The sequence below is a fragment of the Callorhinus ursinus genome, unplaced genomic scaffold, assembly GCF_003265705.2.
Source record: "Callorhinus ursinus isolate GAN/ISIS: 27379988/994484 unplaced genomic scaffold, GSC_fseal_2.0 scaffold31, whole genome shotgun sequence".
Taxonomy (NCBI): domain Eukaryota; kingdom Metazoa; phylum Chordata; class Mammalia; order Carnivora; family Otariidae; genus Callorhinus; species Callorhinus ursinus.
In genome coordinates this window covers 766022-910200 of record NW_027397093.1, presented here as the reverse complement: position 1 = coordinate 910200, position 144179 = coordinate 766022, and the positions used below count along the sequence as shown (strand labels likewise).

The 144179-nt window shown below is 40.5% G+C and overlaps 1 protein-coding gene and 1 pseudogene across 2 annotated transcripts; one reads left to right on the top strand and one right to left on the bottom strand.

Moving 5' to 3' along the window:
* Nucleotides 1-34019: 34019 nt before the first annotated feature.
* Nucleotides 34020-123938, bottom strand: WAPL (WAPL cohesin release factor). 2 transcript variants are annotated; one of them, XM_025880538.2, is made up of 19 exons: nucleotides 123457-123938; nucleotides 120224-120744; nucleotides 95737-96780; nucleotides 93442-93560; nucleotides 62996-63091; nucleotides 61757-61909; nucleotides 61372-61508; nucleotides 60541-60652; nucleotides 56273-56500; nucleotides 53019-53130; nucleotides 52573-52670; nucleotides 51503-51579; nucleotides 47630-47805; nucleotides 47186-47301; nucleotides 46649-46813; nucleotides 43600-43807; nucleotides 40411-40499; nucleotides 36632-36727; nucleotides 34020-36367 (listed from the first exon to the last, which is right to left on the bottom strand). In XM_025880538.2, exons 2-19 carry the CDS (start codon nucleotides 120720-120722, stop codon nucleotides 36302-36304), a joined length of 3591 nt encoding a protein of 1196 aa, XP_025736323.1. In that variant the 5' UTR covers nucleotides 120723-120744; nucleotides 123457-123938; the 3' UTR covers nucleotides 34020-36301. The 2 variants fall into 2 exon arrangements, with proteins under 2 accessions (XP_025736323.1, XP_025736324.1); XM_025880539.2 differs by having other exon boundaries at nucleotides 93442-93542.
* Nucleotides 123939-139139: 15201 nt separating this feature from the next.
* LOC112830783 (U1 small nuclear ribonucleoprotein C-like) lies at nucleotides 139140-139870 on the top strand (annotated as a pseudogene).
* The last annotated feature ends 4309 nt before the right edge of the window (nucleotides 139871-144179 follow it).

Sequence of the window (144179 nt, the reverse complement as noted above, 5' to 3'; positions counted from 1 at the left end):
TAGTATGTTTTTTATATAGTTTTTTTTTTTAAGGCTTTCTGTACATGAAAACAATAATTATGGCTCTCTACCGTTCTCTCTTAAAGTATCCTTTTAAAAATATAAGAATTTGGGGCAGCTGGGTGGCTCAGTTGTTAAACGTCTGCCTTCAGCTCAGGTCATGATCCCAGGGTCCTGGGATCGAGCCCCACGTCAGACTCCCTGCTCAGCGGGAGGCCTGCTTCTCCCTCTCCCACTCCCCCTGCTGTGTTCCCTCTCTTGCTGTGTCTTTCTCTGTCAAAAATAAATAAATAAAAATCTTAAGAAAAAAAAGAATTTGGGGGCACCTGGGTGGCTCAGTCGTTAAGCGTCTGCCTTCAGCTCAGGTCATGATCCCAGGGTCCTGGGATTGAGCCCAGCAGGGAGCCTGCTTCTCCCTATGCCTCTCCCCCTGCTTGTGCTCGCTTGTGCCCTCTCTCTCTCTCTCAAATAATAAAAATCTTAAAAAAAAGAAAAAAGAATTCTCAGGGTACCTGGGTGGCTCAGTCCGTTGAGCGTCCAACTCTTGATTTCAGCCATGTCATGATTTTGTGGTTGTGAGATCAAGTCTGCTTGTCCCTCTCCCTCTGCTCCTCCCCCAGCGCATTCTCTCTCTCTCTCTCTCTCTCTCTCTCTCTCAAATAAATGATAAAATCTTGTTTAAAAATGCATAAGAATTCTGGGAAGATGGCAATGGTAGTAGAAACATAGTTTTTGTGCCTTCCAGAATTCGCACATAAACACAGAGCGGCAAGATATTAAAACCAAGACCCATCTTTACAAGATTACATGGTAAGTTATCCCCCATCATCACAAAATAGAAGTGGGTGGGCAAGAGCCATGACACCTGTCCCACATCACCACGAGCGCTGGGGAAAGCAGAAGGAAGCAGTCGGGTAACTGGACAGCAGAGGGCCCTGCCCACGCTCAGTATGCCAGCAGAATGAGCCCCCACCCACTCCTGGCAGGAGAGCCCCTCCTGGGCACAGCATAGGAGCAGAGTGAGGACTGCAGCTGGCCCCAGGAGGGCTTGGCTCACCCCACCAGTGAGTGAGGTAGGGGTGTACAATAAGGTCTGAAGGTCTGTGAATTCTCATGCGGGGCTTCCTGAGCTCCCTTGGCAGCAGACCCCACAATGGACAGCCACTGGCCGGAGTGGAATCAAAATTGAGTAGGATGGGAATAGTAAAGATAAAAAAAAAGCTCCAATTTTGGGCTGGAACCAGAGTGAGGCGAGAAAAGCACTGGCCACAGGCACAAAATTTTAGGGAGCATCAAGCAACTCGGTAATCAAGGTAAATGAGATTTTACTGCAATAGTTTTTTTAAAAGCAAATTGAATGCCAAAGATTCTTGATGAGCAAAATATCAAACTTTTAAATGAGGAGAGAACCATTCACAGTCCTGTGCTGAGCCAGATTGGAGCCTGAGGCCAAGGGGTAAATCAGTAATACTGATCCTGCCTTTATTATAGAGTTCTAGAAGAGTATACCACAGCCCCTGAGGAATGCACTAAAGAGCCCACTTCAGAACCAAAATAACTGAAGATTGCAGTAAGGGTTGGTGGTGAGCCAGAAATATATGTAGTTACTTGTAGAATTAAGATCAAATGAGAGTTAAAAAGGAGAGATTAATATGTAACGGCTCTATGTTCTGAGAATGGAGATAACGGTACAAACAAAAAAATGGGGGGTGGAATTTAAATATTGTGCAAAAAAAGGTTTTAACTGTTTTCAGAAGTCAACTAGTTCTGGTATTTTTTTTCTAGGATATTGTAGTTTATTTTTTTTAATTGAGGTACAATTGACATATAACATATATTAGTTTCAGGTGTACAACATAATGACTTGATATTTACATATACTGCAAAATGATCACTACAGTAAGTCTAGTTAACATCCATTACCACACATAGTTATAAAAATTTTTTTATCTTGTGATGAGAACTTTTTTTTTTAAAGATTTTATTTATTTATTTATCTGACAGAGAGAGACATAGCGAGAGAGGGGACACAAGCAGGGGGAGTAAGAGAGGGAGAAGCAGGCTTCCTGTGGAGCAGGGAATCCGACGCGGGGCTCGATCCCAGGACCCTGGGATCATGACCTGAGCCGAAGGCAGATGCTTAATGACTGAACCACCCAGACGCCCTGATGAGAGCTTTTTTATTAATATATATTATTAGTTTCAGAAGTGAGAACTTTTAATATCTACTCTCAACATCTCTCAAATATGCAAGACAGTATTAGTAACTGTAGTCAGTGCTGTACATTATATGCCTATGACGTATCTGTTTTATAAATGGGAGTTTGTACCTTCTGACCACCTTCATTCATTTTACCCACCCCCCTCCCATCTCTGGCACCACCAATCTGTTCTCTGTATCTATGAGTTTGGTGTTCTGTTTTGTTTTATTTAGATTTCCACATATAAGTGAGATAGTATGGTATTTGTCTTTCTCTTTCTTATTTTATTTAGCATAATGCCCTCAAGTTTCATCTCTGTCATAGCAAATGGCAAGATTTCATTCTTTTTCACAGCTGAATAATATTCCATTGTGTGTGTGTGTGTGTGTCACCATTTTTGTAATCCATTCTCCCATCTGTGGACACTCAGGTGGTTTCCATATCTTGGCTATTGTAAATAATGCTGCAGTGAACATGGGAGTGCAGATACCATTTTGAGTGTTTTTGTTTTCTTCAGAATAAATACCCAGAAGTAGAATTGTTGGCTCATATGATACTTCTATTTTTGATTTTTTGAGGAACCGCCCTACTGTTTTCCACAGTGGCTGTACCAATTTACATTCTCACCAACTGCACACAAGGATTCTCTTTTCTCCACATCCCAACACTTGTTATTTCTTGTCTTTGATAATAGCTCTTCTAACAGGTGTGAGGTGACATCTCATTATGGTTTTCATTTGCATTTCCCTGATGATGAGTGATGTTGAGCATCTTTTCATGTGTCTGTTGGCCATCTGTGTGTCTTTTTTGGGAAAATATCTACTCAGATCTTCTTCCTATTTATTGACTTTTTTTTTGCTATCAAGTTTTATGGATTCTTTTTTTTTAAGATTTTATTTATTTATTTGAGAGAGAATTGAGAGAGAGAGCACATGAGAGGGGGGAGGGTCAGAGGGAGAAGCAGACTCCCCGCCGAGCAGGGAGCCCGATGCGGGACTCGATCCAGGGACTCCAGGATCATGACCTGAGCCGAAGGCAGTTGCTTAACCAACTGAGCCACCCAGGTGCCCTGGATTCTTTATATATTATGGAGATTAATCACTTATCAGCTATATCATTTGCAAGTATTTTCTCTTGTTCAGCAGGTTGCCTCTTCAACTTGTCAGTGGTTTCCTTTGCTGTGCAGAAGCTTTTTAGTTTGATGCAGTCCCACTTGTTTATTTTTGCTTTTGGAGTCAGATCCAAAAAATCTTCACCGAGGCTGATGTCATGGAGCTTATGGCCTATGTTTTCCTCTCAGAGTTTTATGGCTTTGGGTCTTACATTCAAGTCTTTAATCTATTTTGAGTTAATTTTTGTGTGTGGTGGAAGCTAGTGGTCCACTTTCATTTTTTTATGTGTGGCTATTCAGTTTTCTCAACACCATTTATTAAAGAGACTCTTCTTTCCCATTGTATGTTCTTGACACCTTTGTTGTAAATTAATTGACGATATATGCATGGGTTTATTTCTGTGCTTTCTGTTCTGTTCCACTGAGGTAAGTGTCTGTTTTAATGCCAATACCATACTGTTTTGACTACTGAAGCTTTATAATACAGTTTGAAATTAGGGAGAATAATGCCTCCAGCTTTGTTCCTCTTTCTCAAGATTGCTTTGGCCATTCAGGGTGTTTTGTGGTCCTATACAAATGTTATGGTTATTCGTTCTGTGAAAAAAAAATGCCATTGTTGTTTTGATAGGGATGGCATTGAATCTGTAGATTTCTCTGGGTAGAATGAACATTTTAACAATATTCTTCCAATCTAAGTGAATGGAATATCTTTTCACTTATTTGGGTCTTCTTTAATTTCTTTCATCAGTGTCTTATGTGGTATTATTGATATTGTTATTCTGAATCTGTGTGTGCATAAGTTGAGATAAAAACAAGCCACTAAATGGATATTCTAATTCAGTTATTCACTGTGTCCTTGAAAACCAGGTTTCTTCCCTGTGGAAGAAAGGAAATACAGATGTAACAGAAAAGATTAAGTAAAAACCCTACAGTCCTCAGTTGGAATTGGATGGAACAGCATAAACTCCTAGAGTATCTTATCATATATGTCATTTCTAGCTTTTCCCACTGAAACGACCTAGAAATGATCAACCCGGAAGTGAGGAGGATTCCTAACATCCCAATTATGGTCTTTACTACTATTTTCCACTAAAAGAAACCAAGTCTTCTTGGAGAAATGGCTGGTTCTAGCCTTGGGCAGGAAATATACAAGATGAGCTGGAAACATCTTGTCAAAACAGATAGCAAGGAAATACTCAGCCTACGAGGGTCGTGTCAGAAGGATTTAGGAGTTAACCTAAAGAAGCTCCAACTGGCCAAAGGTGGGACATTTTGAACATCAGTAATGATAATAACTGCAATGTATTGAAATCCATCAACTATGTTTAAATCCTTAACTTTCTCATGGTTTTTAAGACTTATTTATTTGAGAGAGAGAGCATGAGCAAGGGGAGGGTCAGAGGGAGAGAATCTTCAAGCAGACTCCCTGCCCATGTGAGGCTCGATCTCACCACCCATGAGATCATGACCTGAGTCAAACCAAGAGTTGGAGGCTTAACCGACTGAGCCACCCAGGTGCTCCTCTCATGGTATTTTTAAAAACCAACTTATCTTTGGAAGATGACAGTGTAGCAATTGATTATCTTGAAAATGAGTAGGGGCGCTTGGGTGGCTCAGTCGGTTAAGCGTCTGCCTTCAGCTCAGGTCATGATCCCAGGGTCCTGGGATAGAGTCCTGCGTCAGGCTCTCAGCTCAGCTGGGGGGGTCTGCTTCTCCCTCTCTCTCTGTGATCTCGCTTTTGCTGTCTCTCAAATAAATAAAATCTTTTTAAAAAAAGAAAGAAAATGGGTAAATAAATGAAAAGAAACAAGCATCTATCCTGCCTCTCCTCTATGAAGTGTTTCACTGGGTAACCAAATAGTAGATGAAGGGAGGTGTCCTTATACAATCAATCCAGCTCCTAAGTGAAAAAGAAATGATGTAATTAGAATTTCCCTATTTTTCATAATGAATTATTACAAGCAGTGAATATTTGAATATCATCTCTACTAACATCTTGGAAAAAGAGAGACAAGCAGACAATATGTGCCCTGATGAAAGAGCACGTCCACACCTAGAATATCATCAAAAATCTCTGATCCTGAGTCTGATGTAGCCTCTGGATCCAGTGGCCAGTTGGCAGGAGCTGTAGGGAACAGAGGGATGTGCTGAACTGCACCGAGAATGCCCTCCGCCAACTCCGGCCTGGAACACTGTACAGGGGGAATAGCTCACGTTCTTCCACCTTACGTTGTAAGGGAAAGAGAGATGGAGAAGGAACCTACAGATTCAAAGGCCTAAAAGACCTATGAGCAAGACTAACCTCTAGCATCTAGAGAGGCACACAAGAATGATTAAAAAAAAAAAAAAACTATAAAGAAACTCCAGGAGAGTGACCACTATAAAAGTCAGGACAGTGGGTGCTTTTGGAAGGAGGGAGATGGTTGAGACGGGGATGTTATTGGGCGGGTATTCAGGAGAGGATAGGAAACAGCACTGGGAAAGTGCTGTTTCTTGGCCTGGATGGTGATGGCAAGGTTGTTCATTGTATCGTAATTTACTAAGCTTCACGTTTGTTTTGTGTCATTTCCTGTATATTGGGGATTGGATTCAAACTGAGAACTAGTAACTCCAACGTCCGATGCCAGAGCCCACGGAGGCGGAGAGGAGAGGGAGGCTCCCGGGCCTCTGCTCCCGGCTGGGTTTGGGAAGATGTCTCGGGAATCGCTGCAGGGGGCGCTGCAGGCACGCTGGGACCCGGCCCAGGGACGCGCAGAGGCCTCTCTCCCGGGTCCGACTGGCTCAGAACCCGAGCGGGGGAGGAAGCGAAGGGGAGGCTCGCGGGACGCCGAGCCCAGAGGCCTGCGGGGATCCGGGTTGGGCGGGCAGGCCCGGGCGCGGCGCGGACTGGGAGAACCAGCCCGGCAGGCGGCCCTCGGAGCCTGACCTGCAGGCGGCGTCGGTGGCAAGGAGGCTCTCCCCGTGCGGCCGGTCCGGCGGCTCGTTTGGTGGCCCGACTTTGTTGCTCCCCAGAAACCGCTGACTTCCAGGGTGCGGCGCTTGGGCCCCTCACACCCTCACCCTCCAGGCCAGGAGGGAGGAGGGAGGCTGGGGCTGCTGGTGCGGGGACGGAGGAGGCCGGGATTGGGGCTGCCGGCCCCCGGCGACCGCAGGAAGTGGGAGAGGTGGTGGCTGGGCCCAGCTTCCCCCGCCGCACACCCACTTGGCGGATTGGGAGTCGGAGGCCGCGGGCGTGACGGGGCCGGGGTGCCAGTGCCTCCAAAGTCGGCTTGTGCCAGCCCACACGCTGACCGCCTACTCCCCCAGGCAGGGGACACCCGCGCCCCCTGGCCCACTGCCGCCCCAGGGTGCCAGCAAGACATCAGGAGAGGGCAGAAAAGGACGGAGGACAGGCGCGGGGCCTAAGGCCTTGGTCCGCCCCCACCAGCGCCAGCCTCCTCTCCGGCCCACACACCACCACCACCACCCCGGAGGGCCTCCGATGGTACCGCGGGGACGCGAGCTAAGCGGGGCTTCCAGGCCGGCCGTGCAGTCCTCCGCCAGCCCGCCAGCAGAGCCGTGCCCGGGGACGGGTGCTGGACTCGGAGCCTACCGACGGCAGCCTCCCACCCTCGCCGCTGCTCCTTGACAGGTTTGAGCTGGGTTTGGGGACAGAAGACGGCCCAGCTCGGCTGGTCTCCGAAGAGGTTGCAACTCGGGTTAGCTCGGGATGGGCCGATGGGAGGGGAGGAAACACCAGTGGCCCTGGGCAGCGAAGTGCCCTAGAAAAAGAACCAGCCCGACCCGGTACCAGGGTTCTTCCCACCCTACCCTGGTTGTCCTTCAACCTTCTTCTTCTTCCACTTGAACCTCTGTCCTCAGCTCTCTTCTGTGCCCTTCCTCAAAGGACAGCTCTCCAGTCCCAGGACTGTGCCTCCCCCGCCACCGCCCCAGACCCCCAGATCCGCTTCTGGCTCCTGAATCCGCCTTCGGCTGGGCGTGGGGCGCTCTTCTAAGAGCTGGGAAGAGGCCCTGGCGAGACAGACCCGGTCCCTTCTCTGCTGTGGCCTCCAGTCAGTGCCGGAGACCAGAAACTGGCACATCTACTTCTGTGTCAGTGGGCCACAAGCACTTTGAAAACAAGTTCACTGGGGCGAGAGGGAAGGGGAGAGGCGACTCAGGTGGAGAAGGCCTCTGGCGAGGGACAGGGCTCTCTCTACTGCTCATCCTTTTCTACCTTGTGAATGTCGGCCTAGTTCATCTCTTTCTCTTCCAAACATGTGAGGAGGAAATAGTTCAAAACAAGCAACAATAAATAAGATTGAGGGGAGGAGGGGCATCATCAATACATAAAATAGGATAAAATTTATGTTTAAAAAAAAGAAATTATAAACAATTTCTTTATAAAACCTTTATTCAAGGCCAGGAGACAGCCCAAATGGGTATCAAGATTACTCTGAGGAGAAGAACCAGGTTAGGAGAGGGAGTCAGTGGCACTACAGCATTATCACTGTGTTTTGGTTTTTTAATTAAAAAGTTAAAATTTAAAAAATTTCAAAAACTGCAAGTATAGGGGCACCTGGGTGGCTCAGTGGTTAAGCACTGGACTCTTGATTTTGACTCAGGTAAGATCTCAGAGTTGTGAGATCAGACCCTGTGTTGGGCTCGCATTGAGTGGGGAGTCTGCTTGAGATTCTCCCTCTTTCTCTGCCCTCCCCCCACTCACCTGTGCTTTCAATAAATAAATAAATAAATCTTTAAAAAAAAATACAGTAATTATATATATCCAGTAGGGAAACCTGAAGGGGAAAAAAGAAAGGCGTTTATCCTGAAGAAGAATCCCTGAGGACCATGGTCATGTCAGGCCCATAGGTGCTTTGGAAGAAAGTGTGCGGACAGAACCTTCCTGGTGAGTGGCAGCTTCACTGACTGGTGGAGAGGCAGGTGTTCCCAGTAGCTTCTGAAGTAGGAGCAGAGGGGCCCACAGATGGAGCACGGGAGCCATAGCAGAGCACAGGAGTAGTGGGAATAGCAGGACTGCTGGCAGGGAACCGATGTAGGATGTACGTGTGCTGCTGAGGGCTGGTCACCACTGCTGAGATGTGTCCTGACTTCCCAGTGTCTCCATCCCTAAGGGACCTGAGCGGGTGGTGGTTCTTTGCAGACTAAGAGAGCCTAAGGAGCATGGACCCACAGGTGAAGTGAAGGGCAGGAGCAAGGGCTCCTGGGGAGCAGAATGTGAGCACACTGAGACCCAAAGCAAATCAGGTTTTGTCACAATGGGGGTCAGTCATAGCTGAGAGGTGGAATACGTTTGAGAGGCAATGAGAGCAAATTGTGTGGCTCCTTGAAGACCAAGCTATGGTGTTCAGACTTCCAGACAGGCTGGGCAGCCATGGCCAGTTGTTAGGGGAGGGGCAGTTTCAGAACAAGGCTGCAGATGGAAGCATCTGGAAGCCAGGGAAGTTGGTGGCCTAAGGACGAGCCTAGAGACTGGTTTGCCACCAGCAGGAGAGCCCGAGGGGGACATGAGAAGGACCTGAGTGAGGTGCAGGGGATGGGAAAGCAGGGGTCAGTGTGACAGATGCTGTGGAATGATCTGGGAGGAGATCTGGGTCAGGCTTGTTTAACCATGCAGAGAAGCCCACTCAGACTACCAGTAGGGGGGAAGGGGAATTTTCTGTAGGGCAGAAATGAAGCAGAGCCAGGCCTCATGGTCACGATCCAGGGATCTGGGAATCCTTAAGATCTGAGGAGGAAGCTCCTTGCATGTGTGTGGGGCCTATGTATCTCCTTTCTGTGACTCTACCCTGTGTGCCATGGTTCCAGGTTTCTGCTCCCTGTGACTTCATCCTGCAGCGATCCAGGGTTGCCATGACTAATTCGGACTTCTCATCTCTGTGGTTTGGAAGCTTCCATGCTCCAAACTTTTGAATACAGGTTGGGGTCTTGACATTGGAAGAGTTGGCCAGCATTGAGCCACATGTGCATTAGGTCATATGTCTACTCTTGGCTGAGGTTACCCAGGGCTGCCCCTTCCTGAGCTTTGCCAAAGCAGATTAGGTCAGAAGCTGAATGACACATCTCATAGAGATGACAGAGACAAGCAATCAAAGACAACAGCAGGGCAATCCATTGTTACTGGGAAATGTTGCTGTATTTCCCTGAAAGGAAAGCATAAGGAGGACCATTTGATGAAGTTCAACACCAGACCATAGTTGTTGGGTATTTTTTCAAGATTTTATTTATTTATTTGACAGAGAAAGACACAGCAAGAGAGGGAACACAAGCAGGGGGAGGGGCAGAGGGAGAAGCAGGCTCCCCACTGAGCAGGGAACCACCTGCTTACTTAAGGACTGAGCCACCCAGATGCCCCAACACCAGACCATAGTTTAAAAAGAATCCACATCAGATATTATAGTCATGAGAAAATGTTAAAATTATTTTAAAACTGGAAATATAGGTGCGCCTGGGTGGCTCAGTTAAGCATCTGCCTTCGGCTCAAATCATGATCCCAGGATCCTGGGAATGAGCCTTGCATCGGGCTCCCTGCTCAGTGGGGAGGCTGTTTCTCCTTCTCTCTCTGCCTCCCCTCCTCCTCACTCTCTTTGTCTCAAATCTTTAAAAAAGGTAAAATAAGAAATAAAACTAGAAATAAAGAAAGGATAACCTTAATCAATCACCACTTCTCTTCAATGTTATATTGGTGATCCTAGCCAGTGCAGTAAGAGAAGAAAAATAAAAATGTATTTAAAAAGGGTGAAATCAAACTTTCATTACACAGGTGATATTACTGTCTAGTAGAAAACCAAAAAAAAAAAAAAAATTCCATAGATAAATTATTGCTGTAAGAGCTTATATAAAAGATCACATTTCTATATACTCACAGCAGTTAGAAAACATAATCTTAAAAATAACACTATTTCCATTAGGACAAAAAAATGCAAGATAATTATGGGAAAATCTTACAAAAGACATGTAACATCAGTATGGAAAAAAATTTAAGTCCTCTATTATAATACATAAAAGACCTAAATATAAGAATATACCATGTTCTTAGGAAAACTCAATATTTAAAGAGGTCCATTTCCCCCAAATTGACTATAGAGTCAATGTATTTCTAAACAGAACCCCAATAGGGTCTTTTTGAGGTTGACAAGCAGATTCTGAAATTTATCTGGAAATGCAAAGGCCTAAGAAGAGCCAAGTAGCCAAGACATAGGGAGGAGGCAGATGAAGGATCTGCTCTACCAGGTATCAATGTTTATTATAAAGCTACCATAACTAAAACAGTGTGGTGAGGGCAGAGGATCAATAACAGCTAATGGGACAGATAAGGAGCCCAGAAACAGCCTCAGAAGAGTATGAAACTTTAGCATATGACACAGAGGAGCGTGAAGTGCATTAGTTTCCCAATGCTCCTGCAACAAATTGTCACACATTTTGAGGCTTAAAGCAACACTAATTTATTGTCAGGCGGCTCTGGAGGTCACAATTTTCAATGTGTCCACAAGGCTGTGTTCCTTTTGGAGGCTCTAGGGCAGAATGTGTTGTTACATCTTTTCTAGCTTCTAGAGGCTGCCACGTCCCTTGGCTCATGACCCCTTCTTTCTTCAAAGTGCAGCACTCCAGTGTAAAACTCCTCCCTCTTATGAGGACCCTCCTGACTACATCAGGCTCACCCACATAATCGAAGATAATCTCCCCTTCTCACGATCCTTCATTGTACCTGCCAAGTTCCTTCTGCCATAGAAGATAACATATCCGAAGGTTTCAAGGATTAAGAAATGGACAGCTTTGGTGAATCATTATTCAGCCTATCACAGACGGACAGAGCAGGGACAGAAATAGCACTGAGATAATTGGTTGTTCATATGGGAAAAATGAAATTGGTATTTGTAACACAAAATCAACCCCAAATAGATCACACACATAAATGTGAAAAGGGGGGCTCCTGAGTGGCTCAGTCGGTTGAATGCTGCAGACTCTTGGTTTCGGCTCAGGTCATGATCTCCTGGGTTGGGAGATCAAGCCCCACACGACTCTCCACACGTAGTGGGGCATCTCTTTGAAGACTCTCTGCCTCTGCCCTCCCCTATATGTGTGTGCATGCGCTCTCTCTAAAATCTTTTCTTTTTTAATGTGAAAAGGAAAGTTTAATACTTTTAAAAGATAATATAGAAGAATGTCTTTATCAACTTGGGTAGAGAAGGATTTACAGACATGCCTCATCCTATCATGTGCCTTGCTTTATTGTGCTTTTCAGAAATTGCGTTTTTTACAAATTGAAACTTTGTGTCAACCCTGCATCCAGCAAGTCTATGGGTGTGATTTTCCCAAGAGCATTTGCTCATTTTGTGTCTCTGCGTCACATTTTGGTAATTATTACAATATTTCAAATTTTTTCACTATTATATTGTGATGGTCTGTGATCTGTGATCTTTGCTGTTCCTGTAACTGGCTGGGGTGCCACAACTGTGTCCATCCAAGGCAGTAAACCTAATTGATAAATGTTGTGTGTGTTCTGGCGGCTCCACTTACTCACCTTCCCCCCCCACCCCCGCCCGGGCTTCCCTATTCCCTGAGACACAGCAATATTGAAATTAGGTCAGTTAATAACCCTACAATGGCCTCTAAGTGTCAAGGGAAAGGAAGAGTCGCATGTCTCTCACTTTAAATCAAAAGCTGGAAGTGACTTAGCTTAGTGGGGAAGGCCTGTCGAAAGCTGAGATCGGCCAAAGGTTAAGCCTCTTGCACCAAACCACCAGGGTGTCACTGCAAAGGCAAAGTTTGTGAAGGAAATTAAAAGTGCTACTCCAATGAGCACACAAATGATAAGAAAGTGAAACGGCCTTATTGCTGATGGGGAGAAAGTTTGAGTGGTCTCCTTGTAGACCACTCAAGCCGGCCACAACAATCCCTTAAGCCAAAGCCTAATCCAGAGCGGGGCCCTAGCTGTCTTCAATTCTAGGAGGGCTGGGAGAGGTGAGGAGGCTGCAGAAGAAAGCTGGAAGCCAGCAGACATCGGCTCATGAGGCTTAAGGAAAGAGGCCATCTGCAAGTGCAAGGTGAAGTAGCAAGTTCTCCAGAAGATCTAGCTAAGATAATTAATAAAGGTGGCTACACTCAACGATTGATTTCCAATGTAGAGGAAACAGCCTTACAGTGGAAGAAGAGGCCTTCTAGGACTTTCAGAGTTAGAGAGAAGTCAACGCCTGGCTTCAGAGGACAGGCTGACTCTCTTCATAGGGACTAATACAGCTGCTGACTTTGAGTTGAAGCCAATGCTCATTTGCCATCCTGACAATCCTAGGGCTCTTAAGGCTTATGTTAAATCCACTCTGCCTATGCTCTATAAATGGAAGAACAAAGCCTGGTAACAGCACATCTGTTTACAACAGGCTTTACTGAATGTTTTAAGCCCATTGTTGAGACCTACTGCTCAGAAAAAAGATTCCTTTCAAAGTGTTACTGCTAACAATTCACCTGGTCACCCAAGAGCTCTGATGATGGACAGTGAGATGAATGTTGTTTTCATGTCATTAACACAACATCCGTTCTGCAGCCCGAGGACAAAGGAGTCATTTCAACTTTCAGGTCTTATTATTTAAGAAATACATTTCATAAGGCAGTAGCTGCCATAGATAGTGATTCTTCCGATGGCTTTGGGGAAAGTACATTGAAAACCTTCTACAAAAGATTCACCGTTCTAGAAGCCATTAAAAATATTCGTGATTAGGGGCACCTGGGTGGCTCAGTGGGTTAAACATCTGCCTTTGGCTCAGGTCATGATCCTGGGGTCCTAGGATCAAGCCCCATGTCAGGCTCCCTGCTCAGCAGGGAGTCTGTCTCCCTCTGCCCCCTACTCATGCTCTCTCTCACTATTTCTCTCTCTCAAATACATAAAATTTTTAGAAAAATTCATGATTCATGGGAAGAGGTCAAAATATCAACATTCATAGGACTTTGGAAGAAGTAGATTCCAACCCTCATCGATGACTTTGAGGGAGTCAAGACTTCAGTGGAGGAAGTATCCACAGATGTGGTGGAAATAGCAAGAGAAACTAGAATCAGAAGTGGAGCCTGAAGATGAGCCTGAATCACTGCAACCTCATGATCAAACTTGAACAGATGAGGAGCTGCTTCCCATGGATGAGCCAAGCACGTGGTTCCTGGAGATGGAATCCACTCCTGGGGAAGATGCTGTGAAGATTGTTGAAATGACAACAAAAGACAGAATATTCCATAAACTTAGTTGATAAAGCAGCAGCAGGGTTTGGGAGAATTGGCTCGAAATTTGAGAGAAGTTCCACTGTGGGTCAGAGGCTATCAGACAGCACCACATGCCACAGAACAATTGTGAAAGGAGTCGATCAGTGCAGCAAATTTCATTGTTGTCTTATTTTAAGAAATTGCCACAGCCTCCCCAGGCTTCAGCAGCCACCACTCGGGTCAGTCAGCAGCCATCAATGTTGAGGTAAGACCCTCTACAAGCAAAAAGGTTATGATCTCCTGAAAGCAAGTATAAAGTATTTCTTAATTCAGGTATGTACATTTTTTAGACCTAACGCTATTACACACCTAATAGACTACTGTATAGTATGAACATATCTTTTATATGCGCTGGGAACCCAAAAGATTCATTTGACTCACTTTATTGTGGTGGTCTAGAACGGAACCCACAGTATCTCTGAAGTATGCCTGTATTAAACAAAATAAAAAAGTTATAATCATAAAAGAAAAGATTCATAAATGTAACTACATTAAAATGAAGAACTTCTGTTTGTTGGAAGATACTGTAAAGAAAGCGAAAAGAACCCCCTCAAACTGGGAGAAGATATTCACCACATACATAACCAACAAAGGAACAGTACTGAGGACAAATAAATTACTCTAACGCCAGTAAGGAAAAGATAACCCAACAGAAATATTGACATGAGACCAATGGTTCATAAATGTACTCCAGCTCTTGAGTCATGAGGAAAATGGAGGTTTAGATGACAAGAAGTCAGGGCGCCTGGTTGCCTCAGTTGGTAGAGTATGTGACTCTTGCTCTTGGGGTCATGAGTTCAAGCCCCACGTTGGGTGTAGAGCTTACTAAAGACAGGTTTTTTTAAATAAATCAGGGGCACCTGGGTGGCTCGTCAGCTAAGCGGCTTACTCTTGATCTCAGCTCAGGTCTTGATCTCAGGGTTGTGGGTTCAAGCCCTGCAATTAGGCTCCATGCTCAGCCTAATGGGGTTTTATTATTTTTTATTTATTTTATTATTACTATTTATTATATTACTAAAAATAAAATAAATAAAACCAGAGAATATTTCTTTAAAAGCTGATGAGATGGCATTGTATACCCACAAAATTAGAAAAAAATGTAAAATCTGATAGTTCAAAGTGTTGGGGGAAACATGGGGCAGTGGGAGCAACTTTAACTGCACGGGGAAGTACAACTTGGTACAACCATTTTGGAAAACTTTCAGAGATATTTGGAAAACCAATCTGGAAAATTCAGTATTTTTTAAAACCCAGTATGTACACATCCCATCAGCAGGATTTTCCATTCCTAGGGATACACTTTAGAGAAATTCTTGCATGGGTGAATAAGGAGCTATTTGCAAGATGGATCACAACAGCATTCTTTGAAATTAAGAAAGAATACTGAGGACAACCAGTATTTCCATGGATGCGCTAATGCACACATGTGAAAAAATCCACGTAATAGAATATTATCCAGCTGTGGGAATGGACCTATCCCTATCTGCGGCAATAAAGATGAATCTTAGAAGCAAAAATTAAGTAAAAAAAGAAAGCCTCAGAAGGCAAAAAACAATAACAACAACACTGTAAGACACTATTTTTATAAATCTCAAAAACAAGCAAAACTGAGCAACATGTTGTTTAGAGATGGATTCCTACTGGGTACCACTGTTTTTTAAAGCATGAAAATGGTAACAGTAGTTCTCTTTGAGGGAGCAGTTCCCATAAGGAAGGTCATGCTGCCCCAAAGCAGGGCTCATGTTCTACTTTGGGGACGGTTTTAAGTATTCGTTTTATTATCATTATAACGTACATAGACATGTCATTTTTAAAGTCCTGGGTCATTAAAATTAGGTGCTTGTGTTAAGCAAAAGACCTCCCTAAGGTGCCTGGGTGGCTCAGTTGGTTGGGCGACTGCCTTTGGCTCAGGTCATGATCCTGGAGTCCCGGGATCGAGTCCCGCAAAGCAGGGAGTCTGCTTCTCCCTTTGAACCTCCCCCCTCTTGTGCTCTCTCTCTTTCTCTCTCTCAAATAAATAAAAATCATTAAAAAAAAAAAAAACCCTCCCTAATCGGCAAGCCAGCAACTGGGAGAATAGATTCACATGCATGACAGAAGAGCGCCTACAGATCCACAAGAGGACAAACAACTCAGTTGGAAAATGGGCAAAGGACCTGAGGCGCTTCATAAAGAAGATATCCAGGTGGCCAATAAGCACATGAAAATGTGCTCAACCTCATCCCTCATGGGGGAAGTGCAAATTAAAACCTCAGTGAGCTACCGCTCCAGACCAGACCAGGCAGCTAACATTTAAAGATTGACAATATTAAGTTCTGACAAGGATATGCAGCACCTGGGAATCGCCTTTAATTGAGAGAGGAAGAGTAAATTGGTTTACCCACGTAGGAAAACCGTCGGACATTATCTACTAAAGCGAAACCAGTGCCCAACCTTATGACCCAGCAGTTTCACTCCTAGATATTTACCCAAGGGAACTGAATGCACAGGTCCACAGAAAACCTGCATGAGAGTGTTCATGACAGCTTTATTCATAATAGTTCCACACTGGAAATAGCCTGCATGTGCACTAACAAGGGAATAAGTTGTGGCCTATTCATACAGTACAAAAGAAATGACTGATACAAGGGCATGGATGAATCTCTGACATTATGTTGAGCAAAAGAAGTCCAACACATACGTACTGTATAATTCCATATATATATATATATATATATATATATATGAAGTTCAGGACTGGGTTAGTTAATCTCTGAGGATAGAAGTCAGAAGGGTGGTTACCTGGTGGTGCCTCGGAAAGTGTCCGAGGGCACTTTTGGGGATGAGGGAAATGTCCTAGATTTGATCTGAGTGGTAGTCACCAAACACAGGAAAGACACTGAGCATGATTAGGGGCACCAAAAGGCTCGCCAGATAAATAAGAAACCCGCTGACACCCCTGAGAGGACCGTATTTTGCTGATGGAATGGAGATAAGCAGAGCGGGAGAGCTGCCTGCCTCCCGAATTCATTTGTTAAGTCAACAAAGACTTTTTGAGCTTCTGCCGTGGGCACACACGGTACAGAGCTGTCCTCTCCGGATCAGGCCTCAGCCCCAGAGCCGACTTGACCTGCCCCCTCACGGCGCACTGCTCTCGCTCTGTGCCGCCTGCACGCCCTCAGGGTCACTCTGCGAGCCTCGTACACGTCAGGAGCTTAGCTTGCTGGCATTCAGCCTCCGCCGACTTTCCAGCTTAGGCTCTTCCCCGTGAGTGTCCGGCTGAGTTCCGGCCGTGTGACAAAGCACACCAGAGCTCAGTCAGTCCCACCGACAGTCCCGGTGTCCGCCTGGATCCTGTGCGTCCGGACCCCGAGGCGGGCTCAGCGCGCACAGCTTCTCCTTCACAGGGTGTCCTCTGGGCAGCTCCTGTAGGGCTTCCCTCCTCTCGACAATGCGGACTCATTAGGAATTACTGTAACACCTCCGCTCCTTGCCCACTGAGCTCTGGTAGAACTTGCAGATAAGGGCTGCCATGATGCCTAACGCAAACACAGACAAACGCTACCCAGGGCCTCCGGCTCTGCACGGGCAGCAGATGTCCCCTGTGTTTCTAAGCAACCAGGCCTGAGGAAGCACAGAGATGTCCATTCTACAATTAGGAGATGAAGAGTGGTCTGAAAATATTTTCTTTTCTCTCTTTTAAGAAAGAGAAGAAACTTTCTCTCGGGTAAACCCCAGATTGAATAATTCAAGTCAGTCCCTTCCCTTGACACTCTCCCCACCACCACCAAACACCCCCACCCCCACCCCCACCCCCACCCCTGCCCCAGCTTCTTCCTCAATTTCTCTTCAGGTTAGATCTTCATAAAAATCAAAGCATCAGTACAAATGTAGGTGGAGCAAAACAGAACTAAATGTGAAAGCTGCACAGATAAAACACATCCATCAGCCTTCTGATCCAGCAGATTATTTCAGGAAACCCCCACAGAGCTCAGACAGGAAGTCCCTGTGCCCTGCAGATCGCGCAGACCCAGGCAGCACCCGCTGTTACAGGACAGGTTTGGAGAACTGGGTCACAGCCCTGAGTGAGCCCTTCTCGAAGCCAGAGTTTCCACATTGTCCGTGTGACCATTAAAGCCCCCAGCACCCTACATAGCATCTCCTAGGTGTCCAGCAAACTTTGGCTGCTACCGGGACAACTGGTAGCTGGCTCTTTCTACCCACTTTATCAGCCATCCTGGAACCAGGCCCTGGGCTGTCTCCACTCGGCACCGCCTTTTGCAAAGGAGTGGTTCACTGTCCCACTACACAAGGCTGTACCATCCCCTGCACACCCCAGCTGATATGTACATCACTGTCAAGTCATTTTACCAGGTAAAAGATTTGATTAAAACAATACTGCATTAATTTGATGTGTAGAAGAGATGGGCATGCTACATCATAAATAACTCTTTAGCTTCCAGGCAAGGCCCAAAGTAGACCTCCTCTTCTTCTTTCTTCCTTTTTTTTTTTTTTTTTTAATGTAAGCTCTATGCCTCATGTGGGGTTTGAACTCACAACCCAGAGATCAAGAGTTGCATGCTCTACTGACTAAGCCAGCCGGGTGCCCCCCGACCCTGCCTCCTCCTTTTTTCTTTTAACTTCACATTGCCTTGAAAATTAGTTAAAAGATAGCTTATTTACACTTTATGACCTCTTCAAACAAAGGCCCAGAACCCCAGAATTGACACATCAGCTCTTCTGGAAGTATCTAAAAATTGAAAGCTGTGCCAGGCACATCCTAGATGCTCAGTAAACATTAGCAGTTTGTATTAAAAATTATCCTCCAGGGGTGTCTGGCTGGCTCAGTTGGTTAAGTTGTCCAACTCACAGTTTCGGCTCAGGTCATGATCTCAGGGTCATGAGATCGAGTCCTACATCAGGCTCTGCGCTCAGTGCGGAGTCTACCTGAGACTTTCTTTCCCTCGCCCTCTGCCCCTCCCCACTCTAAAATAAATAAATAAATCTCTTTTTTTAAAAATTATCCTCCAGGGCGCCTGGGCGGCTCAGTTGGTTGAGCGACTGCCTTCGGCTCAGGTCATGATCCTGGAGTCCTGGGATCGAGTCCCACATCGGGCTCCCTGCTCAGCAGGGAGTCTGCTTCTCCCTCTGACCCTCCCCCGTCTCATGTGCGCTCTCTCTCTCAAATAAATAAATAAAATCTTAAAAAAAAATTATCCTCCAAAATAGCATCCTAGGTTGGAAGGGAAGATAAGGTACTACTTGGAAAAATAGGTGCTTTAAATAGATGGTTCACTTTACTCTATTTTAGTTTCTCTTACATGTGATTTTGCTATGTCATTTACTTCTAAAACCCTAAAAATAAATGCTGTATTTAATATTAGTCCACTGAAACTATTTCTGGCTGGACATGGTAGATTCTGCAGTAAGTCACACTCACGAATTCAGAAACTGTTGAGTGATCCAAAGGTTAAAGGCAGTATGTGGTTTATATGGGGTCTGATATAGATAGAGAGAGAGAGAGAGAGAGAGAGTTCAGTGCAGGTGGGCTGTTTTTATGAAGATATGCTTACATTTTCCCCTTGGATGACAGCAACAGGAAACAAAAACTTGGAGTAGCAACACGTGCTTAAGTATTGCTCACTTTGTAGGATTTTATCGTCTGTGATAGGCTGGATAGCTAGGGTACTGACAACTATAGTACTGAAACCCTGACCCTTCTTTTTTTTTTTTTTTTTTTCAGTTTAGTCACCAAAAATTATTTGATGCTTCCTGTGGCCAATCATGCAAGAATTCACGCTCGAGTACTTTAGAAACTGTTCCATGGTCTAAAGGTTCGACTCAGGATGTGGTTTCCACCCTGAAGCCAGGCTCAGCTGCCACTCACTTTACTTTCATAATTTAGGTTTCCTCCCTCCCAAAGTAAGAAATGTATGTACCTTAAAAAGTCAAGAGTTTTACAATGAGGGGCACCCAGCTGGCTCAGTTGGTGGAGTGAGTGACTCTTCGTCTTGGGGTCGTGAGTTCGAGCCCCACCATGAGTGTAGAGATTGCTTAAAAATAAAATCTTTAAGAAAAAAGTTTTATAGTAAAAAAGCTTACAATGAAAAATGATAGTTCCCTTGGTTCTCCTCCATTGCACTCTGAGCCCGGTCCCCAGAAGCACCCACTTCCAGCTCTTCTAGCTGTTTCCTGTGCCCGTTCCTCCGTATTTCTGGGTGATGTGCTTATACTACTGTTTCTTGATTTTTCCCATTGACTGGCTGCCCTAGAAGGCCAGGATTTCTCTCCCCTGTGCCTCCCCCTCCACAAACTTATCCTCCCAACATAACTGGATCACAAGTTTGAGGGAAATCAGTATTCAGTATCCAATATTCATTACTACAACCGTGTAAATATTACTCCCAGACAAGCCATATATACTATACCACGATTGCACTTCTTTTCCTGTGCAGCTTTTTCTTACCTCTAAATTAATAATTTACTTTGTTTGCTGAGTATCTCGGATTTATCCCACATTGCCAACGGACATGTACATTGTTTCTCAAACCATTCAAACCAATGAGGTGTCCTATCAGCCAAATTTTTCTTTCTTAACTGTGTCGTTCCTGGAGTCCTCCTACTTCTAATTACTCTCATCCTTTGAACTTTAAAGGGTTGCTTCCCTGCTGTAAGAAATCAGAATTTATTTTAGAAATTGGTCAAGATAAAAATAAAAAAGTTATTTTAAGCTAGTTTCATCAGGACCCTGAACATTCAAACATGAATAAGTCTTGCTTCCTGCTCTCAACACATTCAGTCTGGACCAAGAAAGGCATGAAACAGAAAGATACAGGGACACTTACAGACAGTGGGAAGAGAGTGAGAGACCACCCCATGGAGGACAGCATGGGGTTCTGAGGCCCCTGCCTTTGGAGTCAGGCAGATCTGGGTTTAAATCCTGATTCTGCCTCCTCTGGGACCTCAGTTAACCATCTAACCTCCCAGAGCCTCGATTTATTTCTCTGTGAAATAGATGCCACCTCCCCCCCGCCCCCGCACCAGGATGTTGCAGAGATGATGTCAGAGAAGAGACACATAAAAGCACCCAGCACCACACTGGACCCTTGAAATGGCCCTTCAACCTCAGCAGTCACAGAAAAACCCACCAAATAGAATCCAGGGGTTACCTACATACCTTAGGATTTATGTTAATATTAATTGCATGCTGCAACCGTCTTCCCAGAAATCACTATAACATGTATTTCACTTTCACAGTTTTTTAACTAGGGCGAGGGGAAAGCTGAATTTTACAGGAAGATAACGACTTCATTTCAATTTATGCCCATTTCAGAGCCCGACTCAAGTTTTGTAGGTCAGAAATTCCTTGCAGTGGTTGTGAGAAAAATCCCCCCAGTAAAAAAAAATCTGATGTTTCATATTCTAAGAGAAGTTTACACTTCTTTTTAAAGATTTTTTATTTTTAAGTAATCTCTATGCCCGACATGGGGCTTGAACCCACAACCCTGAGATCGAGAGGTGCATGCCCTACTGACCCAGCCAGCCAGGTGCCCTGAACAGTGAACACTTTCAATCAATCATCAGTTAGTATTACTTGAAACTAAAGGGGAGTTTTAAACATGTGACTATCCTATAGCTCCTCCCTCAGCGTGGCTCCATCCAAGGGTCAGGCTGTGGCTGCTAAGCTCCTGCTTTTCCTCCCAAAGTCTTGGTCGTTTCTCAGCAAATAGTGGTCATGTTCTTATCATATCCTCGCATAGAGTTACTTTGAGTTATATCCCTGCTCCTCATGCTTTTGAGCACTTTTTTTTTTGAAGATTTTATTTATTTATTTTGACAGAGAGAGAGACAACGAGACAGCAAGAGAGGGAGCACAAGCAGGGGGAGCAGGAGAGGGAGGAGCAGGCTTCCCGCTGAGCAGGGAGCCCGATGCGGGGCTCGATCCCAGGACCCCGGGATCATGACCCGAGTCGAAGGCAGACGCTTCCTGCCTGCAAAGGTCAAGTTTCCACTGTGAGCTATTAGGACAGTTTTAACTAAGTTAAATGTGGTTTGCTGGGATACTAGTGAATGTAACCAGATCATTTAGGCACTGCTCAATATTTAGCACCCTCTACGGAGAGCTACTAAATAGCAATGCCAATAATACCAACTTTTTGTCTGTTCGTTTGGTTTTTGGTCCTTCTAAATTTAATTTTCAATACATATGAAATGAATCTATTCTCATTAAAAAGAAATCAAATCAATACAGATGACACAAAGTTCACCTTGACATCTCCCTCATCTCATCTTCCCCCAGAAATAATCATTGTTATCAGTTGGTTCTGTAGGCATCCAGAACTTTTCTATCTATGCGCTCACAAGCATATATAGATATTATGTAAACATATATTTTAACTGATTATCATGCACAGTCCATATCACTATGCAACTTAGGTTTCCTCCCTAACAGTATGACATTGAATCCTTGTCAGCGCAAGAACAATGTATGATGTTTCAGCAATTCCCCTACTAGGGGACATTCAGGCAGTTTTGACCTTTCACTATTCTGGTGTTGTAGAGAACCTACTCATATTCACTCTTTGTGTACAGTGCAAGTGTTTTCTCCAGTGGATTACTAGAAATAAAATTTCTGGGTCCAAGATATACATCTTTTAAAATTTCAGTGGACACAATTAAATTGACCTGTAAAAGTTTTATCCTCGGGGCACCTGGGTGGCTCAGTCAGTTAAGCGGCTGCCTTCAGCTCAGGTCATGATCCTGGGGTCCTGGGATTGAGCCCCACGTCTGGCTCCCTGCTCAGTGGAGAGCCTGCTTCTCCTTCTCCCTCTGCCTGCCACTCTGCCTCCTTGTGCTCTCTATTTCTCTGTCAAATAAATAAATAAAATCTTTAAAAAAAAATAAATAAAAGTTTTATCCTCACACCCACAGTATATGAATGTTGAACCTGTGGCTCTACAGCCTTACAAAATTGGTGATACCAATCTGTTAAGTGTTTGTGATATATGAGAAATAACTGTAGGTCATTAATTGAAAAAATACTGATTAAGTGCCTACTAAGTGTCAGTCGCTGTTCTGGGCACTGGAATTTTATAGTAATGAAAGAGACAAGGCCCCACCTTCATGAAGCTTGCATGCTAGTAGGGGAGAGAGATGATAAACAGATACATAATAAAAATATATCTGGCAGTAAGAAAAGGTGGTGAGAAATAGTTGGATTCCAGGGGCCTTTGAAGATGGAGATGAGAGGATAATAGATAAATTCAGTGTGAAGCCGGTGGGAGGTCAAAAGTATTCCAAGTTTGGAACATAAGAGCTCAATGAAAGGAAATGAGGTATGAAAGTTGGATGGGGTAAGTACAGCTTGGGGTTGAGGAAGGACCCAGAGTTCACTGTAGATATTAGGTGTGAGATGCCTATTAGATATGAAATGGGAGGGGTGAATAGGTACCTGGATATAAAAGTTCAGGGAAAGGTTAGGATCAAAGGTATCTGTTTGGGAATCATCAACACACAGATGATACTCAAAGCCATGAATTTGGATAAGAACCCCCAAGAGTGAGGGAGAATAGAGGGCCAAGGACTCAGGAAGCTCCTGTACAGGCACCCCAATTGGTGTTTGTCCTAATATAAATTCAACTTGTTGTGAAGTATTACCATTTTTATATTTTGCTAGAATCAACTCACTAATATTTTATTTACCATTTCACATCCAATAAACATGAGATAATTTTTCTTAAAATGTCCTTGTCAGGTTTTGATATCATGGACAAACTAATCCTATAAAATGGGTTGGTTGGGAAGTGTTTCCTTTTTTTTCTTTTTTCTATTCCCTTAAAGCATTTGTGTAAGACTGTTTTTTTTTCTTAAAATGGTGAAAAGTCACCAGCAAAGGTAAATGGGCCTAATATTTTATTTTGGGAAGATTTATTATTTTTGATAGATTCATTGAGGTATAATTGATATACTATAATCTATAAATCTATAAATAAACTACATTTATTTAAGGTGTACAATTTGTTAAGTTTTAACATAGGTATAACCCATGAAAACACCACCACAATCAAGATAATGAGTATACATATCACCCCCAGAAGTTTTCTCATGCTCCCTGGGAATCCCTCCCTCATGCTGTTCTCCCTTACACATCCAGACAACCATTGATATGGGTATTCTAGGTCCTTAAAGTTCTATTGAAATCTCCCTTGCCCATTTGTTCTTGAGTTGTTTGTTTTCTTATTGAGTTTTGAGAGTTCTTTATAGGTTCTGGATACAAATCTTTTATCTGATAGGAGATTTGCAAATATTTTCTCCCAGTCTGTGGTTTGTGTGTTGGTTCTCTGAGCAGTGTCCTTCTAAGAACAGAAGTTCTTGGGGCACCTGGCTGACTTAGTTGGAGTTGTGAGTGTGAGACTCTTGATCACGGGGTTGTGAGTTTGAAACCCACATTGGGTGTAGAGATTACTAAAAAAGAATAAATAAACTTTAAAAACAGAAGTTCTTAGTTTTGATAAAGTCTAGCTTATCAATTTATCATTAGAATTATGGAAATTAATGCTCATATATTTTGAGGTCATATTATTAGGTAAAACCAATTTTATAATTTTTGTATCTTCCTTGTAAATTGACCATTTTATCATTAGGAAATGGCAATCTAATACTTATGACGTAGTATTTTTTTTAAAGATTTTATTTATTTATTTGACAGAGAGAGACACAGCAAGAGAGGGAACACAAGCAGGGGGAGTGGGAGAGGGAGAAGCAGGCTTCCCGCGGAGCAGGGAGCCCGATGCAGAGATGGATCCCAGGACGCTGGGATGATGAGCTGAGCTGAAGGCAGACGCTTAACCGCTGATCCACCCAGGCGCCCCTGAGGTAGTAGTTTTTGCTTTGAAGTTTCACTGTTATTTCTTCTGGACAAGCAAATCCCTCAGGGCAAAAGTGATTGTGAGTGCTGGCTTCTTCCTCCTCACCTTCGCTCAGGTCAAATAATGTCTTATCCTGTCACCTCTTCAATTCTTTTGTAAAAAGATTTTTTTTGAGAAAGAGAGAGGGCGAGCCTGTTCACTGAGCGGTGAGAGGCAGGAGCAATGGAAGAGGGAGAGAGAGACTCTTAAGCAGGCTTCACACCCAGCGAGGAGCCTGATATGGGGCTCGACCTCACGACCCTGAGATCATGATCTGAACCGAAATCAAGTCTGACACTCAACCAGCTGAGCCACCCAGGCGCCCCTCTTTTTATTTCTAAAAAATCATCCATGGGTATTTGAATTTTCTTTTTTTTTTTTTTAAGATTTTATTTATTTATTCGAGAAAGAGAGCACTAGCCGGGAGGGGAGGGGCAGAGGGAGAGAGAGAAGCAGGCTCCCCACTGTTGACCTCAATGCAGAAAAGGCATTAGCAGCACACCCAAGACTAATGTGGCAAGAAAGGCAGCCCTGAAAGGAGAATAACATCACAGCTAATAAACAAGCTTCTCTTTACTTTAAGATCTTTAGGGGCTCCTGGGTGGCTCAGTCAGTTAAGCATCTTCCTTTGGCTCAGGTCCTGATCCCAGGGTCCTGGGATTGAGTCCTGCAGCAGGGAGCTTGCTTCTCCCTCTCCCTCTGCCTCTCCACCCTGCTCCTTCTCTCTCTCTCTCTCTCTCTCTCTCTCTCTCTCTCTCTCTCTCAAATAAATAAATAAATAATTTAAAAAAAATATCTTTGCTCTTGGGGGTTGGGGGCATAAGTTAAATAATGGGGATTAAGGAGTGTGCTTGATGTGATGAGCACAGGGTGATGTATGAAGTGTTAAGTTACCATAGTAACTTAACTGATGGAACACTATGTTAACTAGAATTAAAATAAAAACTTGAAGTGTGTATATATATGCATATATATATCTGCATTTGATTTATCGATTTTTTTTTACCAAATTCTACCAAATTTTTACCAAATTTTACCAAATTCCTTTTCCACAGTTTCTGGCCAATATCTGCAGTATCTGGCCCTTATCTGGCGCAATGAATAGCTCCAGAAAGTGCTTCAAAAGAATTTGTATAACTCAGCTGTTGCAAGGGAAATATTGGTTTTAACAATTAAAGAGATGATTGTAGTTTAAACAGTCTTACCAGGAAACCAGTATTGCCAGTGAAAGTTGGAAAAGACTTAGGAGTATTAGCTGGAACCCCTATGATTTCTTCATTACCCCTTTATTTCCAGAGTCTACCCAAATATGACTCAGTGATTTTATATTATTGGTTTATTTTACTGACGTATAATTAACATAGAGTGTTCTATTAGTTTCAGATGTGCAACATGATTCAACAGTTCTGTATATTACTCATTACTCACCATAAGTGCTATCTCCATGTGTCACTGAGCAACATTAGTACAATATTATTGACTATATTCCCTGTGCTGTACTTTTTATCTCCATGGCTTATTTATTTTATAACTGGAAGTTTATACCGCTCAATCCCCTTTATCTATTTTATTCATCCCTGACCCACCCACCTCCCCTCTGGCAACCATCAGTTTGTTCTTTGTATTTAAGAGTCTGGTTTTGTTTTGTTTTTAGAATTCTACATATAAGTGAGATCATATGGCATTTGACTTTCTCTGATTTATTTAACTTAGCATAATACCCTTAAAGGTCCGTCCATGTTGTCACAAATGGCAAGATCCCATTCTTTTTATGGCCACGTAATATTCCATCGTATGTATTTACCACTATCTATTTAGACCTTCATCTGTCAGTGGACACTTGGATTGCTTCCATGTGATGGCTATTGTAAATAATGCTGCAATCAATATAGAAGTACGTGTATCTTTTTGATTTTGTGTTTTCATTTTCTTTGGGTAAATACCCAGTAGTAGAACTATTGGATCCCCTGGTAGTTCTATTTTTAATTTTTTTAAAGGTTTCATTTATTTATTTGAGAGAGAGAGAAAAAGCACAAACAGGAGGAGGGGCAGAGGGAGAGAAAGAAGCAGGCTTCCTGCGGAGCAGGGAGCCCGATGTGAGACTCGATCCCAGGACCCTGGGATCAGGGCCTGAGCTGAAGGCAGATGCTCAACCGACTGAGCCGCCCAGACACCCCTATTCTTAATTTTTTTGAGGAAACTCTGCACTGTTTTCTGCAATGGCTACACAAGTTGACATTCCCACCAGCAGTGCACATCTTCACCAACACTTGTTATTTCTTGTCCTTCTGATTCTGGCTACTCTGACAGGTGATATCTCCTTGTGACTTTGATTTGCATTTCTCTGATGATCAGTGATGTTGAGAATATTGTCATGTGTCTCTTGGCCACTTGTATGTCTTCTCTGGAAAAATGACTATTCAGGTCCTTTGCCCATTTTTAAATCAGATTCTTTGTTTCTTTAGTGTTGATTTGTGTAAGTTCTTTATATATTTTGGATATTAACCGCTTATCGGATATATCATTTGCAAATATCTTTTCCCATTCAGTAGGTTGCGTTTTCATTATGTTAATGGTTTCCTTCTCAGCGCAAAGGGTTTTTGACTAACTGTAGCCTCAATAGTTTATTTTTGCTTTTGTTTCCTTTGCCCAAGGAGACATGTCTAGAAAAATGTTGCTAAAGCCAAAGTCAGAGAAATTACTGCCTGTGTTTTCTTCTAGGAGTTTTATGGTTTCAGGTCTCAAGTTCATGTGTTTAATCCATTTTGAGTTTATTTTTGTGTGTGTGGTGTAAGAAAGTGGTCCAGTTTCATTTTTTTGCTTGTAGCTGTACAGTTTTTCCAGCACCATTTATTGAAGAGACTGTCTTTTTCTCATTGTATATTCTTTGTATATTTATTTCTGTATATTTACAGAATATACAGAATTTCTGTATATTTCTTGTATATTTATTTCTGGGCTCTCCATTCTGTTCCATTGATCCCTGTGTCTGTTTGTGTGCCTGTACCCTACTGTTTTAATCATTGCAGCTTTGTAGTGTAACTCAAATATACTTGGACACTTGATCTTCGCAAGTGTATGGCCAAGAAGTGATCAAAATCTGGGATTGCGATACCTCCAGCTTTGTTGTTTTTTCTCAAGATTGCTTTGGCTATTCGGGGTCACATGAAAAAGGCTGTTGGTATTTTGATAGCAGTTGCACTGAATCTGTAGATTGCTTTGAGTAGTATGGACTTTTTAACAATATTAATTCTTCCAATTCATGATCATGGAACGTCTCTCCGTTTGCTTGTGTCATCTTCAATTTCTTTCATCAGTATCTTTTAGCTTTCAGAGTACAGGTCTTTCACCACCTTGGTTAACTTCATTCCTAGGTATTTTATTAATTTTGGCACAATTGTAAATGGGATTGCTTTCTTAATTTCTCTTTCTGCTACTTTGTTATCAGTGTATAGAAATGCAACAGATTTCTTTGTATTAATTTTGCATCCCACAAATTTACTGAATTCATCAGTTCTGGTAGTTTTTTTGGTGGTCTTTGGGGTTTTCTATTATAAAGTATCATGTCATCTGCAAATAGTGACACTTTCACCTCTTTCTGAAAAAAATGAGTGCCTTTTATTTCTTTTCCTTGTCTGTTTGCTGCAGCTAGGACTTCCAGGATTATGTTAAATAAAAGTGGTGAGAGTGTACGTCCCTATCTTGTTCCTGATCACCATTAAGTATGATGTTAGCTGTGGGTTTTTCATATATGTCCTTGATTATGTTGAGATATGTTCCCTCTCAACCTATTCTGCTGGGAGTTTTTATCATGAATGGATGTTGTATTTTGTCAAATGCTGTCTTATGCTTCTATTGGGATGATCATACGGTTTTTATCCTTTCTCTTGTTAATGTGGTGTATCATGTTGATTGTAAATATTGAACTACCCTTGCATCCCTGGAATAAATCCTACTTGATCATGATGAATGATTTTTTAAATGTAATATTGGATTCCCTTTGCTCTTGTTAGGTCCTGTTTTGCTGCATCCTGTAACTTTTGATACTTTTTATTTTTGTTGTTATTGAGTTCTAAGACATTATCCTATGAATTATTAAGAGATGTGTTTTAAAATTCCTAAACACATAGCATTTTCCATCTAAATTTTATCTGCTAAACTGTTGTGAATGTTTTCATGTTAGACTAGTTTTGCCTCTTCTACAAATTTGTGTCAATTAATTCAGGTTCTACATTTGTACACTTTCTTACTCATCTTCCCTTCAGCATTATGAATACAATATTTATCCATGCTGTTGACTGAAAGAATTCATTCTTTTTTATTGCTAAGTAGTGTTCTAGTGCATGAATATAATACAATTTGTTTATACATTGACTGTTGATGGGTATTTGTGGGTTTTTTTCCCATTGTTATCCATTTTTTTAAGCAATCTCTATGCCCAACATGGGGCTCGAACTCATGACCCTGAGATCAAGAGTCACACGCTCTGCTGACTGAGCCAGCAGGGTGCCCCTCTAGTGTAAGCTATTGTTAATATAATAGCTATCAACATTTTTTTAACAAGTTTTTCCACCAAATGTTTTAATTTCTCCTGGACAACATGGAAATGCTGGATTGAGGGATAGTTCTATCTTTAATCTACAAGGAATTGCCAAAATTTTTCCAAAATGGTGTTATTTTACATTCCTACCAACGTTAACGAAGTTTCAATTGCTTGTTTTTTTAAAAGATTTTAATTATTCATTTGAGAGAGAGAGAGACAAAGAGAGTGACAGCACATGTTGTGGGGGAGAGAGAGAAGCCGGCTCCCCTCTGAGCAAGGAGCCCTATGCGGGGCTCGATCCCAGGACCCTGGGAACATGACCTGAGCCGAAGGCAGACACTTAATGGACTGAGCCACCCAGGCGCCCCTAAAAATACTTTCTACATTAAATTGCTTTGGTATCTCTGCGAAGAATCAATTGACCATATACGTGTGTGTAGGAATACATCTAGGCTCTTTGTTTTACTGATTTTTTTTCTCCTTATGCTAGTATCACATAGTTTTGACTACTGTAGTTTTGTAGTGAAACTAAGCTCAATAGTGTCTATCCTCCAGCTTTGTTATTCTTAAAGATTATTTTGACTACTTTAGGTTCTTTGCATTTCCGTGTGAATTTTAGGTCAGTTTCTCAATTCTAGTTTAAGAAAAACAAGTGTTGAGCTTGAACATCTCTGCCTTGTTCTTGATCTTAGGAGTAAAGAATTATACATTATATAATAGGACATTTTATAGATGTTCTTTATCTGATTAAAGTAGTTTTCATGTATTTCTAGTTTGTAGAGGTTTTTAAAGGTTTATCTTAATTTCGGTATACTAGTTTGCTGAAGTTTTAAGATCATAAATGTGTATTGCATTGCCGAATACTTTTTCTCTATGTATAGATGATCACATGATTGTAGTACTTCGTTGATATAGTTATGTTGATTCCAAATGTAAAACCAACTTTGTACTCCTTTGATAAACCCCACTTTGTTGTGATGTATTATGCTTTTAATATACACTAATGGATTTTATTTTCTAATATTTTGTTAAAGATTTTGCATCTGTAGTCATGAAATGTTGGTCCATATGTTCTTTTTTTCCTTTCTCTTTTAACGTTAGGGGTATTATGAGTGAGCCTCATACCATGATTTGAGAAGTATTCCCTTCTATGCTTTCTCAGTAAGTCTATTTAAGATTGATAATTTTTTCTTAAATGTTTTATAATGTGTCACTGATCTCCAGGACAGAACTTTATTTATTTGTAGGAATATTTTAAAATATAAATTGCTTTTTTAATATATAAGGCAAATCAGGCTCCCTATTTTTTTTTTTTTTAAGATTTATTCACTTACAGAGAGAGCGCATCACGAGTTGGGGGGGGGTGGAGAGAGAGAGAATATGAAGCAGACTCCCCGCTAAGTGCAGAGCCCCAGGCGGGCTTGATACCATGACCCACGAGATCATGCCCGGAGTCAAAACCAAGAGTCAGTTGCTCAACTGCCTGAGCCACCCAGGCGCCCAAAGTTTCTTATTTGAGTCAGTCTTGGTAAGTTTTGTTTTTCAAGGAATTTGTTCATTTCACCTAAGTTGTAAAACTTAATTGTTTAACTCAGTCATAATGTTATCTTTTCAAATGTCTGTAGAGTTGGGGCACCTGGATGGCTCAGTCAGTTGGGCATCTGACTCTTGATTTCAGCTCAGGTCATGATCTCAGATCTAGCCCTTAGATGGGCTCTGCACTCAGTGCGGAGTGTGCTTGACATTTTTTTTCCCTCTCCCCCTGCCCCTCCCCACCACCCCCTGCTCATGCTCTCCCTCTCTAAAATAAATAAAATCTTTTTCTAAAATCAATAAAATCTTTTTTAAAAAAGATTTTATTTGAGAGAGCACAACAGCGAGCACACAAGCAGGGGGAGTGGCAGGCAGAGGGAGAGGGAGAAGCAGGCTCCCCACTGAGCAGGGAGCCCTATGGGGGGCTCGATCCCAGGACACTGGGATCATGACCTGAGCCAAGGCAGACATTTAACTGACTGAGCCACCCAGGCGCCCCTAAATAAAATCTTTAAAAAAAAATGTCTATAGTTTATATTGATATTCCATCTTTCATTCCTGACCCTGGTAATTTGTGACTTTTCTTTCTTGATTGGTCCTACGTGTTTTATTGATTTAGTTAAGTTTTCAAAGAACCAAATTTTGGCTTTGGTAAAATTTCTGGGTTTAAGATTTTATTTGAGCGAGAGAATGATAGAGCCTAAGCAGGGTGGAGGGGCAGAGGGAGGGGGAGAAGCAGACTCCCCGCCGAGCAGGGAGCCAATGCAGGGGGACCCCCAGGACTCGAAGATCATGACCTGAGCTGAAGGCAGATGCTTAACTGACTGAGCCACCCAGGTGCCCCAGCTTACTTGGGTTTAATTGCTCATTTTTTCCCCTAGTTTTTCAGGTAGAAATTTAGATTTTAAGTCTTCTTCCTAAGCATTTAAAGCTAATTTTCCTCTAAGGACTGTTTTACCTACGTCCCATAGATTTTTTTAATTTGAATTTTGTCATTCAACTGAAACTATTTTCTAATTTCCTATGTGACTAAGTCATAGGTTATAAGTATGGTTGATTTTTCAGGGCGCCTGGGTGGCTCAGTTGGTTAAGCAACTGCCTTCGGCTCAGGTCATGGTCCCAGGGTCCTGGGATTGAGCCCCGTGTCGGGCTCCCTGCTCCTCGGGGAGCCTGCGTCTCCCTCTCCCTCTGCCTTTAGCTCCCCCTGCTTGAGCTCTCTTTCTCTGTCAAATAAATAAATAAATCTTAAAAAAAAAAAGTATAGTTGATTTTTAAATGTTATTTTCTACATATTGTACTATATTGATTTGTATATGATATAATTCCTTGTGGTCAAGGCTCCAGTCATCTGAAATAGAGACTTGTTTTATGACCCACCATGTAGTCTGTCTTGGTGAAAGCTTCATGTACATCTGAAGAACTGTTGAGTAGTGTCCCATAAATTTCAGTTAAGTCAAGGTAGTTGATCATTCAGATCACTTTTCCTACTGATTTAAAAAATATATATCCTATCAATTCCTGAAGGGTGTTAAAATATCAAACTGGTTGTGACCTTGTCCATTTCTACCTTTTAGTTTTTGCTGTATTTTTAAAGTTCTGTTAGGTGTATAGGCACAATTATTATTCCTTACGGATATATTTCCCCCTTCCCCTAATCATCATGAAATGCTTAAGCTTAATATTCATCTTTTGTCTTAATCACTTCAACTTTATGTTTAGTGTCTATCTTTTCCCATCCTTTTTCTTTCAAACTATTTGTATTTAGCAGGTCTCTTTTTCAGTTTGATGATCTGTCTTGTAATTGGAGTATTTGGTATACTTATATAATTATTGGTATTGTTAGATTTAGTGAATGTTGTCCCTGTCCTAGCAGGGGTTTTTTTGTTGTTTTTTGCACTTTTACTTAAATCTATTTGCTCTTGCTATTTGTTTCCTATTTTTCTCACGTTTTTTGTTTTTGTTACTCTTTTCCCAACTTTGGTTAACCAAATATTTCAGTGTTCCATATTTGTTCTTGTAAGCAGCTCTACCTATATGTCTTTGCATTGTTTTTTACTGGATGTTATAGGGATTATAACGTCCATCTCTAATTTATTATAATCTAGTAAGTATTAAACTACTTTTAAGATTTATGAACCTCCCAACAGTATAGTTTCATTTAGCCACATCCTCCATAATACAACTCTAGATAACAGGTCCTTTTAGGTAACTGAAAACTAGGTAGTCTACTGATACCGTTTTCTATTTTTGCTCCTTAAGCCAGTACATAGCCTTTGGAGTATTCAAATTGCACAGAAACTAAGGAAATAGAAGTTTTACCAAAACACTTATTATTCCAATTTTTTGTTCCAAGATTCTAGGGGTGCCTGGCTGGCTCAGTTGGAAGAGCATGCAACCCTCGAGGTCATGAGTTCAAGCCCCATGTTGGGTGTAGAGATTACTAAAAAAAAAAAAAAAAAAAAAGTTACTAATCTATGCATCCAATATCAGGAGACCATTAACTGACAGTGAATTGTGCAAACCTCTTCCAGTCCTTCCTTCTAATGTAAGAAAAAACTGGAGGGACATGTTTGAAACATTTTAATAATCACTGTTTGTTCTATTTTCTCGCTGCTTTAGTCACTACCAGGATATTAACAATTCTGGAAATAATTTTAGAGACTTGCAGTTAAAGGGACACAAACCCAGTGATCTCAGCAACAGAAAAGCCATTATCCCAGGTGTCTGCAATAGTCATAGTACTCTGTTGTTTAGAACATTTTACTTTACTGACAGAATGCAAACAGACTGGTGAAAGCTACCATTTACTTGGACCTACGTGCTAGTGCTTCACATGCATGGTTTCACTGAGTCTTCACAATCCTGAGGCAAGCAAAAGCCCCATCTTTTAGCCGAGTAAGCAGGGTAATTGGGAAATTGCTCGAACATACATCAGCACTTGTTTTCCAAAGGTATGTGTGTGGTTTAGGTCTTTCTAGATCCACAGCCTGTACTCTTAAACATGGTTATACACTGTTTATGGCCGGAAAGGGGAAGCGGGGATGGGAACTCACAGGAGACACCCTTCAATCCAGTTTTTTAATTAAAAGCAGTGAGGAGAAGTTAAGGAAACCACCTGTATTCCATTCAGGAAACTTAAAAGTCTGATAAGAAAACTGAAAAACTAAAAAGTAACTGTAAAAAAATAAAAAAGTTTTTGGTCATACTCAGAGGGGCAAAAAGACTAAAGCAACTAACTTTAAATAAACACATCAAGGGCATAACTATACAAGCAGAAAATCACCATCATTAATGAACCTGAGTTTCTGAGAGCTGACATTACATTCAGAGAAGTATTAAAAAACATGGAGAAGTACATAATGTTTAACAAAAATTGGTTTTTATGTGTATGTTGAAGGGAAATTCATGTAACGCCTGTTTCCCCTTAGCTATATCAAGTTCATGAGATTTCTTCCTCCAAAACAGTTCAATAGATTTATGTTAAAGACAACATGTGTATTGAAAGTAGCAATTTTATTTGAGTTAAAATTATTTACAAAAACCCAAAGACATACTTCATGAAACTGGTACAAACTATTTTTTTCCTGCCGTTGGCTTTTGCTCCAAAGATCACAGCTGAGAAATACTGTATAAAATAAAAATAGGATTGGATTCAGAAAAGTACTCTACTGTTCTAATTTCCAATTGGTAGTATTTACAGAAATATTTACAATGGAAAAAAAGGTTACTTTAAAACTTTAATTTGCAAGTCAGCCTCAAGTACCCTAAAATGCAGAGTTCTCTGAGGGTTAAAAACACACAAATGCACTGCAGCTGGTGAGGTGATTTCTCCCCCACCACCCCCCCCACCAAAGTCTGCATTTCTATCAGTGCTTGACAATTAGTTATTATTTAAAAAACAAAACAAAACAAAAAACTGTTAAACACTGAGGTAAATCAATTCTCAAATGATTACCAGTGTAACAGAAAAATGTAGTTCGCCCTGATTGTTCTCATCCATTTTGTAATATTCTTTACCATCTGCCACAAGTCAGTTTTACCAAAAATCTGTTCCTTTTCCTAAATCCAATGATTAATAAATATCAATGCACTTTAAAATTATTAAACAAAATATATCTAACTAATTCAGTTTTATGAATATCATTTATTGATACACTTTTAAAACAGTTTGCTAAGCTAGCTTTTATACTCAGGGCAAATAAAACCTCAATCTTTTCCAAGTTACACTGGCATAACTATGCTGTTAAAAGGTGATGGGTGGGGGTTGGGTGGGTAGGAGGAAGAAAACAATTTGCCTGGAATCAGTTACTTCCTTATAGATTTCCCAACAATCTGCATTATCAAAAATAGGAAGACAATAGAAGGCAGCCACTGCATTTACAAAACATTACAGCTGGCACTGATACAAGAGCCCCGATTTGTCACTTTATACAAGGAAATAACAAAGTCTAAATGAGTAACAATTAGACTTTCAGCTATTTTCCTCAATACACACCAAACTAATATTTTTATGGCTTCAAGTTTTACAAATCCAATGAAGAAACATGATATAACTACCTGAAAGGTATTTAAAATATTAATGAAAGAGATCTCTGGAAAGCCTGGATTCAGGCCCAATCACCAAAAAAAAGTTTAACCAGTGGTCTGAACAATAATTAACACAAGAAAGATTTGCAATGTTGTGAAATTAAATATATAAAATGTGTTTTGTGTGTTCCATGACTGTTTTCCAAACACACTGTTCTATGAACTAAGAATCTGAATGAAAAAAAGGATCTTCTCTGAACCAGCAATTTAAGGCTTTGCGTTTATGCATTTGATCCTGTCACTCTATAGAAGAATATACACATTATCTGGAAACATGAATTCCACATTGGTGTTTTAGCTTCCCTATATTTACTGTACTGAACATTAGAAAATATATCTAGAGAGTCCCCCCTCAAAACTTAAATGTTTCAAGAGCCGCCTCTAGCATTAAGCTGAAACTACCCCCTGGGTTTGTCTATTTTGCTTCATCCTTTAACAGGGCACATCATCTTACATAATATTCCCTCAAACTGTTGTTGGTTTTCTTGTGTCTACAGCTATGACTCATCATGGTATGATAATATGGTCATGGTCTCAAAAGTGAAAAATAGTTCAACAACCCAAACCAAATCAAAAATAAAAAAATATACTATCAATCCCTTGTGTCTTTGGATTCCATCTAATTTTAAATATAGACAGTAGTTCAGGGAACAACAACGAAAAAAAATTCACAAAATTATTAAAAGCTTTATTTACGATTGGAATCATTCAACAAAAAAGCAAAAGCAAATGAGCCTGAAAAAGGAACTAAGCTGTTGTCTAGAATGTCCTCAAAACATTCGATACCTCAGTAGCTAAGCTGCCTCTGCACCTGGCTGGCATGACAACAGTGGCTCAACACACACAGCAGTTGCACTAACAGCAGCACAAATTCTCCCCTTAAAACTCGCCCAGAATAAAGCAAGAGAACAGGGGAGAGTATAAACTCTGCCAAAGTAAGTGTATTTAAATACTGCACGGAACTGTTAACAGCCTGAACCTTTTCCCTCATTTTTGATAGTTGCAGATTGATGTAGTAACTGTCATTTAGCAAATGCAGAATGCATGACGAAGAAATCAGGTGGCCTTAAAAATCCAAACATGAATGATACTGATGAATGTTCTTGGTATATCTTCAAGGACTTCTTTCATGACTTTTCTCTAAGAATAGCTCCAGCATTACCGAGCACCTGAAGCAAAGGTAAAGCAGCTAGCAATGTTCCAAGTACTCAATCACTCTGGAGATAGATTTCTGGCCTGTGGTTCCAACAGCACACTGAAGGGAGGTGGAGAGAGGAAGTAACAGTTAACACTAACAAATTTTAACAAGCATCAAATCAAAGCTTAAATTTTTTAGCTTCACTAAACTGAACACTATGAATCAAAACACAATATTAAATTGTAGCTTTAATAATTATCTTAAAAAACACAAGAGAATCCCTTTTTGCTTCTAGTCACGAGGGCCATATAGTATTTTAATTTCTATGGTCATTAATGCATCACATTTATGACCACAGAAGCTGCAACAGAAGCTACTTACAGTAAGATTCATGAAGCTCAGGAATTTTTTGAGCATCTCTGTCATTATTGAAAAGTCCCCTTCTGGCAGATATTCTCGCACAGTGGTCACATTGATCTGAGAAAAGAGATCAAAGAAATACTGGTCAGGTGGCAGAAAACAGGAGTTTGCACCCTGCACTGTGTTGCTGGTTTTGGCACATACCTTCTTCCAAACTTCTACGAGGTCCTTGAACTCCCTGTTTAACATGCCATTTCCTCTTCCAGCCTCCTAAACTCTGTGTGTCTGTCCATTCCCTACCCCATCCCATCCTCAGGAAGGTAAAACTGGCAAAAGCTACATTTGTATCCATATTTACTTTTGTAAATATACAGAAAAATGCCTGAAAGAACAAAATGCACTGTTGAGTGTATGTATTGTTGGGGTGGGAAGCAGTGTCAAGAAAAGGAGGGGGAAACTGAGAATGCACTCAAGGTGCTTACAGAATAACAAAAATCTTCATGTTCCTACGTAGGCTGGGAATTAACTAGATCTTTCCAAAGATAATCTAGTTTCACGAGAGAATGTCAGCAATGCCAGGAGAGAGCATTACCATATATATATATATATATATATATATATATATAAAACCAATCTGCCACATGGAAAATATATAACTTGCTTAAAACCCTTTTCTATTTCAATGTATTTTTTCAATGTTTTAAAGATTCATAAATAATAAAAGAAAAGGCTCTTTTAAGTATGTTCACCTACAACAAAAAAGCACAAAAGAAAATCTGTCCTGAGTTTTAGGCCACAAGGCAGGAGGAGTTTCTGATTTTTGTTGCTGGGGGCAGGGAAAAAGACTACATATTATGCTTTTAAGAAATCTGCCACTGGTCCCCTCTCTCCCTTTAATTTTTTTAATTTTTTTTTTTTTTTTGAGGTGGGGGAGAGAGAGAAAATCTTAATTAGGCTCCATACCTAGCATGGAGCCTGAGGGGGGGGGGGTGGGGGGTGGGGGCTTTGATCTGGATCAAGATCATGACCTGAGCCAAAATCAAGAGCAGAAGGCTCAACTGACTAAGCCACCCAAGCACCCCCCCTTTTTTTTTTAATTCTTGTCAGCATACTTTTGCAATTATAAAGAAACAAAATAGTATGAATACAGTTTCAGAAAAGATCTAATAAACGTTACTAAGTAATTATGCAATATCAATCACCCATATTCTAAGTAAGCCACGTTCCCACCAAAAGCCACTACCCATCCCCAGCTGTGAGGTGGAGTGCAAATTTACTCCTACTGAGTTAACACTGCAGCTAAAACACAGAGATTTTACAAAATGCTTAAAAAATATACTGAAGTGGTGAATGTTGTAAGGGCAATCCCGATGGAAACTACAGAGCTAAAGGAAAGCTGGGTTTAAGAATGTCTTTTAGGGGCGCCTGGGTGGCTCAGTTGTTGAGCGTCTGCCTTCGGCTCAGGTCAGGATCCCAGGGTCCTGGGATCGAGCCCTGCAGAGCCCGACGGGGAGCCTGCCTCTCTCTCTCCCACCCCCTCCCCCACCCCGCTTGTGTTCCCTCTCACTGTCTGTCAAATAAATAAATAAAATCTTTTAAAAAAAAGTCTTTAAAAAACAATTTCCAGGAAGGCAGCATGACAGCACGGTGGTAAGAGCAGTAGCTATGGTGGCTATGATGGCTGCTCAGGAGAAAAGTGCATCGCTATGATACAAAATAAATGATTAGGTTTTGAGTGAAACCCTCCATAATCAAACTCTTTTCTATCAACACTCTACAGAATGCAACATACAGTGGCTGGGGCATGGGAAGGACAGTCACAGCACATGTTTTTAAACAGAGAACAGCAGGTACAAAAAAAAAATGAGAGGGGCTCTTTCGGAAAAGCGTGCAACTCAATCTCAAATTTGTGAGTTTAAGCCCCACACTGGGTATAGAGATTACTTTAAAAAAAAAGAGAGAGAAAATGAGAAATGGCATGGCTTATTTGAGCAATTTAAAAAATACCCAACAGGTATGACAGATTTAGGAAAAGTAGAAGCAGTTTTAACAAGTTTTACTTGTAGCAGTGAACAAAGTCATGATTCCCTAAATGATGGAAAGCCAAGATTGGTTAAGAGTAGTGATCCGATGTACTCTTTGTGAAGTTAGCTGTGGTGGCAGTGTCCAAGATTTCAGGAATGGATTCAAGAGAGCAGGAAAAAGACCAGTGAGGAGACCGACCACTGCAATGCACCAGCTGCATGGTGTGCAATGGAAGAAGACCCAATCCCCTGGGCTTCCTAAGCATGCAGCCCTTTACCATAAAGCAGCATTTGGTACAACCACCTGCTTTCTCGTCTCTCTTCCACTTATACTATTGAGCAAACCGATTTCCTTTACAATTTAGGTGTCAACTAGTCTTTTGGGGTTAATCATAATGACCCCTCCCAAGGCAATAAAAACATCTAGACTTCTACAAATTCACAACACTGCCCAAAACCTAAGGACCTTATGATCTCTTTAGAGAAGACAGATACAGATGAATAGGAATTTATTTACATGAGAAAAATGGCCAAAGATAAATCACACTGTCCTAGTATCGTAAGTTAATGTCTAGGCCCATTATTTAAGAACATACCTGAAACTAGGGTGTGTGCAAAACAGAATACCTAAAAATCATTAAATTTAAATAGTATGCCCATTCTTTCCCCTTTGCCCTTAAAATCTCTGAATTTAAGGAAATAAGGAAAAGGACTGAGCTGAAAAGATTCCAGGAAAGGGGATAAAGATCCTGTAGGGCCCCCACAGCCATGATGAGAACTTTGTTCTTGAAAAGCTGTGGTGCCAGTAAGGGCCACAATGGAGCAGGCTACTGTGCATTTAGATCAGAGCTTGAGTATAATATAAATATGGAAGAAGAGACAGATAGGGAGTCAGAAAAAACTAAACAACACAAAAGAAAAGCTAACCCTTTCACTATAGAATAGACTTCCATTCTTGCCTCCTGAATGCCCTTGGTTCCTAAGGAAAAGAACTTTTTAAAGTTTTCATTTTAAAATCTGGCTCTTCCACTAGACCTTTCCCTAAGAAAGTCCTCCCAATAACTGTCCCAAGAGCCAGAACTGTCCGCTTCCGTGCTGACTCAGCCCCACTGGACACTAATACTTCTAGTTAAATCATCATAATCTAAATCTTCACATAGTAATCCCATTTTCCTTGCCAGCAAGTGGTTCAAACAAAAGCCATGTGAGGCAATGCTGGCCAAGATAAGGGGAAGTCTACTTGGTGCAGTGAGTGTGGAGGGATCCTAGGGGAAAAGAGCATTTCTCTTAAAAAGAAACAGACGAGCAGCAGCCACCTTCTTCTGTTGAACATTATTTAACTAGATGAGACATGCAGCCAGAGCCAGCATGGGGCCAGGAGGAGACCTAGCACAAGACAACATGCAGGGGACAGTAGGGTTTAAAGACAAATTTTCTGAGTCCTTGACAGTATCACTGAGACTACGCTTTTCCATCTTAAGCCAGCTGAGCACAAGTTTTGTATTATGCTTTTACTTCAACCAAAGCCATGTAAATCAGTTCATCCATCAATCAATCAAAAACTTTCTCATTAAACCCAATTACTCCTCATTTTAGAATGTACCTTTAGAAGTTTACCCAATAAAAAAAATAATTATAAAAAAGTTTACCAAATATTTGAAAGTTTTAACATGAGGGGGAAAATAAAGTAATACATAAGTTAATTAGGTAATGGTACGAAGTTGTCACAATGGAATCTTTTTAAGACACATAAAACAATACTGAACTCTTACTTACTGGACTCTCCTGGCAGAGACACCCAAGAAGTAGCGCTGTGTATGAGGCCACAATGCAATCCTCCATGTGTTTGCCAGCATGCTGAAGGGCTAAGAATATTTAAACACAAAACTGTTATAGTGTATTAACAAAACCAAAATAACAAAAAAACCACCCCACCCAGAACACCAACAATTGTCATTTATCTTTTCTTCAGAACTCCTTAAACATTGATAGATAGATGGTGCTAGGAAAATGGGATATCCACACAAATGAACAAAAACTTATGCAAATGAAAGAGGGACCCTTAATATAAGCACAAAACCATAAAACTCTTAGACAAAAATAAAGGACTAAATCTTTATGACCTTGGGTTATGAAATGGCTTCTTAGATACCACACCAAAACCAAAAGTGACAAAATTAGATAAACTGAACATCAAACTTTTGTGTTTCAAAAGACACCATCAAGAAGGTGAAGAGGCAATGGAGATATGTAAATGAGCAATAAGCATGTGAAAACATGCTTGACACCATTTATTCAACAGGGAACTGCCAATCAAGTGACATATACCTTCACACCCACTAGGATGGCTAAAATAAAAAAGACAAATAACTATTTGTAAGGATGTGGAGAAACCAGAACCCTTAAACACGGCCAGTAGGAATGTAGAATGAAGCGGTCATTTTGGAAAAAAGAGTATGGTAGTTCCTTAAAATGTTAAACACTGAGTTAACACATAATCCATCACTTTCACCCCAGAGAAGTGAAAATATATGTTCACACAAAAACTTGTACATGAATGCTATGTTACGGCAGCATCATTCATAAGAGCCACAGGTGAGTTATTTAAAAAAAAAAAAAAAAAAAAAGCCACAGGTGGACACAACCCAAACATCCATCAACTGATAACTAGATAAACAAAGTGTGGTACATACCTACAATGGAATATTTGGCTATAAAAAGGAATTAAGTACTAGTAACATGTTACAACATGAATGAACCTTGAAAACATTAGGCTAAGTTAAAGAAGCCAGTCACAAAGGGCTACATATTATTCCATTTACATGACATGTCCAGAATAAGGCAAATCCAGAGACAGAATTAGTGGTTGCCACTGGCTGGGGAGGGGAGAACAGGGGGTAATGGCTGCTAAATGGGTATGGGGTTTCTTTTGGGGTGATGAAAATGTTCTGAATTTACACAGTGGTGATGGTTGCACAACCCTGTGAATGTACTGAAAACTACTCAATTGTTCACTTTTAAAGGGTGAATTTTACCTTGTGGACTGAACTATGGCCCCACCCCCTGCATATGCTGAACTCCTAACCCCCAGTACCTCAGGGTATGTCTACACCTGGATTGGGTGTTTAATTAAAGAGGTAGTTTAAACGAAGTCACTGGGGTGGGGTCCTAATCTGTCTGCCATCCTTATAACAGGAGATTAGAACAAAGATACACATAAAGGGAAGACTATCTAAAAAGATAGGCAAAAGATGGCCACCTACAATCCAAGCTTGGAGAGACAAGCCTCAGACCAACCCTGACATGCTGATCCTCCAGAACTGTGAGGAAATCCGTGGCTGTTGTTTAAGCCACTCAGGCTACAGTACTTTGTTACAGAGGTCCTCATAAGCTAACACATACCCCAATAGAGTGGTTATTAAAAAAGACTGCTAAGCAACCAAAAATATTATGCCAAAGGAAACATGAACACTTAGAAAAAGGAACAGCAATTTCTTACAATATTAGAACTAATGGCATTAGTGGAAAAGTGGGCATAAGAGAAAGAGACCAGGCTCAGAAAAAGACATTTGCTGGGACTTGCTTCCTACCTTGGTGAGGCTAAACATATAATTTCATAACTTGAGTGACAAATGGCTATCCTGCAGTACTTGCATAAACAGTAAATCCAATACCAGTTGCTGACAACAGATGATAAACGTAATGTCTCCTTCAGTGTATTCCTTACTGTGCTTGCAAGCTACTACATACCATTTGAGAACTACGGAGAGACTATGGACTCTGGGAATCAAACTAAGGGTTTTAGAGGGGTGGGGAATGGGGGAATGGGTGTGCCCAATGATGGGTATTAAGGAGGGCACGTATTGCAGGGAGCACTAGGTGTTATATGCAAACAATAAATCATGAAACACTACATCAAAAACTAATGATGTACTGTATGGTGACTAACATAACATTAAATCAATCAATCTTTAAAAAAAAAGGAACTATTACTGTAATTTATAATAATAGATCTCAATTTAGGGCGCCTGGGTGGCTTAGTTGGTTAAGCATCTGCCTTCGGCTCAGGTCATGATCCCAGGATCCTGGGATCGAGTCCCACCGTCAGGCTCCCTGATCAGTGAGGAGTCTGCTTCTCCCTCTGCCCAACCCAGCTCCCCCACTCCCCTATTGCCCACTCATGCTCTCTCTCAAACAAATAAAATCTTTAAAAAAAAAAAAATCTCAATTTATAAAGTGAGGCTCATACAGGAATCTCAAAATTTCAAAACTGTAAAAACCTTTAGAAGTCCTATTGTTCAACCACTCTCTTTTCAGGTGAGTAATGAAAGGCCAGAGCAGGAAGGAAAGGGAGACTTTTCCTGCACTGCACGTGTGCCTTCCTCACTGCTAGGAAGCCAGCAAAGAACTCCTATCTATGAGCACTGAAATACTAAAGCCTGGGGGCACCTGGGTGGCTCAGTTGTTAAGTGTCTGCCTTCGGCTCAGGTCATGATCCTGGGATCGAGCCCCACATCACGCTCCTTGCTCAGTAGGAAGCCTGCTTCTCCCTCTCCCATTCCCTCTGCTTGCATTCCCTCTTTCTCGTGGTGTCTCTGTCAGATAAATAAAATCTTTAAAAAAAAAAAATACTAAAGCTTGTCTGCACTGAACAAGAGAGGCCATAAAAGAATAGCAAGGGGCGCCTGGGTGGCTCAGTCGGTTAAGCAACTGCCTTTGGCTCGGGTCATGATCTCAGGGTCCTGGGATCGAGCCCCCCATCAGGCTCCCTGCTCAGCGGGGAGCCTGCTTCTCCCTCTCCCTCTGCTGCTCCCCCTGCTTGTGTGCTCATTCTCACTCTCTGTCAAATAAATAAATAAAATCATTAAAAAAAAAAAGAATAGCAAGATTATGACAACACATGAATTAAAGTTTCAGAGGGAGAAAACATTTTCAATTTGAATACATGACTTAAAATAAATGTACCTTTATTGAGGTCAAGTTCTTCATCGTCCTCCTCCTTCTTATGTTTCTCTTCTGTACCATCGGTCTTTTCAGTTGATACCCACTGTATTTCTCCACTTGTCTCTTGCCACTCTCCACTCTTATCATGCTGAGTGGTGGGAGCATCTTTGATCAATTCATCTGTTTTACTTTCTGCCAATTGGGCTGCTCGTTCTCGCTCAAGGAAAAGCTGGTAAAAATTATTTTTGAAGATTATTAAAAGAACACCAAGCAACATGTATGTACCCAAATATAAGGTATGTTTGCTTTTAAAATCACTAACCCTAAGAAGCATGCTATCTGGTTAAAAGGGTAAGTTAACAAGAAAAGCTTTTGCTCTACATCCAACTGAAGGCAAAAAGGAAAGTATAAATGCTGCTGGGATTCAATCAAGTAAAGTAAATGTATTTACTAATGATACAGGCATTCTGTTTGTAAGAATGCACATCTTAACACTTGCCCTTAAATTGGATAACGACAGGATATTTCAAGCAAAAATTACAAACTTGATGTAAAAAAATTTTTTAAAGCCTGAGCAAACTAAATAAATTAAGGAAGAAAAGACACTAAATAAAACTACAAAATATTGGGGAAAAGCAACATGGCCTCTTTAAAAAGAAATTTAAAGAGATAAACAAGGGATGCCCGAGTGGCTCAGTCGGTTAAGAGTCTGCCTTCAGCGTGGGTCATGATCCCAAGGTCCTGGGACTGACTCCCGCATCAGGCTCCTTGCGCAGCAGGGAGCCTGCTTCTCCCTCTGCCTGCTGCTCCCCCTGCTTGTGCTCTCTGACAAGTAAGTAAATAAAATCTTAAAAAAAAAAAAAATTCTCTCTTTCCCTCTGCCCCTCCCCGCCATCCACCCTGCCGGCTTGCTCTCTCTCTCTCTCTCTCTCTCTCGTAGATAGGTAGATATTAAAAAAATAAAGAGAAACAAGCACCAGTAAAAATAAAAAGCAAAAGGTCTCAAGAGGACTCAGAACTGGACCTCATCTAATATTATTAACTATGGAAGAACACAGTGAAAACTAAGTCAAAAGGGAACGGAACCACTGGATGCCTTGCTTTCATGTACTTAGCTTTCCTTGTGCTGGTACAGAGCTGAATGTATGGAAAGCATTTACTGACAGGATTTGGGAAAAAACTCCAAGTTACTAAAAACAACTACCTGAAAATCAAATGCCAAGCAGACCTCAAAAATTTGCTGAGTAGAGCAAAGAGTGGTATAGAAACTTTAATACACTTAAGAAAATAAAATTTGAGCTTTATATAAAAGTGGTATTAAAATTTCTTAAAATTTCGGGGTCCCCAAAACCCCTTTGTAGAATCTGTGAGGTCAAAATCATATTCATAATAATACTGACTTCTTTCATTCTCTCATGAGTGTATAGTGTTTTCCAGGATCTACATACTATGTGATTATGTTACTGCTCTGATGGCTAATGGAAGGAGTTGTCTTTGTGTTATAGTTTTCTCAGTTTTGATTTCAAATTCAGTAAATATCAATAGATTGAACACACATAAACAAAAATTCTCTGGAGTCCCTAATAATTTTTAATAGTGTAAAAGAACTCCTGAGTTCAAAGTATTTGAGAAGAGAATGATGGGGTCCTAGTTATGACTCAGGAAAAGATCAAGCTGTTGTGGGTTACTTCTTTCAAGGATTACTAGTTTCAAAACGGCCAAAAGGATTAACAGGGTAGCAAAGGTTTCAGAAACAATGAAATGGACAGTTCATTACCAATTTGAACATGTGCAAATTATCATTTAAGGAAAGAAATAACAAAGGTAGTTAGGAACCTATTAGATTGGAAAAAAAAATTAAAAACTGCAATGCCCACCATTGTCAAGAAACGAAAACTCACATGCAGTTTTTTTGGGAGAAGTGTAAACTGAGGAGAGAGACTATGTTTAGTGGCTGGGATCAGGTGACATCAATTTTTATTTTCATTTCATTTTTTAAAAAGATTGTTTATTTAATCTCTACACTGAATGTGGGGTTTGAGCTCGTAACTCTTGAGATCAAGAGCACATCCTCCTCCACCGAGCCAGCCAGGTACTCCACAGAGATATCAATTTTTTTTATATTTAGTTTTTTTAAAGATTTCTATTTTATTTTGTCAGAGAGAGAATGCACAAGCAGGGGGAGCAGCAGGGGGAACAGCAAGGGGAACAGCAGGCAGAGGGAGAAGCAGGCTCCCCACTGAGCTAGGAGCCTGATGTGGACTTGATCCCAGGACCCTGGGATCATGACCTGAGCTGAAGGCAGACACTCAACCAACTGAACCACCTAGGTGTCCCTCAATTATTTTTTTAAATTATTTTTTTTTTAGTGTCCAATAATTTCTCAGTTTCTTATAACATCTGAGACATCAAATTTTAAATATACATATTCTGATAATTTTTTTTTTAAGGTTTTATTCATGTATTTGAGAAAGAGCACGAAGTGGGGGGAGGACAGGGAGAAGCAGGCTCCCCACTGAGCAGGGAGCCTGATGCTGGGGTTGATCCCAAGGCTCCGGGATCATGACCTGAGCCAAAGGCAGATGCTTTACTGACTGAGCCACGCAGGTGCCCCCTGACACAGTTCTTAAGCCAGGAAATTACACCACAAACATACTTTGAAAAGTATTCCCTCACCCTCAAAAAGGGGAAAAGTATGGCTCAATACTTAGGAACACAAAGTACTAGACACAGATCAGACTAGGAAGTAAATGCTTGAAGGACCCGAACTGGATGGGATTGGGGCTGGGACTTGATTCCCAATTTGTTACTAATAATCTTTTGATTTATCAACAAATATGCCTGTTTCTCCTTTTCACTATCAATGCCTAAGGAGTGATTATTACAGTTGAACTGTCAATGGAGTAAAGTACAGAAAGGTATAAATTCTAACCCAATGTACCTCTCACAGACAGACACATACACACACACACAAAGGGAGGAGGGAGGGAGAGAGGAGGAAGGTGCAACTGATGAAGGTGGACAATGCGAAAAACTGAAGGTGTTAGCTTGTTTTGAAGTTGTTCCTTACCTGCACTAAAGCCTGAACGGCATGAATTTGTCCAGCTATCCTTAAACTATCATCTCCTTCTCCACTACAGAGGGAAGAATCAAAAGAACATGATGTTTCCATGTTGACAAGACAGTGCCGATTCCGAGCACTATACTCCACTAGATTTATCAGTAGACCTAAGCCCTACAAAAATTAAAACATGCATATTACCACAGGTGGGAATTAAAAGCACAACACAATATACATAACTTATGTTGGCAGCTAGAAACCTAATCAGTGTTCTACCACCCACTAAATGGTTAAAAACCAGTATGTAAGATAATGGTCTTGCCAATGATTTCACCACTTTTTAAAAATCACTACTTTTAGTTTTTCTACTTTTAATTTTTGCACAGAACCCTTCATAGCTCTTTTGTACAATAAGGTATGTTCACAAGGAATCCAGTGAAATCCACAATATATCAAATAGTTGGTTCTTAAACCCAAAACTAAGATGAAATTTTTATCATCTCAATAGATCAAATACTCCTTTATCAAACAGTCACTCCAACTCACCAGCACTCGAATATCAAATCTCTGCTCCTGAGGTAGGTACTTTGGAACCTGAAGCACACAGTTCATTGCTGTGCCAATCAAGCCATCTTGTTCTCCCGTTTTGGTGCTGCCCCACTCTGAAATAACGAATGTTAACAATGTGAAAATTATTAATGATTCTTCTATATTAAGACTAATAACCAATATTCATTAACACTGATATTAAAAGTTAGAAACGTAAAGCTATTTCTTTATTGAAATATATTTTTGACTGTACTATTTCCAAACCAAGCTACCAGGCTGCTCCTAAAAATACTACCCCTAAAAGTAGTTACATCTATATGTAAGTGAATTACATGATGGCAATGAAAAAATCACATTAGAAAAGAAACAAGGGGAACTAACTTGTTTTTGCATGTAATATACAAGCTTTCAGTGAGAATACATGTAGAAAATATTACTTACCATTATCATTAGTTAAATTGAGCAATACCCCAATGATGGCCCTCATGCAGTCTTCTACTGCTTTGCCCACATGGTTGGTTACATTCTGGTGAGGCAGAGGCTTACTGTCAGGTAAGCATATACTGTTCTCAGCACGATTATACTGCTGAATCAATCCTTCACAATGCTGTAATGCTCTTAAGAGAAAACAAAATGTAGACTATTATGCTAAACAAAATTAATTATACTAAGAATTTCTACTTACTTGGACCTTAATATTTTAAATGTCATAAATGTTACCAAATTAATTTCTCTTTCTACTCTAGAAGTTATAATGTATTAACTATTTAATCATATACCAAGTGTGTCTAATACCACACTTTTTAAGTGCTAAATTTTATTTTGAGAAAACTCAGTAATTTTAATTTTTCTAAGGAAAGTTAAAATTATAAACTCAATGCAGGAGTTTACATCTATACTACTTAAAGTTGTCCCCATTTTATCAATCTCTCCAATACAACAGACCTACCACCATCCCTCCCCAAACAAGGTAAAACCTTTAAGAGCTAACACTGGACATTTCTGAATTTCATTCAGATGTTTTTCATTTAGGTTGCAGGCTCTCAGCTGGTACAGAATATTACTTAGGTTAACAATGCATAATAAATAACCTTATACAGATGGTATTAAATACTTCATAAACATCAGAGCAAACCATATTTTTTAACATGAGGTCATTTAAGTGACATGTCTCCTGGTAGCCACATAATGGTATCAGCTACATCCCAAGGATTCTCAAGATGCTATCCAAAATAACAAGGAAATGTAATCCTTAAGTGAGTCTAGTATTTCTGAAGCCTCTCTTTAAATCACCAAGTCCATTAATTTAAAAAAAGTCTAGGTGAGACAAAGTAAGCTGACTCTGTCAGTTGATTCCTCATGTACTATACACCATACAAAACCCTTGAAGAAAACTGCACTATATCTAATCCCTCTCTAGCCTCTCCTTAAAACATACCATATGGTTAGGAAGGTGTTCCTCATGTCTAATCTAAAATAATTTGTTGTTTAGATGTTTGATGATGTTAGCCAGAACTACCATGCTGTTATTCTTAACTGCCTTCAGTAGTGCTGAGCTAAATCACGGTTTGGGTTGGTAAATGAGGGGAGAACAGCGGGGGTGTATCATTTTAATCTTTCAATATACTCTCTCAGCATTTATCAGACATGATAACTGAAAAGTTCAAAAAGCCAGAGGAGTGATATTTCACAAATATCCAATTCTGACCTCTACTGCCACCTCTAAAACATCTGAGAAAATTCCTATTCATGATGAAAGAGATGAAAACTGTCATATTAAATACCTCCTTTTGGAAGACACTTGTCAGGGGTCATGAAGTATATAAGAGACATATTTATTTTTTTTTTCAGATTTTATTTGACAGAGAGAGATACAGCGAGAGAGGGAATACAAGCAGAGGGAGTGGGAGAGGGAGAAGCAGGCTTCCCGCCAAGGAGGGAGCCTGATGCGAGGCTCAATCCCAGGACCCTGGGATCATGACCTGAGCTGAAGGCAGATGCTTAATGACTGAGCTACCCAGACGCCCCAGAGACATTAATTTTAAAGAAATAAGTAGATTTAACTTGCAAGAATACTCTTTGGTAAGGGCGGATAAAACTTTGGTAACAAACAACTAGAATATATGCCTTAGGGGCACTAAGTGTGATAGAAAATTTACAGATATAAGGCAAAAAAAGAGAAGGGAGGGGCGCCTGGGTGGCTCAGTCAGTTAAGTGGCTGCCTTCCACTCAGGTCATGATCCCAGGGTCCTCTGATCAAGCCCCACATCGGGCTCCCTGCTCAGCGGGAAGCCTGCTTCTCCCTCTCCCACACCCCCTGCTTGTGCTCCCTCTCTCGCTGTGTCTCTGTCAAATAAAAATATATAAATAAAATATTTTTAAAAAAAAGGGGGGGGAACCTACGGATCCATTGGAAACTAAAGACCACCAGAAATTTGAGACTACTGGAAATGTGAATACTGACTGGACATATAATATTAAGCAATTAATAATTTACAGGGTATGAAAATAGTACTGTGGTTACATCTTTTTAAGAGCCCTCTTTTAGGAGATTATATATACTCAAGTATTTAATGGATTAAATTATATGAAATCTGTAATTTGCTTCAAAGTAATATAGAAGGGTTATGAACAGGGTTACAGATGGAAACAAGACTGGCCATGGGTGATGATTATTCAAGCTGAATAGCATGTACATCAGGATTTATCATACTATTTTGTCTATTTCTGTCTATGTTTGAAATGTACCAAAATAAGAGATTAAAAAAAAAAGATGAACTTGATCAGGCTACAGTGGGCTTTTGATATTATTCCAAGGACTCTGGATACACATTCAAAGACAATAAGGAATCAGAGATTTCGCATTTGGGATTATTTTTAAAAAGTTAAGCCCCTGTGGTATTGTGTTGAACAGGCTGGAGGCCAGAGAACTAAGGCAGAAATATCAAGAACTAGGATGGAGATACCAGAAAGAACCTACTGTACTAAGCTCAAACCAAGACTGGAGACAGAACTAGAAATTTTACATGAACTAAGGTGATAGCATTAGCCTGATGTCATGCAAGTTGGGCAGAAAGTATGAAATAGGGGGAGCTGCATGGAGATCTGGAAAACTAGGTATGAAGGACAGAAGAGGGTACAGAAGAGGGTTAGAAAAAGATCATTTACAATAAAAATAAGGACTAATACTTAGGAGCGCCTGGGTGGCTCAGTTGGTTAAGCGACTACCTTTGGCTCAGGTCATGATCCTGGAGTCCCAGGATCGAGGCCCGCATCAGGCTCCCTGCTCAGCGGGGAGTCTGCTTCTCCCTCTGACCGTCCCCCCTCTCATGCTCTATCTCATTCTCTCTCTCAAATAAATAAATAAAATCTTTAAAAAAAAAAATAAGGACTAATAGTTAGTTTTTACCATATGCTAAGAATTGTTTAGGCCTTTACATATATAGGAACACCTTAATAGGTCCTGTACATAATATATATGAGACATTTAAACATCGTTTAAAATATTTGAAAATATGTATTTTACATATACAATATTTAACAAACATATTTTTGAAAATGTATATAATTTAACACATATTAGCATATATATAAACTCTTTGTGTGACAACAACCTCAGGTAGGTAAATGCAATTACTACCCCCCTTCTGAAGAACTTGTTCCAAGTAAATGATTTGCCCAAGGTGACAGGGCTGAACTCAAGAAGCTGAGATCCACATTTAGTCATTCTGGCTCCAAAATGTGTACTCCTAACTTTTGTACTATACTGTACTGCTTCTGGTTCACAGAACTTGACAGAAGTATTTTATGAAAGAAGGTGATGCAATCATATTTCCTTTATGGTCAACTCAAATGCTTTTTTTTTAAGGATTTTATTTATTTATTTGACAGAGACACAGTGAGAGTGGGAACACAAGCAGGGGGAGTGGGAGAGGGAGAAGCAGGCCTCCCGCAGAGCAGGGAGCCCGATGTGGGGCTCAATCCCAGGACCCCGGGATCATGACCTGAGCCAAAGGCAGACGCCAACGACTGAGCCACCCAGGCGCGCCTCAAATACTTTAAATAAATAGCATGATATATATATTTTTAAAGATTTATTTATTTATTTTATAAAGAGAGCAAGAGAACAAGCACACAGCAGGAGGGGCAGAGAGATAGGGAGAGAGAAAATCTCAAGCAGACTTCCTACTGAGTGTGGAGCCCAACAGTGGTGCTCAATCTCATGACCCTGAGCCGAAACCATGAGTTGGAAGCTTAACCACTTGCGTCACCCAAGCACCCCAATAAATAGCATGATACTTAAGAATAACTTACTTAGCTGAAGAAACAATGAGTTGCGAATCTTTATATGCTATCAAGTAGCTTTGATTCTCTGGATTATGCACTGTTACCTAAAGGGAAAAATTCAAAATAATTGTGGCAATCCATAGCTTTCATTCATTCACATACAACATATATCCCTTGTACTATTAAAGACAAAGATATGGAAGAATCAGCCCTTGTCATCTAAGGGAATAACCAACATGTTCCAGATTTAAAATACTAGAGCTATTCCCTTATTACAAAATTAAAACACTGTTATAACTGCTTGCTCATAAGTAACATATTCCGCACTACATATTCACTGTTATGAATTACCAATCACTCTGAATGTTGGAAAAGAGCAGTCTCTAACTTATAAACTAAGAAAGTCCTAAGTGGATTCATTTAGAATAAAAAAAATGCTATCTGTTTAATCTAATGCACCTGAAGCACTCTAAAAGCTAGAAAGAACAATTTCGTCTATATCAGGAACTTCTCATTCACACTAGATTATTTCCCCAAAGAGGTTTCAAAAAGTACCTCACTAATCCAATCTGGTCAACACACAATCTATTCATTCTGAAATACACTGGCAACACAAATTGTAACCTATACTGAACTAGGTTAAAGAACAAATATACTCAGGGCATACACAGTTCAACAGTATCCTTCTTCAAAGCCAATTATTACTATAAGCTGTGATTACAAACCATGTGACCCAAATAGCTAAATCAAGGAAATCCTTATTGATTAAAAAACAAAAACATGACAGCTCTTAACTATCATTTTCCACAAACAAGTTAATATATTTAAGAATTCCACGTTAAGGAAAGAACAATTAACATTTTGAAATAAAAACAAACTGGACATGCAAGGTTTCCCAAAGAGTGATAATATACATATTCTTAAACTAAACTGGTTATTTAACTTGTTCTTTAACATTGGCTGCTCAAAGAATGCATAACAATTTCAATTTGGATTAACAAAAGTAAAACTTTGGGGATATTTAATAAGATATCTGACAGTCTCTCACACACAGTCATAATTAAACTTTCCCAACAGTTGTCCATACTTATACTTACACTTTCTAAAACTCGTAAACATCTCTCTGCTCCCCATAATGAGGCTACCAGTTTCTCTTCATCTTCATCTCTACTTAAATGATCCACACATTCTTTCACTAGGAGAAACGAAATGGATATAAAATTAGGTCTCATCACCTCAATATTTATCCCCTTAAAAGCCATCTGTACACACATGAGTATGCTGGAACCTCTCTGAACATTACTTATTCTAAGTTTTATAAAACTCTGCGGTATTGAAATATATGAGCCTCTTACTGTAATTATTTCCATAATTCCCCAATATCAAAGGGCTAGTGACCTTTCCTTTAAAAGTTCAAGATTTGCAAGATGCTACTAAAATAGATCTTTTTAAATTGATGCAATAATTTTTTAAAGTAGGTACACAGAATATTTTCTTCAGGTTAAAAATAACACATAAAATATTACCCGTGTTTACGTCATACCTTTATCTACAATATGATCCAGACCACCCAAAAGCCGGAGTTCTTCTTTAAACCAGTCTCCTGCTCGTTTAGAAGTAAGGGACAGCAAGGTCTCCATAGCTAAATGTCCAGTCTAAAAATGAGAGGCACCATTAATAAATATTGACCCTTAGCAGTAATTCTGAGGCAACACTTCTAGAGACTGTTTTTAAGAAAAGTTCATTGCATGCTACCAGCCCATGGTATTCTTTGTAATACAGGTGCTTTTATAAACAAAACTGAACTAATTTTTAGTCTAAGTTGAAGAAACATTTTTTACCATCGGCTTGTTTTCACAGAAAAAATCCCTTATTAAAAGTAGTCTTATCATTTGTCAATTCAATAAAATAAATGGTGGTATGGTGGTACTGTTATTTCTTTGATACAGAGGCACAAAGGACTGTTGAATCGAAGTGCATATATATGAACTATAAATCACTATACTGGATTAACTGACCACAAAGGCTGTAACACTTAACTCCAGGAGCAAAGTGTGGGTATGTCAGTGGCCCCGAATTCTTAAAAGCACTAGTTATCACTTTACATTTTTGCCAAAGGGTAAAAAAAAAGATATCTTATTGCTTTGGTTTGAATTTTTCTAACTACAGTAAACTTGTGCATTTTTTCACGTATTTATAAGCTAACTGTATTTCTCTAAAAGTGAGTTCCCTGTCAATTATTCCGTATCTTCCTTGCAAAGTACCTTGTTTCTTTTCTTATTGTTCTGTACATTTTCTTACCTATTCTGAATAAAAACCCTGTTACTTTTAGGGTTTCAGATTCACCAGTGTTAAACTTTATACGCAGGGCTGGCAACTTGGGATACACATCATGGGGCTATCATGACAAAATTATATGTAAATAATGACTGAGGACCACCACCACTAGAGAAAGCACACAGCAGTGAAGGTCATAGTTACAACTGGACTAGAGTTTTTCTTTCTCTTGATTTGCCTTTATTATTTTTCTTTCTTACTATGGTTCCATTAAAAGCACACAGACACCCTCCAACAAAGAACAATCTGGTTCCTGTTGCAATAAGGAACATCAGCATAACAAAATTAGCAAAGCTGATAAAGAACTGGTTTTCTTCCCAAAGCTTTTTTCTTTTCAAAGATAAAAGTTTACAATAAGTCCTCCTGGCCTATTTAGAACTGAAGATGGATTAGATACTGAGAAGTGGACAAAACAGAGTTTACCAGCAAAAATCTTAGTATTACAGATTTTGAAAAGACCTAGACTATTTTTGTCTATTCCTTAAAAAAAAAAAAAAAAAAAATGTCCAAGCTGGACAAATAAAGAACATTAGAAATCATCACTACAGAAAGATTCCATTTTGCCCAATTCTTATTCTAAGTCCCTGAAAAAGTAATTTAATGAGATCAATTCAGGTATATTAGCTCAAGACTCACATTAGTAATAAAGCTGAAGCCTAATGAAGCTTTCTTTGTTAAAGAAGAAAGGGGATAGTAATTTGATGTTAATATAGCAAAAAATCCTAAGTTTATATGCTAAAAAGGGACTTTAATTTGTCTCTTATTGGCATAAAAAGGATTATGTGATGTTTTAGGCTATATTCATAAAGGCTACTCACATAAGCAGCAAATAAAAATAGCCTACAACTCAAACATTTTATATGAAAACTGGAATAGTCTTCAAAGAGTTAAAGCGCAAATCATTAATCAGAATACTAATGAGCAATTGTTAGCTCTCAGTTACATGAATTATATATGAAATCACTATAATATTTTAAATTATCTTCCCATAGCACATGAGGAATAGCAATGTATTTCAAGGAAGAAGTAATTAATAAAAACCCAAAACTAATGTGTAGAGGGACAATCACTTTACAAAACAATGTCTAAGATTTAAAACAAATATAATATTCAAGACTAGCTGAACTTGGGAGGAAAAAGAGGCATCCGAAAATTAGCAACTGTGTTCTGGTTTTAATCATGTAAGTAAATTACTTAACACGACTTAAGGAAGTTACTATACTGTTATTTACCATCCTAGTAAATTTAACAAACCATGGAGAAAATTCAATGAACAAGTATATCATGTTATTTAATAGCAAATGCCTGGAAAGAATCTATAAATGTTGAACATGGGAAACCCCTACAAAAAAGATATATTTATTCAATGATGCAGCAAATAAAAATTATCTCAAATTTATTCTTTCATATCATTAAAAAATCTGGATATGCTGCAAAAGTGTTAAAAGAAAATAAAAATTACAAATATATTTTAAACATAGTATACAAATAATCTGGTGAGGTACAGGAATCCTTATCCACCACCGGAGCATACCAGCTATTTTTCCAACTTTAATAAGTACTGAATACATTCAATTCTATATCTTGCCTTTTAATGTTAACCTGCTTTCCCCTGAAGCCCCACTTTACACAAATATCCTATTCTACCTTAATTAAACAGAGCAATACCCCTAAGTCATAGATGGCCAGCACAAAGCATTCTGTAATTTTTGAGGCAAATGCTGCGGTCTTCAGTTTAGCAGGCAGTTGAAACAACAATGTTTATACAGTTTTGATGTTGAAAATATCTGAAAGTCAGGTTATTTATAAACAAATAATCGTTTTTCCAAAATGACAAGGCCAATTAATAATCTTCTACTGGCCTTCTACCCGGTGGGAATATTACTGATTCTTTAAGTAAAAAAGCCAGATGAAAGGAAAACTGGAATCAACCAGAAGCAACAGTCATCTTAAACTTCAGGAGTTGTGTTGAACCTCAGAGTTACTACTGGCCATGACCCCAGTATTACGATGGCCATTGCTCCAGGGAAGGCAGGTGCCTAGGAAACTTGAGTCTTGGGCCCTTGAAGAGTTAATCAGACACCTTGAGATACTCTAGAGTAAGTGAATACTCATTTAAATGGCCCTCACAAATCTTCTGAATCTTTATTCCTGAATCCCACGGAGAATTAACAGTTCAAATTCCTAGTAGCCTAAATATAGTTAATACACACACAACCCCCACATAAAAAAGGATAGACAAAATTCAATAGAAAATTTACTGGCAAAAAATCTAAATACAGATGGACTAGTCTAGGAATTTCAGGCAGGGAACAAAATTATGCTCAGAGCGGAACCTTAGAACTTGCCCAATTGCTGACCAAGAGGTTAAATGATTTCTCCAAAGTCACACACCTGCTGTGACTAATGTAAAACTTTCTGAAAGTAATTTTCATTTTACACTGGAAGGAAGGAACCCACCGTTATATTTTCTAGATCAAGATGCTTGTTGTGTACAGTTTCACAGAGCCTTCGAATTTTTTCTTTGATTTTGTTCATGTCTTTTTCATTCAGTAGCTTAGCTGAAGAAGCATCTTGTTCCAGTTCTAAAAGTCGAATCATTAGATCTAGGCTAGCTCTATCAAGATCCATGTTCAAACGATCTCTACTCAGTATGTACATGAGGGCAGCTGTACAAAGGGACAGATTCTTCAAAAGACAAAAATAAAAGTTAATGTGAGCAATTGGTGACAATTCCAGTTAATAAGACTGTTCTGACATTTGTTCACATGTTGGAAGCCTTGAAAATGTTTTATTCAGTGAAAACTGCCCCCCTTTGAATACTCTAGGAAAATATGCATTAAATAAAGCTCTGTTACTTAAGATTTTCCTTTCTAGAGATGTTCCCCATACCAATGCTCCCAACCTAGAAGCAGGTGAGTGGAAGTACATCTTTCTTTAGCTATTCTGTGCTAAGAGTTTAAAGAACATTTTTTCCAGCTATGCATATACACACACACACATATATATAAAATCGTATTTTACACTAAACTTCACTTTATTCTTGGGTGCCTGGGTGGCTAAGTCATTAAGCATCTGCCTTCGGCTCAGGTCATGATCCCAAGGTCCTGGGATCGAGCCCCACATTGGGCTCCCTGCTCTGCGGGAGGTCTCCTTCTCCCTCTCCCACTCCCCCTGCTTGTGTTCCCTCTCTCACTGTGTCTCTCTCTGTCAAATAAATAAATAAAATCTAAATAAATAAATAAATAAAATTTAAAAAATCTTTATCCTTTATACTAGTTGGTAAAGCTGAATTTCAATTTTTAATCAATAACGTAAATGTGTCTTAAAATCTGCAAACAGCTATTTTTTTCTATAAAATAAACAGCTGAGTTTGTGTCAAAAATATAAAGCTGGGATGCTCAAATAAACATATTTAGATTCATTTCTTTAAAATAAATCAATCAGGTCTGATTGAACCAATTTTTTAAAAAACCATTAATATAATGTGCTCTTAAAATCATTTAGATGGGATGCCTGAGTGGCTCAGTTGGTTAAGCATCTGCTTCAGCTCAGGTCATGATCCCAGGTTCCTAGGATGGCGTCCCGCATCGGGCTCCCTGCTCAATGGGAAGTCTTGCTTCTCCCTCTCCCCTTCCCCGCCCCTGCTCATGATCTTTCTCGCTCAAATAAATAAACCTTTAAAAAAAAAAAAAAAAAACCACTAAGACAAGATAGTTAGCATACTCTGCTTACAGTACTAAAATCCAGAGTACTGAGGTGATATATTTTAGGTAAGCATTATATAACAAAATGGTCTATGTTGGGATAATCCAACATTTGGGAATATTTCATACTTACACACTTACTTCAATGCACAGAAATATAAATAACATCTAAAGATTTTTTTTTTTTTGACAAGATTTACTATTTGAGAGAGAAAGAAAGAGAGAGAACTAACGGGAGGGGGAGAAGGAGAAAGAATCTCAAGTGGACTCCGTGCTGAGTGCAGAGTAAAAACCAAGAGTTGGATGGTTACCTGACTGCACCACCCAGGTGCCCCTAAAGATTTAAACTCTGAATCCCCCAATGTAGAAAAATTTTAGACTACGTGCCTAATTAAATGCTTACAAAGCAAATTATTTTTGGAAATTAGGATGTGACAGTACAGACCTTGGGATATCCACTGCCCCCAAGAGCACACACACTAATGCCTTGGTCCTCTGATAACTGTGTAACAAAGCAAATTAATTCTTAAGTCTCTTCTCTTCCCCCTCCTTGTTCTGTATCTGATACAACTTAGCAATGGAATTATCCTCACTCAGGGTTAAGTACACTGCTTTCACAGTTTCATAAGATTCACTATTGGGGTGCCTGGGTATCTCAGTTGGTTAAGCATCTGCCTTTGGCTCGGGTCATGATCCAGCAGTCCTGGGATCGAGCCCCACATCGGGCTCCCTGCTCGGTGGGGTGTCTGCTTCTCCCTCTGCCCCTCACCCCACTCATGCTCTCTCTCAAATAAGTTAAAAAAAAAAAAATAAGATTCAGTATTAGACTGTGTCACCTAATCCGCATTTGGAACATAATTTCCTTAAACAAAAATATAACAATGTCATCTGAAAATACCACTATTGACAATGGTTAGTAATGACTTTTTTTCTAACTTCAAAATGTTAAACCTGACTTTTATTACAGATACATGATTTTTAAAAGATTAGCGTCAAAGTCATAACGAAAATGAGAATTTCTTTTCAAAATGGCTAGAACTAGATTCAATATCCAAACAAAATGTCTAAAAAAAAAAAATCTTAATTCCAGGGCGCCTGGATGGCTCAGTTGGTTAAGTGACTGCCTTCGGCTCAGGTCATGATCCTGGAGTCCCGGGATCGAGTCCCGCATCGGGCTCCCTGCTCAGCAGGGAGTCTGCTTCTCCCTCTGACCCTCCCCCCTCTCATGTGCTCTCTCTCTCTCAAATAAATACATAAAATCTTAAAAAAAAACAACTTAATTCCAAACTGTTTTTCTCATGCTATTAATATTAAAGAGTAAAAAACATTTTGTTTTTTTTTAAAAGTAGGCTCCATGTCCCAGCATGGAGCTCAACTTGGGGCTTGAACTCACAACCCTGAAATCAAGACCTAAGCTGAGATCAAGAGTCAGTTACTTAACCAACTGAGCACCCAGATGCCCCTAAAAGATTTTTTTCAGCACTTTATGATTAGAGGAAATCAATGCTCACATAATTAAATATCCAGTATGGTATGGTAGGTGTGGAGCTGATGTTTTATTTTTCTTTCCTGTAAGATTTTATTGATGGTATACGCATAAAAAATTGGGGGGGGAAGAATACAGAAGAAATTATTGCCTTTTATTAAATGTACACTGAGGTGTTCATTATATACCTTTCTATACTATTTTGTTTTCAAACTGTTTTAAACTGTTTTTATTTTGTTTTTTTAATTTAATTTTATTTTGTTAGTCACCACACATTACATCATTAGTTTTTTGATGTAGTGTTCCATGATTCATTGTTTGCGTATAACAAACACCCAGGGCTACATGCAATACGTGCCCCTTTTTTTTTTTTAATCTTATTTATTTATTTATTTGAGAGAGAGAGAGAGAGAGCACATGAGAGGGGGAAGGGTCAGAGGGAGAAGCAGACTCCCCGCCGAGCAGGGAGCCCGATGCAGGACTCGATCCTGAGACTCCAGGATCATGACCTGAGCCGAAAGCAGTCGCTTAACCAACTGAGCCACCCAGGTGCCCAATACGTGCCCTCCTTAATACCCATCGCCGGGCTAACCCATCCCCCACCCCTCTAAAACCCTCAGTTTGTTTCTCAGAGTCCATAGTCTCTCATGGTTCATCACCCCCTCCGATTTCCCCCGTTCATTCTTCCCTGGAGCTGATGTTTTAATACTATAAACTGACAATAATATTAAGAGAAAAAAATGTCATGAGAAAATATCCTTAAATAATATATTAAGCAAAAACTTCTGATATTAAGCTCTCTATATTTAGCAAATAAAACTCAACCCATAATTGGGAAATATTCATATATGAATATCCAATGTAGATAAATCTTTTTTTTTTTTTTTTAAAGATTTTATTTATTTATTTGACACAGAGAGAGAGGGAACAGAAGCAGGGGGAGTGGGAGAGGGAGAAGCGAAGCAGGTTTCCCGCTGAACAGGGAGCCCGATGCAGGGCTCGATCCCAGGATTCTGGGATCATGACCTGAGCCGAAGGCAGACGCTTAAAGACTGAGCCACCCAGGCGCCCCTAGATAAATCTTTTTAAAAAGATTCATTTGAGAGAGAGCACGAGCATGTGAATGGGTGGGGGCGGGGGGGAAAACATCAAGCAAACTCCCTGCTGAATTCAAGCCCCACGTGGGACTGGATCCCACGACCCTAAGATCATGACCTGAGCCTAAATCAAGAATCAGGCACGGGGCGCCTGGGTGGCTCAGTTGGTTAAGCGACTGCCTTCGGCTCAGGTCATGATCCTGGAGTCCCAGGATCAAGTCCCACATCGGGCTCCCTGCTCAGCAGGGAGTCTGCTTCTCCCTCTGGCCCTCTCTTCCTTCTCGTGCTCTCTGTCCCCTCATTCTCTCATTCTCAAATAAATAAATAAAATCTTTAAAAAAAAAAAAAAAAGGCACTTAACCGACTGAGTCACCCAGGTGCCCCTAAACAGACTGTAATTTTTAAATAATGTTCCTAATCCCAGAAATTTAAGAATACCTGATGGTGCTGGGAATCATCCAAGGTTTTAAAGACCATTGCTACCATTCCGTGTGCTCTCAGGTGCATTCGAAAACTGGGCATGGCACATTTAGTAGCCAAGCTAATAACACTAGGAGAAAATAGACTAGGTTAGGGGGGACTGAAAATAGCTAGTGCATTAGTTTTTTGTTTGCACAATACCAAAACAAGGAAATGGGGAAGGGTGGGAGGGTGTTAACCTCCTGCCCATATGGATCACAATATAAAACACATGGGCAAACTGAATTATTAAAAATGCTGATGCATAGTAAGTGATTAGTATAAATATAAGTAACACACGATCGTCTTTGGTGTATTCCTTACACTACTACTACGATTAAAAGCCAAAAGTCTCAGCTACCTTTCATAATGCTTCTGATACATGAAGATTACAGATTATATATGATTGGATATGACTGGATAATTCAATCAAATTAAGATAATTCAATCCACTATAGTATGCAAAAGATGATCCAAATCAAAACATGCTTAAATCAAACATTTATCACTTGTCTGAAATTTGGGGCTGAAAAAGAACTTAAAAAATTTGTTAGTCTAACACTTCTTTTAAGCATCTGTAAAGTGAAGCCTACACTATTCTAACAAGCTACAATCATCCAACTTTCCTTTGTTAATGTAGAATCAAGTCCCTTACAAGAAATCAACCACATTTTAACTTATTTACATCGGCTATAAACTATATTCATGATAACAAAATCAAGATAAGAAAATGTTTGGCTCTATTTGGCTGGAAAATTTTAGTAAGATAGAGCATGCATACATTTATCAAATATAAAAATAAGATCTCACCTAAGGCAACGTGTGTTTAGAGGCTGAGTGCTCTTTAAGCCACTTAACAGGTATTCAATGTCATCAGTGAACTCTTGATTTTCACCAAATTCCACCACATCATTGAAGTGCTTCACATGCTGAACAACAGTATACAACTGCCAAGAAAAAAATAAGTCCACTTCTTTTGTAACCATGAACTAGCATATTTAAATCTACAGACTTGCTGTACTTCATTTAGAAGTGTATAAAAGAGTTCATTACATGGCAACAGAAGAAAAGTTTTAAAAACACTGGTAGTACTAGGAAAGGTTAAGTTCGTGGATATCTGTTCAAGACATTAAAAGGCTAAATGTTACATACAAAAATCTATCCACGTGCAGTATAACTGTATATGGCTGCTTACTTCTTTGTCTTCTTTTCTGCATTTCAGTGCAGTAACTATATCTTGGTAGGGCTGAGTAGGTATTGTCACAGTTTTTATCACTTTGGGTGGTGGTGCAGGAGCCTTAAAAACTCCATCATCTTTTTGATTTGGTTCCTTTGAAGACAGCCTCACCTATTAATAAAGGTATTAAATTATTGTTCTAAATAAATATATAAAAATAGTAACAGCTCATCTACCTAGCAAATTTGGCTTAAAAAAAAAAAAAAAGATGGGAAGAGGCCTCTGAAAGGGCTACTTTAAAATTCTATGCACTACTAGGTAAGACTCATAAAAGAACCACTCAGGAATTCCTTCTGGTATTTTTTAACCTCACATTTCACACACAATTTGTTATTTGTCTCCAAGACCATTAGAAGGAATAAAGAACCACAATTACACACATAAATAGCATTGATAAAAAGCTAGGAACAGGACAAGAAAACCAGATAGACAAGAGAACTTTTAAAGTAAAGAATCTGCAATTTAGGGTATAAATAAATAGCCATAATAAAAGTCTGGTATATAATTACTAATACACACAATGATGATCTTATACTAGTAAATGGAGTTTAATATATTCAACTCAAGAACACAGGGAATTGTACATTACTAAAATATTTTAGAAAGATCTCTATCCCTAATTTTTTTGTTGTTATAAAGAATTCATTCCTTGACAGCTCCAGATGACTGAGGTGTTACCATTAACTTAGAAGTATTAATCTATGGTCCTTCCAGTTATTCTGAAGAAAATAGTTTGATAAGAATCTTTTTCAAATGTGTTTTGAATTGAAAGCTATTACTGGAATGCAGGAAAAAGTTCTCTGAAATTAATTATTCAAATTAATTTCAAATTAACCACTCAAAGCTACTCTAAGATCTATGTAGGATATAATTTATAATATAGCTCTTAATAGCTAATACAAACTTCAAATATGAAATAATTTACCCTTAAAACACTAAGTACAATAATTCCATTAAGATGTGGGTCAGGAGTAAAAAGTGATCCAATATTTTTTAAGGCTTTTATCCATAAACTAGTAGCACCAGAATTTCGATAATCCTGTCCACAATTCTCACTTTTCCAATGAATTAAACTGAAGCCTTTCATTTTAGTGAGGAAGACCAAAATAAACTGTTAGAAGTCAAAGATTTTCAAATTCTGAATAAAGATAGCAAAGGCTTAAACAAAAATGAAATTAAAAAGTACAGTTCACTTACTGTGGCACTCTGAGGTTTTACTACTGGTGGTCCAGGTAGCTCTTCTGAGTCTGGATGGTTCCAATGTCTGGCATTATATACAGCTTTTGTAGGAGACTAAAGAAATGAGAAAAAGATCAACTGTTTCCTTATTTTCCATCCTTATAAAATTGTCTCATTTAATAAAATAAAAATCACAAAGAATAACTTAAATACATAAAGATGTATCCTAGACAGAGCAGGAGAGACAATACCTGGCTTATATTCCCACTGTGCTCCCATGCCTATGGAGTCACTGTGGTATTCTGCCACAAAATCAAAAATTAGTCCTCTGTTACCAGGACTATTACCAATATGTTTATTGGTATTACCAATCTGTACTAACTTAGTAATTTGTATTACTATTTATTAACTATTACCAATCTGTACTAACTTAGTAATCAATATAGTTAATTCAACATATACTTTATTCCTCATACTGCTCATTCATGCTGCATATTCTTCCAACAATGGAAAAAAGGCAGTTTATGAAAAGCAATAAAGGGCCATGTATATTTATTTTTAAGTGAAACTGCTGGGGCCAGATGACTACCATTACTAAGAAATTTTCAAAGTTTTTTAAAAAGTAGTTACGGAATATATACCATATATTACACAACACAGGGGAATCTAAAGCAGTACTATGTACTAACATATATGATTTCTGCAGCAAAATGTATTCATATTCACATGAACTGGGATAAAGATGTAAACTGCTCCACCTCAGGTCAGTGTGCTGACAAATCAACTTAATATAAATGTAATGAAAATAATTTTCAATTTTGGGCGCCTGGGTTGCTCAGTCGGTTAAGTGTCTGCCTTCAGCTCAGGTCATGATCCCAGAGTCCTGAGATGGAGTCCCACGTTGGGCTCCCTGATCTCCCTCTCCCTCAGCTTCTCCCTCTCCCTCCCAGCTTGTTCTAATAAATAAATAAAAATATTTTTAAAAATATTAAAAGATGTATGGAGAGATGACTTAAAAAAATAATTTTTAGTTTTAACACTCTGAATTTCAGAATTGAGAATAAAGACCCATAAGCCCCTATAATCAAATCCAAAAAATTAAATCTGTATAAAAAGGGGGTGCCTGGGTGGCTCAGTCGTTAAATGTCTGCCTTCAGCTCAGGTCATAATCCCAGGGTCTTGGGATCGAGCCCCACATCGGGCTCCCTGCTCCGCGGGAAGCCTGCTTCTCCCTCTCCCACTCCCCCTACTTGTGTTCCCTCTCTGGCTGTGTCTGTCAAATAAATAAATAAAACCTTAAAAAAAAAATCTGTATAAAAAGCACAAAAACCCTCACTTTCTTTTTTTAAAGATTTTCTTTTTCTTTTTAATTTGACAGAGAGAGAGCACAAGCAGGGGGAGTGGCAGGCAGAGGCAGAGGGAGAAGTAGGCAGAGGCAGAGGGACTTGATCCCAGGACCCCAGGATCATGACCTCAGCTGAAGGCAGTTGCTTAACCAACTGAGCCACCCAGGCACCCCCAAAAACCCTCTTTTTTTTTAAGATTTTATTTATTTATTAGACAGAGAGAGAGCGCACAAGTAGGCAGAGTGGCAGGCAAAGTCGAGAGGGAGAAGCAGGCTCTCCGCCAAGCAGGGAGCTGGACGTGGGGCTCGATCCCAGGACCTCAGGATCATGACCTGAGCCGAAGGCAGCTACTTAACCAACTGAGCCACCCAGGCGCCCCCAAACCCTCACTTTCAAAAGGAGATTGAGACTGAGAACATTTTCCATCCTTTACAAAAGTCATGTTAACTTTTGTCCTTTAAGCTTCATATAAATGGTTTGATCTCCTTAGAGATTTTCTGTTTATAAGACTATAATAAACTTCACACTTTCAGTACTACATGCAAAAAGTAAGATTAAGAGTACAAATGGGGAAACATACTTCAAGATAGGCCAAAAGTCCACACATCAAGGAAGTAATCATCTTCCCTTACTAGCTGCAGTGAACTAACATAACTGGAATTAAACAAAGTTATCTTTTTTCAAGTACTATCTTTAAAATAACCATGTTGTGACATCAAGAACACAGTCTAAGCTCCAAAAGAACTGGTTTAAGAAAAGACAAAGTTTAAATGGATTTGCATAGTAAATGTGTTAGAAAAATCTTAATACTAAAAGGAATCCTACTGTGAAAGTAGAAGCATAAAGTCTCTCACCTGTATTACATATATAAACCCATTATTCTTATATACCAGGTTTGCATAAAGTGAGGAGACACTGGTAATCTAAAGCAATTTATACACCCAGGAAATGACTTGATCAGGCCTCTTAAGGCACAACCACATAAAGCAGAATCAACATAAATTTTAAAACCTAGCTCCCTATTCCTTTCTGTTTTTCTCTAACATCAGCTATATAATCCATATGCCTGCTAGCTGTTAGATATCTCATTTAAGCAACTTCTAATACCCAAAGCACATTCATCAGCCCAGAAGATCAAGGACATCTGGAAAGGTGTCTCAAAGCTCAAGTGCTTTATTTATTTTTAGAAAGCATTGATACAGGGTGCCTGGGTGGCTCAGTCAGTTAAGCATCTGCCTTCGGCTCAGGTCATGATCCCAGGGTCCTGGGAATGAGTCCCTGGTAAGGCTCCCTGCTCAGCGGGGAGTCTGCTTCTCCCTCTCTCTCTCCCTCCCTCTTCCCCACTCATTATCTCTCTCAAATGAAAATCTTTTTAAAAAATGAATAAAAAAATAAAAAAGCACTGATGGGGGGAACACACACACACAAAATTGATGTCCAGTAATAATCTTCTGGATAATAATGTTATCTTATTCCACGGGTAACAAAATAGCAGAGCAAGTCAAGGGTCTAAATTAAATGGTGGCTCAGTTGGTTATGCGACTGCCTTCGGCTCAGGTCATGATCCAGGAGTCCCTGGGTCGAGTCCCGCATCAGGCTCCCTGCTCGGCAGAGAGTCTGCTTCTCCCTCTGACCCTCCCCCCTCTCATGTGCTCTCTCTCTCTCATTCTGTCTCTAATAAATAAATAAATAATCTTAAAAAAAAAAAAAGCAGACTTAGAAACCAGATGGTCTGTATTAAAATCCAGATAAAAGTGAGCTCTACTACTTGCTACTCAACATTTTACTCATCTGTAAAATGAGATTAATAATAGTACCTACTGCAAAGGGTTGTTGTGAGGATTAAATAAATATATGTAAAACAGAAGATTGCCTGAAAGAGTATGTGCTCTACAAGTATTAATTATTATGGGTAATACTACTAATAATAGTTATGTAATGATGTGTAATTCTGAGTCTAGCATCTTCATAAGAAAACTGGAGTATGTAGTCTACCTAACAGAGGACTGCAATAAACAAATGAAATAACTGACATGAAAACACGCTATTAGCAAGTATTATTATTATAAAAATCAGACTAGGATACATTGTTCTAACTCATCTCAAAAGTCTTTGAACAAAGTATCATCACTGATGACTACAGACGGAAAAATCCTCAAGAAAATACTAGAAAACTGAATTCAATAGCACACTGAAAGGATTATACACCATGACCAAGTGGGATTTATCACTGGGATGCAACGATAATTCAATATGAAAACCAACCAGTGTGATACATCACATTAACAGACTGGATAAAATTCCGTCCATCACGACAACTGGTGCAAAAAAAGCATGTGACAAAATTCAACACCCTTTCATAATAAAAATACTCAACAAACTAGGAATACAAGGAAATTACCTAAACATAATAAAGGTCACACACTAATTATCATCCTCAACAGTGAAAAACTGAAAGCTTTTCCTTTAAGATCAGTAATAAGGCAATGATGGTCGCTCTCTCAACTTCTATTTAACATAGTACTAGACATACCAACAAAAGCAATTAAGCAAGAATAAGAAATAGAAGGTATCCAAAACGGAAAAGAAGTTAAAATTTTATCAGTTCACAGATGACATGATCGTGTACATAGAAAACTCAAAAGATTCCACCAAAAAAACCCCAATAAATATATTCACTAAAGTTGTATGATACAAAAATCAACATACAAAAATCAATTGCATTTCTATACAACAAAGAACAATCCAAAAAGAAAATGAAGAAAATCCCATTTACAATAGCATCAAAAACAAAACAAAAAAGAAACCTTAAGAATAAACTAAGGAAGCAAAAGACTGTACACTGACAGGTACAAAACACCGCTAAAAAAAATTAAAGAAGACACAAATAAATGGAAAGACATCTTGTGTTCATGGATTATAAGACTTAATACTGTTAGGGCGCCTGGGTGGCTCAAATGGTTAAGCGTTTGCCTTCAGCTCAGGTCATGATCCCAGGGTCCTGGGATCGAGTCCCGCATCGGGCTCCCTGCTCAGCGGGGAGCCTGCCTCTCTCTCTTTCTCTCTCTGTCCCTCATGAATAAATAAATAAAATCTTAAAAAAAAAAAAAAAGACTTAATACTGTTAAAATAGCCATATTTCCCAACAGGATTTACAGGTTCAGTGCAATTCCTATCCAAATCCCAATCGTATTCTTTACAGAAAAAGAAAAAATGAACCTAAAATTCATATGGAATCACAAAAGACATTAATTGCCAAGACAATCTTCACAAAAATACAAAAAAACTAGAGGCCTCACACTTCCTGGTTTCAAAACACATTATAAAGCAACAGTAATCAAAACAGTAGGGAACTGCGGCATAAACAGATATAGAGACCAATGGAACAAAACAGAGAGCCCAGAAATAAATCCACATATATATGGTCAAATGATCTTCACCAAGGGTGCCAAAACTACAAAATGGGGATAGTTTCTTCAACACATGGTGCTGGGAAAACCACGTATCACATGCAAAAGAATGAAACTGGACCATTATCTTACACCATACACAAAAATCAACTCAAAATGGATTAATGATTTAAACATAAGACCTGAACATGTAAAACATCTTGAAGAAACCATGGGAGAAAAGTTACATTAACAGTAGTCTTAGAAATGACTTCTTGCATATGACACCAAAAGCACAAGCAATAAATGCATACATAGACAAGTAGAACATCAAACTAAAAAGTTTCCTTCTGCACAGCAGAGGAAAGAGTAAAAAGGCAAACTACAAATGGGAGAAATATTTGCAAGCCGTGTATTTAATAAGGGGTCACTACCCAAAGTATGTAAGGAACACCTACAATTCAATAGCAAAACAAAAAATGATTAAGAAATAGGCAAAGGACTTGAATAGAAATGTCTCCAAAGAAGACATACAAAGAGTCACAGGTATATGAAAAGGTGCCTGACATCAGTAATCGTAAGTGAAATGTAAGTCAAGGGGCCCCTAGGTGGGTCAGCAGGTTAAATGTCTTCCAGTGCAGGTCGTGATCCCCGGGTCCTGGGATCAGCTCCACGTCCGGTGCCCTATTCAGCAGAAAGTCTGCTTCTCCCTCTTCCTCTGACTCTACCCCCTGCTTGTGCGTGCTCTCTCTCTCTCTCTCTCAAATGAATAAATAAAAATCTTAAAAAACAAACAAAAAAAGTGATGGGGTGCCTGGATGGCTCAGTAGGTTAAGTGTCTGCCTTCGGTTCAGGTCATGATCCCAGGTTCCTGGGATCGAGCCCCACATCGGGCTCTCTGCTCAACAGGGAGCCTGCTTCTCCCTCTGCCTACTGTTCCCCCTGCTTGTGCTGTCAAATAAATAAAATATCACACACACCAAAAAAAAAGGGAAACGTAAGTCAAAATCATAATGAAGTATCACTTCACACCCATTAGAATGACCATTATCAAAAAAATGACCAGAAAATAACAAGAGTTGGAAAGGATACAGAAAAAGTGGAACTCATGTTACACTGCTGGTGGGAATTCAAATGGTGCACCCACTATGGAAAACAGTACAGAGGTTCCTCAAAAAAGAACTATTCTATGACCCAGCAATTCTACTTCTGGGTATTCATCAAAAAAAAAAAGAAATCAGGAGTTTCAGGTGAGGAAGCTCTTTAGGCGGTTTTAAGGGGATTTTTCTCCTGATGCGGCTGTGATTTCTCCACAAACATCTTGTGAGAAAGAAATCTAGAGGTTGAGGTGAAAGAAGAAATGACCAATTCTCAGGCACTGCTGACATTCACGGATGTGGCCATAGAGTTCTCTCAGGAGGAGTGGAGATGCCTGAACCACACTCAGCGGCAACTGTACAGGGATGTGATGTTAGAGAACTACGGACACCTCCTCTTCCTGGGTCTCGTTCTGTCAAAGCCAGACCTGATGATGTTTTTGGAGCAAGAGAAGCAGCTCTGGGACGTGAAGAGAAAGGAGACTGTAGCCTTTCATCCAGATTTGTGTATGTTAGAGAGAGAGAGAGAGAGATCGAGTAGACGGAGTGGCAAGAGAAAGAATCCTGAAGCGGCCTCCCAGCTGAGTGAAGAACCTGATGCGGTGATCAAACCCAGGACCCTGAGATACTGACCTGAGCTGTAACCAACAGAGCCACCTAGGAACCCCTGTTCCAGTTCACTTATATTTAGATTGCTTTCATTCAGGAATGTGAACTAAAGTATATTTGGGGTGATCTCAGCCAGCTCAAGGAGGTTGGAGAGAAGAGAGAGATGGAGGAGGCGGAAGCTGAGCCAGAGTCAGATTTATTAATGAATAAAGGAAATGTGTGTTGTGTAAAAAAAAAAAAAAGAAAGAAAAAAGAAATCAGGATCCTGAAGAAATATTTGCACGCTCATGGTCACTGCAGCATTATTCACAATAGCCAAGAGATGGAAACAAACCTAACTATCAAAAGATGAATTGATAGGGGCACTTGGCTGGCTCTGTCAGTAAAGCATGTGACTCTTGATCTCAGGACTCTTAAGTTCAAGCCCCCCACTGGGTGCAGATTATTTAAAAAAAAAAACAAAAAAAAAAACGGGCACCCGGCTCAGTGGGTTAAACGTCTGACTTTGGCTCAGGTCATGATCTCGGGGTCCTGGGATCAAGGCCCCCATCCGGCTCCCTGCTCAAGAAGGAGTCTGCTTCTCCCTCTGCCCCCCCCACCCAGCTTGTGCTCACGCTATTTCTCAAATAAATAAATAAAATGTTTTAAAAATCATTCAGAGGGCGCCTGGGTGGCTCAGATGGTTAAGCGTCTGCCTTTGGCTCAGGTCATGATCCCAGGATCCTGGGATCGAGTCCCGCATTGGGCTCCCTGCTCAGCGGGGAGCCTGCTTCTCCCTCTGCTTCTCTCTCTCTCTCTCTCTCTCTCTCTCTGTCTCTCATGAATAAATAAATAAAAATCTTAAAAAAAAAAATCATTTAGAAAGGGGCGCCCGGGTGGCTCAGTCGTTAAGCATCTGCCTTCGGCTCAGGTCATGGTCTCAGGGTCCCGGGATCAAGCCCCGCATCGGGCTCCCTGCTCCACACGGAGAGCCTGCTTCTCCCTCTCCCACTCCCCCTGCTTATGTTCCCTCTCTCGCTGTGTCTCGCTCTGTCAAATAAATAAATAAAATCTTTAAAAGTAAATAAATAATAAAAATGAAAATGAAAAATAACATCTGGATGCGGTGTGCAGTACACAAGGGGCGGAGCTGGTAAGAAGAATGACAGTGACTGACTCTTGAGCTCTTTATAAACATCATTCCAAATTCCATAAACATCTAAGTGAATTGTGTATGAAGACTATATAAAAATACTGTGTCACATGCTAAGGTCACTTAGCGAAAGTGACTGTGTACAGTATCTGCAAATACACCATCTAGTAATCAACTTTTCATGGAAGATGAAAATCATCCTTATCATTCAGCAACCTAGCTAAGTTTTTACCAGGTCATTCTGACTGCACCATTACACTAGGCTTACCTTTAATCTTGTTAATTTTATTCTGGTTTAAAAAGGAGACGTGTCACATTAACCAAATTCCTTAATTTTTCTCAGTGCTCAAATATTTGTGTATTCTGTATGCTCTAATATAATCTAATGAGAAGAGTATTTAGAATAAAATAAGTAAGAAAGCCCCTTATAACAACATTCTAAAGATTTGGAATTATTTTAGCACATTTCAGTCCTAGTAATCTTAAACCTATTATTCTCTTCTATTCAATTCTCCAGGGGCATGACAAATAAGAAAAACCCCAAGTACAGCACTCTATTACATGCCAGTAACAGATGTATGGAGCATTTATCCATGAAAGAGAACCCAGTTTCTATAAGAACAATGAATAAAAATTGGGTTTTTACAATTTTAATGCCAAGGCCATGCTTAACAGACTGGCTTACTGAATTACAATTATAAAACAGAGGAAAGAAGAATTCCTTCACCAAAAGCTAAGAAGAAATGACAATATTATGCTATCTTTCATTGAGCTGGCTCCTGAAAGGGGGAAAAAATTGGAATAACTGCTTTTAAGCCATATGAATTTTTTTAACAGTACCAAATTTATTTCTGAGTTTTAAAGAAGACTATGTACTAAATGAGGATAAATATAGTAAGCTGATTAGAATTCATCTAGCCTTACCCACACAAGGGTATGAGAGCAGAATAGCACTCTTACCAGTAATTCAATCAGTATGTTCTACAACTAAATGAGTTCTTAAAGAAATTGTTAATGTGGCTACACTGAGACACAGGTTACTGCAGTGATGACAATGAGACCTGTAACATCACTTGCCAAATAGCAATCAGTGTACTTGTACAATTTGATATCTAGGGCCCTAAAGAAATTGGTTCCCAAAGATTACAGGTGGAAAATTTTTGAAGTATGTCCATATTCAAGTAGAGATCAAAGAAGGCCAACCAAAAGAACTGTGGACTGACAGTGATAACTGGATTGAACTAAAGTTTTTAAAAGGGCTATTCTGAAGATTATGATTCTAACTTTGAAGGAACTATGGTGATTAGCAGAAGGAATCACATGTAAAATTCCTTAAAAATTTATTGACTTAAAAAAAAGTTACAAAGAGTTTTTAAAAAGATGGGTAGTAGAAGTCGAGGGAGTTTGAGGGAAAAAGTTTTACCAAGATGATAACTTTTGGCTCTTTAGAACTTTCTTTTAATTATCTATATAATCTCAAATTGTCCCACCCTATGACAAAAAAAACCCTTAAATAAATTTTCATAATTTGTTAAATATTCAAATTATTAAATTATTTAAGGGGAAAATGCAGACATCCCTAAACTAAAATCAAGAATTTACTGCTAAGAACAAGACATTTAGAATAGGTTAATACAGAATAGGTTAATACAGAGCACTACACAGAGAATGTAATCTACAGGTACAAGAAAGAAAGAGCTGAAAATCTTTTCTGCCTGCTTTAATTAAACTCCACAAAAAACCTTTTAAAGATATGGTCTGCTATTTTTATGAAAAAATTGTTAACTCCTACCTACATGAAGAACAATGCATACTACCATTCAGCTGTTTGTGAGTGTAACTTCAAAAGTATAACTGGTAGCAACAATTTTACAGAAGCAGGTCATTGCCACATCAGAATTTGAAATAACATAATTTGAGTATAAAATGTAAAACAGTCAGATGATAAAGTATAAATTCAATACTTGGCACTTTATGAAAACTAATACAACTCAGCCTACAATTCAACTATGAAAAATACTAGAATATATATGGAACTAATGACTCATTGAACACTACATCAAAAACTAATGATGGCTAACTGAACATAGTAAAAAAAATAAGTAACAGACCTGTACCCCTAAAAAAATAATACATTAAAAAATAAATAAATAAATAAATAAATAAATAAAATAAAATACAAGAATGAACCACAATGAAAACATCAGCTAAAATAGGCATCAGGTTTTACAACTAAAAATGCCATTAAGTATAAAATGGACCAGTTGAAAAGAAAAGCTGTAAATATCTTGATACCCGTGGCTAGAGACTATTCATTTTCCCCTTCTTTTTCTTTTGAGAATACGTAGCTGGACACATGACTAAGTCCTAGTCAATGATGTGAGAAGAGAAGCACAATACACCTTGTGGGTCCTGGCCTTCTAGGGCCTTCTCATCTTCCCATTCCTTCTATACTCTTTAATAGTGTAGACATGACAGAACACTACCACAGAGGAAGCTGGACTCTGACAACATAGCAACTTGAAATCAGTCCAGAGATAAACAGACAAGGACTGGTAAGCCCGAGAAAAAGAGGCTACCTATTTAGAAACTTACTTGGAATTTCCTTTATAGTAGCTAATCCAAATCCTAAGACAAAAACATGTGAATAATCTGCAACTGAAATTAGGACCAAATAATTATAGAGATGTGAATATACAAAATTTTCCCAACACTGTATTTGTTTATATAACCTACACATATGTAACTACAATTTAAGGGATGTACACAACATGTAAGAGAATGGAGGAAGAAAGAAACTAAGGAAAAAATACAATCTAAACCCAACTTAAAAAAAAATTATGAGGATAAGCCCACAGAGTGATTTCCAAGGATTATTACTAAATGAAAAAAACCAAATACAAAAAAGCATACAGATGCTACCTTTTATGTAAGAAGGAACAAAAAGAAGAAAATCTGTGCTTATTTTTAAAAAGGAAATAGGGGCACCTGGCTGGCTCAGTCAATAGAGCATGCAACTCTTGATCTCAGGGTTGTGAGTTCAAACCCCACAACGGGTATGGAGCCTACTATTAAAATATACGTACATACAGGGATGCCTGAGTGGCCCAAGTCGGTTAAGTGTCTGCCTTCGGCTCAGGTCATGATCCCAGGGCCCTGGGATCAAGTCCCACATCGGGCTCCTTGCAGGGAGCGTCTGCCGCTCCACCTGCTTGTGCTCACACTCTCTCTGACAAGTGAATAAATAAAATCTTTTAAAAAAACCCCACACATACATACATACATAAAATAAAAAGGAAAAACAGGCAGGATAAAGCAGAAAAGAGTAAAGTTGGTTCCCTACAAGGGGTGGGTGATAGGCTAGAACATATCTCAATGAAGTGACTCTTCACTGAACTTTATGTATATTTGTGACTTTTGGAAGCATATTAATGTTGTAAATATGCAAAAAACAAATCAGTAAGAATGAAGGGGAAAAAAAACCTAAAACTGAAAGCAAGCCAGAACAAATAAACCTCTTCGTAATTCAAATGAACAGCAAACACTGAAGACAAGTCAGAAGGACAAAGAGGCAGGCAGACAGAACCAATCTAAGCAACTTACGAACACAGTATTTCACCTGATACCCTCAGCGGGTAGCAGCATAGGGTGGAGCAAGTGCAGGATTGCAAAAACAAAAAAAAATTAAACAAAATCCTGAACACATTAGATTTATTATAATTCTCTATTTTAGGTATATTATAGGTTTGAGTATATGTGTTGATGTTGCTAAAGTCAAGAGATAAGGCAAGAAAGAACCCTGCAGAGATAGTTTAGCATTAGAGAGTGTGACTCATGACTTCTAGAACAGGTATGTGCATACGCAGAAACCTATACGTGTATGTAATTCATATGCATATACATGCATGTTTCCCACTGCTATCTGCTAAAAGGGTCAAGAAGCAATTAGCACATCTAGTACCCAGATCCTGGTCTCTAAATACCACACCCCACAGAGAATGGGGACTCATCAGAGAATGGGCCCAATTCCAGGGCTAGAGCACAGGTACAAGATGAACCTGGAACACTGTGTTCTGCCAGAAATAAGGAAGTGCTCACAGAAGGTGGCATGTCAGGTACAAGAGAGCCAGCATTAAGAGGCCAAATCAGGACAAATTAGCTCCAAAATAAGTAATGAATATGAACCACTAAAAAAGAGTGAGAGGGACACCTAAGTGGCTTAGTCAGTTAAGCATCTGACTCTTGATTTTGGCTCAGGTCATGATCTCGGGGTTGTGGGATAGAGCCCTACATTGGGCTCCACGCTCAGGGCAGAGTCTGTTTGAGATTCTCTCCTCACTCTGCCCCTCTCCCCACTTGTGCATGCTCTCTCTCCAATAAATAAATAAAATCTTTAAAAGAGAGAGAGGGGCGCCTGGGTAGCTCAGTCGTTAAGCGTCTGCCTTTGGCTCAGGTCACAATCCCAGGGTCCTGGAATCGAGCCCTGGGCGTCAAGTTCACTGCTCAGCGGGAAGCCTGGTTCTCCCTCTCTCACTCCCCCTGCTTGTGCTCTCTCTTTGTCTCTCAAATAAATAAAATCTTAAAAAAAAAAAAAGATTCATCAGTCCATACTGATAAAAGGAAAATTAAAAATGGGGAAAAGGGTGGGCTCATGCGTACAGCAGTGTTGAGAACTAACTGGTGAATGTGGAGGGAGTAGGAGAGATGGAAAATGATTATTTTGCAACCAGCACAGTAAACACTGGATCATGAAAGAATCATCATGTATACTAAATCTAAGAGTATAGTGCAATGAAAAATAGGGTATTTGAATAGTTTTAAAGTATCTCTTCAAAGACTGCTTTTTAGTTGCAAGGAAAAAACAGTTATTACACTGTAGAAGAATAGACAAGCCCTTGACTGGATGATCATAATGAACATCCTCCAGATGTGATACACTGAGAAGAATACATCATCACTCACGCAGTATCTGCCCTAGAATGAGTAACCTGAATACAATCAAGAGAAACTTGAGAATAAACCAAAATGAGTGCTTTTTTTAAAGGGTAAGGGGATGTCAGTGTTATAAAAGACAAGAATTATGGAAATATTCCAGGTAGAGGAGACTAAAGAGATACAACAGCTAAATAAAATACCTCACCCTAGACTGGACCCTGTACCAGAAGAGGAGAAAATGCTACAAAGGACATTACTGTGTCAAGTGACAAAACTGAAACAACAGATTACATAAAAATATTGGAACAATGTAAAATTTACTGCAGTTTGATTACCACAGATGGGAACCTGTAATTGACTAGGAAATACACACTGTATTTAAGAGTAAAAGGCTATGATATACGTAACTTACCTTTAAATATTCAGAAAAAAAAATCAAGCATGCATGTATATGGGTATACACACATGAAGAGCAACTAATAAATGAAAAAAGATAATCAGGATAAGGAGTGTTCCTTGTACTATTTTATTTTTGCAACTCTTCTGTAATTTTGAAAGTATTTCCAAATAAAAACTATCTTTAAAAATTTAAGTTCTTGGAGAGCCTGGGTGGCTCAGTTGGTTGGGCGTCTGCCTTCGGCTCAGGTCATGATCCCTGAGTCGTGGGATCGAGCCCCGAGTCCGGCTCTGCTCAGCTGGGAGGCCGCTTCTCCCTCTGACCCTACCCATCTCATCCTTTCTCTCACACTCTCTCTCAAATAAATAAAGTCTTTAAAAAATAATAAAAATGAAAATTTAAGTTCTTTTAGAAAACTTATAAAATAGAAAAGGTAGAAATCTTTTATCATTCCATCAGTTAATATTTTAATTTCCACGAAGCAACTATATCAAATGCAGACAAGATTAGAGAAAGTAAGAAACCAGGGCGCCTGGGTGGCTCAGTTGGTTAAGAAACTGCCTTTGGCTCAGGTCATGACCCCAGGGTCCCGGGATCGAGCTCCACATCGGGCTCCTGGCTCTATTCCTTACTGTTTCTTAACATAGTTTCCTCATTTATTTTCAACCTGGTTCTACCAAATTTCTATCTGTACACTTTCTCAAATGTTTTTTATATGGGCAACATAGAAATCCTAACTAAGGATAAATAGATACAATTGTACTTCAATTTAATAGGAAATTCCAGATCAAGTCAAGTTAAAAGTAAGGCAAGAAAACAAGAGACAGAAACAAGAATGGATCATTAGTTTCAGAGGCAATCCTTATATTAAGAAGAAGAAAGGGTACAGAACATAATGATTATCCTAACACATATATGAATCCAGGGTTTCCATTTCTGGATACAATGTTGTAACAGGGACCAATTTCACTTTTCCATCTGAAAATAACAAATTGTGGACAAAATCTATGAAACAGTTTTCAGAAAATGGGCATCAGACAGCACAGCTCAATGACCCCTGAGAAGGCAAAAATATGAAGTCCTGTAATTGCCTGAGTTTCCAGGCAATGACACAGGAAGGAAGAATTCACAGTTCAACCAGTAGCAGTCTCTCTTACTGAGATGGAACCAGGAAGACGAAGGTGGCCAGTTTGTAGAGCACAGTACAAAGGAGAAAGCTGCTCAAAGTACTTTGGATATACAAAGTCCCCATCAAATATGTAGTGAGTAATGATGAGTGACTGTGTGAAAAAGTACCTGAGGCAAGGGAATGAACTTCCCCCAGAAGAGCAAGGAAACAATCCCTAGACTGTTCTTTCCCAGAGCTGCAAAAAGTTTATGTTCCCATTAGCCACAGTGGAAAACCGCGTAATTCAGGGGAATCAGGTGACCCTAAAGGCTCTCACCCACCTAAAATTTAAAAGCCTTGTAAGGATCAAATATAACTTCAATGCATCTCAGAATAAGTCAAATCTTATAGGGAGGGTGCCTTGGTGGCTCAGTTGGTTGGGCAACTGCCTTCGGCTCAGGTCATGATCCTGGCGTCCCGGGATCAAGTCCTGCATTGGGCTCCCTGCCCAGGGGGAAGTCTGCTTTTCCCTCTGATCCTCCCCCCCTCATGCTCTCTCTCTCCTAAATAAATAAAATCTTTAAAACAAAAACAAATCTTATAGGGAAATATCCAAAACCCAACAAAGTAAAAGTCTAGGATTCAATACAAAATAGGCATACAAAGAAGCAGGAAAATATGACCCGTAATAAGAGACCCAGAAACAATACAGATGATAGAATTATCAGGCAAGAACATTAAAATAACTGTAACTATATTCCACGTATTTAAGGTAGAGGAAACACTGAATATGTTAAGCAGACAATAAAGAAATAAAACAGACCTAAACTTTCAGAGATGAAAATTTTAATGGTTGGGATTAACAGCTGACTACACATTGCCAAACAACTTCAAAATGTAATAACAGATACAATCCAATATGAAACAGAAAAAAACAAAACAAACAGACAAAAGACTATGGAGAACTTAGGGCTACCAGAGGAGAGGTGGTGGGGGAATGCTTGAAATAGGCAAGGGGGATTAAGAGTATCATCTCAATAAGCACTGAGTAATGTATAAAATTGTTGAATCACTGTACTGTACATCTGACACTAATGTAACGCTCTATTTTAGCTATAAGGGAATTAAAACTAAAAAAAAAAACCCACAAATTTTTGATTCATAAAAAAAATAAACAAACATGAAACTACCCCATTCTTGCTTGGAGGATCTAAGTTATTTTGAAGAGATACACAAGCTTCAAATAGTTTTTTTTTTTTAAAGATTTTATTTATTTTTTGATAGAGAGACAGACAGCAAGAGAGAGAAGACAAGCAGGGGGAGTGGGAGAGGGAGAAGCAGGCCTCCCGCGGAGCGGGGTGCCCTACGTGGGGCTCGATCCCAAGACCCTGGGTTCATGACCTGAGCTGAAGGCAGAAGCTTAATGACTGAGCCACCCAGGCGCCCCTCAAACAGAATTTCTTGACACAACATCCCATAATTACTTTAACTTCATAGTTTCAAGTAAATTGGACCCCTGGGTCCACTTTGCAGCCCAAACCTTGATACTGATCCCTTTACAGTTAACACCGCTTTGCTCTGAGCCTCTCAAAGACTGTTCCACTTAAATTTCACCCAAACTCCCTTATCCCCCCAAAATCCTACAAAAACTTTTCTTTGGTAAGATGCCCCATCACTCCTCTGGTGTGCAGTATGCTTTACTGCACTTAAGTCAATAAGCCTGTTTCTGTGAGACTACAGGTTTTACCAGTTGACTTTTGGTTGACTGAGGTAGGACAAGTGTAACTGGAATACCAAAAGGGAGACAGACCTAAGTATCTGAAGAATATTGGCTGAAATTTTTCTAAATTTGACAGGCTTACCAATCATTAAATATTAAATATATATTTAGTACTAAATATTCCTTGCTCAGAGATACTTCCAAGAATCCCAAAAATAAACATTTATGAACTCCTTCTATATCTCAGACACTGAGAATGTGAAGGTAAAAAAAAAACAAACATGGTCACCATCCTCAAAAAATTATACATTTTATGTTAATTTGTGGTCATCATTAGCATGGAGTCATCAGAGTATCAAGAAAACAAAGTCTGGGGGCACCTGGGGGGCTCAGTTGGTTAAGCATCTGACTCTTCAGCTCATGTCATGATCTCAGGGTAGTGGAATGGAGACCTGTAGCAGACTCCACGCTCAGTGGGGAGTCTGCTTAAGATTTTCTCTCTCCCTCTCCTCGCCACCCCCGCCCTACACTCACATGCGTGCGTGCACGCTCACTCTCTAAAATAAATAAATTATTTTTAAAAAAAAGGTAGAAAAGAAGTCTAGTGAGTTTTCTGGATTTCTGAATCCTGATCAACTCTGAATAAAATGTATTACAAAATGGAAAAACAGGGGCCCCTGTGTGGCTCAGTGGGTTAAGCTTCTGGAGTCTTGATTTCTGCTCAGGTCATGATCTCAGGGTTGTGAGCTGGAGCCCTGTGTCAGGCTCTGTGCTCAGCAGGGAGTCTGCTTGAGATTCTCTCTCCCTCTCCTTTTGCCCCTCTCTACAGCTTGCAAGCACACACCCTCTAATAAATCAATCCATCTTTTTTAAAAAAGATTTTATTTACTATTTTGTGGGGGGGGAGAGATAAAGAGAGCAAGCGTGTACAAGCAGGGGATGGGGGGAGGGAGAAGCAGACTCCTTGCTGAGCAGGGAGCCCAACGTGGGGCTGGATCCCAGGACCTCGAGATCATGACCTGTGCCAAAGGCAGATGCTTACCTGACTGAGCCACTCAGGAACCCCAATAAATAAATCTTTAAAAAAAATCCTTTTAAAAAAATCTTAAAAATATATATATAAGAAAATACCTTCTAAGAATTAATCAAGAAAATAATTCACATTTTCCTAAGTCTTTACGTTATTCATAGCAACAATTTAGGTATATGATTTACTATTTCAGTTAAATTCTATCTATATAAAAAGATGACAAGGGGCTCCTGGATGGCTCAGTTGGTTGAGTGCCTAACCTCGGCTCATGTTATGATCTCGGGGTCCTGGGACTGAGCCCTACGTCCGGCTCTGTGCTCAGCCGGGAGTCTGCTTGTCCCTCTCCCTCTCCCCCAACTTGTGTTCTCTCTTTCTCAAATAAAATCTTTAAAAAACAAAAGATGACAGATGCTTCTGCTTTGAAATAAACACACTTGAAGAAATATTAAGACTACCCAAAAGTTTCCATAGGGGGAAAAACATTCTTCCTCACCAGACAGCCTTTTAAAGACACATTCTTTTTTTAATTCCCAGCACCTAGCACAGTGAAAATCAAGTAGTACATGTTGCATAAAAACAGGGATGGCCTGGATGGCTCAGTCAGTTAAGCGTCTGCCTTAGGCTCAGGTCAGGATCCCAGGGTCTTGGGATTGAGTTCCGCCCACATCAGGCTCCTTACTCAGCGAGGAGCCTGCTTCTCCCTCTCCCACTCGCTTGTGCTCTCTGACAAATAAATAAAATCTTTAAAAAAAAAAAAAATCACAAAGAAAAGCCAACTAAAACTAAGCCTCTTCCTAACCCTGGGTCAGCCAGAACATGCTCAACTTCAACAACTCTTTGGATCAGCAAACGAGGAGCTATAAATGGGTAGCTGTGGCTTTTTACTGGTACACTTTGGGCAGTTTCCCTCAATAGCAAACCAATGGCTAGTCTCTCCCTCTTTTTTTTTTTCAAGGCTTTGTATCCATCTTTATCTCAGGTTTCTAGTCCAAGAGATATAGTAAATTTCACACTGCCATCTTGATAACTGGATCCCAGGATGGTCAGTGAATCCCCAGACACAGAACAAAGGTAATCGTGGGTAAAACAATTTGATGAAAAAATAAGCTGCTTCATGAGAATGAGTTAACTGCTAGGGAGGGATACTGTGAAGGAACATCTGCTCTTGGGTAGGAGGTGGGATTACTTGTCCTTTAAAATCTTTTCAATTGTAAGATTCTGTTTTTAAGTTGACAATCCATATAATTCATTTTATGAAACAAAAAGTTTATAAAACTGTAAAGTTATACTTTAAAACTGCAACTTTATGTAATCTTAATAAATACAACTAATATATAACCATCATTTACACTAATAATCAAATTTTAATTCGATTACCCAGGAGCCCACTAGCCAGTGTCATAATGAGTGACAGAAAGGAAGAAAAAAAATAAAGTCCAGAATGTTCTTTTGAGAGTCAGACAAAAGATAGTGCCAGATGGGCCCAACACTAAACTACAGGAAAATGATAAAAATGAAGATTTAAGTATTTTAGAATTGAAACAGAGATTGACAAATATGGTTAGCATCATCAGTGACCTAGCAGCAGTCTTAATCAGCAAAATAAGATGGCCAAAGTCCCAGGTTAAATACAACCCTCCAAGCACTGAAGGTTAGTTAAGATGATTACACAGGTAAACCTTAAGAAAGAGCAGAAAGGCAGCAGCCAAATGGAAAGCTAGAAATCAAACAAAAAGCAGGGAAGGCAAAAGAAACAGACTGATCTAAGTCCATCAGCACACATAAGACAATGACATAACAATGCAGGGAAACCATACCTAGCTATCAAAAGTAGGATGGCAGTTTTTACTTTTTTTTTTTTTTAAAGACTTTATTTATTTGAGAGAGAGAGAAAGATTGAGAGAACAAGTGGAAGGAGGGACAGACAGAGAAGCAGATGCTCTGTGGAGCAGGGAGCCCGATGCGGGACTCGATCCCAGGACCCTGGGATCATGACCCAAGCTGAAGGCAGATGCTTAACACCGACTGAGCCACCCAGCACCCTAGGATGGCATTTTTTAAGAAGGCATCAAAATTTAAAAAAAAAGAAGAAAAGAAAGAAAAAGGCATCAAAATTGCCAAATGACCAATAAAACCATATAAGCAGGCACTTAAATACAGATGTTCCAACCTAATCCCTCAAACTCCAATTTTCTCCCTAGCAAGTTACAACTTTTCTAATCATTTCAATTAGATTTTTTTTAAAAAAAGATTTTATTTATTTGAGAGAGAGTGAGAGAGAAAGTGCAGGGGGAACAGCAGAGGGAGAGGGACAAGCAGACTCCCGGCTGAGCGTAGAGCCCAACGTGGAGCTCGATCTCATGACCCTGAGATCACAACCGGAGCCAAAATCAAGAGTCAGGATGCTTAACCAACTGAGCCATCCAAGGTGCCCTCAGCTACATTCTTACCAGAAGTTTTCTTCACCCTTCTCATCTTTCTGCCACATGTGTTCCCCTAGCCAACCCCCAATCCTGTTACAAACAACCCTTTTCTGTATCCCCGGTTACATGCTGGGGAAGATTATTAGAGCAGCATGCTTAAAAAAGTTAGTATCTTCTAACATGGAGAGATTGGGAGAGGCAAGAAGGACCTCTTGGCTAGTTGCACTAAAACTGAGGAGATGGCTTGCGTGGTCAGTAAACTGGTTATATACATGAGGATTGAAAAACTACATAAATATGGTGAGGATAATGGAAACCAGATTTCTTGTTGTCAGCAAAGTGAAAATGTGTAAAGGCTAGAATAAAACATGGTGTTGAACTTGAATTAGAGGTACCAGTGTGAATTCATGGTTCTAAATATAGATACAAAATAAGGGTGTGTGTGAGAGAGACAGATGCATATATTTACATGCTTCCTAGCTCTGTGAACTCAAAGGAGGCCTAGAAGCAATGACAATGCAGAATAAAGGACCATACCTCGTCATCAGACCTTCCTTTCTTGGTTTTTAAATTTTTTAAAGTTTTATTTATTCAAGTCATCTCTATGCCCAATGTGGGCTCAAACTCAGGACCCTAGGATCAAGACCTGAGCTAAGATTAAGAGTCGAATGCCTAAAAAAAAAAAAAAAAAGAGCTGGATGCCTAACCAACTGAGCCACCCAGGCACCCCTACCAGACCTTTCTTTCTTTTTTTTAAGATTTTATTTATTTATTTGACACAGAGAGACAACTCGAGAGGGAACACAAGCAGCGGGAGAGGGAGAAGCAGGCTCCTGGCTGAGCAGGGAGCCCGATGCAGGGCTCGATCCCAGGACCTTGGGATCATGACCTGAGCCAAAGGCAGACGCTTAACGACTGAGCCACCCAAGCGCCCCCAGACCTTTATTTCTAAATACCATTTTCCACTAAAAGAAAACAGGGGTCCTTAGATAAAAGGTTGATTGCAGGGCTGAGAAGGTATATGATGAGTATTGAACATTTCAGTATGTCATTAAGTAAAGAAATCCAAGAACTGGACACATCAAAAGGCAGTCTGAAGAAACATCCAAATGCCAAACCTAAAAATCTGGGCATTGAAAGAACGATAGTATTATCATTTAAATAACAGAAACAAACAAACAGGAATCCATGTTCATATTGACATAAAGAAATCAATATATAAATACATAAATACACACAGTCTTAGAGAAAAAGATCTACCTTAAAGTAGAAGGCCAACTGCTAATAACTGTAGAAGGAATGATATAATCAGGAAAAAACATTCAACAACCATCATAGTAAAAAACTGATTTGGGCAAGAATGAATGTTGAAACTTGTGGGTGAAACTTTGATGAGAAGAGCTGAGGAAACTGACAGACACCAAGGGATCAGTTAACATCAACAGTAATGGTACAAAGTGGCAACTGTGTGGCACCTGATATTATGCAATGAGAACACAGCATCTCTTCTGTGGTATTTCCACCAAACACATATAATCTAAATCACAACACATATTGAGGGACAACTACAAAACGGTAGATCCTAACTCTTCAAAGATGTCACAGCCATGGAAAGACCAGGAAAGACAGAGATGTTCCAGATCAAAGGACAGTAGAGACTTGTCACAACTAAACACAACATGTGATTCTGGACTCGATCATGGGCTCTTTGGGAGGGAGGAGGTATTTGTCATGCCATCAAACCATTATTGAGGTAACTGGTAAAATCTGAATGAGATCTGGGGCCTAGACTGTACTACTTTATCAATGTCAAACCAATTTCCTGGTTTTGATGGGAATGCTGCAGCTATAGATTAGAGTGCTCTTGTGTTTAGAAAGTACAGACTAAGAGATTTAGGAGTAATGGGCATCAAATCTGCAACTTATTCTCAAGACACATACACACCAATAGGAGGAAGTTCACTTTGACGCCCACAAGACACCTGACAACGTCTGCAGACATTTCTGGTTGAAGCAACTGGTGGTGGGTTTTTTGTTTATTTTCAGGGAGGGGGAGGGCAGGTTCTACTAGCATCTAATGGGTAGAGGCCACATGTGTTGCTAAATATCCTCCAATTTACTAGGGCCAACCCCACAATAAAGATTTATTCAATCCAAAATATCTACAGTATTGGGGCTAAGAAAGTCTAACAGGTAGGGAGGGAAACTCTTGCCACCACAAGCCATGGGCTATCTCTTCACTCGGAAATGAGGTCATTAGTGTCTTTAAATCTAATCAGATTAGAGAAGACCCAGATACTCCAACTGACCTATCAGCTACATGAGGGCGTTTCTATTATAATGGAGAACTGGAACAACTGCTGAGAACATTTCCTACACCCACCTACTTCCCCCCCCTTCTTTTTTCTCTGGAGATTTGGGGGTAACCTACATAAAAATTCCTTTGAGAATTGAGGTTATCTACTTTTTTTGCACAGATAACACAAACCCTAATTTATTATATATAAAACATCATTTCCATATTAATTTATACATACCACTTAAATGCTTAAAATTTTGATTTATTTCCTCTATTCCATTACACTCATCAAAACTCAATAGGTAAAATTTCTTTTTCTGTTTCTCAATGGCATTCTCCTTTTTAACAACTCTGAAGTAGTCTTTTAGTGTCTTGAAGGCAAATGGATGACCTATTTCCTATGAGCTATTTTATACTGCTTAACTTCTTGTTGCTCTCGTCCTGAAGTAGGCTTCTAAATTCTTTACCTAGATATTTTTGTAAGGGTACCTACCTTCCATGAGATCTAAAGCATTTTTTATTATTTTACTGAAGTACAATAACACTTGGATCAAAGTTTCATTTTTGAAAATTACCGACCCACCTAAATATTAATATATGTAAAGAAATTCTGACACAATCCCACTTAAAATAAAAAGGGTTTTGGCAAATATTTCAGTAGGAGGTTAAAAAGGAAATTAAAAACTCAAGTTCAACCTCTTCAGGGAATAAAATATTATTTAGGACTATTGTTTTAAGGCAGGGCTTTACCCATATTACATTTTTCAAATAAGTTCAATTTCACAGCTCTTTTGGTTTTATAAATTAGCAATCATTTTCTTAATTTTTCTCACACATTATCCATCAACAGTAAATAGGTCTTCTGCCTACTAAGTTATATGACCTGATTTACTTATGAAGCTAGAGAGACTGCTTCATAATTGGGTCAAGTACCTGTACACTGCTGCCTTCTAAACCACATTAGTAGCAAAGAAATGACATCAATATTAAGTTTAAAACTAAGTTAAAAAAAACTGAACACAAATGAATACAAATGGATGTAAATGAATATCAATTAACATAAGCATATAAGATAAAATTACTTAATTTGTGAACACATTACTATGATTTCATTCTCAAAGAAATAATCTAAAGACAAAAAGAACTGGAAAAATCTTAAACTTCACTCAGTGTACTTATTGTTCATAATAATACTGGTATTGGGACACCTGGGTGGCTCAGTCAGTTAAGTGTCTGCCTTTGGCTCGGGTCATTATCTCGGGGTCCTGCGATCGAGCCCGCACATCAGGCTCCCTGCTCAGCAGGGAGCTTGCTTCTCCCTCTCCCTCTGTTGCTCCCCCTGCTCATGCTCTCTCTCTCAAATAAATGAAAGAAAGAAAGAAAGAAAGAAAGAAAGAAAGAAAGAAAGAGAAGAAAGAAAGAAAGAAAGAAAGAAAGAAAGAAAGAAAGAAAGAAAGAAAGAAAGAGAAAGAAAATGTTTAAAAAAAAATAAAGGGTCTGCCTTCAGCTCAGGTCATGATCCCAGGGTCCTGGGATCCAGTCCCACACTGGGCTCCTGGCTCAGCGGGGAGCCAGCTTCTCCCTCTGCCTGCCACTCCCCCTGCTTATGCTCTCAATCTCTGTCTGACAAGTAAAATCTTTAAAATAATAATAATGATAATATTGGTATTACACTTTTATAAATATGTACTATAGGATAAAGTAAACTAGTACAAAATTCTGTAATCTTAAATTTGAAATGAAACTATCAATATGAACGCGCAGTTTATTTTTCGACATTTCATAGCTCTGTCCAACAAAAGAGCCTAGAAGAAACGAACACACCTAGCAGATCTCGGTTTCTAAATACTATTCCCACCAAGAGAACCAAGGATCCTTGCATAAATGAATGGTTCCATGACTGAAACAGGTAAGTCATCTTTTGTGCAGAAAGCAAGGGAAATACTCAAAGTTGATGGAGTTGGGGCACCTGGCTGGCTCAGATGGTGGAGCAAGCAACTCTTGATTCTCAGGGTTGTGAGTTTAAGCCTCATGCCAGGTGTAGAGATTTACTTAAAAAAAATAAAATCTTATGAAAAAAAAGATGCTGCAGTTATACCAAGAGGACACAAGATACCTTGAAATAGCTCACACTGGCCCAATCTATTGTTTTGTTTTGTTTTGTTTTTTGAGAAAGAGAGAGAATGAGAACATGCATATGTGTGCACAGGGGTTGGGAAGAGGGGCAGAGGGAGCGAGAGAATCCCAGTTTCCACGCCCAGTATGGAGCCCAACACGGGGCTCCATCTCATGACCCTGAGATCATGACCAGAGCTGAAATCAAGAATTGGACCCCCAACCGAGCCACCCAGGAGATCGTATAAATACATTTAAAAAGTAAAAATTAGGGACGCCTGAGTGGCTCAGTTGTTAAGCGTCTGCCTTCGGCTCAGGTCATGATCCCAGTGTCCTGGGATCGAACACCACTTTGGGCTCCTTGCTCAGCGGGAAGCCTGCTTCTCCCTCTCCCACTACCCCCGCTTGTGTTCCCTCTCTGTCAAATAAATAAAAATCTTAAAAAAAAAAAAAAGTAAAAATTATTGAGTCTATACTGTAGGAGAGAGAGAGAGGGAAAGAGCGCGCAAGGCGGTGGGGAAAGGCGAAAGAAAACTCTTTACAGAATTCCAGTTACTATATGTAGAAGAAATAGCAATTAGAAAACTCACCCTTCTGCAACTGTCAGTGTAATAAATGATGCAGGCAAAGATCAACAATGGATGCTAAAACGATGAAGTGAAACAGTAACAGGGAACAGGATATTCACATGGTGCCAAAGTAGTACTGAGAAGCTTACTTACTGAATTATGAAAGGAAAAATATGCCCTTATTGGAGAGCTGGTGATCACAACCTTCATTTGGTAGTCAAACAATATTAAGAGCAGAATAACCAGGTGTCATGTAGCTTCTAATGTAAAGCAACACACACAATTATCACTTTGACTCATTCTTGCCAAAATGTTTAACCTGAACCTAATCAAGCTTACAGACCTAATTTCCAGTGTTCTATGCCACTGTACTATTTTTTTTTTTTAAGATTTTATTTATTTGACAGAGAGAGGGAGAGAGCTCGTGAGTGCAAGCAGGACGAGAGGGAGAGGGAGAAGGTGGGAGCCTGAACTGGGGGGCTTGATCCCAGGATCACGACCTGAGCCACAGACACTTAAACCAACTGATCCACCCAAGCGCCCCATCATTATCCTACTTTAATACAGTAATTACCTAAAGGACATCATCAGGAAAAAATCAAATATTCTACAAGTATCATGAGCTCTTTAAAATAAAATCAGTGCCACAAGAATTTTTAAAAGACAAGGGGACTGTTCAAGACTTGAGATATAACAACTAAATGATTATGGTTTGGAAGAAAAAAACACTTAAAGACAATTAACAGACAGTTGGGGTAAATGGAATATGGACTAGACATCAGATAATATCAAGGAATTGCTGATGTTTTTAAGTATTGTAAGCATATAACCACAGTTCGGTATGTATGCTTAAGAAATGTATGCTATCTTGGGGAACCGGGCTGGCTCAGTAGGTGGAGGATGGGACTCCTGATCTCGAGGTCATGAGTTTAAGTCCCACACTGGGTGTAGAGATTGCTTAAATATAAAATATTTAAAAAAAAAAAAAAAGGATTTTATCCATAAGTCTACAACTGACCAACTAACTTTCAAATAAGACAGAAAAAAATTTTATGAACGGTAGGGGGAGGAGATCATGTATATGCCATTAAATCAAAATATTAACTGGGAATCAATCTAGGTAGAGGGATATGCGTATTCATCATACTTGTCTTTCACATTTTCTATGTATTTTGACTTTTCATAACAAAAAGTTGAGAGGGAAGAAAATAAAGCAGAATGCTATAAATCAGCAGTTCTCAAGGTGTGTGCTAGGGACCCATGAACTCTTTCAACTCTTTCAACCATTTTCACAGTAAGAAGATGTTATTTGCCTTTTTCACTGTGTTGTCATTTATACAGATGATGCAAAAGCAATCAATAATGGATAAGCTCCAAAGATACAAATGTAGTAATCCAAAGGGATTACTGCATCCCAATGTTTATAGCAGCAATGTCCACAACAGCCAAACTATGGAAAGAGTCCAAATGTCCACTGACAGATGAATGGATAAAGATGTGGTATATATATACAATGGAATATTTTGCAGCCATCAAAAAAAAAAAAAGGAATCTTGCTATTTGCAACTATGTGGATGGAACTGGAGGGTATTACACTAAACAAAGTCAGTCAGAGAAAGACAATCATCATATGGTCTCACTGATACATGGAATTTGAGAAACAGGCAGAGGATCATAGGGGAAGAGAGGAAAAAATGAAACAAGATGAAACCAGAGAGGGAGACAAACCATAAGAGACTCCTAATCTCAGGAAACACAGAGGGCTGCTGGAGTGGAGGGGGGTGGGAGGGATGGGGTGGCTGGGTGATGAACACTGGGGAGGATATGTGTTGTGGTGAGCACTGTGTATTGTGTAAGACTGATGAATCACAGACCTGTACCCCTGAAACAAATAATACACTTTATCTTAATAATTTTAAAAATTAATTAAAAAATAATAATAATGGATAAAGCTGTTGGTTACTTAGCATGAATCAGGATAGGGAGGTCCAAACTGTGTAAGTAGTCATATTCTTTACTGCCATATACTTCACAGATAAAAAAAATAAACTGCCAGTTTCATATAAAAACAAGCCCTTGAGAAAGGAGTAAAAATTACTCATTTTATTAAATTGCAACCATCAAATGCACTAATATTCTGTGTGACAAAAAAGTATGCATAAAACACTTCTGCTGCATACAAAGTACAGTGGTCCTATCAAAGAAAAATATATAACTGCTCAAGTTGCAAGCTGAACTACTCGCTCTTTGTCTGGAACACCAATCTTTACCCGAAAGACTGACAAACTATGCTTCTTATATAGACTTGGGTTTTAGGCAGACATTTTCTCAAAAATGTACAAAGTGGGCCTATCACTGCCAGTCATTTTCCTTGAAGTATTTTCTGCCAATGAAAAAAGGTCAACTTTCGGGATGCCTGGGTGGCTCAGTCAGTTAAGCGTCTGCCTTCGGCTCAGGTCATGATCCCAGGGTCCTGCCATCAAGCCCTGCATTGGGTTCTCTGCTCAGCAGGAAGCCTGCTTCTCCCTCTCCCACCACCCCCCCCCCCCGCTTGTGTTCCTGCTCTAGCTATCTCTACGTCAAATAAATAAAATCTTTAAAAAAAATAATAAAATAAATCTACATACCTGTGAGGCTGCATTTTCTTCATATATTTCAACCACAACAGCATAATGAAATATACTGAATGCAGGAGCTATGAGAATCCAGCTGTCTTTCATTAAGCCAAACTTTTTTTTTTTTTTTAAGATTTTATTTATTTGAGAGAGAGAGACAGCAAGAGCAGGAACACAAGCAGGGGGAGTGGAAGAGGGAGAAGCAGGCTCCCCGCTGAACAGGGAACCCGATGCGGGGCTTGATTCCAGGACTCTGGGACCATGACCTGAGCCAAAGGCAGAAGCTCAACGACTGAGCCACCCAGGCGCCCCTCATTAAGGGATGTGCAAACAATGCAAAACAATGTTAATCTTCTCACTACTTTTTTTGAGAAAGTAATTTTCATAAAATATCATATTAACATGTAATGGGTTATTGTTTTAGGTGAATTTATATTTTTAAAATGTGTTTTCACTTCTAATTTGATAAATATTGATAGATCTGCACATATAATCAAAAGTTCTTTTAAAAAAAGTTCTTTGGGAGGGGCACCTGGGTGGCTCAGATGGTTAAGCATCTGCCTTCTGCTCAGGTCCTGATCCCAGCGTCCTGGGATCAAGCCCCACATTGGGCTCCTGGCTCAGCGGGAAGCCTGCTTCTCCCTCTCCCACTCCCCCTGCTTGTGGACTCTCTCTGTCAAATAAATAAAGTCTCAAAAATAAATAAATAAATAGATAAATAAATAAGCAAGCTATTTGTGATTCTCAGTAAATTTTTAAAGATTGTGAAGTGATCCTGAGACCAAAGAAATTGGTAACTATTGCTCTGGAAATCAATATATGCCATACACAATTTCATATAAACCAAAAACCTCACCTAAGCACTAATGACTATAGTTATATAGTCCATACAGACTATATTCCACACTGCCCTGGCCCCTCGCCCCTGGGCAATCTTAAGTTTATTGAAATTAGCATTAAGCACTTTTTTGGGGGGGGGTGGGCACATGGGGGTACAAAAGTATTACACAATTACTTTGAAATGAGTCCTAATTAGATAAAAGAATAAAAATAAAATGAGGCTGTAAGACTTGGCCTTATTCATTCTTGGACATGCTTATTCTTTAGCTGTTTAAAAGCAGTTCCATCTGCTTTGGTGTTGACAACTTGTAACTACCTTTTATTTATTTTTTTGATATTTATTTATTTGTCAGAGAGAGCACAAGCAGGGGAGCAGCAGGCAGAGGGAGAAACAGGCTCCCCACTGAGCAGGGAGCCCGACGCGGAGCTCGATCCCAGGACCCTGAGATCATGACCTGAGCTGAAGGCAGACGCTTAACTGACTGAGCCACCCAGGCGTCCCGTAACTACCTTTTAATAACAAAACCATATAACACATAACAAGTTATATAAGTAAAGGAGTTTTTTTAAAGATTTAATTTTTTATCTAACACGGGGTGTGGGGAGATCAAGCACAAGCAGGGGAAACGGCAGGCAGAAGGAGAAGCAGGCTCCCCGCTGAGCAAGGAGCCTGATTTGGTGCTCAATCCCAGGACCCTGGGATCATGACCCGAGCAGAGGGAAGCCGCTTAACTGACTGAGCCACCCCGGTGCCCATAAAGAATTTTTTCAATGAACAGTTAAAGTCAAGCAAATTATTCTGAATACCCTGCTGGACCATATTAAAATGACTTACATAATGTGTAAGAATGAAGCTAGACCCTTAACTTATACCATATACAAAAATTAACTCAAAATGGATGGAAAACTTAAATGTAAGACCTAAAACTATAAAATCATTTGGAGAAAACATAAGGGAAAAGCCATATGATGACATCTGACTTGGCAAGGATTTTCTGGTAACAAAAGAAAAAACAAATTAAGGCTTCACTGACATTAAAAACTTGTGAATCAAAGCACACTATCAAGAGAATGAAGAGACAAGTCACAGAATGAGGGATCTATGTGCAAATTATTCATCTAATAAGAAATTAATATCTAGAATATGTAAAGAACTCCCGTAACTCAACAAAAAATAAACAACTCAATTCAAATATGCACAAAGGACTTGGAATAGATATTTCTCTAAAAAAGATACACAAATGACCAATAAGTACAGAAAAAGTTGCTTGACATCACTAGTCAGGGAAATGCAAATCAAACCACAATGAGATACCACCGCATACCCATTAGAAGAGCTATTACAAAAACAAAAAACAAAACACAGGGGCGCCTGGGTGGCTCAGCTTGTTAAGCTCCAACTTAATGTGAGCTGAGGTCTTGATCTCAGATCATGAGTTCAAGCCCTAGGTTGGGCTCCACACAGGGCATGGGACCTATTTAAAAAAAACAAAAACAGGGCACCTGAGTGGTTCAGTCAGTTAAGAGTCTGACTCTTAGTTTTGGCTCAGGTCATAATCTCAGGGTCCTGGAATGGAGCCCTGCATCAAGCTCGCCGCTCAGTGGGGAGTCTGCTTGTCTCACCCTTTCTGCTCCTTCCCGCACACATGTGTGTGCTTACTGTCTCTCTCAAATAAATAGATAAATCTTTAAAAACAAAACAAAAACAAAAAACAAAACAAAACAAACCGCAGAAAATAAGTGTTGGTGAGGACATGGAGAAAATGGAACCCTCGTGCACTGCTGGTGGAAATGTAAAATGGTTCAGTCAAGGTGGAAAAGAGTTTGACAGTTAAACACAGACCTACCCTATGTCTCAAAACTTGTACTCTTAGGTATATATCCAAAAGTACTGAAAGCAGGGACTCAAATAGCCAAAAGGTGAAAACAACCCTAATGATGAATAAACAAAATGTGATATACACAAAGTGTCCTTCTAAAAGACGACACAGGGAAAGAGAGAGAAGGCCATGTACAGAGGCAGACACTGCAAGTTATGCAGCACAAGCCAAAGAACACCTGGAGCCACCAGAAACTGGAAGAGGCAAGAAAGGATTTCCCCCTAGAGGCTTTGAGAAAGCACAGCCTTCCCAACATCTTGACTTGGATTTCTAGAATGCAGAACTGACACAGAGTAAGTATGCTTTAAGTCAGCCAGTTTATGGCTTAAACTAATACAAACAGTAACTTTCAATATATGTATACCACCTAATAGAGGAGTTGTACCAGTGGAGGGCAGAGTCTGGGCTTCTTATCAATAAAATACCCTTGAACAACAACAAATATAATATATACAATGTAATGTTTTTCGGCCATAAAAAAGGAATGAAATTTTGATATGTGCTATAATACAGATGGAGCCTGACAACATTATTCTTAGTGAAATAAGCCAGACACAGATAGGTAAGTATTGTATGATTCCACTTATATGAGGTAACCAAAATAGGAAAATTCACAGAGACAAATAGAACAGTGTTTACCAGGAGTTGGGGCTGGGAGGACAAAAGGAGAGTTATTGTTCAAAGGGTACAGAGTTTTTGCTGGAAATGATTAAATGTTTTGGATATAGATAATGGGATGGTTACAAAATACTGTGAATGTATTTAATGTTACTGAACTGTACATATAATAAAAATTAGGTATATTTTTGCACACTTCAAAAAATGGTTACAATGCTTAAAAAATTGACTTACATCCTTTGAAAGAAAAATTTGTTAGTAATTTTCAAATAAAAAAGTTAGAGTTGCACCCTCCAATAAAGATAAGTAATACAAATCACTGATAATGCTTTCTTTACTTACCCGTTTGGGACCACTAAAAATCTTTCTGGTGTTTTCTTTTGATTTATCTCCTTGTTTATTTGGGGGCTTCTTCACACTTTCAGGCACACCAGGCAAGTCCTCTGTAAAATCCAAGTTTTCTGAAATGGTAATCAAAACTAGCTAGCTTTCTAATACTTCAAATTATCTACCAAACAACCATATGAACATTTGGGGGAGTGGCATATTGTGGGGGAAAAGAGTAAAAGGAATAAAAGCGCCACTCAGTTGACAAAATATTCCTAACAGTATAAAGTTTCATTTTGCCATTCTCACCCTCCTGCTTGCTCCCTACTCTAGGAGAATCAGAAACCTAGTTACTGTGTATGTGCTTCAGTTTTATTTTGTGTAAATGGCAAAATCAATTCTTTAGTAAAGTAACTGTTGGGTATCTATGGACACTGATATTAGAATGGTCTAGTTTAAACACACACACACAATCAGGTGGTATCCACCTTTAACATTTTTCTAGAACTTAAGTATAGTGAATCATGCTGGCTTTCAAAGAATGTCTGCTTACATCTACAAAAACCACATTTTAAAAAAACAAAAAGGAAAAAAAAGACAGCTATTTGTGGCAAAAGATAGAAAATGACCTAGTACAATGTAGCTCAGTGATTTGTGGGTCTTCACACAAAAATAACCGAAGAATTAGATTAATTGCTAAATGGTTATACTTTTTCTAGCCTAAATGAAAAAAGAAAAACAGGAAGGCTTTTTACTAGCCCAACCCTTAAAAATATCTGCTATTTCATACATCATATGAAGACCCAAATTCCAACTTTGGCTATATCAATCAAATGGTCTCTAATTTTTAAATTTTATTTGGTATCAACAAGAATTTTTTGAAAGGGAGCCTAATGATTTCACATTTCAATGCTAAAAAAGTATGTTACCTCAAAATGTAAATTTCTGCCAGAGATTTTCAATCGCTGATTAAGATAACTTGCTACCAAGGTTAGTAGTAAGAGCTAAGTAAACTTCAGGGAGACAGGAGCTCAGGTTTTGTCCATCATTACTTATCATCCTCCAGAGAAAGCAACTGTAAAGCTGTCTGCCCAGTCAGATCTCATGTGACTAGCAAGGCTGCTGCAAACTTCAATTCTCCAGAAGAGATTCAAGACAGCACTAGATGAATTCTGACAATACCCTTTATTTATTTCTGCAGTGGGGAGTAAGTAGTGAGCCCTTAGGGACTATTCCCATATAATTCTAGTTTTGAAGAGTGACTCTAACCTAACAAAACTATTTTTAGGCCAAATACAATAAAATGGTCGGTAGTCTCAAGTATGGCTTACAGTGTACAAGGGAATCTATATGTAAGAATACTACCAGAATTCTAATTCACCATAACGTAATGACATCTTGTATGACTTAATAGGACAAAAGCTTTATTTAGTAAGTTAACCGATACAGAAAAACTATGTATTTGGTTAAATATATATAAATATTCACACTTTCAGGCACACCAGGCAAGTCCTCTGTAAAATCCAAGTTTTCTGAAATGGTAATCAAAACTAGCTAGCTTTCTAAGAGGCTTTCACTTACTCTTCCTCACTCATCAATCCACTTCACAAAGCCCTTGTCAGGTAATGACTTAATTGTAGCAAAGCTAACCTACTTCTTTTGTTTGTCTCTCACAGCAGACTATCAACTCCTTGAGAGCCTCTAGTCATTACTGGCCCTACAATCTAAGAGACAAATTAAATTTCACCGTTAAGAGTGAATAAATACTTAACTAGCCCTTTTCAATTTTATTAAATCAACTCAAGAAGATGATTTTTAAGATTAAGACTTAATCTTAAGATTTCTTGAGAATGCTTTAAACATTTGTTGATTACTTTTGAGCAACTACAAATGCTTTTTATCAATTTTAATTTTCTAATTTTTCCCTCATTACAAACCATCTATTATCAGTGTAGTCCTAAATGTCCAAAATCTACCCTAAGTCTCCACTGCATTTAGATTTTCAAAGTTGAAACATCAAGATGTCTAGTACCCCTATACACACAGACACTTAAAATTCTCAAGTGCTAACAGCAGAATTAAAACACAAATATGAGAAGACTCTAATCTATAAACTGATCCTTAACAATGTGGAACTTAATTATTAACATTTAAAGTGCTGTACTTCTGGATAAGGTAATCTGTGGTCCTACACAGTACTTCTATTAAAATTGAACATAACAAGTTAAAATTGAGTATCTAGGCAGAAACTAAGTAGCCGATGATTTAAACCTGAAAAGCATTTACTTATAATTTTTTTTAAAGTCTTACCTGCATTATTAGCACTAGACTGACTGTCCTGGGAATTATCATTGCTTTCAGGAGGAGGTTGTAAGGAGGGGGATGGAGTTGTTTTAGTTCTTTTTTTGCTTGTCTTTCTTTCCACTTGACAATCATCTTCATCATCATCTTCACTTTCACTAAGATCATCAAAGCCAAAATACTTAATTTTGTAATTAGAACTCCCAGAACCTCCTTCATCACCTCCTGTCTCATCATGATCTTCAAAACCAAAAAATTCAAGTTTCACATCCTTTTTAGATTTAGTATTACTAGGTCGAAATCTAGTAGTGGTCTTAGAAGTCGCAATATCTGCCTTTTTTCTTAGACGGCCAGCTTCTCCCAAATCTGCAGGGGTTGATGCAGTGAACTCATCCATGCTACGTTCCATAGTATCCTGTATGGTAACATTACAAACTGACAAGCAAGATGGATGTAAAACAGTGTAATCTCTAGTCCGTCCAACCGTCCCTCTGAAACTGGTCCCAGAACTTACACTGCCTTTCTTTGCCTGATTCAGGCCATCTTTATTTGATTCACTGTTTGCTTTGGCTAAGGCCTGACTGGTGCCGTCCATTAGCTTATCAAAATTTGATGCTCCTTGTGAGGATTTTGCTTTATTGGCCCTACAGTACGTCCTACAGTTGCTTGGCCTAAGAACACTTTGCACGATGTCTTCCTCAATGACTTCATTTAGATTTTCCAACCGGTTTTTAAAATCCTCATCCTTCATCTCCAAAAGAGGATCACTATCCAAACTTAAAATACAATCTTCTGATCTGATATCTTCAAAATCATTATCCCATTCATACAAACCAGTTCTTACAGATCCCTTAATGGGAGATACTTCTGATGGAGATTCAGACCTTTTTCCAAGTTGGGAGTTCCAAGTATCATTTGTTTCCTTGATTTCATCAGCTTTGTATCCAGAAGCTACAGTTGTTTCTGCATTGGGTTTCTTAGTACTATCTTCAGCATTTTTGTAAATATGGTGACTATTCTTTTCATATTCTTCACTAAAATTCTCCATTTTATCTGTAAAAATTAAAAATAAGTCAAGGATAAAATGTTAAGTGACATCAATATAAAAGTTAACAAATAACAGGAACATCTAAGAATATAGAATCAATCTTAAAATCAGTACAGTAATGTTAAATAAATTAATGAATGTTTATATATTTGACATTTCCCCTTCCACCTTTTTTATTGTTAAGTGGGGAGGAGAGGGAGAGAATCCTAAGCAGGCTCCTCACCCAGCCCGGGGCCCTGCATAGGGCTCGATCTCACGACTCTGAGGATCATGACCTGAGCCGAAATCAAGAGTAGGACGCTTAATTGATTGAGCCACCCAGGCTTTTTAGCATAGAGCTCTCTTGACTTTCACTGACCTCTCCCTAGTCATTCAAGTCCCTAAAACTTGTTAAAATTAATTCAAGAGATTTCAACAATGTTAAGCAACTAGATCAATTCAGAATTAAATGACTCAGCCCAATCTTCTCAGAAATACTATTGGTTCTGCAAATAAAAATCCTTAAATTGAAATTTATTTAGTAAAATCTAAACAGTATAACAGAGGGAGCGCCTGGGTGGCTCAGTCAGTTAAGAGTCTGCCTTCAGCTCAGATCATGATCCCAGGGTCCTAGAATCAAGCTTCCCACCAGCTCCCTGCTCAGCGGGGAGTCTGCTTCTCCCTCTCCCTCTGCTTATGCACACTCTCTCTCAAATAATAAATTAAAACCTTAAAAAAAATAAAGAGTATAACACAATAAATGACAACATTCTGGCAATGTATTTCTCTGGGGTAAGGCTGTAGAGAAACTCGTCTCAGGGTCAGGTTTCTTTTGCTATTTCTGCTTTCCAATCTTTCTCCTAATCCTAAACACCATATAACTTCAAAGATTTTTTTTTCTTTTTTAACAGTGGCTCTGGTGCCTAAGTGGCTATAGTGGCGTATGCATAAGTATATCAGTGAGTAGCATACCTCAAACTTCCTATTCATTTTGTACTTGGGGAATTCATTTTTACTATCTTTAATTTTTATCATCAGAAACATTTTTTGTTAACCTTTCTAAATAAGAGATGAAAATATGATTCAAATCGGTATTATGATTAATTCTCCCAGCACTTAGTGGTAGAAAAACTCTGGCAAAATGTTTATGCCAAACAATCAAAGTACTTAAAATGTGCACTTACATTTAAGAAAAGCCAATAACAGATCTCAACTAACAAGCCATTAAGTATAGGCAAAGGGATGATTACATAAATTCAATGCACAATTTTTAATGCTACCCAGTGGGTTTAAACATAATTTAACTTGTTAGATTTATATTTACTTACCTTTAGAAGGCATCTAATACCTGTTTTATTCTTAGACTTTTCCCAACGGAAGGCAAGGAACTACAGTTTTCATTATCTCAGAAGTACCAATCGCTAAGCCTAAAATACTGAAAAGCTAAAAATTAAAAGCTAACTCTGACATCTGATACCTTAAAAGGGATAGAAGCAAAGCCAAGTCTAACACCAAACCAGAAAAAATACCACCACTGCTTTTACGAACAAGTGGAAAGAGCAGTGGTAGCGGAGTCTGGAGACTTGTGTTGCCCTGGCTAAACTGGCTCTTCAGAGCTCAGGCAAGACCCCTAACTTCGGAAGTTTCCCTGAGGGCTTCCATTTCCCTCAAAAGGCACTGACCTAGATTACTTTACAGCATTACTGAAGGAAATATTTCCTAATAAATAGCTTATGGAAGTACTTAGTATGCTTAGCTACAACAAAGGTCTGTGAGATGTCATTAAATGTTCTATTACATGACTTTTTTTTTTTTTCTTGAGAGAGAGAGGTGGGGGGTAGGTGGGACAGAGGGAGAGGGAGAGAGAGAATCCTAAGCAGGCTCCACACCCAGCCGGAGCCCTGGGCTCCACCTCAAAATTCCAAGATCACTACCTAAGCAGAAATTAAGAGTCGATGCTTCACCAACCGAGCCCGCCTGGCACCCCACACATCACTTTCATGACTGCAGAGCATTCTACCGTCTTAATGTCACAAAATTTATTTAGGCTATTTCTAACTGTTTTATATAATAAATATCTTTCTGACTTAAAAAGTTTATGTGAACAATGTTAGTATCCCTATTTTTTAAAAACTACTTCAAGTTTCACTTTAATAAAAGTGAATGGGAGTAATAACTCCCATTTCTCCTACAATAAGAGAGAATACATGTTGTTACTATTCTCATAAATAAGCCATCTTTCAAATGCCTAACTTTGTTGTGAGCTTATCATGTAATCTATTTTAAGTGCAAAAAGTAATAAAGAGACCTATGGAAAATATTCTCACTGAAAAGTTATAAACTGGGGCACCTGGATGGCTCAGATGGTTAAGCACCCAACTCTTGGTTTTGCCTCAGGTCAGGATCTCAGGGTCCTGGGATCAAGCCACGTGTCAAGCTCTGCACTCAGGGCAGAATCTGCTTGTCCCCCACCCTCCCTGCTCGTGTTGTTCTCTCTCTCTCAAATAATAAAACCTTTTTAAAAATAAAGTTATAACTATAAGTTTCATTAGCAAGTATAATCTACTCATCTATTCAATTATACAACAAATACAATCCTACAAATGAATATTAAAGTACATTATGTATTTTTAAATTTCTGAAATACATTACATAGATAAAAGCCAATGTAACCAACAGAGCTCTGCCTAAGAAAGGCTGTCCAAGTTCTTTACAATAGTATTCTAATATATAAAATAAACACTTTCCATAGTCCTTCAACTTTTAAGCTCTGCAACAAATATTTACAACTATACATTCAGAAGAGAGAGCGAGGCTACCTTATCCTAAAATGCAGAACAATTACTTTCAACTGCCCTCCTCCCTCAAATATCCCAGCTTCTCTGTCACATAAATCCATTTAGTATCTTAAAACATCAAGTAGTAAAGAAAAAGAGGTAGTTATTTTCTTCCAGAGAAGCTAAGCATTACTGTTTTAATCTAAATCAACTTATAATTTAATCTAAATCAGAAATGTATTCCTAACTAAGTTTAGGAGTTAAGTGAATTGTGTGCCAACTCTGCCACTTTCTGGCTAAAATGAGGCCTTAAGAAGTTCAGGCCCTATCTTCAGCAAAACAATGAACTAATAAGATCTTTCTGAAGGGTGGGGCGCCTGGGTGGCTCAGTTGGTTAAGCGACTGCCTTCGGCTCAGGTCATGATCCTGGAGTCCCGGGATCGAGTCCCACATCGGGCTCCCTGCTCAGCGGGGAGTCTGCTTCTCCCTCTGACCCTCTTCCCTCTCATGCTCTGTATCTCTCATTCTCTCTCTCTCAAATAAATAAATAAAATCTTAAAAAAAAAAAAAAAGATCTTTCTGAAGGGTGAGTTGAACAGATAAAAGAAGGTAATATATTTAAGGATATTTTACAGGTTATACAGCATCACCTGAATGCAAATTATCATAGCTATTACTACTTTGCCACAACATAGGACATATTTTTTAATAATCTTTTAGCAAGAGTTTTCTTAGTGGGCTCTAACATGTAAGTTCATCAGTACTCCCTTGTGTGTCCTGTGTCTACTAGTTTCATGCAAGGAATCCAAAACCACATTCTAAGGCCTACTGTTGCTCAAGCTAGAGGGTCAAGACTGGATGTATAGAAAGTTCTCAATTCAAGACTTAGCCAGCACTATCTGCTATCAGATACTTAATAAATGCCTTTTAACATCACTAGGTATTATTTTTAAAATGTATTAAGTAATCTCTACACCCAATGTGGGGCTCGAACTTACAACGCCGAGATCAAGAGTCATACACTCTTCCGAGTGAGTCAGTCAGGCGCCCCCAAATCACTAGATTTTAGCATCACTAGATAATTACTCAATCTTTTATATGTTAGGTAAGGGAGAGAATTATCTTAAGAAAACTACACAGAATTTGAAAAGCAAACCAGTAACTAGATATGTAAAAATTTGGCAAGCCATATTCTCTCCCTAGGCCTCATACTGCTTATCTAAAACAGTAAGCAACCTCACATAAAAGATTAATTAAATGCCCATTATTCCCTAAAGGATTCTTAAGTTTGAAAGGAAATGGATGATTCCCTTAAGAATAAAAACAAGGGTGGCTCAGTCGAGTTAAGCATCTGCCTTCCACTCAAGTCATGATCCCAAGGTCCTGGGATCGAGCCCGGCATGGAGCCCTGCATCAGGCTCCCTGCTCTGCGGGAAGCCTGCTTCTCCCTCTCCCACTCCCCCTGCTTGTGTTTCCTCTCTCACTGTGTCTCTCTCTGTCCAATAAATAACATCTTTAAAAAAATAAAAACACAAACATACCAGTACTTACAATAGGAGTATACATAGTTTTATAAAGGAATAAATAGGTGGGATGATTTAAGGCTTCTATGAGTATACTCTTTGAAGTATTTAAGAAGTTAGGAAGGTAAGTTTGAGCAGAGATTCATGAATGGGTTCCACACGTTCTTCACATTTTGTGAAACTGTATGAAAATACATGCACATTTTCACATATATATGTCGTATGTATAGTTCCAGCAAGTTTTCAAATTAAAATGTATTTTTATTGGTTTAAAGGACAAAGAGAAGGAGGAAAATATATGCAGGACATCAGTATATGTTGATTGTGGAATTTCAAATATCTATGGGAAAGATGGATTATTCAATAAAGGGTATTGGAACATATGGGGGAAATAAAGTTGATTTTTTTTACCTCAAATATTAAAATATATTCTAGATTAAGACTGAATATGGAAAATAAAACTAAACACTTATTATAAAATATAAGAAAATTTTTAAAAAATACATTACCCTGGAATGGGGAAGTTCTAAGCCCATAATCCATATTAATTTACATAAAATATAAAATTTCAGCATGTTAAATTAAAGGAAATAAAATGTGAAAAACATAATTCCAACTAATATTACCAAAAATGGGGTCAATTTCCTTAACTTAAAAAGAACTCCTACAGGGGCGCCTGGGTGGCTCAGTCGGTTACGAGTCTGCCTTCTGCTCAGGTCATAATCCCACGGTCCTGAGATCAAGCCCCATGTCAGGCTCTCTGCTCAGCAGGGAGTCTGCTTGTCTCTCTCCCTCTGCCCTACTCATGCTCTCTCGCGCACACTCTCTCTCTCTCTTTCTCTCAAGTAAATAAGAATCTTTAAGTAATAAATTAAAGGGTGCCTGGGTGGCTCAGTTGGTTAAGCGAATGCCTTTGGCTCAGGTCATGATCCTGGAGTCCCGGAATCGAGTCCCGCATCGGGCTCCCTGCTCAGTGGGTAGTCTGCTTCTCCCTCTGACCTTCCCCCCTCTCATGTGCGCTCTCTCTCAAATAAATAAAATAAATAAATAAATAAAAAAGAACTCCTACACACCCAGATGAATTAGAGACCTAAATATGGAGAAAAAGAAAAGTTTTTTTTTTTTAGAATACAGGAGTGTATCTTTATGACCTCAGGCAGGGAAAGTTTTCTTCACAAGATACAAACAGCATTAACCATAAAGAAAAAGAAATTTAATTTCATCAAAATTAAATCTGTCCAGAAAACAACACTATTTAAGAGAACTACTAGACAAACCAGAGTGGAGGGTACTGACACTACACACATAATGCCTGTAACTAATAAAAAGACGCCCAAAAAAAAAAATGATCTAGAAACTTGACCAGTCACTCAGTAAGAAAGGATATTCAGGGGCACCTGGGTGGCTCAGATGGTTAAGCGTCTGCCTTCAGCTCAGGTCGTGATCCCAGGGTCCTAGGATCAAGCCCCACATCGGGCTCCTGGCTCAGCGGGGAGCCTACTTCTCCCTCTCTGTCTGCCTCTCCCCCTGCTCATGCCCTCTCTTTCTGTGTCTCTGTGTCACAAATGAATAAAATCTTTAAAAGAAAAAAAAAGGATATTCAACAAGGGAGACTGTATGGCTCTTGGTATTAGCTCAGGTCTTGATCTCAGGGTCATGAGTTCAAGCCTGGCACATTGGGCTCCACACTGGGCGTGGAGCCTACTTAAGAGTCTCTCTCTCCCCCTGCCCCACCCCCAGTCCAGCACTCTCTAAACAGATAGATAATAGATAAATAGATAGGGGCGCCTGAGTGGCCCAGCTGGTTGAGTGTCCAACTCTTGTTTTCGGCTCAGGTCATCATCTCATAGTTGTGGGACAGAGCCCTGAGTTAGCCTCCACACTCAGCAAGGAGTCTGCTTGGGATTCTCTCTCCCTCTCCCACTGCCCCTCCGCTCATGTGCATGCACTCTCTCTCTCGCTCTCTCTCAAATAATCTTTCAAATAAATGAATAAAAATAATCAAATATGAGCAATTCCACCTGGTTCAGCAAAACAGATGTATGTGTACCAACATCATTCCAAAACAATGAAATCTAAATATTCATTAACAGGCCAGTCAATAAAGTGGTCTGCTCATACAAAGAAATACTTAAAAGCAACAAGAATAAAACTACATTTCTGTAGGAGCATATCTTAGTATAACCACTACAAAGGACAATTTGGTAATACCTTTTAAACTTAAAAATGTACATGTCAAAGAAATGAACTTACCCTTGAACAAGCAGTTTTAATTTATAACCATTTACTCTATAAATAGTTAGGTATGAAATAAAATAAAAAACTCACTACAATTTCCTGGTTTTTGCCTTCATAAACAATACGAACACCCATCAATAAAGAACTACTTAAATTATCATACAGCCACATATCTAAGTACTATGTAACTCTTAAAAGAGAATGAGGCAGATCTACATTATGTACAGATATGGTTGCCCTGAGGGATGGGGATGATGGAAAAGACTTTCCTATCTAATTATATACTGTCTAAAAACAGTCTGTTCAAAAGCTTAAAACATAATAAAAACTGGCAAAGGTACATATTAAGTACCTTAAAGAATAACAACGGTACAGGGTGCCTGGGTGGCTCAGTTAGTTAAGCATTCGACTTTTGATTTGTACTCAGGTCAGGATCTCAAGGTCCTAAGATTGAGCCCACTGCTTAAGATTCTCTCTCCCCCCTGCCTCCCACAAAGAGTAACAATGGTACGGTGTTACCTTTTTGGAGTCCTTGTTTTTTTTAAAGATTTATTTACTCATTTTAGGGAGAGAGAGTGCAGGGGCGGGGGGAGGCGGCAAAGGGAGAAGGAGAAACTCAAGTGGACTGCACGCTGAGCCAGACTCAGGGCTGGATCCCACTACCCCAAGATCGTGACCAGAGCCAAAACCAAGAGTCGGACACCCAACCGACTACGCCACTCAGGCGCCCCTGGAGTCCTTAACTTTTAAAGAATTATATGTATATATGAAATACAATGTGTGGAATTTGCTTCAAAATAATCCATTATAAAAAGGGAGAAGACAGGGGTGCCTGGGTGGCTCAGTCGTTAAGCGTCTGCCTTTGGCTCAGGTCATGATCCCGGGGTCCTGGGATCCAGCCCCGCATTGGGCTCCCTGCTCCGTGGGAGGCCTGCTTCTCCCTCTCCCACTCCCCCTGCTTGTGTTCCCTCTCTCACTGTGTCTCTCTCCGTCAAATAAATAAAATCTTTAAAAAATAAAAATAAAATAAAATCTTAAAAGAAAAAAAATAAAAAATAAAGTATTTGGGACACCTGGGTGGCTCAGTTGCTTAAGGGTCCAACTCTTGATTTCAGCTCAGGTCATGATCTCAGGGTTCTGAGATAGAGCCCTGCATCCGGCTCCATGCTGGGCATGGAGCATGCTTGGGATTCTCTCCCTCCTTCTCCCTTTGCCCCTCCCACACACCTGCTCCACCTCTCTCTCTCAAAAACAAAAAAAGTACACAATGTTACGTGTTAATTACATCTCAATAAAGCAGAGATAAAAAACAAAGTTGAACTATATTTAGACTTACTAAGCCCTCAGTATGTGTCAGGTACTGTTCTAAATACTTTCTACGTATTAATTCATTTGATCTCATAGCAACCATCTGAGGTAGGTACTATTAGAAATTCATAAGCCTTCATCCACAATTCCAACACCCAAAAAGCTCTGAAAAATTTTCTCATAACACATTTTCTGAAGCAAAACCTGACTTCACCTAAGTGAGGCTATTTATTTATCCTACTTAGGAATATATTTTCTTTTTCTGAACAGTCTTCGATTAGAATACCACCTCAGACTCTGATGGGATATTAATGTAAAATATATCCACTTTCTATATTCCAAAATCATCCTAAACGCCAAGACAAATCCGGCCCCAAAGGTTTCAGATAAGGAAATGTGAACCTGTACCCCATTTTGCAGATGAAATATAATAGATATAAGTTACTGGTTGGTAGCCATATAGTTAAGTGGTATTTGAAAAATAGAGAAACTTAAAAAGATAACAAACATACTGAAAGCAACCCCAAAGTCTCACATCAACAAGGAACGATTTAAGGAACTTACAGCACGAAGATACTGACATAACCATGCAGCAGTATTTTTTTTTTTTTTAAGTAGGCTCCATGCCCAGGACGGAGCCCCGTGCGGGGCCTGAAATGATGACCCTGAGATCAAGACCTGAGATGAGATCAAGAGTCAGATGCTCAACCGAGCCAACCAGGCGCCCCACCATGCAGTAGTATTTTAAATAAAAAAGGGACGGAGGCCGGAAAGAACACTTTTATATACCACAATGTAATTATCCCCCCATCACCACCCAAGATATATTAAGAGAAAGAGCGAGGTACAAAACAGCACGTTAACATTTGTGGATTTAAATCACACAGATACACACGCGCACGCACGTAACTACTTGTGTTGACTGTATATTGACTGTATAGGACTGTATAGTGTATGTCAGAAAGACTGAAACAAAAAATAAATGGTAACTCCAGGGAGAACCGGGGTGACTGGGGAAAAGAGCTGGGAAGCTTTCAACCATTACCATGCACAAATAAGATTTTTTTAATTTAAAATTTTAAAAAAGATGTACATATTCTAAAATGAAAAAAATTTAACCTCCTCCCACCCACCCAAATAAACAGTATTCTTTCAGCTAAGCCAAGCCCAAAGTTTGATAGGAGGATGAGCTCCCCCCCGCTGCAAAAAAAGCCACACTGGTAGTGGGAAATTTGGCAACATCAACTGAAAATTTAAATGTATACGCCCTTTCAATCCACTTCTACAAACATCTTTTACCACTATACTGAGACATGATGCTCAAAAACACAAGTAGGGAGATGTTCAACATAGCAATTATTTGTAATAGCAAAGAACTAAAACACTCAAAATATCCCTAACAAACTAATTTTAAAGTATGGTACATTCATACAATGGAAAACCATGAAACTGCTACAAAAGAACAAGTAGATCTATAAATACTGATAAGGGTACATCTTAGGGGAAAATCTTTTAAGTGTTTTTTAAGGCACGATATGCTATATATATGTATGTATCATGTTCCCATTTGTGCATATGTATTTAAGAATACATAGGTGGCTCAGTCGTTAAGCACCTGCCTTCGGCTCAGGTCATGATCCCAGGATCCTGGGATCGAGCCCGGCATCGGGCTCCCTGCTCTGCGGGAAGCCTGCTTCTCCCTCTCCCACTCCCCCTGCTTGTGTTTCCTCTCCTGCTTTGTCTGTCAAATAAATAAATAAAATCTTAAAAAAAAATATATATAGATTTATATGTATGCATATTGAAGACTAAATAAAGCTATATAAGCTTTATATAGAAAAGCTATAAAGAAACTGTAAATAGCATTTGCTTCTGTGGAAGGGAATGGATTTTTTTTCACTGTCAATAAGAATATGTGGCTATTTATCAGAGGCACCTAAGAAGCCAAAGGAAAAATATGGCACTTCTTCAGTGGATCGATTTTACTCAAAGATTTGAATGGTAAAAGGTACTTAAAAAAAAAAGAGCATTTTAACTGATCATTTAAGACATTTTTATATTTTATAAAGCATACCTATCAAACACCAAATTTACATGTACTTTACTTTTAAGATTTGATTCATTTATTTGAGATAGGGAACACAAGTAGGGGGAGTGGGAGAAGGAGAAGCAGGCTTCCTGCAGAGCAGGGAGCCCGATGCGGGGCTCGATCCCAGGACCCTGAGATCGTGACCTGAGCCGAAGGCAGATGCTTAAGGACTGAGCCACCCAGGCGCCCCCAAATTTACATGTACTTTAAAAGATAAAACAGTTAAAAAAAAAAAAGGCAGTAAATAAAAATAACTTCGAAAGTGCTAGTCAGCTGGGCCCACTACAAAGATACACAAATCAACTCAACCTCTCCGCTTCCCCAATCAATAAACCTGTGTTAACTGTGACAACCTACCAGCAAGTCAAGGAGCTTATCTGCTACCATGGCTCCTGCTCAAGCTGCCCATCTCTGTCCACCAGGAGACAGGAAATGTACTACATACCCCAGTCACTCCTCAACCAGTGGTCCTACCTTCCAGGTGGCAATTAACTCTTCAAACTAAGTATACAGACCCCAAAGTTACACTAAAACCTTTCAAAATATATATATAGGCACAACTGAGGTTTAATGAAATTCATTTCCAAATCCTCAATTCTACTCTGCTCCAAAAACTAATGTGCCAACCCACCTGGGATTTAATCATTTTCCCACATTATGAATAATGGCATATTGCTCACCATCCCTAATCTTACTGTGATACATTGCTCCAATTCTGGCATAACCTATAAAGAAACAATGTGATAGATTACTGGCTTCTGTGCTTCCTACCTGAGTAACTGTAATGTCTGGGCAACATCCTTTGTATGTCAGGTAGTTTCCAATTACTGCTTTCCAAATAGAAACTGGTATAACAACTCTTCTCATTCTTATTTTTGTCAATATGGTTTCTCAACACTTACATGTATTAAAAAACAAGAACAGATTGATGCCAAAGCTTTTTCTTATTCTAGCAATGGTAGTCATACGCATGAATTGGAAAAAGCCCCACCTGTCATTAAGATGTACGTTTCCAATAAATTTTGCCTTTGAAATGTATAGCATTCATATTTGATCAATTATGCACTAATAATTGTGCTCATAATCATCTAGAATTTTTAAATACTTAGAGCATTACAATCACAGTAAATTCTTAGAAGTTTAAATTTAAATAAGTATACACATTTTTGTACAAAATTATGAAAAGGATGGCCATTAAAAGGCTAAGCATAAATATGTTCATTAGGATAAAATTCTGAAGGGGAAGTGGAATAGAAATACAATTTCAAAAAGAAAAAGGAGTATTGTAAAATCTTCTGGCTGTTAAAGAGGAACTTGTTCTTTATTTTTTTTTAATGTATGAAAGTGAACAGTAAATAATTATGGCACTTGCAAGTAAGAAAGGGATTATGATAAAAGACAGGAGAGCAGTTATTGTGGGGATGAAGGGACAGATGGAAGAGATTCTAGAATGGTTGCCAAAATTCTATTTCTTAACGTGGGTGTTGGTTATAAGGGTGTTGCTCTTATAAATAATTCACTGAACTAAACATTTTTATACATTATATTGTGTGGTTTTCTGTCTCTTTTATTTTACAATAAAAAGGTTTAAAAAAAATCACTGATACTCAAGTTAAATGTGTTATTTTAAAATTATTTTATAGGAAATTATACCCTTTGAAAGCATTTAAATTTAAGATCAATGTTTTCAGGCGCCTGGGTGGCTCAGTTGGTTAAGCGACTGCCTTCGGCTCAGGTCATGATCCTGGAGTCCTGGGATCGAGTCCCGCGTCGGGCTCCCTGCTCAGCGGGGAGTCTGCTTCTCCCTCTGACCCTCCCCCCCTCTCATGTGCTCTCTCTCTTTCTCGCTCTCTCAAATAAATAAAATCTTTAAAAAAAATAAAATTAAAAAAAAAATAAGATCAATGTTTTCATGACCAGCAATCCCACTCCTAGGTATTACCCAAGAGTAATGAGGACGTATGTCTAACAAAAACCTAAATGTGAATGTTTATAGCAGCTTCATTCATAATTGCCCCAAACTGAAAACAATCCGAATGTCCTTCAACTAATCAATGAATTACAGTACATATATAATAGACTACTACTCAGCAATTAAAAAGGAATGAACTACTGTTACATGGAATACTCTTTAAAAGCATTATACTAACTGAAAGAAGCCAGACTGATAAAGCTACATACCACATGATCCCATGTATATGACATTCTGGAAAAGATAAAAACCAGAGACAGAAAACAGATCAGTGGATCCCAGGAGTTGGAAGTGAGAGAAGGGACTGACCAAAAAGGAGCATGAAGGAACTTTCAAGATAACAGAAATATTCTGTACCTTGATAATAATTACACAATCATGTATGTTTCCATAGAACTTTACAGTTTTAAGATATTACACCAGGAAAAAAGACAGTTTCTTCAACAAATGGTGTTGGGAAAATTGGAGAGCCACATGCAGAAGAATGAAACTGGACCGTTTCCTTACACCACACACAAAAATAGACTCCAAATGGCTGAAAGACCTAAACGTGAGACAGGAGTCCATCAACATCCTAAAGGAGAACACAGGTAGCAACCTCTTTGACCTCAGCCGCAGCAACTTCTTCCTAGAAACATCGCCAAAGGCAAGGGAAGCAAGGGCAAAAATGAACTACTGGGATTTCATCAAGATAAAAAGCTTTTGCACAGCAAAAGAAACAGTCCACAAAACCAAAAGACAACCGACAGAATGGGAGAAAATATTTGCAAATGACATATCAGATAAAGGGCTAGTATCCAAAATCTATAAAGAACTTATCAAACTCAACACCCAAAGAACAAATGATCCAATCAAGAAATGGGCAGAAGACATGAACAGACATTTTTCCAAAGAAGACATCCAAATGGCCAACAGACACATGAAAAAGTGCTCAACATCACTCGGCATCAGGGAAATCCAAATCAAAACCTCAACGAGATACCACCTCACACCAGTCAGAATGGCTAAAATTAACAAGTCAGGAAACGACAGATGTTGGCGGGGATGCGGAGAAAGGGGAACCCTCCTACACTGTTGGTGGGAATGCAAGCTGGTGCAACCACTCTGGAAAACAGTATGCAGGTTCCTCAAACAGTTGAAAATAGAGCTACCCGTACGATCCAGCAATTGCACTACTGGGTATTTACCACAAAGATACAAATGTAGGGATCCGAAGGGGTACGTGCACCCCAATGTTTATAGCAGCAATGTCCACAATAGCCAAACTGTGGAAAGAGGCAAGATGTCCATCGACAGATGAATGGATAAAGAAGATGTGGTATATATACACAATGGAATATTATGCAGCCATCAAAGGAACGAGATCTTGCCATTTGCAACGACGTCGATGGAACTGGAGGGTGTTATGCTGAGTGAAATAAGTCAATCAGAGAAAGACATGTATCATATGACCTCACCGATATGAGGAATTCTTAATCTCAGGAAACAAACTGAGTGTTGCTGGAGTGGTGGGGGGTGGGAGGGATGGGTGGCTGGGTGATAGACATTGGGGAGGGTATGTGCTATGGTGAGCACTGTGATTGCGCAAGACTGTTGAATCACAGATCTGTACTTCTAAAACAAATAATGCAACATATGTTAAGAAAAAAGAAAAAGACAGGAGGGGAAGAATGAAGGGGAGTAAGTCGGAGGGGGAGACAAACCATGAGAGACGATGGACTCTGAAAAACAAACTGAGGGTTCTAGAGGGGAGGAGGGTGGGGGGATGGGTTAGCCTGGTGATGGGTATTAAAGATGGCACATTCTGCGTGGAGCACTGGGTGTTATGCACAAACAATGAATCATGAAACACTACATCAAGAACTAATGATGTAATGTATGGTGATTAACATAACAATAAAAAATTAAAAATAAATAAAAATAAAAATAAACAGCACCATAAAGAAAAAAAATATGAAAAGATACTCAATCTCACTAATAAAGGTAATGCAAATTAAAAAAAAAAAAAAGATATTACACCAGGTATTTTCCACTTGTCCTTCCAGATCCACTCTCCACCCTGATCTCAGCCCTCTCAGGAGGCTGACCTGTATATCAAAGTTTCCTTACTTCTTCCACTGGGTTCTACCCATGAGGAGCCCCAGCAGTACAAAGGAGGGAAAGAGGAAATTTAGGTTCAGGGTACGTTACCCCTCCAGCACTTTGCTTATGAAGCCCCTCAACAGAAGGATACTGCTCCTCTTAAGGTGGCTTCCTCTCTATGGCTCAGATGATCTCTTGTCCCTGTGAAAATGGGTGATAATAGCTTCACTGCAGCTAACCAAGCCTACGACACCATCCTTTGTGCTTCCCCTAACATTCTCCCCACACCTATGTAAACAGCTCCTTTATAAATATACTTTCCTGGCATTAGCCTAATTGGGGCATGCCACCTATTTCCAGTTGGGACCTTGACTGATAAATCAAGACTGGAACTAAAAAAACATACGGGGAGGGGTGCCTGGGTGGCTCAGTCAGTTAAGCCTCCAGCTCTTGGTTTTGGCTCCAGTCATGATCTCATGGGTCCTAGGATAGAGCCCAGAGTCAGGCTCTGGGCTCAGCAGGGGGTCTGCTTGAAGGTTCTTTCCCTGGGCCCCTCCCCCCATGTGCACACTCATGTGCGTTGTCTCTCTCTCTCTCAATAAATCTTTTACACATATATATGGTTTTAAACTGCTATAGGAAAATTTGGTTCTAAAGCCACCATGCTTCCCATCTGTTTCTCTGGGTCAGGATCCAAAATGTAAACACATCTTGTGATCTACCTTCTCCTGAACTTCAATACTCAAAATTTATCTGTACTTCTTTCCGATCTCATAATCCAACAACTGAGCACCACCACCACCCAAATCCTTAAGTCTAAAGCACACAGGTGATCAGGACACTCATATACCTGGGGATTCATTCCCTCTACCACTTCCATGCCCTAGCTGAACCCTAACTACACGTGCCTGTTCTCCTGCAACCCCTTTAAGTATCTGAGAGTAGGATGCTTTGGGGTCACTGGTATGCTGGCTCTCCAGAGCCTGTTTATAAAACTATTATTACTCCACCCTCTTATAAAAAAGCCTATTCTTTTGAGGCTTGTGCCACTTAGCTAGTTACCCTCTAATCTTCCCCTTACCTGTCATCTAACAACCTCTTATTCTTCATATGAGGGTTTTACACAGGATTTATAACTTACCCTCATGCCAGTCTTGCTATCATGCTGAATTCCACCAAATCCCAATCTCCTGACCTCACGGTTCTTTAACCTTCTCCCATCCGTAGTCTTCTACATTCCAGCTCAGACACCAATTCTCAGTTTCATGCAGAAACTTGTCCTGTCCTAGAACGCTTCACCTCTTAAATATTAAAATCAGATAACCCACTTCTCAATCACAACCTACTAACTATTCAACCTGTTCCAGTAACCCCACTCTTGACTTCTATTAAGACTTTCAGTATACTGACCCTCTTCTCTCCTTTCTCCTATCCACCAGCCTTGTCCAGTTCTTAAATATTTTAAATTCTATAGTCCATTACTTCAGTCACTCTCTGGACAATACCCTAAATCCTTTCTTCTCTATCTGGTCATGCCACATCTTGTCAGACAAAAATGACAATCCAGGATAATCTAATTTTCCTATCCAATATTCTATATTCTGTGCAGGTTCTGGCTAACAGGACCTACTAAAGGTGGGGAGAGGGGCACTAACACAATGAGGTGAGTTAGAAACCATGAGTTTCTAATGATATAATCTTCACTAAGGCCTCATTAATGTCCAAAAATTCTCTCTACACAGCTCCTTCCATTTTCTGCAACACCAGTTTGAACCCTTTGTTCCTTCACTCTGGCCTTCGTATTTCCTTGCCCTTTTTTCCCGCTTTCAGAGATAACCTCTTCTATCATTTCATGGGGGAAAAATGCTTTCCTCCATAAACCACCTTATCTTCCACCTCTCTGTAAGCTCACATTCTCATCCGTCATTCCTCCTGTCCAGAAAATTTGGCATCCCTTCTCTCCCCTATGCTTTGAAGTTTATGCTACAAGGCTCTCCCATGCAATCAAACCTTCCGGAACCCCTCATCACCTCGTAACTTTTCAGAACCTCTCTTCTCCCCTTCAAACATCTTTAACAAGTTGTGTACACTCTTGCTACCCCTACCTTCACTATGTACGCACTACTCAGACTGTTCCAACCCAAGCTGCACACTCCAATGCCAGCTTTGCAGTCCTCATTCTTGTTGATTTTGCAATAGCATTCCAATTCAGCTGATCCTTCATGAACACCTTTCTGCTGGCTTCTATAAAATAGCAGTGACTCAATGTTCCTACTGATGCTCTAGCTACTCTTACTCAATTTCCTTATCTAGTTTTTCTTCTTCTTGTCTCCATCAAGTACTACAAGTTCTTCATAGCTCAGTACTTTTTCCTCTTACATTCTCAATGACTTCATCTAATCCTATAATTTCAAATAACATTTATTTATTCATTCATTCACTCACTCACTCACTCACTCATTTATTTTAAGTAGGTTCCATACCCAGCATGGAGCCCAACACAAGGCTTAAACTCACGACCCTGAAATCAAGACCTGAGCTGAGACCAAGAATCAGACCCTTAACTAAGCCATCCAGGCACCCCTCAAATAACATTTATATGCTGAATCTTCAATGTATTATCTCCAACAAAGACTTCTTACCTAAGTTCCATACCAACATATCATATCCCTCACAAATACCTCAAATCCAATGTGCCCAAACCTGAACTGATGAACTTACTCTCAAAATGTCCATTTATCTCAATGAATGACATTACCATTTGCTCACATTAAATACCTGAGAATTATTCTTAATGTGTCCATCTTCCTCACTTCCCATGCCACTAAGCTCTGCCACTTTTATCCTTGCTCAGTACAGCAGCCGGTCCCAAGTTAAATGTCAGCCTTGTCCCTACCCCTCACTCTGACCAGGTAAATAGCCTATTATACACTCTCATATGACCCTATATTTTCTTTTTGTTTTTAAAAAGTTTATTTATTGGGGCACCTGGGTGGCTTAGACGTTTGAGTGTCTGCCTTTGGCTCAGGTCATGATCTCCAGGTCGTGGAGTGGAGCCCCACACCAGGCTCCCTGCTCAGCAGGGAGTCTGCTTCTCCCTCTGCCTCTCCCTCCCCCTGCTCATGCTCTGTCTCAAATGAATAAATTTAAAAAATGGAAAGCTTATTTAATTAATCTCTACACCCAACATGGGTGGGCTTGAACTCAGCACCCCAAGATCAAGAGTCACATGGCTCTTCTGACTAAGCCAGCAAGGCACCTCAGACCCTTCTATTTTTCTAATTTTCAGCACACTTCTTATTCTCTATTCAATGTCTTGCCCACTAGAATGTGAATTAGATCTTGTTCATTGACATAAACAAGCACTCAGCATACAGAGGACACTAAAATAGCTGAATGGCTGGAAGGCAGGCATCCATGAGACCTTCCTATGAACAAATTTATCCTCTTCTACCATCAGGGCTCTGGAAAAGTTTCGGACTGCTTCCTGGAGTCAGAGATTGGACCAGAAAAATGTATGTATCATCTGGCTCTAAATTCTAAAAATATGGCATACGGAAAATCTCTGAAAAGCACCATTATATAAAAATGTGTTGTCACTGTTTTAGAAGCAGTTACTTATTATTACCAGCAGAAATCAATAGCTCCATTCCCAGAGGGCAGAAACTATGCTTATCAGTTCTATGTACTACTCTCCTACGGCTGGTATTCAACCTGGATCCAAGAAGAAACTTGTTAGTGGTCAACTGCACTTTTGTTATTGCTCAGACCTTGAAAATAATCCTCCTTTTACTAAGAAAATATTTTACAAGAAATTAAAGTTCTGGAGCACCTGGCTGGCTCAGTCGGAAGAGCATGCAACTCTTAATATCAAGTGTAGTGAGTTCAAGCCCCATGTTGGGTAAAGAGATTACTAGAAAAGTAAATAAATAGGGGCGCCTGGGTGGCTCAGTCTTTAAGTGTCTGCCTTCAGCTCAGGTCATGATCCCAGGGTCCTGGGATTCGAGCCCCACAATGGGCTCCCTGCTGGGCAGGAAGCCTGCTCCTCCCTCTCCCACTCCCCCTGCTTGTTCCTGCTCTTGCTGTCAAATAAGTAAATAAAATCTTTAAGAAAAATAAACAAACTAAAAAAAAGTTCTACTTTAGGACAAAATAAAATTACAATGTCTTTCAGAATTTGCATTTGCATTTCCATTTGTATATAACACAAATTAAAAATAGAAGATACTTATTACTTATAAAAATACATCAGTTTTATTCACTATTATAATTACTTAGGCCACAATTCTTATTAAAAAGAAAATTATTTAAATAGCAACAGGAGGGAATCCATAATATGTTCCCAATGGTCATTTCCAACATCAAGATAAAACTGTACAGTGACATTATTTTTTTAAAGATTTATTTGAGAGAGAGAGAGAGAGTGCACGAGCTGGGGGGGGGGGGGGGGAGAAAATCTCCAGCAGGCTCCCCGCTGAGCGAGGAGCCCAATGCCGGGCTTGTTCTGAGCCAAAATCTAGTCACTTAACTGACTGAGCCACCCAGGCGCCCCAGAGACATGTTATTTTAAATGTCTTTAAATATGATAAAATTATGTTCATTCATGAAAATAACATTTTGGTTGTTTTTCAGATCTTCTACTAATAATTCAAATTATTCACTGAACTGTGCTTTACCCTCTATAAAATGGAAATAAAGCCTGGCTTACATAGTTGTGATTAAGAACAGACTGATATATAAAGGGCTCAAAATAAAGTAGGAGCTAAATAAGTAACAGGTCTCTTATCTACTTCTCTTAAAAGAATTTTAGGTATGACTTAAATAAATTCTAAACAAATACATTCAATACCTAAATGAAAGCTAGAAACTCTTGATGATACTATACTTTCAGCATTCTTTAATAATCCTCATTAATCACCTATACTTTATCCAGTAAGCAGATGAAAATCTCATCTCACTTCACAAATTCCTGGCCTACTTTAAGCTTTCAGGAATAGAACAATGCATCCCTTTCTAAAAATCATCTTCAGTTCCAAATCAAAGTTCTTACATTCCTGACAATAACATCCCTCTAACATACAAACACTCAGTACAGCTTTAAGCAAATGGAAAAAATGTACTGGCTACAAAACCAGTCATGCAAATTAAGAGACTATGCAGTAGTTATCTCAATATTTGGCAGGATGTGTAGACTGAATCCCAGCTGGCTGGCAAGCAAAGTGTGCCAAGTGGAAATATAAGTCTTTACATACTTTATTCTAGAGTCCAGATTAAAAACCTGTAGCAGAAAGCACAAAGATGGAAAATGGAAGTAGCCTCATACAAAAAGCAAGAGAAGCCTTCTTTTGCCCCTAATGCACACAGCCCTGGATTCAACACTTTAAAGAATATTCCAAGACCTCTTATAAGGGCAAACCTTTAGGTCCTACTAAGGGCCATTTTAAGTGGCACACCTGTTTGAGAACTCACTTTAACAGCAATTACAACTTAAGTATTTGCAGATAAAATACAAGTCCTGAATCTGCATTAAAATAATCCAGGGAGGGGTGCCTGGGGTGCTCAGTTGGTTAAGCATCTGCCTTTGGCTCGGGTTATCTCAGGGTCCTGAGATTGGAGCCCCAGGTCCGGCTCCCTGCTCAGCGGGGAATCTGCTTCTAACTCTTCCACTCTCCCTCTGTTGCGTGTGTGCTCGCTCTCTCTCCCTAGTAAATAAAATCTTTAAAAAATGAAACATAGTAATAATCCAGGGAGGAGTACCCAGGTGGTTCAGCAGGTTAACTGTCTGACTCTTGATTTCAGCTTGAGTTATAATCTCAGGGTCATGAAATCAAGCCCCAAGTCCCATATCTGGGCCACATCTGGGCTCCGTGCTCAGCAGGGAGTCTGCTTCTTTCCCTCTCACCATGCACACACTCTCTCTTTCCCTCACTGCCCACCCTCCCAAATAAATATGTAAATCTTCAAAATAATCCAGGGAGTAGGGGGCACCTGGGTGGCTCCGTCGGTTAAGGGTCTGCCTTCGGCTCAGGTCATGATCCCAGGGTGCTGGAATCCAGCCCCGCAGGGAGCCTGCATCTCCCTCTCATTCCCGCTCACGCTCTCTCTGTCGCTATCTCTGTCTCTCTCAAATAAATAAATAAAATCTTTAAAAAAAAATAATAATCCAGGGAAGAGAGGATGGTAAATGGAGAAAGTGTAGAGCAAATGGGGGGGGGGGGTCAGAGGAAGAGGGAGAAGTAGACTCCCCACTGAGCAGGGAGCCTGACAGGAGGCTCAATCCCAGGACCCTGCAGTCAGGACCCTGCAGTCAGGACCCTGCAGTCATGACCTGAGCCGAAGATAACCGACTGAGCCACCCAAGCGCCCCTAAGTGTTTTGTTTTGTTTTGTTTTGTTTTTTAAGTGTTTTGTTTTTTAAATGAAAAGTTAGGGACATTTTAGCAACTCAACCCTTCTTTCTGGTTCTCATTCAGTTTGTAATCTTGCTTCTAGTTCTCTTTCCCATCAAACATCTATTTGGAAAATGGTAACAATAATACATTTTATCATGACCTCATTCTGCATTTCCTCTCCAAATAAGCCACAGTTTTTAAAAGTGCTACCTGGTAGAAAATAATAATATATGAAAGAATTTTAATAGTAGCTAAAAATTAACTACATATTCCCCTTCGGAGAAAGAGATGCACCTTAAACTTAATGCCAGGAGAAATGACACAGTAAATTTGAACTTGGATAAGCCCTTTTCACTGATGTGATATAATTCTACAGTGAAAATGGTCTGAATTCCACTGGAAGGATACTATGGAATTTAGCTAGTGCACTTTCAACAAACTTTACCATAAAATTTCTCAAAGACTCAAGTGTGTAAAAATGACCTGAGAGTTCTGAGACATTAACATGTAGTTTTATTTTTAAGAGTCGAAAATTTTATCATTCTCAAAGGATCTTTAGTTCAAAAAAGGTTAGCAACCACTTTCGATTTATAAAGACCCCCTTTATAAAAAATTTAAGTTTGGGTTTCTAAACTTCAACTAAAACCAGAAGGCTTGCTCAAGGAGAGTAAAGGCGATGACAATCTGACAGACATAATACGGGAAGTCTAGAAACAGGGAAATGCCCAAATGTTAGAGGATAGGGGTAAAGAAAAGGAAGGTTATAAGTATTCCCAAAACTATAATCAACTTAGAAACATACAGACCTATAAATGGTTTTTAAGAACTTAGAAGAAGACTACCATGAGAACTAAAAGTATTCCTTCAAAGATCTCGTCTCATCCTACAGGGGGCTGCCAGGGTTGCTGCAGCTCTGGGTGGTCAAGGGAAAAGAGAGAAAAAAAAATATTCATAGGGCTGCCCCATGCCCTTTCACTAAGGATACCTCGTGAAAAAGGAAGAGGGACAAGATGTTCTCAAACATCTATTTATCTGTATTTTAGTACATTTTTCTCCTCACAAAACTACTATAATGGAGTCTGGGTTCCCAGTCAGTCCACAGTTAGCAGCAGCAGTAGTACAATTTAGCTATATCAGACTGGGAAGCTAATATCTCATTTCTACAGAAAACTGCTTGCAGTTCCCACCTAACAACTTCATATGGCAGTGTGGACAGATACAGATGTTAACATCAGCAAAACTATATAAGCAACTGCTGTCTACATATATTTAATTTCTAAGTTTGTATTGTCCCTCTACCTAAACATTCATCCCATTACTCTCTGCCTGCCAGTGATGCCCTGTTCTCAAAAAGACAGCCCTTGGGGAAGCTGTGTGTGCCTTCCTTGACCAGTTTCGCCATTTCCTCAGTCTCATCTTCCTTCCTCCAGGCTATGTACCCCACACTGTGGATTAACTATCGGAGGTCAAGACACAGCAGTAAGAACACTGGATAAGTGATGTGGAACAGCACTCCCACAGCCTATCACAGTGCAGGGCACACAGTATGCGTTCAACATGTTAAAAATCGATAAATGAGTCTCATTCTAATTGTGCCACTAGCCACCCTTGGATAGTCACTTTACCTCTTTGAGCCTCATCTAAAGTAAAGAGATCTGAGTTAGTTTATTCTGGTTCAACAGTCCTATAATTATGTTTTTAGGAGCTGATCTGGAAAACAGTTTTTAAGCTATTTTTTTAATGAAAGTTTATCCTAACCTTAAGTTTTGAACAATGCTTCAGAAGAAAATGTAGGCAAAGCATAAGGACAGCCAAATCAGAATTAACCGGGAGAATCAAGGGAATGACAATAACAGCTGGCTCATCCTCTCATCCAAGGGTGAGAAAAAGAGTGAAAAATGTTCAGCATTTTTAGTAAAACTATGCAAGGCAAAATCTTTTATAATACTGTTTGAGGAACTTATATTAAGCCTCAAGGACAAATTCCTCTTAAGAATTCAGTACTAGGAAAGTTCTGTCTTTACTTCCTTTCAAAATATGAGATCTATATAACCTTTTTTATCACCAAACCTTGCCAGGAAGTCGAAATCTAAGGTCTGTTTTCAACTACAGTGCCATCCTTGTCCTACTGCTAATAAAGCAAGCATGCTATCTCTCCTGCTACCTCCAATCTCACTTCTTCGGTCTTTTAATTAATTGCACTTTTACCAGTTACTGTAAGTCTCAAGTCTTTTACAAAAGGACTGGGGTAAAACGGACAAAATATATTGTTTTTTGAATGAACTCTAGATGCCAGATTTACAAATTAACACTTTAAAAATACAACTGGTTTTGTGGATTAAAATCTATTAATACAAGCTGCTACCAGTGCCAGACTCCAAACAAATCTCAAATTGCAATGAAGTTCAATTCTTCAAGGTTTCCACAATACCTCCTTAATCTTTCTAAATTAGTTTTGAAGGAAAGCCTAACACTCCTAAACTTAATCCTCATTGTAAATGCTCATCTCATTTCCATTATCAGTAACAATACAAATCCTCCACAGTAACAGAAATGAGATACTGTCATCCTAAGACAACAAAAAGAGATGTTTCTTGCTGGAAATGGAGTCAGGGATGTTGGAAAAACTATTCCCAAAATGTACCATGAGTAACAGCCTGGAAGCATTAATATCCAAGTTGCTAAAGTAAAATTTCAACCCCCAATTGTTTTTTTTTTTTTTTTAAGATTTTATTTATTTATTTGACAGAGAGAGACACAGCGAGAGAGGGAACACAAGCAGAGGGAGTAGGAGAGGGAGAAGCAGGCTTCCCGCGGAGCAGGGAGCCCGATGCGGGGCTCAATCCCAGGACTCTGGGATCATGACCTGAGCCAAAGGCCGACACTTAACCAACTGAGCCACCCAGGTGCCCCCCCAATTGTTTTCTTTAAAGTTCTTAAGTCTTTTCTACAAAATTATCTATAGTCTCCATTAATCACAAACGCAGAAAGAAAACCCAAGAAGCATGGTATTTTAGAATTTAAAGCATTTAACTAAATGGCTTACACAAAGCTCTTCCGGCTCAGAATAAAGAAATTCAAAACCTTACCTGAAGTCATTAAGTTAGCACAGCTACTTTTGCTTGCATCATCTTCTAAGATTCGGTTTGTGCTCTTTTCTTTCCCAACCAAAGTTTCTTCCAAATGTAAGCATTTATCAGATACAACACTGTCTTCACCCACTGCATGACTAATTTTGCTATTAGCTTCAAGTACAGAAGTGACCTCTTCCAGCTGAGCAGCTTCACTAGATTCTGAGTAAGAGGAACCCTTAGCCTGGGCTAAATTCTTTGAAGAAACTGGTAGAGACTCATCATCACTATCAAATCCAAAAGGATCTCCAGTATTTTCTTCTTCCACTTTAGGTTTCTTCGGAATTTCTTGGATATCTGGTTTGAAATTGGGCCTCTTCTGCCCTAATTTAGCCATAAATGTGGTCTCTCCCCATTTTGTGCTAAGGGTGGTCCGTTTGTTGGAAAAGACTTCATCAAATTTTGAACTGCCATTTCCTCCTTTCCTACTGTATGTTTTCCCAAATCTGGATGTCATTTTGACACCTGTTTCATATTCTCTGTGGAAAAAAAAAATGTAAGAATATATATAATCACCAAATAATAAACGTTAACAATGAATATAAAAATAAGAAACAGGGAGTCTCCCCATAGGGCTTTTCAACATTCAAGATATAAACCTTTAAAAATGGTTAAATATGGGGAGGGTGTATAAAGAAAGGGGCTCATTTTTTATTCTATAGATTTCCAGATCTCAATTTCCTTATTTCAATGAGTACATATTCACAAACTACTTACAAAGTAAGCAAGCGTAATGATAAACCAACTTATCCGCAAAACCAATTTAAGAGCAGAACATCAATTTTTTTAAGTTTCAAATGAATCTATGCACTATTCTTATAAATATCACTGTTACCTTAAAAAAAAAAATCTGAATAGGGTTATTACTCCTAATATAAAGTCTTAAACATGAAATGTTAATTTTTTTCAGGATCTCAGACATATCAAATAACTGACTAAATCAGGTCTTTCAAACTTCAGAGCATTTATTCAAATGAAGGGGAAAAAGTCAGAAAAATGGTACTATTTTCTCATGTATTAAAATCTACAGCTTTTAAAACAATCTTAAAGATTCTGATTCTTGGTCTAACGTAGTTTGAACTGTGACTTGAAAAATATTCCCTAGTGTGTCATCTCCTTATTCTATCTTCCTTGTCCCTATAGTGCTGTGCTCATCCGCTGAGTTAGGTTCTCTGAAGCTGGTGAACTCCAGCATATTAGACTGGTCTGCTGATTATTAAACGAAGCAACAGAAATATGTAACTTTATTTTCCTCTTTGCTTTATAATAGATAAACATACTCACCTGATGTGTCTACGTAATAATAAATACCATGACAAAAAAAATTCAGGACAGTAAATCAAGAGTAAAACGTTTTTAAAGCGAGTTACAGTCCTTTTTAAACACTATCAATTCTTATCCATTTCCTACACTCCAACCTTCTAAAGTTTAAATATCGCTATAATAAATACACCTTAAAAAAAAGAACAATTGTCTAGGTTTTGAAAATCTTCATACCTTGAAATTTAAAATACAACAACTGGAAGGACATTTGACTTCTACTTTTGAATATATTTTTGTCTATTCTTTAAACGTATTTTTCCTTTACTAACTTAAATTCTTGCAACTTATATCACTATAAACTTTGTTTTACATATATTCATAGAGGATTTTCCTCTCTCATATTTATTTAGAAACCAATTCTAATTTGACAAAGTAACTACTGGTCATCATACAGATCTCCATTAAGAGAAAATAGTGTGAAGACCTTTTAACATGATACAAAACCTTTTCCTGAGAGAGATCTATTTCCCCGTCTACTGTCAATTTACACTAAAGAATCTCTGTCTTTCCTGTTACATACAGCCTAAACAAAACTAAGTATATTTGGTATCTGTAAGAACAACAGAATGAAGTCATTTCATTCCTCCAAGAATGTAAAGCACTGATCTACAGACCTACATTTACATATACACCAACAAGGCTGGAACGTTTTGTATACAATTCACGGTAGTAATCACCTAAAAATGTAGTAATCACCTAAAAACCAAAAATCTAGACTTGAGCTCCTTTGGACCCAGGAGGAAAATGGTCCTGGAACCACAAAGCATTCACTGTTGCAAGTTGAAAGTCTGCAAACACTTGATATAAAGGGGTTAAATATATTAAGCGATAAGAAAATCATGCTTATGTTTTTTAAGAGTCCGTATCTTTTATAAATATATACTAAAATACTAATGAAATAACGTCAGCAATTCTCTAGCTTTAAAGGGTGTGGAACGGAAAGTGTGTAGATGAGAAACACTTGGTTAAGAATAAATAACTGTTGAATCTTAACGATTAATACATGGGTGCTCATTACGTAATATCCCCTACCTCTGACTTCAAGTTTTCCATGTCTTTTTAGAAGTCACTGGACAATTGAGATGGCATTATCTAAGCCTAGGGTGTAAAGTACGTATAAATTCAAGTAAGTGTGCAGAGTTGACATTATATTTTAAATATATCTCAAGTACACACACTGTCTTGCTCAGACTTCAAACTCCAAAGACTTTCCTAACGAAAAAGGAAAGAATGATTCACAACTAAGTCTTTTTCGGTCGTTGGGCCCTTGCTTCTGCCCAAAGCCAGGTCGAATTTTCAGGAAAGTGCGCTGGGATAAAAAGTCCTCACAGTTAACCCTCAACCAAGTGCAACGTCTTTAGGATCCCCAAGGGCTTAAAGGCTTCCACTAAGGAGTGAAAGCCGGAAAGGGCGAAGCTAACCACCCAGAAATCCTCACCTGGGGGCGGTCGGTGCACCCGGAGGTAGCGGGAGAGACGGCCCCCTCCGGCTGGAAGCTCACGCAACTTTTCTCCTCCCCACCCCCCACCGTCAGGAACTGGATGTAGCTTCCGACGCCCCGGAAGCCTCTGCCACTGAATCCCCAGGGCAGTGTAAGGCCTCGGTGGCGGCCGGGGGCGGAGGAAAGACTGCGAAGGTCTCAGGGCTGAAACCAACGCACTTGACCGCGCTTGCGGAGGGAAGTAAATCAGCAGCCGCCCGGAAGGAACTCAGAAAAAGGAAAAATAAAAGAGGGAAAAGAGAGTTCTTCAGGTCATTCCCCTGCCCAACTTCCCCAGAGGCTGTGTGGGTGAGACAGCGAGACTTCCAGACCCCTGCCTCCCCCACCCTCCCTCCGGGCCTAGGCAGCCGCCCGAGACCTCACTTACCCTCGGCGCCTGGCGGGTGCTTTGGCCTCGGGCCGCCTCCGCCTATCCTGCTCCCAACGGCCCACGGACGGGCGCGGGAGTCCCGCGCGGGAGAGCAGGGCCGGCTTGTGCGGGAAGAGAGGCAAGGGGCTCCGCCACCGTCAGAACCCGCGACTCCGCTCTGGGTAAATAGGAAACCCGGTGGAGGAGGGGGGAGGAGCGGCGGCACCGCAACTTCCCTCCCCGCCTTGAGCGCCACCGGCCGGGCCCGGGCCTAGGCCTCCCTGGCCGCCGCCGCCGCCGGAGCCGGTACCGGAGCCCGCTACGTGCCCCCGCTAGGCCGCCGCCGCCTCCTGCGCCGCCGCTTCCGCCGGTGAATGGTCAGCGCTGGAGTTTGAACAGGGCCCTGAACCATCTCAACGCCATTTGCACTCCCGGCCCCCACCTCCTTCCTCCAACAGCCGCTCGCTCCGTCACTCCGCTTCCCACAGGCCCCGCGCGGCCGTCTGACCCCGCAGCCAATCGCGCGGCCGCTTACTCAAACCGCCGCGCAGGCGCCGCTCCCCGCATGCTCCGGCGCCCGCCATTGGCCCGGCCGCGGCGCCCGACGGGAGTTGTAGTCCGGGTCCGCGAGGTCGCTTTGCTCGGAACCGGGCGCGGGAGCGGGTAGCGGGAGTAGCGGTCGTGGCGGGCCTGACCCGCCTGGGCTCGGGAGCCAATTCCAGCTCCCGGCCCGGCCGGGAGACGCAGGTGCCGCGGGGGAGAGCCGGGGGGCGCAGTGCAGGCAGCTGTGTCAATCGTTTCCCCCCGAGGGACCCGCCGGTGTCTAGGGACGGTGGGCTGTGCAGCTGCGCCAGGCCTGCTGGGGCCGCGGCCCGAGAGCGGGGAGGCGGGGAGCTCGCGGCTCGGAACCGCCCTCCAACCTGGCCTGGCGGGTGCTGGCCCGGCGCAGGTAACGACTGCGGGAACCGGGAAGCCCGGAGCGTTGGGCACCTAACGCCGCGAGTGATGTCGGTTCCAGCTTTAAATGCTCCCCCTCCGACCCCTCGGCCCGTACGTAGTTCTCGGGTCTGTCCCGCACCGGTTAAAAGTGACCCCGAGAATACTGGATGGTATTAAGGAATTACCATTAACCTTGTTGGGTGTGATAACGGTAATGTGGTTATGTAAGAACTCAAAAAAAAAGACTAAAGTTTTGACGGGTAAAATGATTTCAAGTTTGGGATTTACTTGAAAAATAACTCATACAAATACCGAGGGAGGAAGAATAAAACAAACCAGCGGGGTGTTTTTCCATTGTTGCGTGATGCGTACAGAAGGGCTTATTATTCCAGTCTCTCTAATGTTTGAAATTTTCCATAATGAAAAGTTTAGAGAAATGAACCAGTGATTGCCTCTGGGGAGGACAGGGAGGTGGGAGATAAGGGAGAAAAGTGTCATTTTACATTGTACACTCCTTTGTGCTGTTTGGGTTCTTCTTCCAGATCAGTGTATTACCTATTCAGAAAGTTGGAAATTTGGGAGTTTTGTCTTTTTTTAAAAGCTGCAGGGGGAAAACGGCGTTCTAAAAAGTAGTACAATCAGTTCGTGCTAAGAGAGGTGCATGATTCATCTGGCTTGGACAGCCCTGCTGTTCGGTGCATGATTAATGGAAATACACCTGGGAAATTAGAAAACTAATTGCTTCTAGTGAAAACTCCGCCCCTTCTTCCACAATAGGATAATTTGCTTTGAATGCACCCAGAAGTTAACCAGATTTCTCCAATATATTCAGGAAACTCCGAATAAAAAAAAAATAGTTCAGAGATCCTGCAGCCCTTCCCAATAGAAATTTAAGGTGCATTTTAGCATGGCTGACTTGTATTACTTTTGCAATACTCCTTGCAAAATTTATATTCTGACATTTACAATTTCCCAGATATCACAATACTTGCTCTTGATTGTTTCTAAATGAATCAACTTTTGATAGCTTATGTGACTGGAAGTTATAACAGGTCTGTGTATTCCACTGTGGGCAGTATGTGCATGCCTTGTATTTGGGTCAGTTTTGTCTTTTAAAAAAATCAGCATAGGATCTTATTTTATCAGTTTGTTTAGAGATTGCTAGCAGAGGTGCAAGCCACACTTACCATAATTATTTAGATGACAGAGTGGTGGTTGCTAATTAAGGGGTAATTATCATCAGAAGTAAAGGCTAAGATCAAAAAGCCAAAAGTGGAGGAGAGACAATTGCAGGATCTTCCTGCAGAAGTGGTGCTGTGAACCCTCCTGGACCACAGGATGTATTCTTCATGACCTGGCCTGGTTACTTGGCTGGGTCAGTGACTCCACATGAGGCTCAAATAGAAGAGTTAATTTTTTATAGAAAGAGACAATCCACAGAGCCCGTTTAGGGGCTTTTTGTGCAGTAGCTGTGTTATTGGAATTTGTGTAGTGGTAAATTCTTGCTACTCAAAGAGTGATTCCAGGTCCGCAGCATGGCATAATCTGGAAGCTTATTGGGAATACAGAATCCCTGTCCCCAACTCCACTGAATCAGAATCTGCACTTTTAACAAGATTCGCCAGGTAACTGGTCCACACATTAAAGGTTGACAAGCCCTAATTTTTAAAGGATACCTATAGGTATACCTAAACTCTAATCTTTTTTGTTAAGATGGGGGAAGGGAGGGAGTGAACATTAAGAACCTATTATACATCAGGTATGATGCCAGGCTCTTCATTTGCATCCCTGCTTGTTATCCCTGTTTTACAGGTGAGGAAATTGAGAAGTTGGCATTTGCTCAAGTTATGGTAACTAATGAGGAAATCAAACATTTTCTTTTTTTTTTTTTAAGGTTTATTTGTCAGAGAGAGAGAGCACACAAGCAGGGGGAGCAGCCAGCCAAGGGAGAAACAGGCTCCCCACTGAGCAAGGAGCCCAGGATCATGACCTGAGCTGAAAGCAGGTGCTCAACCAACTGAGCCACCCAGACATCCCCATTTTCTTAAACACTGAATACCCATTATTACTTATAGACACTGTTGAATCTAATAGAAAATGGTACATGATTTGAAAAGGAGAAAATAGTGCATGTGTGTTTAATCTGTGGAAGCTAGTATATGAGTCCCGAACAGAGCTGTGCTAGGGCTCCCTGCTCTCCTGCGCCTCACGCTAAAGACTGCCTATTCTAGGGCCCCCTCCTGGAGGAAGTCCAGACTGGGCCTTCAGGCAGCTCCACTCAGGTGGACTAATACTTCGCTTCAGCTGAAAAAAGAAAATCCTGCCAAGAAAACTAATCAAAGAATCTGTCCTGCCATCATTGGGTCTTTGTTCTAGCCCAGGCGTGGGACTTGTCACAACTGGAGTTGCTAAATGGAGCTGTGTAATCTTTTTCTGATAATGGGTAGTAAAATGTATCCCAATTTACAGAATTCAGAGAACTAGAAGTCAGAAATTACCACATTGGTTACAGGAAATTTTTCCTTGCCTTAGGATGGGGGAGTAAAATTATAAATCGTAAACTTGCACACTGTAGTGGTTGTGTTACAGGGCCCCTACAAGATGAGAGCCAAGCCCTGCCCTTACCTCCCTGATACTCCCCAACCCTTCTCTCTTTTCAATTAGTCTATTCCAAACCACCCCCAAGCCTATTTTATTTAAATTGTAATAATCAGAGCGCCTGGGTGACTCAGTTGGTTAAGCGGTTAAGTGGCTGCCTTGGGCTCTGGTCATGATCCTGGAGTCCTGGGACTGAGCCCCCCACGCCGGACTCCCTGCTCAGTGAGGAGCCTACTTCTCTCTCTCTCCCTCTGCGCCTCTGCCTGCTTGTGCTCTCAAATAAATGGAAGTCTTTAAAAATATAAAAATAAAAAATAAATTGTAACACACCAGTCCAAAAATGCACATTATTTCTACTTAATTTTTCTTAAGGGCATTTATCTCATCTAATATATCACATGTTTTTGTGTTTATGTTATATATTTATCTTCCCTCTGAGGGGAGGGATCATCTCCTGCTAAAACCTTAGCACATAGAAGAGTGTGTTGCACATAGTAGGCGCTCAACAAATACTTGTTTAACTGCTCCCCATTTATTTCCTTCTTTCATGTAAGATTGTATCTTGAGAGAGACTTGAAACTGACAATGGTTTCACATAACCTGTACCACCATAAATAGTTGACTGGGTTTTCCCAAGGGGGAGAGGAGTGCTTTCTGGAGTTACCTTTTGTTCTTGCTTTGGATAGGTTTTCAGTCTGAGAATTGAGAAGATGAATACTACTATAATCACAATTATGTTGTTTTTCAGCATAATTGGAATATGTTCTCCAGAGATTGTGACATCCTTTGGGGAATACCTGCTGTCTAGGTAGTTGAAAGGCAAAGCAAGGAGAATTCCCTGCAGACATGTTGCCTGACAAGGACTGGTACCCAGCAACCTCTAAAAGTCTGGCTACCTGACCCTCATCTCCAAACAGCCATCTTTCCCCCTGGGGTCCTCACCCCTAATGCTCTCCGGTATCCTTCCTCCCCCCAACAAAAACCCTCCTGGGGCTTCCCATCACCAAGACTAAAATCGAAAGTCCATCTTGTGGCCTATAAAGCCATGGGTGATTGGGCCCCTGATACTCCTATCCCTTCCCACCTTACACCAAGCCTGCCTCAGCTACTGCTAGAACCTGCCAAACCAGCTCCTGCTTTAGGGCCTCTGTTTCCTCCACGAGTGCTGAAGATAAGCACCTGACTCACTCACTCACCTCTTAGGCCTCCACTCAGGTGTCTCCTTGGTAGCGCCTACCCTGACTGTGCTATTTTAGTTAAATCCCCCACCCTAACAGCCAAGCACTCCATATCCCCTCCCTGTTGTTTTTCTTCATGGTTGTCTTCATGTTTGTTTTACCTATTTGTTTATTATTTGTTTCCTTCCACTAGACTATAAACTCTCCAAGGAAGGGACTGTTGAATTGTTCACTGCCAGATGCCCAGCACACCTAGAATAGGGCCTCACACACACAAAGTATGCTGTAAACATCTGTTGACTGAATACCTCAGAAATGTGTTCAACTCTTCTATATCTTCACTAATTTTTTGTGTGTACTTGGCCTATCAATAATAGCAAAAGGTATGCTGAAACCTCCCACTCTAAGAGTAATTGTGTCAATTTCCTCCTGTAGTTCTATTTTCATTTTTATATTTTGAGGATATTTTATGGGGCCCATAGAAATTTAGAACTTTTTTTATAACTTCCTGGTGGAATTGAAAGCCTTTTAAGTAATATGGAAGATCAGTCACAAAATCGCCTGAATTTTCCATCCCTCCCTGTATGCACACCTTTTGTAATGTGACTTTGCTGCTCCTCAAAGAATCTGGGCTAGCCTTGTAACTTGGGTTGGCCCAAAGAACATGGCAGAAGTGATACAGTTCTGAGCTTGAGTCTTATGAAAACTTGAATGCTTCCACATTCTCTCTTGGATCCCTGCCTCCACCAGGAGAACAGGCCTGGGCTAGCCTGCTGGAGGATGAGAAGCCACATGGAGAAGAGCTGAGGTCATCCTATACCAGTCACCAGCCACCAGACCCCGAACATGCAAGCCAAGCCAGGATTAGCATACCCACCTACCTGACCTGCAGCTGCCCACGGTTGCATGTGTGAGCCCACCTCGGGCCAGACCAACTGCCCAGATGACTTTAGACTCATGAGCAATAATAAATAGTTATTATGTTAAGCCTCTGCCTTTTGGAGTGGGTTGTTACACTGCGTTATTGTGGCAATAGATAATTGATGGTTAATGCCTCCTCCTTTGGTTCTCAGCCTCAGAAAAGCTTTCCTGACTACCCAGGCAAACTAACGCAGCTTCCCAGTCTATAATACCACAGACTAACACATCACTCTCTAAAATGATTTGTTTAGGGGCGCCTGGGCGGCTCAGTTGGTTGAGCGACTGCCTTGGGCTCAGGTCATGATCCTGGAGTCCCGGGATCGAGTCCTGCATCGGGCTCCCTGCTCAGCAGGGAGTCTGCTTCTCCCTCGGACCCTCTTCCCTCTCATGCTCTCTCTCTCTCATTCTCTCTCTCAAATAAATAAAATCTTTTAAAAAAATAAAATAAAAGATTTGTTTACTTCTTTGTTATGGGTTTCCCGTACTAGACTGTCAACTATGTGAGGACAGAAACTTTGTCCATTTTGTTCCCTGCTGTACCCTCCGCACCCAGCACTCTGTCCTGCTTCGTGTGTTCACTGAGCACTGGAAATGTGACTAGTCCAAGTGGAGATGTGCTGAAAATATAAAATGCACACTGAATTTCGTATTAAAAGGCTTGGTACACACACAATAAAAGAATAAAAGTATCTCAATTTTACACTGATTAAATGCTGAAATGATAATATTTTGAATATATTAAGTAGAATATGTTATTAAAATTAATTTTATCTGTTTCTTTTTGCCTTTTTTAAAGTGGCTACTAGAAAAAGCAAGTTTGTGACCTTGGTTATATTTCTATCAAACAATATTGATACAGAATTTCAGCAAATATTTACCAAAGGAAAAGATTTTTTAAAGGCTTACTGAGGGACCCTTGCGTGGCTCAATTGGTTAAGCATCTGCCTTTGGCTCAGGTCATGATCCCAGGGTTCTGGGATTGAATCCCACACTAACAGAAAGGAGCCATCTTGAAAAGTCCATGTACCATATGATGTTCTGGAAAAGGCAACGCTGTAGCAGTTGGTGGTTGCCAAGGACCTTAACAGGGAACAAGGGGGGAATAATGAATAGGTGAAGTGCAGGGGAATTTTTAGGGAGATGAAATGATTCTGATACCATAACTGTGGGTACATGATATTATACATTTGTCAAAACCCATAGAAGTGTACAAAGAGTGAAGCCTAACGTAAACTATGGACTTTAGTTAATGCATCATGTTGGTTCATTGACTGTAGCAAATATACCGCACTAATTCAAGACAATAATAATAAACTTGGGAAGGGAAGGGAAATATATGAGAATTCCCTCTATTACATGCTCAATTTTTCTGTGAACCTAAAACTGATTAAAAAAAAATCTATTTTTAAAAATGAATTCACCCTTGCACAGCTACCAAAATGACCTAAAACATACATTTAACAAACCACTTTCCTCTTTTAAAACGGGTTCCTTGACTCCCCACTGTCTACCAGTATAAGTTCACATCCACCGGGATTGGCTCTGGTATTTGTAGTCGCTGCCACTTTACCCCGCCCCTGTTTCCAATTCATCTCTTCTCCAGCTATACCAGACAAGCCAATGGTCTTAGGCTTCCACTGCCTCACTCATGTAGCCCCCTCGACCTGGAAAGTCCTTCTCCCTCTCCACTTGTGGAACCCAGTGAGTCATACACCCTCCCATGTAGTCAATCATCCTCTATACCTTGTTTCTGTAAATTCTAAATTAAAAGTAGATACAGGGGCTCCTGGGTGGCTCAGTTGGTCAAGCGTCTGCCTTCAGCTCAGGTCATGATTCCAGGGTCCTGGGATGGAGCCCCATATCAGGCTTCCTGCTCAGCCAGGAGCCTGCTTCTCCCTCTGCCGCTGCCCCTCCCCCCAGCTCGTGCCTGCACTCTCTCTCTCTCTCTCAAATAAATAAAATCTTTTAAAAAATAAATAAATAAAAGTAGATACAGAAAACCGGGCATATGGAGGTTTGGTCATACTGGAGCTTTGTGCCTCTTTCTAAGTAAGTTTGGAAAATGGATATGGAAATGTTGAAAAAGAAGTCTGATAGCCACAGGCAGGCTAGGGATTGATATCCTTGAGATGGAAACAGTGGGAGCAGAACAAGGCTATTTAATGTCAGTGAAGATCTGCTCGGGCTCATCTCCCAGGCAAGAGGTGGTGGGATACCATGCTGGGAGCAAGATCCATCCCAGCAGTGAGGTGGTGTTAGCTGACTGCCTGCCTCCAGTGATAGGAGACAGGCCACTGGGCTGTCACCTGCTCTGAAAGCCAATCTGCCTCTGACTGCCGCTCACCCAAGCCAGGATGCCAGGGTGATTCAGTTTCAGATATTTCACTTCCAGGCCAGATGACAGCGTGGCAAGGAGAGTTCCCTCTCTACCATCATACAGCGGAGCCTCAGGAGAACGTGTGAGAAGGCTTCCGGGGGCTGAGTTTACAATGCAGATTTCCCCACATCTCCTCCTTTCCAGGAATGTTCTATTTCTTTCATTTCATTTCATTTTACTTTATTTTATTATTGTTTTTTAAGTAGGCTCCACGCCGGGGTCCAACACAGGGCTTGAATTCACAACCCTGAGATCCAGAGTCGGATGCTTAAACAACTATGCCACCAAGGCATCCCAGGAATGTTCTGCTTCTGATCACTTTGCCAATGGAAACTTAAGGAATACTGAACAAAGTAAATGACTTGCCCAAGATCACTCAGCTACTTCACAGGTGACTGTTTTTATCCATAGGTCACAGGCACGAAGCATATGCTACCCTGGGTCTTTAACATCACACCAGGTAGAGGAACCCTATTCTTTTGCTGTCCTTTCCAGCCCGAGGCCCAGGCCCGCCTGGAGGAGTAAGGATCCGTTTGAGACCTCAGGTCAGTAAGTTTAAAGGAAGAGATCAGGTTGGAGTCAATGGTCTAGTACCTGTGGGAAGGTGTAACAAACCTGGGAGATCATGTATCTCTGAGCACTGAGGGTAGAGGGGTAGATGGGTGTTTACAAGGCCAAGCTTATTTACCAATCCAAGGCCAAAGCACCTTATCTTAACCAGGTGATGTACAATCTCTTCCCACCCTGTCCACTGGGTCCTCTGACAGCATCCAGGTGTTATCCAGAGGGGTGGTCTTCTGCTAGAAGCTGTTCCTCCTCCCTTCTCTGTGTCACTCATCTGGACCAGGGGATCCACAAGTGGCACTCAGGGCAGAGGAAATGCAGTAACTGGAATTTGTAAGAAATGCTTAGGAATAACCTGGGCTGGCATTTCCTCAGGTGACAACTCCAGGCTTTGGGTGGGTAGGAGGGCTCCTCAGTGAACCCCCACCCCTCTGTATGCCCCCCCCCCCAGGCTGGCCCATAGTTTGGGCAGTTGGGCAGCTCTGAAGATTCCCTGGGCTGAGGGGCCTCTCCCAGGAGAATGGGAAAGAATTCTTTCCTTTGTGTGACTTGCTTCATTATGTATGAATGTTGCTGGCTCCCATGGTTGAAAAATGATCATTCCTTTATTGGGTTTTCCCAGCTTGAGGCAAAAGCTTTTGGAAGACCAGGCTGTGCCTGGGAGGATTTAGTGGATTAAAGAATACTGAAGTTGGGGAAATTGTGGGGACCTGGCTGTGTTCCAGGCCCACAATGCCGCCTCGGTCACCTCCATAGCCCCTCCCCAGCACACACGATTCCCGGGGCACGTGGAGTCAGACCTGCACAATTGGGACCCCAAATCCCGTGGGGGCACATGCTCCAATTTGCTCTCACCCTGCGAGGACAGGTGGCGAGGACATGACGTCCCCGTTCTAGAAAGGAGCAAGTCGATGGTTTGTATCATCACAGTTTATCCATGTGAAGGGTTTGGAACAGTGGTGCATGGCAGAGTGTCAGCGCTCCCAAAGTGACCTCGGGTACTATTATCATCGCTAGCAGCTGGGCTGGGCAAGGAATCCGACTTGATAATATTTTGGCAATAGCCTTGACAAACTATCGAATATGGACAGGGAAACTCACGCCAAGACTTTTGAAAAGCACCCGCTATGAGCCCCCCTGGGTCCTCCGCAGGCGCGGTTGCCGAGCGTGTTACACTCAGGCCTACCCGCCAAGAGACACCCAACCTCGCCGTGGTCAGGGCTACCCGAGGACACTCAGAACCCTAGCGGCCGCTTGGCGGTGGAACTGAGGGCGGGGCTCCAGCGCAGCAGGACGACAGCGTAGGAGGACCTGGGCGGGGCCTGGGCTTGGCTCCGCCCGAGCGCGGCCCCGCGGGCTCTCCACCTGCGACCTGGATTTCTCAGTGCCAGGCGGGGGAGGAAGGCAGTGCAGCCGGGGCCCTCAGCCTGGAGGGTGCAAATAAGGGTCTCTTCGTTGGGAAAACTTCTCCAAATCCTGGAATCGGTGCACAAAGCAGTCTTTTTAAAGCCAGTAGCCGGGGCTGTGTAATAATTTACCCGCGTTTGTCTTACGCACACCTGCCTCTCTTTTTTAGACGGACAAATGTTTACCCTGTTCCCGCCCAAGCCAAATGCCGGTTTGTTTATTAATCCCAGAGGTTTCAGCCGCCTTTCAATGAGACAGATCCCGGCCTAGAAGGAAGCTTCGAAACATTAACATTTCAAATGAAAGAGCTCCGGAGTTGTGGGGGTGGGGAGTGGAGCGGGGGCGGGTGCCTCCGGCAGCTTCTACCCGGGGCTCCACTTTGTCTGGGGGCGGGACCTGATATTTACAAGACAGAAGGCGCCGTTTGGGGCCGCCTTTGTTGTGCGGATGACCTCGCCAGCTCTTCCAAGACTGATCGATGGCCCGGGGACCAAGCGGGGCTGTCCGGCCGCGGCCCGGGGAGCGGATGTGGGGTGATGAGCAAAGGACAGTCCAGGAGCTGCAGCGGCCCAAGAGTGCGTGGGGGGCTGCCTTCCCCTGAGCGCACTGGCTCTGCTGTCCCGCGCTTAGCTCTCGAGCCGTTGGGGACCCGCTAGCGGCGGCAGGATTGGCCCTTCCACCCCCGCCTGGGCTTTGATCTCTTTATCTGAGATGTTTGAGTCCAAAAGGGCTTAGCCGGCACTGCGCCTGCCCCAATGGTGTGGACACCTGGCGCCTCCACGCCTCCCGCCCGCTGAGTCCATCGGGGTACGGCCTGTGAAGCTCCAGGAAGTAAGTGTGGGCGCGAACCCGCGGTCAGGAGCGGGCTCTGGGCGCCCAAGGCCGCCTGGTGGCGCGTCCCGAGCTGCAGTGCCCACCCAGCCACGCATCGCGCTACCCGGGCCTTTGCTGCCAGATGCACGATTTCCTGCACGTTTTTGCTGCGCTCATGTCTCCCGCGCTCACTTCTGCTTTGCTTCCTCCGTCTCGCTGAAGCTGATGTACCCAACAAACTTGAGGCTTCTGAACCCGGAACCCCTTCCCCGCCCCCAGATTCCTTGGCTACCCCAAACAGCACTGTACGATGAGGCAGTAATCGCACTTATAATTAGCTGTGCGCCCTTGGCTTCCCCAGGCCGTCGCTTCCCGCGGCCCATGGTCCAGGGTCGCGGGTGTTCCCTACAGAATGAATATTTAGAGTCTCCCAAACTCACCTGAGGCTGTGTGCATCCTCTCCTCTGGAATCACAGAGATACCTCCCGGAGGACCCCCGGGATTGTGGAAAGGGAATTATGTGTCAGTTTTGGTAAAACGAGGGTAATTCATACCATTCCCCCTCCCCCTCCCAAAAGGGTTGTAGGAGGCAGCTGTGAGTTAGGGGCCACGCCACTTCGGGCTCTTTTGATAAACTGCAAGGTCTGATCCCAGGCGGCGTCTCAATTTTATCTCACTCTGCCCAGAAGCTGCAGTGGGTCTCCTGACTTTGCAGAGACTCCACAGTAGGGTCAACCTTTGAGAAAAAGATATGCTCTGTTAATTCTGTGCCCTGAAAAATGCACACGATCTCCCAGTTTTGCACCCGGTTTCAGGCTCCAGGCCATGAAATTTGTCCAGGCCCAGCTTCAAGAGTCCTGTTCCAGAAGCTTCCCAGGCTCCAGTTACCTGCTTATCCTCCTTTCTTCTGCCAAGCTGGCTTACTTGTTATTCCCCAGCAGTTATCTGGGCTATGCCGCATGAGTGTTTTTGTTAGTGGTCAGCTGCTTACAGGAGTGCCTCCTATGAAGAACTTAAAGTTCTTTCCCCACACCCTCCACCCTCCACTGCAGCCAGGGGTCATCACCTCCCAACTGCTACAGCAACTGGTTGAACCTTCTGACCGGGGAGCCTGCTGCTCCAGATTTTGTCTTGGTTGGGTTTGTCTCAGTCCCCATGACTGAGGGCCTTGACTTAGCTCTTTTCTGTACTCTCTCCATCCTTTCAGTCCAGCTCACTCCCAGAGTTTATCAGGTTGCATAGGTGACTTTAGGACCCATTTGACGACTTCACTTCCAAAATAATCTCTCAAATGCTGCTTAAGTGCTACCAAGAATGGTATAAAAATGGTATAAATGGTGTAAAAATCCCCACCCCCCCCGCAGAAGGCACACAGAGTAAATTCTTTTTTTAAAAAAGTTATTTATTTATTTTTAATAATCCCTACACCCAATGTGGAGCTTGAACTCACCAAGAGTCTCATGCTCTTCCAACCGAACCAGCCAGGCTCCCTGGCACACAGAGTAAATTTTTTTTTTTTTTTAAAGATTTTATTTATTTATTTGACAGAGAGAGACAGTGAGAGCAGGAACACAAGCAGGGGGAGTGAGAGAGGGAGAAGCAGGCTTCCCGCTGAGCAGGGAGCCCGATGCGGGGCTTGATCCCAGGCCCCTGGGATCATGACCTGAGCCAAAGGCAGACGCTTAACGACTGAGCCCCCAGGCGCCCCCAGAGTAAATTCTTAAGCATCAGAAACTTTGCGGGATTCTTTTGCCTAGAACAAGCAGCAGGGCTGGAGAACTATTTCAGGCATTCCGAATTGAGGGCTCTGCAAATATTCTGTGGGCTGCTCTGAGCTCAGTGCAGTAGAACCACCAGCAGGTGCTGATGGAGTTCTGCTGTTGGCCAGGCAGCAGGTTGGTCAGGGGTACCAAGAGCATGTCAGCCATGGCGTCTGCTCTCAAGCACTACTTCCTGAGCTGCTCTCAAGGCTCCAAAGTCGTTCCAGTCCTCCCCACTGCATTAGTTTCTCCTTCCTCTGTGAACTTTTAACTTTCTTCTCTTTGGGCACTTACTGCACTCTTATTTGTTTGTTTTATCAATGCCCACCAGAGCCTGAAAGAAGGCCACCAAACAAGTGATGGTCAGGACAGCCTCCAACTCTGACTCTCACAGGACAGCCAGGAAAGGGAAGCGATTCCAAGGTTGGGTGTGCCAATCTGGGGAGGTTGGCCCTGGGGACAGATTATTTTTTAAGATTTTATTTATTTGAGAGAGAGCACCTGCGTGTGCGGGACCTAGGAGCACAAGCAGGAGGAGCAGGCAGAGGGAGAGGGAGAAGCCCCTCTTAACAGACTTTTTTATTTGGGTCTTTTTTTTTTTTTTTGTAGTGTAGTAGGATATAAAAATTACACCTAGCTCTCAGATCTTGGTTTCAAATACCATTCTGCAATAAAAGGAACGAGGGACCCTTGGAGAAATGGGTGATTCTAAGACTGGGACAAGAAATGTGCAAGATAATGTAACCCAACCAACATGAGTTTGCCTCGTGGTGAGTCAGAAACTGCACCAGGTTGAGTTGTCACACCAAAAAACCCTTTTATTTGCAGCAAATAAGATCACATGGGGTGCCTGGGTGGCTCAGTCGTTAAGCATCTGCCTTCGGCTCAGGTCATGATCCCAGGGTCCTGGGATTGAGCCCCGCATCGGGCTCCCTGCTCCGTGGGAAGCCTGCTTCTCCCTCTCCCACTCCCCCTGCTTGTGTTCCCTCTCCCGCTGTGTCTCTCTCTGTCAAATAAATAAAATCTTAAAAAAAAGAAGATCACAGGGAATGACTTCCAAGGCCGTGACTTCCCAAGCAAGGGTGAGTGGATTCCTTTTATTTAGGGTTAGGATGAATATTTAGATAGGGAAGACTTGTCATCTCATGTAGAGACAGACATAAGGTTGTGCATGCGTCTTAAGGAAACATGCTCCTACACACAGTGTATGTTATGCAAATGAGGCTTGTGCTCCTCCTTGGGTGGAGATTTTAGTATTATAATGAGGTAAAGGTAGTTGTCGGTCATTCAGCAGGTCATTCCATGGTCCATCGGCACAAGTGTGATTCAGGGGTTAAGTTCAAATTGGTCTGGGTTGGCTAGGGGTCTTGTCAAGGCAGTTGCTGTGGATAAGAGGGGCAGTTTCGCTTTCCATTTGCCTGAGTTAAGAGGTAAGCTAGAAAGAAGAGTTTAAGAAAAGATGTGAGACACAGGTCAGTGAATACAAGCAGGTGGGCAGTAAAAGGTCTTGGGGTCTAGCTGGTGACAATAAGCCTGGAGCATCTCGTAGTGCCAGAAAGTTAAGGAAGTACTGAAAAACAAACCCCACAATGCTGGGGGTGTCAAAGGCACAGAGAAGCCAACTGAAAGAGCTCCTAATGGCTAAAACTGGAGCAATCTGAGCAATAAGAGTAGTATTGGATTATAACCCCAAATATAAAGTAAATATCCATGAATCATACTGATATAAGTGATTGAAAAAATAAATAAATGGGAAAGAAGAAACAAATTTCCCATGCAGAAGAATGCCAAATAATGTATGTTGCTGGTGTGAATTAACTAAATCTTGCAAATTCTTTTGCATATGAGGCTGCTCCTGGGTTTTATGTTGTAATCTGACCTTTGGACATCCTGTGTTTTAGCTCTAATTCAGTATGTAGTTTTCAGTCTTGGCTGCAAGTTAGAATCTCTTTGGGAGCTGCTAAGACCCAAATTAAATTGGACCCCAGACCAATTAGGTCAAAATTTCTGGGCATGCAATCCAGAGATCCAGTGAGCCTGAAGATTCCCTAGGTGATTACAGAGGGCAGCTAAGGTTGAGGGCCACAGTTCCAGTAGTAGGCCCAGAGCCACCACCAGTGGGATTGGCTTCCTTTTTTGCAGGAGACTGGCTCCAGAGTCTCTAAGGGGTCTTCAAGCACAAGCTGACTCCTCAGACACATTAGGATGACTGTGGTTAGGAGTACTGTAAACCGGGCGCCTGGGTGGCTCAGTTGGTTAAGCGACTGCCTTTGGCTCAAGTCCTGATCCTGGAGTCCTGGGATCAAGTCCCGCATCGGGCTCCCTGCTCAGGAGGGAGCCTGCTTCTCCCTCTGACCCTTCCCCCTCTCATGCTCTCTCTCTATCATTCTTTCTCTCAATAAATAAATAAAAATCTTAAAAAAAAAAAGGAGTACTGTAAACCTCACTGAACTTGTGAGAAGCCTATTCTTCCCTTATCACTGCCTTAACTTTCACCTAAGAAATGGTGAGGTTGTGGTGCCCAGGTGACTCAGTTGGTTGGTTAAGTGACCAACTCTTGGTTTCGGCTTGGGTCGTGATCTCATGGGTAGTGAGATCAAGCCCAGCATTGGGCTCACACTCAGTGCGGTCTCTGCTTGAAGATTCCCTCCCTCTGCCCCTTCCCCAACTCTTATGCTTGCATGTGTGCGCATGCACTCTCTTGTGCTCTTTCTCAAATAAATAAATAAATGAATAAATGAATGAATGAATAAATAAATAAATCTTTTTTTTAAAAATGGTGAGGCTAGGGCGCCTGGGTGGCTCAGTCGGTTGGGCGTTGGCCTTCTGCTTGGGTTGTGGTCCTGGGGTCCTGGGATTGAGTCCCTCATCAGGCTCGTTGCTCAGTGGGGAGCCTGCTTCTCCCTCTCCCTCTGCCACTCCCCCTGCTTGTACTCTCTCTCTCTGGCAAATAAGTAAATAAAATCTTTAAAAGATATTAATCCAACTGATACCATAATTTATTAAAGTACTGCTCAAACTTTGAGTCTGATTTTTGGCTCCCTCAGCCCTGTGGCTACAAGAGGTTAGCGATTCTTTTAGCATAATTATAGAAAGTCCCTGGGCTGTGCCTTAGATTAAGAATTTATAGCATTTCCGGGCCTGCAGAGCAACATGCCTGAGTTTTATTGTGACTACTGCGACACGTACCTCACCCATGACTCTCCATCTGTGAGAAAGACAACACTGCAGTGGTAGGAAACACAAAGAGAATGTGAAAGACTACTATCAGAAATGGATGGAAGAGCAGGCTCAGAGCCTGATCGACAAAACAACCAATGCATTTCAACAAGGAAAGATACCTCCTACTCCATTCTCTGCTCCTCCTCCTGCAGGGGCAATGATCCCACCTCCCCCCAGTCTCCCCGGTCCTCCTCGCCCTGGTATGATGCCAGCGCCCCATATGGGGGGCCCTCCCATGATGCCAATGATGGGCCCTCCTCCTCCTGGGATGATGCCAGTGGGACCTGCTCCTGGAATGAGGCCACCTATGGGAGGCCACATGCCAATGATGCCTGGGCCCCCAATGATGAGACCTCCTGCCCGTCCCATGATGGTGCCCACTCGGCCAGGAATGACTCGACCGGACAGATAAGAAGAGATAGGAACCTCTTTATGTTCATTTTATATTACTTGTTTACTTCACCAGGAGATCATGGTGTTGTGACTCTGGGTGTTTTCTCACAGCAGGACAAGGAAGACTTGCTCCCCCTTCCTATCAAAGAGAGAATAGTTTTTGCTGGGGAGTAGTGGGACAAAAAAAAAAAAAAAAAAAAGCAATTTTCATTTGTATTGTGAAATGTGAAAATAAAATTGTCAACTGTTTTAGTTAAAAAAAGAAAGAATTCATAGCATTTCCTTCTTTCTCTTTCTTTCTTTTTAACCTTGAAACAACCTCAGACTTCCTTCTTCTCCCCACCCCAGAACCATTTGAGAGTAAGTTGCTGACATGATCATCCTATAATACTAAAGTGCAGGGGGCACCTGGGTGGCTCATTTACTTGAGCGGTTGAGCGTCTGCCTTTGACTTAGGATCCTGGGATCAAGTCCCACATTGGGCTCTCTGCTGGGCGGGGAGCCTGCTTTTCTCTCTCCCTCTGCCGCTGCTCTGTCTACTTGCGTGCTCTCTCTCTCTGTGTCAAATAAATAACATCTTAAAAAAATAAATAAATAAAGTGCAGGCCTTCTCAATTGGGGTTCCTCAAGCGAATGACAGAAGAGAAGAAAATGATTTGAGGGACTATTTATTACAATTCTCCCATGGATGGTACATAATTAGCATTATGCTAAGGAGAGAGTTAATTCTTATTATATTTGGGGTGCCTTCAGATATTAGGGCTTACTTCTCTGATAGAACAGTAAGTGTGTATTTCCTACAAAGAATCAACCTACATTAGAATCAGGAAATTAGCATTACTACCATCTAATCCTCAGATCCCATTCAAGTTTTGCCAAATGTCTTTAGAACATTACGATCCATTTCACACTGGCAATTTGCTTTTAGTTTTCATGTCTTTTTAATGCCCTTCACTCTGGAACAATTCTTCAGTGTTTCCTTAACTTTCATATCCTTGATACTTTGGAAGATCACAGTCCAGTTATTCTGTAGCCCCCAATTTTGGTTTGTCTGCTGTTTCCTCATGACGAGATGCAGGTTATCACAGAAGTGATACCGTGCATTTCTATTTGCATCCAATCAGGTGGTATATGATTTTGATTTGTCACATTACCGGTGATGTTCATTTTGACCGCTTCATGGTGCCTGTTTCTCCACTGTAAGGCACTGTTTTCCCTTTGAAATTATTAAGTATTTGGTGGATACTTTGAAACCCTGTAAATACCTCATTCCTCATCAATTTATTCATTTATTAATACTAGTACAGACTCATGCTTTCCTATTTTATTTCAATGGGATATATTTTCTATTTTAAAAGATTTTATTTACTTATTTGACAGAGAGAAAGACAGTGAGAGCAGGAACACAAGCAGGGGGAGTGGGAGAGGGAGAAGCAGGCTCCCCACTGAGCAGGGAGCCCAATGCAGGGCTTCATCCCAGGACCCTGGGATCATGACCTGAGCCGAAGGCATACACTTAATGACTGAGCCACCCAGGTGCCCTGGGATATATTTTCTTAATGTCATTTTTTAAAATTTTGGCTGGCTCAAATTGTCCCAGATTTGGTCAGTGGGAACTCCTTCATGCTGACTCACGTTCCAAACATTCTTGAGCAAGTCCTCGCTTTCTGGTTTAAAAAGGTGTTCTGGGCTCATCTTGTATGTTCCCTGCTCTAAGTCTGGAATCTGCCATTTCTCTAAAGAACATTGGTTCCTTTTAGAAGAAATGGTATTCCTTGGTGCTATGTGTGCTCATTGCTATTAGGATTCTGCTCTTCCAGGCCCCCTGGACAATAGGAAACACACACACACACACCCTGTCTATTTAACCACCTTTCCATCTTGAAATCCACGAGTTCACACTCATACCTACAGTTCCCAAACCAACATCACAGGATTTATGTTATTTTTCTCTCTTTCCATATTTGTAACTCACTCTTCTGGCTCTAATTATCCTTAATATATTTACTTATGTGATCAATCCCCTGTATGCAAACCATCTTCCAGCACTACTCCCACCCCCACACAAGCACAGAAGCTTTCCTCAAACACACTTGGGCTCTAACTCCCCAGCCAGTCTGTCTCTCCCACATGGATGCCTTCTTCATCCTGCTCAGGCTCTGCAAACCCATGCCACACTTCCCCTCTATGTATATGCCCTCCTCACCCTGCTCGGGGTCTGAGACACCCCCATCCCCAACCAGGCTGCTCCTCCATGTCTTCTGTAGTGGTTTAAAAATATATCTGCAAATTCCTTGATACTCTTCCCTTCAAAAGGTGTCACCTAATTCCCCTCTCCTTGATGATGGGTTGGATTTAGTGACTCACTTCTAATGAATAAAATATGATAGAAATGATGCCATAGGACTTTCTAAGCTAGTTTATCAGGAAAAGATAACTTCTTCCTGGCTCACTCTCCAGGATCACTGGCTCTCAGGGAAGCTGGTTGCCATGTTATAAGGACACTCAACAGTCCTGTGGACAGAGTCATGTGTGGCTAGGCCCACAGAGAAAGAAATCAACTTGTTAGCACTGACTTCTCAGGCATGAAGCGAGCTACTGTAGAAGCTGATCCTCCAGCTTCAGCCAAGACTTCAGATTATTTCAGCCCTAAGCCATCAGGTCCACCAGGCTAGGCCTGAGACATCACAGAACAGAGACAAGCCTGCTATGCTCTGAATTCTCAACTCACAGAAACTGTGAGATAGTAAAAGATTATTGTTATACCCCACGAGGTTTGGGGGTAATTTCTAACGCAGCAAGAGATAACTAATACACTTTCACTACCCTGCTCAGGTTGTGACGCCCTCACTGAGCTACCCCTCTGCAGTGCTGTCCTTCTCACCCTCTGCGGGCTCTGACGCCTACCCGAGGCCAACGTCCTATGTAAATGCCCTCCTGGGGCAGCGCAGGTTCTGACTTACTGGGCCAGGCCGTACTCCCCTGCACAAACGCTCTCCGAACCCAATTCGGTCACCAATACCCCACTCTGCCTCCAGTGCTCCTTCCGCTCCAGGGACCAATGCCTTCCTTGCTCTGTCCCGCTTAGTGCCTTTAGGATTGAACTTTGCAGGAACGTAAGGGAAGAGATGAGAAGAGAAGAGTAAAAATAAACAGAAGTGGAAGAGGAATAAGAAACTAGGACCTTGTGCTTCTCAATCTCGTTCCTTAAAGTGCCCAGAGTTCAAAGCAATGGCCTCACCCAGTCCCTGCACTCCTTGTTTCCTCTATGATGTTTTCGCATGGCAGCCACTAGGACCCCCAGAGCCTTGCCTCAATGGGTGTTTCATTCCAGGCAACCTCAACAATAGTTAAATCGTTTATTTTGTCACCACATGCCATAACCTGCAAGTTCTCATCCCTAAATAATGACAGTTTGTTATCTATTGGTGCATAGCAAATTACTCTACAACTTAGGATATTGAAACAACACATACTTATTATCTCACAGTGTCTGTGAGTCAGGGTCTGGGCACAGTGTACCTGCATCTTCTATGTCAGGGTCTCTCCCAAGGTGGCAATCAAGGTATCAGTCAAAGCTGTGGTCTTATCTGAAGGTTGACTCAGGAGGGATCCATGTTCAAGCTCACTCACGGGGCTGTTGACGGGATTCAGTTCCTTATTAACTGTGGATCAGTTCCTTGCCATTTGGACCTCTCTAACATGTCAACCAGCTTCATTAAAGCCTGCAAAAATAGAAGGTCATAGGGCGAGATGGAGGTCACAGTCTTTTGTAACTTAATCATCCCATCACTATTCACCTATTTGTTAGAAGCAAGTCACCAGATCCAGAGCACACAGTAGTATAAACAGCGGGAGGGGAGGAGCTTTGGGAACCATCTTAAAGGCTGCCTGTAACAATTATCTTCAACCCTGTCCTGTCCAGGGAAGATGACCATTTCCCCTAACTTAAGCAAAAATTATCTCTAGAAAATTAGGTTTAGAGTTCTACAAAGTTCTTGATATTCTCAAAACCACTACTAGGCATGTAGTGAACATTTCATGGGGTTTTGAATGAGTGAGTGAGAGAACGAATGAACTAACAAACTATCCTACTGTGGGTGGGTGTTATTTGGTGGCATATGCAGCTTGGGAAAACTCATAAAAACCGCGGCTTAATATTATGAAGCCATTGTTTAAAACGCATCCGGGATATCTATATTTACTCATTTGGAAAGTTGTCAACAATATATTATCAAGTGAAAAGAGCAGATTCTAGAACGTGAACCTGTTCTGAACAAAAATTCAGGTACATTTAATTCCAAGATGTTATCAACTTTTCAAGTATCCAGGAACAAAATCCAGGACAAGATCATCATGCAATAAAAATTGGAAATTCAGAGCTATTTATTTGTGAAATTTGGAGATTTTTATTTTATTTTATTTTATTTTATTATTTTTTTTAAGTAGGCTCCACACCCAACGTGGGGCTTGAACTCATGACCCTGAGATCAAGAGTTGCATCCTCCACCAACTGAGTGAGCCAGGCACCCCAAATTTGGAGATTTTTAAAGAAAATTAAAGGAGAGT

Coding starts and splice junctions, on each gene's coding strand:
- WAPL (XM_025880538.2), bottom strand. CDS start 120,722: ATGACATCCAGATTTGGGAAAACATACAGTAGGAAAGGAGGAAATGGC. Junction 96,781..120,223: donor TGCTAACTTAATGACTTCAG/GTAAGGTTTTGA, acceptor TAATTTTTACAG/ATAAAATGGAGAATTTTAGT. Junction 47,302..47,629: donor CAATTTAACTAATGATAATG/GTAAGTAATATT, acceptor TCGTTATTTCAG/AGTGGGGCAGCACCAAAACG.